We start from the raw sequence: 143,292 nt of genomic DNA, 5'->3' as shown, positions 1-143,292 counted from the left end.
TCTGCTTATCTGACACTCATTAAGTTCTCGGTTACACTATTTAAAAGAATCCAAAAAGCACATATCTTCCCTGTGATTAATGACAGAATTGGTTCAAAAGAGAATTTACAGCTGAAGCTTCTGAGAGTAGCCATCAACGTCTGTCCCACAAGTGCTAAGTGGTTGTGAATAAGGGAGCACGAGGGAAGAAGAGACTTGTTGACCTGCCTCCTTTGACTGACTCAAACAGATGATATTGGCCCGAAACACAATTATCAGCATTAACCTGAGATGGGACTGGTTGAAATGTCACCCTGCTGACAAATAAAATAAGAAAGAAAATACTTTTCTGCTATTTGTTTAAGATTGTTTTAAATAGTAAAATGAAGCCTTTATGTCACAATTACATAAAAGTGAAGGCTGTACTATATGTGTCATGATAGAAAATAGAGAGGAACATCAATATGAGTCAATTAAAACAAACTTGCCAAAATAGGAATAATTATGATTTCTAATAAGATCAATCGCTTATCAGGGCTCCATTTCTATAGACTTGCTGCTTTCCCTTTTTGGATCCCTTTATTCCTGCCTTTCCCTCCTTCTTCCTTAGCCTGTGAACATGGACTTAGACTCAGAATTTGGCTCCTATCTTGTCTCATTCAGGAAGACTTCCTCGCTTCAGTCTCCGGCTCTGGGCCAGAGCCACCTCTTGTCCTGTGTGCTCATGACACACTGTGCATGCTTCTGGCCCAGATCGTTACCATGTAGTATTGGAGTTGCCTATTTACTGATTTATGTCCATCGCTAGCAGAGAGCTCCTTCATGAAGGAATTGTCCCAAAAGGAACTTCTAGAAAGCCTTCCCTCTTATTCCCTGTAATAACATCTTCTTTCGGCCATTTTTACGCACATTCTCATGTGCTATTTATGAATTTCCTTTCACTCCTTTACATGGTAGACTGCTCTCCATGACTCTGGAGGCCTGCCCATCTTGTTTGTTCTCTTGCTGGTGCTTCACATCGTGCCTGGACCATAGTACCCGCTCAAATATTACTGAATGACGAACAAGTGAATAAATACATCAGGACATTTTGATTATCATATGTCCAGTAGACACCATCTTATCTAATACATAACATATTTGTTAATGGAAGACGTGAAATATTAGAAAGTGGAAAAAGTGGACACGATTGTTAATGTGAAATTCACCAATTTTGATATGAAAATCAGTGGACGGCCTAACAATACAGGCAGAGAATGTCTTGTATTTAAATTCTGGATTGTATTCTATACTTTTATCTAACTTTTATTTACCAATTTGCATCTCAATGCCTGATTTTTCCATTACAAAATAAACCCAGTTTAACAGATGACTTCTGCCAAAATCATACAGAACTACAATTATGTAAAATATTAGCATACTTTAGAAAATATTTATTCCAATTTTATTACATTAAAAATGAGCCAATTAGGCTCACCGATGTGATAGGCTTTTTCCAAAGTTAAAACTTAGTTAACAGCGAACCAAAGCAATAGCGTGTATGTTAAAAATATTGCTATTAAGACATTTTATACACACATGCAATTGTAAGCATAGATATATTTCACATGTCGTGTGTCCTGACTTACGAAGAGGGCGTGTTTCCTTAGTCTGCGGACACGCTAATAGAATTTATGAGGAAGACAAGAGCGGATAGATCGGAGCAAAACTTAGTTAGTGGCTTAGATTTCCAAGACACATTTAACAGTTCTCGCGTACATCCCCAGATGGTTGGTCACAAAAGACAGAAAAGGAAGGGAAAAGGTGGGGAAGGAAGAGAGAATAAGAGAAAATGAAGGGCACGAAGGAGAGAGGATAAAAAAAGAACGGGCTTTAGAAAATGTGACGAAGATAGAAAATTGATAATATGAGAACAGGAGAACAGTCCCTACAAGACAATATTAAATCAACTGGCAAAGTTCTGGCCCCTTGTCTACATTCAGTATATTTAACTTCCCTGCCCTGTGTTCCAGAGATTATTTCTGCCTGAGCTCAGTAAAGCTACAGCGATAGCTCCAACTAATATTTACAGAGTATATCCTAGTTGGCAAATACATTTTTTTAGAATCTCCCAGCAGTGGATTTCATGTCCTCTTAGAGAGAAACCAAATGACTTAACCAAAATATCATAGATAAGTAAATAGTTGCTATTTTTTTGTTATTTAAGTATATTTGAGATTGGTATTTCTGCACAAACATCTCTGATAGTTTCCCAAATTTTTTAAAGAAATTAAATTAATTTTTTAGAAATTAAATGTATGAATATAAACCCTTTGAAATTGTTTACAATCCTATTTACTCTTTCTAGATTAATCTATATGATATGTTGGTTGAGAATCATAAGAAATCATTAATGTAACATGGTCTTTATGGTAAAGCATCTTCTGTTTATATACTTTTAGATAAATGCAATATTGTTTTACATTTTCATTGAATCAGACATATTTGCATGGTAAATTTGATATACGGTATGAGATTTTCCCCGCTTTTTCAGGTCTCCTAGCCTAAATTAGTTATACTGATAACTTAATGGGAACCAAAGAAACAATATATTCTAAGTACCTGATAAAGAACACATAAATAAGATTGTAGAAGTCCTTTTAAAATGTGCAAGAATGAATATGCATGTGCATACTTTTAAAATGCTGTATAGTTTTGTACTTTTTAGATAATTTTAATTTTATATAATATTTTATTTAATAATTACTTTTACGGGCATCATTTCTAATGGCTTCTTAATTCTTTCACAAGAATGCATCATAAGTCAGATAATGATTTTTATGTTGCAAGACTAAAAATAGAAAAGAACATATGCACCAAATCATAACAGTAGCTTTCAGTGAGTTATGGGATTTTGTTGGTTTGCTCATTTCATTTTATGCTTTTCTGTGTTTAAACCACTAAAAGACATAGTCAAAATAATTTTAAATATACTTCATTGATATTTTCATGTGAAACCAATTTAGATTAAAATATGGCTGAGTTTTAGAAGAGAAGCAGAAGAAGTCAAGGCCCATCTTTGAGATTAATGTAGCTGAATTTTAATAGGGAAACTTTTTTTTAAAGTATGTGACACAAAGCTCTTGAATTAGCATGACTGACTCTGTGGATGGGTGAAACCGAGCATAGAATAAATCTTCTCAAACAAAACACCAGCACGCCAGAGGATTACTTCCATGCTCTATTTCCTTCAGTTTCTTGCTCTGGTCTATCACTGTAATGCAGATACAGTCAGTAGTTAGTCCCAAGTGAATTGGATAAAACGTGTCTAACTGAAAAAAAGTATGTTAAATTTGAGTAATTTCTGGCTTATTTTTAACATTAAATGCTCAAAATTTCACAATTCAAATATACTGGAGGAGGATGAAAAATATATTTAAATATGCTAATCACTTACATGGTTTAATCGATTAAAATGTTTAAACTGACCAAACATTTTATATGGCTGGAAGAAATCCACAATGTTTGACCAACAATAAACATATAGTATCACCTTTATATATATATATGGCATATAACTACATGCACATAGAATTGGCATCTTGAGGAATGGATCATTTTAGGAAAAAATTACGCGGGATGAAACGGTCAAGATGCTAAAAACGTGATAGTAAATGCTTTACTTCCTCTTCGTTTTCTAGCTGTTCTCTTCAAAAATTATCAAAAAGAAAACTTACATTCATTTTATTTTATTGTGTAAATGCTCATCCTTTATAAAATACCATCTCATTTTCTCCAGTGACAACTCTGCATTTCCCCCTCAATTATGACGTTTTCTGCCATATTCGATGACAGCCAGACCGATCTCCCAAATGGAGAGTTGTCTCCACATTATTTGAAGAGCACAGTGATATTGATCTGTCCAGACGCTTGAATCCAATTCTACCTATTAGTAGGTTTTTACCTTGACAAATTACAATTTTAGGTACAGAGTCTTTCAGAGAATAATTACCCATATATGCAAATTTATAAGCCACTGATCTATTACAGACATTACAGTGCACTTCATATAATCCACACTTATTATTTCAGAGATGCAGTCTCAGAGCACGAATGCCCTTATTTGCTGAAATGCAAAGCAATAGCCTCATGGGTCCCCCTAACATTGTTAAAACATTTAAAAATTCTTTGTGACCAGTAACCATGGAGACTGTTACCTCCACAGAAACGATGCTCTCAAATTAGATGTGAAAAGAGGTCAAGTAGAGGATGTAATTTCCTTCTTGTTCTAACTTTCTAGATTGCAGACGCAAAAACAAGACAAATTATCTCCTGACAGTGAACGATAATATTAATTGAACGGAAGCAAAATTTGGTTGCCCTAAAAAGTGGACCTTCAATTAAAATTTGGGGAAACTTCTACAACGTTTGTATATTCCAGCTGAACTGCTGTGCATTTCACTTGGGTGTGATTCATATTGTTAATCCTCATGCACTTGGAAGTCAAGAAAATATGAGGCCAATTCTGTGTTAAATAGATACATGAAGATAGAAAATAATATTTACCAAAAATCAAAGCTTAAAGTGTTGTAATTAAAATGATCTCAAATTCTTTGCCCCAGAATATCTACTTATCTAATGATTGAAATATTTTCTAATTCCTAGAATACCGTTTAACACTATGATTTTTAACTTAAGATATAAATATTAATAAGTAGTTTTGAGTCATTGAACATAACCTAATTTTAAAATTCCTCTTAAAATATTCTAAAGGTTCTCTCCTGAAATCTAGCTATGAATATTGAATTCAAATAAACCACAAAAGGATCAAATCATCCCAGATCCCAGTATAAGCAGATATTGGTTAAAAATGCCAGATCTGTGCAAGATTAAATCTTAAAACCATATGCTTTATTAACAACAAATGTGACATTTAACAACTGTGCCTTAATTAGCTTCAAAACACACACTAATTCCCCTTTCAAACCACCATATCCATTAACATCCAGATGAACTAGCGCCCAAGGTCTCTTCTATTTTCCAAATAGTTGTTTTGAAATGCTGATGACCCTCATTGCTCTAAACATCTTCATTCTTCCCTCCCCCAAACATGGTAGAATTTAACTTTATTCTTCTTTAGATTTCCGGTGACCAGGGTTGAATTTGTTTGGAATACCAAGACAGAAGAATATCCAATTTGTATCATGAAAGACTTCTTAGGAATTCATTCACTCAAGAAAATATTGAGCTGTAATAATTTTTTAAAATACAGAGTCTAATAGGCAAAATACTAAAATGGCAATAGCCATAGCTTTAGAAGATATGTGTACGTGTGTGTGCTAAAAGAGTCAATATTAAAATGATATGTGATCGTATACAGCCAAATCACTAAAATACAATATACTTCTAGAACAATATCATTACAACAATCTAGCTGCTTTTAATAAAGTAGTACTTGATCCAAACATATAAAAACGCAACATGCACAGACACGCACACATAGTCAAAAAGGTGAGTCAAAAAGAAGCAACAAATATGTTACAGGAAGATGAATCAATTAGATCCCAGAATAAGGAAGTGAACTAAAGTGCGGCTTAGATTCAAGGTGAATTTTCTATTGAAAGTGAGGGAAAGTTTAATATGAAACACTCAAGAAGTGAACATTTATAAGAATGCCAGATAGATAGAATTTCATTTATTCCTCAAACTAAATTTTCAGATCAATTTACTGCTTTATAAAATAAAATTGCACCTATGTCTATAAATGTATATGCAGTGTTCCTCGTAAGTGGAAATACAATTTCAAGTGGGATGCAGATTCTATCCGAAGAGTTCTTAAGATTAATTTAATTTCAAATAATAATAAACAGCAAGAGAAAACAGATGACCTAGGTTTAAGTGATAGCTCTGAAACTAACCCATTATATAACCACATATAAGAGAGTCACTAAATCTACCCGAATTTCAATTTCTTCAACTATAATATGGGGTTAACTATAATGATTGTAATGTTTCAAGTGTTGTGGAAGAATCAAAAGATCTAATGTTTATATGATTTATTAATCTATCATAGTCTGAATAAACAATGTTTATTTTAACATCTTGTATGCAGTATAAAGTGTATTTGAGTGTACGCAGAATAAAGTGTATTTGGGTGCTGAGCAACAAGACATTAATTCCAGTAGAAGTGGTACATGAAAATTGCAATGCTCTTCCACAAATAAAAGTTAAAAATGAGACAAAATTCTCAAAAACAGCCATTTCAGGGTATTGGAAATTGACCACTAGCAGACAACAAATGGAGAAGAATTCACTCTTGAAAACCTTCTAGATTTGGTAAGTCATGCAGCAATCTGTGCCTTCTTACTTGGAGCTACTGTTACCCACATGGCCACTCTGCAGCTCTGTTGGTGAGAACTGTAGCTTCACCAACCTGGTGCAGGCCGTGAGAAATAGTAGCTTCAATTCTGGAGATGGTGATGTTGATTCAGGGCAAGGGGTGAGACAAAAAATAGGGTTTTGAATAATAAAAATTGGGAATGGACATGACAAAATAGTAATTTACTAGACTAAGTTTTCAATCTTGTTTTAGGGCAAATGGTAGATCATTATCAGAAAAAACCCTGAAATTGAAAAACTAATGGAAGGCTTGATATAAAGTCGCCACACATCACTGGATGGCAATGAAACTATGCAGATTCCCCGAGACTAAAGAGAGTCCAAAACAGATGTGGAAGGTGGAAAAAACTTGAGAACTGACTGCAAACTTTAATTTATTCCCCAACCCACACACTGATCAATCAGCAGAGGTTGGAAGCCTTACACAGTTGGAGTATTTGAGCACAACTTCTACTGAAATCATTGGTTGGCCATTAAGCTATGTCTACACAAGAAAAGCCCTAAAAAACTAGGCTAGAAGATAAGTAGAAACAAAATAGAAGAAGAAGATAAATTGGGCAGAGATATCAATATAATAGCTACATTTAGTGAAGGATGAAGATTGAACAGTGTAATTCTGGGTTACTAAAACAAACAAACAACCAATAAAAAAACTTAGGAAAACAAAATATAATCACATTTGCTATGATACATTATCTAAAATATCCAATATTCAACCTAAATTACCTAGACATGCATAGAAAGAAGAAATTGTGACCCATGCTAAAAAAAAAAGGATATTAGAAATTAACCCTTAATGGGTCCAGATTTCAAAGAGAAAAACTTCAAACACACTATTATAAGTATGTTAAAAGACTATAGATAATGTATTCAAAGAATTAAAGAGGAATATGATGACAAAAATTCAATCAATCAAAAATATCAACTGAAAAATAGAAATGATAAAAAAGAACTAAATGAATATTATAGAAGTGAAAAGGACAAAACAGAAATAAAAGACTCATTAGACAAGTTAAACAGTATATTTGAAGTAAGAGAAGTATTAGTTTACTTAAAGATAGATGAATACTAATTACTCAACCCAGATAAAGAGAGAAAAATACACTGAATATAAAAATTAAAGCCCCAATGAGATACTACCACACATGTATAAGAATCATCAAACAAAAAAATACTTACTGGCAACATCAAGTACCGGTGAGGATGTGGAACAATCAGATCTCAAACTCACTGGTAGGAATACACAAAGGTACAGCTATTCCAGAAAATTGTCTGGCATTTTCTTAAAAAGTTAAACAGGGGCCAGCCCAGTGGCTTAGCAGTTAAGGTCAGCAGGTTCTGCTCCAGCAGCCTTGGTTCAGTTCCTATACCACTCATCGGTGGCCATGCTGTGGTGGTGACCCACATACAAAATACAGGAAGACTGGCACAGATGTTAGCTCAGGGTGAATCTTCCTCAAGCAAAAAGAGAACGATTGGCAACAGACGTTAGCTCAGGGCGAATATTCCTCAGAAAAAAAAAAAGTTAAACATACTTCCCATACAACCTAATTGTATTCTAGCATACATATAGAGAAATGAAAATCAATGTTCACAAAAACCTATATACACAAAAACAGTTTTACTTGCAAGAGCCAATAACTAAAAGCAACAGGAATGTCTTTTGATGAGAATGTGGATGAACAAACTCATGTATTCGTATAATGGAATACTGCTCAGCAATAAAAACGAGTGAACTACTACTACCTGTAACAATGTACACAGGTCTTAACAGCATTATGCTGAGTAAAAAAAGACAATCTCCAAAGATCACATACTGAGTGATTCCATTAACACTCTCAAAACAAGAGAATTATGGTAATTAGCACTGGGTGCAGGAAATAACTCCACAGTGGTAACTTGGGCCGGGGTCTTGGTGGTAAAGGAAGCTCTATATTCTGACCGTTGTGATGGTCACACAGGCGTGTGTGCATGATAAAATTTCATCGAAGTATATTTAAAAAAAGGAAAGCAAGAGTGAATGTAAAACTGTTGAAATCTGTATGAGATCTACTTTATTTAATTATATTGTGTCAACGTAAATGTCTTTGTTTGGACAATGTTAGCAAAATTATATAAGATGTTCACATTGGAGGAAGTTGGATGGATAGTATGTAGAAACTCTCTGTACTGCTTTTGCAACTTTTGTTACTCTAAAATCTTTATTAAAATAAAAAGCTAAAAAAAAACCCTTAGATTTCAGCTTGAACATTTAAAGAGGTTGGAATTTATTACTTATGTCTGTTAAAATTGTTTTTTAATACACAAACCAAAAATCAGTGCCTTTTCCTGATCCCATCAAAGAACTCAGATTGCAGAGCAAATTGCCACCCAGAAATCTAGAGAGACAAATGCATCCAGAGAGATACAGCTGAGATCTACTTACCTGGAACAGAAACTTCTGGAGTCATTAACCAAGTAATTTTGAAATATTGCTGGAGATTCAGTGCTTAGCATAAGAGTAAGACAATCCTGGAGCCATATTTTTAGAAAAGCCCACATATATTTGTGGTTTTAACCTCCAGGAACGCCACTGCATCCTCAGAGGGAAGTTGCAAGAAGGATCCCTTCATGGCTCTGACAGTGGAAGGGAAAGAGAAATTATTGTGAAATATGCCCAGAGCCTTCTCCATAAAAAGAGAAAGTCTTCAGCAGAAAAAACTTTGCTATAGACTTCTCCAAGTTGGGAGAAGGGCATTGTCTCATTTTAGATCCACCTAGTCTTCCTGTTTCACCCAATGGGGAAAAATATTTCACAAGAGTCATGGCTTCAAGGAGATATATTTGCATCACCGAAGACAAGGAAGGGAGTAGGAGACCAGGGACAAAAAAGCTACACCACTTGAGAAATGCTTGTGAACGTCACAAACTTGAGACACAGGCCACCAAAATACCAAGATTTAATAGGAGGATTATAGAATGTCTTCTTCCCCGCACCGTACTAGCACACCAACTAGCCTACGGTATAGTAACAGTGAGTTAGAGTTAAAACCCACAAATACAGGAAGCTTAGAGAACACCGAGCATGAAAAACAGCAAAGAAATTAAGTAATTCAATATATTTATTGCAACCACTTTAGTTTAACATTTTCACAGTTTTGAAGTGAACTGTCCAAAAGGCAGTCACGAAAATTTTCATATTTATCTAGAGGCAAATCATAGCACATAGTACAATTCATCTTTTAACTTACAGATGTCTACGAAATTACTTGGATCTCATACAAGTGGATCCAAGAGAATTTGAGGAGGAGAGTTAGCCAACTCCGCAGAGTTCGGAACATGAGTTACACATTCATTTTTCTATGACAGAAAGTCAGCATAGATATACTGTTCTCACATTTAAAAGAATAAACAGATTTATTGAGAGGACTAAACAATAGCAGGAATGTGCTGTTATTGTGGCAAGTTTAGCATTGGTCATAGACGAAAAACAACCATAATAACTGTTCATTAATCACCTACTGTATCCTGGACCCAGCAGGTTCTCCACTGCGTGGACTTATCGGTGCCTATTAGAGGTCACTTTCTACAGTCCCTGGGCCAGGCTATCCCAAGGTTAACGCTTTATTACCCCATAGTAATGGTTGAGACCAGGCAACTACATTTATCAAAAATTTGTTCATAACTTATGAATGAAAGTGGATCTATAAGTAGGAGAAAGTTAAGGCCTCACATAGAAGAGATTATTCTCATAGATCAGGAGACCAAAGTCCTCCACAAGGATCCCTAAATGCATGGACCTTTCCTCGGCCTCTACTCTTTCATGACATTGCAAGATGTGTTTACCTCCCCAAAGAAAGAGTTCGTTGAGCACAACTCCTTTACCTCACTACCGTGTCTCCAACTTCCCTGATAAAGAAATAACTAAAGACAGAAACCCCGAATACCTGTCACCCTAGTACATGTTTTCCATTCCAAGAGCTATTTCCTCCCTTAACAAATAACAGTGGAGATACACAATATCCCCTAGATAAATGCCACCCATAGCATATCACACTAACAATAACTTGCTGTTATCATGCAAGCCCATTGTAGTAAAGTTGAATAATGTCCTCCAAATATTCATGTCCACCTGGAACTTGTTAATGTGACTTCATTTGGAAATAGAGTCTTGTAAATGTAATCAAATCAAAATGAAGTCATACTGGATTAGGGTGGTCCTTAAATACAGTAACTGGTGTTCTTATAAGCATAAGGAGATTCAGACACAGAGACATGGAGGGAAGAGGGTCTTATGAAGACAGAGGCAGAGATTGGAGTGATGCAGCCATAAGGCAAGGAGCACTAGGGATTGGTGGCAACCACTTGATGCTAAAAGAGGCAAGTAAGGATTATTCCCAGGACCGGTCCAGCGGCACAGCAGTTAAGTTCGCACGTTCTGCTTTGGCAGCCTGGGGTTCGCCGGTTCAGATCCTGGGTGCAGACGTGGCACCAGTTGGCACGCCATGCTGTGGTAGGCGTCCCATGTATAAAGTAGAGGAAGACGAACATGTATGTTAGCTCAGGGCCAGTCTTCCTCAGCAAAAAGGGGAGGGTTGGCATCAGTTAGTTCAGGGCTAATCTTCTTCTTCAAAAAAAAAGGATTATTCCCTAACACCTTCTGAGCATGGCCCCACCAAAACACTGATTTTGGACTTAACCTATAGAACTGTGAGAAAATAAATTTTTGTTGTCTTAGGCCATTCAGTTTATGGAAATTTGTTACGGTAGCCCTAGAAAACTAATACATCCATCTACAATTGATACTGTAATATAAATATCATGCAATTCTAATATAACAGAATATACATAACATAAGATAATGTATTTACAAAAATCTGGCATATTGAAAACTGAGATCAACAGTACAGTTTACATTGAGTATACCAAGTTCTTTTTGCTTATCTCATAGTTTTAGGTGACAATCATGTCAACACATCCTCTTAGTTATCTTCAGAATCAGTCCCTATTTCTCCTTTGTTCAACGATTTGAACACACATCCACACACACGTGCATATACACACATGCACACACATATAAAAATACCATCTCCCTAGAAGAAAAAATATTCAGTCTTTGGACCATCTAAATCAAAACACAGAAAAAAATAATTGTTATCAATTAAATATAACTTAAGAAAATACTGCTTTGTACACCATAAAGATAATTAATATTTTTACATAGCATAATCGAGCTCCTTAGAGCCACAGGTTCTCAAACTTTTCTTCTCTATGTGTAAGTTTCTGTCTACATTTAGTAAAATTACAAAAATTATCTCTTTGTTCTTAAGCAAATCTCCATTTGTCTGCAAGAGTAAGACCCTAACTTTTAAGAAAAGAAGATATCATAGTGATTTGAAACTTCCCTTTCTTCTCTTTTTTTCTGCATTCTACGTTCCAGTTCCAAATCAAAGATAACCTTGTGGACCTCGTCACATTTCTACTTTCATATTATTATCACACCCTTACTTTAATTATTAAAAAGTGAGGTTCAAAGTCACAAGTTAGGGAGATTCCCATAAGTGACACTTCCAGAATGGCAGAGTAAGGAGCTCAGTGGATTATCTCCCCAGCAAAACAACTCTTTGGTAAACAATACCTAAAATGCAATTGTTTAATGCCGCTAGAAAATTGTTCTAAGGCTACAATAACTGAAGAAACATTCAATCAAAGAAATCTATTAAATTTGGATATGAAGAGCAAGAGTCTGACATTGAGCATCACAGTCTTTCTTACCATTCTGTTATGGAAGCTCTATCCCACTCACTCTACTCTGGGAAGTGGCAGCCAAGAAGGTGGTGGCTACCTCTCCTCAAAGCTCCCAGTTTGTGCTACAGTTTTACGCCTAGAGGGACAGTCCCAGTGTTTTTCATTCACCTCCACAACTAGCCCATGTTGCAGAAGCCATCTTCCAAGTAAGTACAGCAGAGAGGATTGGGGCCCCTTTACCTTCCCAAGGTCCCACTTGTAGGACATAAGCTCTCCTATAGGCACAGCAGGCTAAGATGGACAGCCTGATAAGCCAGCCCCAGCCCCAGCTTGCTCATAGAGTGAAGTTTCCATGCATGAGGAGGCAGCTTAGAAGACTAGAGACTGCTCCCTGGTAGCAATTTATAGAATAGGCATGTTATTCTAGGAGAAGAAGATTCCCACCCCAGGCCGTGTTGCAATGGGGCAGGGGTTCTGCCCAGAAGAAAGGCAGGACATTCCAAACAAGGTTGTATTTTGAGGCATTGGGGGTTAGGGCTTCAACATATGAATTTTTAAGTTTACATAATTCAACCCATAACAGGAAGCATCAAGAACTAAGATGCGGTAAGGTTGGGTGTGCCTTTCAGACTATTGATGCAAAAGCAATACAGAAACATCTTGAATGAGGTGCAGGGGAAGTGGTTTGTGTAAATACCACAGAGAGGTGACCAAAGCAAGGGTTGACATCATTGATTCATAAGGATGGATCACATATAATATATTCAGATAGTGAGAAATTGAATGTTTTTTATCCTTATATTATCTTTAAACATCTATTTATTTAACTTTGCTTTTAAAAATATATTCTCCAGTTTGGATTTATCAAGTATACCTATGTGTATTATTACATAAAACATGGCAAATATTTTGAGATAAAAACTACCTAAAATTACTTGGTTATGGTGACATTTGACGTGATCATTAAAAGTGAATTTTACTTACTGAAGAAAGAATTGTGTCTAATCATTTTCCTGGGGTTGGACATAGAAAAGAGCAATATAATTTTTGTAATATTCATACAATATATGTTTTCAGACAAGGAAAATAAAAATATGTGGAACAAATCATATTTTAGAAAGAAGCAAGTTAAGAGCATGGTTCATTTTAGAGAAATTGACCTTTGTTTTACCAGCAAAGGCAGTGTCAGTTCAGATTAAATGTGGGATGCATAAGCTATCGCAGTTATCCCAGATGCTGTTTCCTTCTAAGTCATAAAACCTCACACACAACCGTTTTTAAAGGGATCTATGTTGGTTCTTACACCTTGAACTACCAAAAACATTCACTTTCCTTTAAATAAATAGTCAGTTTTGAAACAAACAGAGCAAAATCTCACACCTTGAGAAAAGCTGCTAAAACTTCCAAAGTGATACTAAGAGTAACTAAAAGAAGTGCTTTCTGTGTATACAAAACAAAGGCTGCACTCACTATCTGAACTGCTACCTTGATGTTTTCCAATCTTTATTGTAATCCATTAATTTTGATATTAACTGAATCTATATTGAATGCATTTGGGGCAAAGTTTTCCTTTGAAAAGATAAATGAACATGTTGTTTGAAACTTAAGTGTATGATAAATATATGTCATAGAAAGTCCAGAATTCCGGGGGCCGGCCCAGTGGCATAGTGGTTAAGTTTGTACACTCCGCTTTGGTGACCCAGGGTTCACAGATTTGGATCGTGGGCGCAGACCTAGCACAGCTCATCAAACCATGCTGTGGCGGCATCCCACATAGAATAGAGGAAAATTGGCACAGATGTTAGCTCAGTGACATTCCTCCTCACAAAAAAGAAAAAGTCCAGAATTTCAGTGTTTATAAATGAATAAACACTAATTTGTTATTATCAGAACTTCTCCTACAGATATGTTAAAGTTGTTGGTATAAACTTCTGTGGCTTTTTAATTTAACATAATTGCAAACATAGAGAGAAGGCTTAGGAATAACTCAATGACTGCTCATATGCCTTTTACTGAAATTCATCAACTGTTTATATTTGTTCCATTTCCTTCATCATTCTCTGTTTTGATATATTTACATATGTTAACACCTATATCACATGAATATCAAGACTTATATGAACAGATGGAGACAGACATACGTTTAACTTTTCTGAAATGTTTGAAAATAATTTAAGAAATCATGATCATTGTGTCGATGTTCTTTGGTATATATTTCCTAAAACCAATGATATTTTAGAAAATAAACTCTATTTTCAAAATTTAAAAAATTAGGAAATAAAATTTTGATGCACTGATATTACCTAATCAACAGTCTATATCCAAAGGTGTTAAATTGTTATATTAGGCAAAATAATTTTATTATTTTGAGTAGCTTAGACTACTCAACTCCATAGAAACCCGTGTTCTAAATAACACAATTTTTGAAAGTGGACTTTTAAGGGATTGGGCCTAAGCAGACAAGTGTTTCGAAAATTCTGAATGATAGACTTCTTAGAGTTGGGGGCACAGCTGTCAAGGCATTTGGATGTCCCGGGATCAATGTCACCTCACTAGTGACCAAAATAGGCAAATGAAATACTAAAATACTATAGTTCTGCTTTAGGTTAGATTTCTCATAAGGCACCCTTGAGACAAGAACCAATGTGCAACTAATTTATTACAGAAGTACTCACAGAAGTACCCAGTGAGGGAGGGGGAAGCAAGCCAGAGAAGGGTAAGAATAATTCCCAGCCCCAGCCTGACTTCATAGTGAACTGTGTAGCATAAATTACATCCCAGAGTTCTTCCAACTTCTAGAAAGGGAGTTGGGATTTCAGATTCCTTTCCCAGTAAGTCGTTTATAACTGAGTGGGTGTAAACTCTCAGGCACTTCCAGCTCTCTCCCGCTGAGGGAGAAGGGGTTCCAGGACCCATGGAAGAACCTATGAAGACGATGGTAGACACCACCCATTAGAAGTAAAGCCCCCAGGGCCTGCAGGAGCGATCTGAAGGGGTCTGGATGGGCAACGGCAGTGTCTGCTGCAATGTCCCCGTGAGACATAGAAAGGGAGACTAAATACAAACCCTGCCTGGATGTCACTAAAAGTAACATTTTGTACCTGAATACTGGGAAATAACTAGACTTTGAGGTAGAAGATTGGTAGTTTAATTACTATTTTTGAACTGAAGAGTAGGAATTAAATATGTTTTTGCAATGTTAGATGTATTGTATGAATTTTTACATTGTGTCATTCAATCATTTAAATATATGTCACTTCTGTTACATCTAAGTCCAAACACTTTTTGGCTAAAATAGTAATAGAATTGTTTTTGCACATTTCTATTCATGTTTTCCATGGATACGATGTTGAAAAAAATTAATTGTACGTCTCTCTAAACTATGGATAATAAGTGATTAGTAGTTTGAACATAAAGGAGGGTTGTTCAGGGAAACTCCGGGCCAAATGTTCCAGGATCAGTCACATGGAAGGTCTGAAATTCTCACTCTGGGGCGTGTGTGTGTGTCTGTGTGTGTGTGTGAGTGCAATACAACCTTGAAAGGGGTAGAGCCTGTCACATCTAGGATGTAGGTATAAGCCATTGCTTGGGTGAAGAGAAAGAAGACTTTGTTTAGATGGTAACTGGATAACGCTGCAGGTAGAGATATATCTTGTAAGATGCTTCAGTAGCAACTGAGCTAAGACTTAACCTTAGTATCTGGTTCACCAGGTACTGATTAATTTAGCCCCCACAGAGGGTTCAAATATGTGTGACCCATGAGACGGAGCAGTCAATATGTTCTTATTGACAGTTTGCAAACTGAATGCTCAGATGAGAACTAATCTTACAAACACTTAACTCTTGAAACCATTCTAATTGATTATAAATATCTGATATGAAGCTTTAAGTGCATGGTGATGATATGATGTTTAAGTCACAATGCCCCTTGGATGAGTTGTTTCAGCACTGTCACTGTGTTCTAGGACATTTTTGTTTTTGGAACTATTCCATCAAAATAAATAGGAACAGAAAAACCAGCAGCTGAGCTAAACACTCATTTCCAGTGAGGGGACTTGCCTTCCAGGGAACAGAAGTCTAATAGATAAGCAATCCAGACTGCTGAGTGTAATTATATAACAATGAACGATCAGTGATAAGTACTATGAAGAAAAATAAAGATAGGAATAAAGTTGCAGGGCTTCTGCAGATAGGGTGATCATAGAAAGCCTCTCGGAGGTGGTAAACATTTAATAAGAGACCAAAATAAAGTGAAATGAGTGATCTGACTATTTGGGGACCAGACAGACAGACCAGCAAGTGCAAAGATTCTGAAACAGAAGAATGCTTGCTTTGTTTGAGGACCAGAAAGGAGACTAGTATGATTAGAGCAGAGAACAGAGTTAGAGGAATATACAGGAGATCACAGAGATAGAGAATTGGTTTATGTGAAACTTACAGGGAGTGGTAAGGATTTTCTATTTCAATCTGAATGAGATAGAAACTAGCGGAGCAGAGACATGATCTGATATATGTTTTACAAGATCATAATGGCAGTGGTGTGGAGAGCAGAGAGCAGATGAAATCGAGGGCTGGTTTTATTAGATCAGCTGATTGTTTTTTGCAATGCCTTCAATATTCACTGGGATGTCAGCCTTGGGAAACTTCATAGAGCTCTTTGAAATTCAGATACACCATTTGAGAATTGGCCAAAATACGTATTTTATTGCTTTCCTCTGAGGTTAAATGACAAGGCAGGTTAAGATAACCTTCCAAACTGTGAAGCATCAAATCAGTACTAGTTGCAGATAAATGTATGAAATTCAAGAGAGAGACCTCTGATTTTCACTGGGAACTCTATGGGGCTCAATATAGTTACTTGCATTGAATCTCTTCACATTTATTAATATTTTCTCACTTAATATAACATCACTTTGAACTGAGACATATGACACATATATTTAACAAAATGAGTCTCTTATTCAGCAACTCTCCTTTTGCTTGTTAGCAATTTATAAATTCGAGTACCTGAATGTTTGGATTGCCAATAACACAATAAGTTTAATTCTGGGAATGTTGACACATGAATTTACCAAGTTACTAATTTAATTTTTTTCAAAATGAAAAGTTTTTCAAAATTTTTTATAGTATCTCAGTTTATTTTAACTGTGTTTTAAATGAAAAGTTAGGCTACGTTTCACATTTCTACTTCAAAATTATTGCCAGTGACAGTTGCTGAAGGAATGTCTAATATTTGTGCAAATACTGCCTTTTTTACACCATAAATACTAATTCAATGTCTCCCAAATAATAAATCAAACCCATACATGTAATTATAAGCATGTTATGAAAGCAAACGATAAAAATGTGTCATAGTGTTCAGATGATAGCTGCCGCTGTGAGGAGTCCTTGCCTGATGTCTGCAGAGAGAGTGACAGCCTGACCAGGGGAGTACTGTTTAGTAAAGTGAGTCATGTCACCTACAGAGACAGGGTGCATTTGCCAAAGAATGTAGGAGGGTTTTCACCACTTCCTTCATTTTTCAATCAGTTTGAGAGCTATACTAAAAGCAGTAAAAAGTTCGTTGTCCTCTGACACAAAATCAGACAAAGGGAGATTGGCAGCAGATGTTGGTGCATCTTTCCCCGCAAAAAAACCAACAAGAAACAAGAAAATGTTTCTATCAAGGAGAAAAAGAACAGAAAATCTGCTATCACTCTCTCATGCTACTGTCATCCTTTTGTAACTTTGGAAGTAGAACTATGTGATTGTGCTCATACTCTTCTAATTTTCTGTATCATCTCCTGTTAATTTTATTAGTGTTTCATGCCTTTAATTTGCCACTAAAATAAGATGTGTATGTGTCGATTCATTTTTATAATGGAAAGTAATTGAGCATGTATTACTTAAAGATGTTTTTATAAAAGTTAGTTTGAAGTTTATGAGAATATAAAATCATGCATATTTTAGCATACTAAATACTATAACATATTGGGAAGCTGTCATAAGGCATACATTTTAAATAACACTTTTGCATAAATTCACTTGATAGAGCAAATCTCAATAGACACTGTGATGATTCCCCTTTTCCCTAAATCATTAGGCTGATGGTATCTTGAATCATTGTATTCAAATATGAAAACACACTTTAATAAATAATTGTACTTAGAACAATATAACATCTATACATCATATAGCAGAGAATTCATAGAAACTTTTTTCCTCCCAGTTTGTTTACCATAGAAATCAAATAAAAAGTGAATTAAGCATGTATTTCTTCTTATGCCACAGTGCTCCCTAGGTGCCACTTATAAAATAGGTGACATATAGAGATTCAATGTCAATTCTTTATGTCTACATGATGCTGAAAGTGACTTCAGAATTTATTTTTACCGTAATGCTAAAGTCAACCAATATAAAAAAGAAAGCTCTCTGTAGCTTGTAGTTCACATACTTTTTCTTTATGGATGACTGTTGTTGTTTCTGGAACCCTGGGTCTTTTGGGAATGCAAGGATATTAACAATTTGGTGAATGTGACCTTGATAATAAGGCCAAGTTGCATACTTGGGCTCCTTGCCACTTTAGTGATTTTCCCGGTACCTGGCAGTATCAGAGGTTTTCATTACTGTACCTTCATGGCTCCATTATCCTTTACTGTCACAGGGCAGTTGCAGGAGCACCTTGGAATCAGATGGTGCCCTGCATGTCACAAAGTGATGGTGTTAGAGGTGGGGCCTTTGGGATGCGATTAGGTCAGCAAGGTGAAGCCCTCATAAATAGGATTAGTGCCTTTATAAAAGAGACCCCAGAGGACTCCCTTGCCCTTTCTGCCATGTGGAGACACAGTGAGAAGTTGGCTGCCTATGAACCAGGGAGCGGGCCCTCATCAGACACCGAATCTTCCTGGCACCTTGATCTTCAACTTCCCAGCCTCCAGAACTATGTGAAATAAATTTCCACTGTTTATAAGCTAGCTGATCTGTGGTATTTTTGTTGCAGCAGCCTGAATGGACTAAGACAGTGGTCTTAGGCTGACGGAGCTAGGACAATTTGGAGTCTGCTGAGGTTTGACCTACACCCTCGCTGCAGTGAATTAGGACCTTCCGTTTGGCAGTAATGTACATATCTGAGGCCTCTTGAGGCCCCCTGTCCCTGATTACATGGATTTTGCAGTGCATCCGCATTCTGATGATCTCTTTGACCCCGATGTCATGCTTATTGTCTCCTGGGGTTTGGGGAATCTGATCAGACTTCGGAGTCCTCTGGTGAATTTGGCTTTAAGTCCCATCTCCTATCTTGTGCCTGCCCGCCCACCATCTTCTATTGTCGGTGAAAACTTTCCTCAGTCTTTGTGTATGAGAAGTCGGCTTGGGGAGAGACCTTCTGTCCACCCACGTTGCCTTCTAAACCCACGTTTCTCAGGTTAGCAGTCAGGCGGTCTAACGTTAGGGTTAAAGCCCGAGGCAGACATGGAGTGGTTTGCGTTTGATAGAGCATCAGGCGGCTTTCCATGGGGCTGTCAGCGGACGGACTTGTGCTACCTGCTGGCGCAGCTGCAGCCCGGAATCGTAGTGGCCGCTCTGGGGAACTTTGAAATGAACAGGACTTTCACTGGAGAGGCGCCTTAGAAGAACACACCAACAGAAAAACAGCAGACAAACCCTCAAGAGGAGAGCCTCTGTGTCCTTCGTCTAAAAGAGACCACTTTGTTTAGGTAGACCACTCACCTTTCATGTCATTCTTAAGGGCTTTTTCACTGTGTGGCTAACATTTCAACTTTCTCTTCTCCGTGAAGAGGAAGGCAATCAGCCTTTTCCAGGGGTACTTTCACGGTAGTAGTATCAAACTCAGTAACCGAGGAGGCCCATCAGACAGGGGCTTTAATGCCTTAGCAGCCTCTGTAGGCAAACCAAAGCCTAGGCCTGTAGCGCCCCGGGGCTGAGAGTTGCGACCGCAAACCCTCGGGCCCCAGCCACCCACCAGGCTTCCCAAAGAAGGCGCCCGCGGAAGCGCAGCCCGCCGAGTGATCGCTTTGCTTGGCCTCTGCCTCTTCTCTACAAAGTCTTCCCCTGGCTCCCGCTGGTGGGCTGTTCCTGACCACTTCCCATTTGGTGCTGCCAGATTTCAACCCATTTTTGCTCAAAGTCAAAAATTTTAATATGCCTCAATTTATCTTTTAATGGTATAAAGCTGGCTCTAGCTCACCTTTTTTCCTATTTCTCTTTTTCCTCTCACTTGAAAATTTTTAAAGATGAATTCAGAAAAAAATAATTTTGTCATATGTGCAATCTAGGACTATCTGGTGCAAATGAATATCCAAAATGGCTAAGAGAAAAAAGCCAATAAACTATTTGTGCTGCTTTTGCATAAAATGTGGACGAGCGAATTTAAATAATAGCCTTTGCTATTATGGTTATAAGCAGAAAGGTTTTAAGATAAAAGAGGAGCTTTTAAATATGATTTAATGATTATGAATATAAGGTTTATAAAGTATTTTTAAAAAAGGTTTATGAAATATTTCCGGTAAGTGGATGAATTGGAGCAAACGAATGAATATTTCTTTAAATCAACTATATGTCTTCTCCAGGTTTTATTATTTAAAATTAATGCTAATAAAATATTCTAGCTTATATAAAACTAAGGTTGAACTTCTCATGATTTAAATTTTCTAACTTTCCTATATTCATCTTATAGGTCAAATAAGTTATCACTGACTCACCAATTATGTAAGGTTACAAAATATAAAATGGTGTTTAAATAAAGCTGTAATACAGATATCCTTTAAAGGGGTTTTGACATTATGAAATTGTAATTCTATTAATTATAAGGACCAAATGTGTTAGCTAAAATTGTAATTATTCAAATCCTCAGGTAACTTCTCAAGACCTTAGAAAACGTGCAATTAGCCCTTAGATACTTGCGTAATTTATAAGTGAATAATGGTACAAAGCTTTGGTCACTAAGGATAGTTTCAATGTATCTTTATTCTTATACATTTATAAAGTGACTGGATTAAAAGAATATGCAAATGTTTTGGATGATACCATATATGTGTATTTTGCCATTGTAAAACTTAACAGAGGTACCATATAATGTGTACACATAAGAATTTAGCTAGAGACTTCTTGGTTTTTTGTCTTTTAGTTTCCTCTGTGGAGAAAATAGTTGATCCCTTTGGTTAAAAGTGATTAATAAAAATAAGATATAATTTGTATAATAATTACGGAAAAATATGAAAATATACACACATAGAAGATAATGAGTATGAATTTTTCCTCAAGGAAACTGTTAAAGTGGTAATTTCAGTGTAATAGATGTACTGTTTTATATGTACTATTAAATAATTATATCTTAAAATTTTATTACCATTTACATAATTATGTGTTTATATATTTTAAACAAATACATATAAAGGCTTCTAAGACAATCTTCGAAAGTCTATAAATGAAAAAGTTTATTTAATGGTATATTCAGTGTTAACGGATTTACTCATCAAAGAAGCTTAATCTTTTTTTGTAAATTAATATATGGATGATATACAAAAAGTAAATTCGAAATTCATTACTGAGTCTCTGGTTTTACTTGTCCCTTGTAATTTCCTCTGATTTCTATTTATTCGATCTCGTTCATTCCACAAATATCATTGAGCACCTAGCCCACGCAGGGCGACACAGCGATCCACAGCCCAGTCACTGTTCTCACGGCATTGACCTCACTGGGAAAGGAGACAGCGCTCAGGTGTGTGAGACGTCTGGTCTGAGAAGCGCTCTGCAGAGCGAAGCCGCACGAGAAGAGCGACGGGGAGGAGCTCGCGGGCGCGGAAGAGCCGGGCCTGGAGCACCCCGTTGAGCGGCCGCCTGCACGGAGGGAAAGCGCGGGCAGGAGCGGCCGGGCGGGGCAGGGGGCAGGGGGCAGGGGGCCGGGGCGGGAGAGGCGGGCTGGCGCGCGGCCCCGACCCCCGGCGAGGGGTTAAGGCACGCGCTGCCGGGAGACGGCGCGCTCACAGCGACTGAGTGCGGCACCGGCTGCGGTTTATGAGATGAAGACGACTGCAGAAGACGGTGCTGGGAGGGAGATCAGACGCTTCGTTTCGGACATAGTAAGTTCGCGATGCCTCCAAGTGGAATCGTCAAGGAGGCTGTCTTCCATATGAACTGGCCCTAAAACGCCTAACACCGAAGAACGACGGAACGTTCGAGATGAGAAAAAGCACTTGTAATTGATAGTTCAGTCATCATTTTTCCACATTCTTTTCAGGTCGTGTCCTGTAGATAAGTATTTTTTCATATCTGTGATGGTAGCATAGATGACAACTGCTCTTTTTGTCACTTAAATTCTGTTAAAAAACGTTTCTCCAGGTTGCTACAGTTGGCACCACATCCCAAAAGGCTGCAGCGCTCTGGGAGCGTGCAAGGCTGGATGAGCTCGGTGAAGCGACTGCAGCTCCTCTTCCTCGTCGGCAGAGGGCGCCCGGGCAGGGGAGGGCGCTGCTCGGCCCTCAGATCCGGGAGCTCCTCCCTCTTTCCCTTCGTCCCTCCGCGCTCGCGTCCTTCGCCCCGGAAGTGCTCTTCAGGGGCTGCTGGCCGGCGTGACTTTGAAGGTCTCCCGCCGCGGTGCCGGTTGCTGAGCATCCCGGAGCCGCGGGCCCTGCGACCCCGTTCTGCGCCGGCCATGAGGCTGCTGGGGACGGCCGCGGCCCTGGGGCGCGGGCTCCCGCGGGTCCCCGCCGCGCTGGGCTGGCAGGGGAGGCAGGTAGAGTGCCCGGGGAGCGGGGCCGAGCCCGGACTGTCCCCTGGCCGCGTGGCCCTCGGAGCGGCCCGGGCCCCTCTCCCTGTCCGTGCCGGCCGCGGGGCGCGCCCGGGGGGCTGGCGTCGGGTGGCGGTGGCCCGCTGTGCCCGGGCCTGGCGCGCGCGGCTCGCAGGCTTCCCTGGGTTTACTCTGGAGGCGCCCGGCGCCAGGGTTCCCATTAGTTTTACCCGCCGCTTCCAAGTTGTGCTTCCCTCTGCCCACAAGTGACCGCAGTGCACTTGGATGTGCAGCCCTGTAGGCAGTGGTTTACATTGTGTCTTAATTCCATAAAATGCAGGATTCTGCCCTGTCCCCCCCGCCCCGCCCCGAGTAAAATAAAGTTTAAAAAAAAGGCGTTAACTTTGTGTAGAAGGAATTGGAAACCTTTTGTGGGCTGCGTTAGAGCTGTCGGTACCACCGCGTGAAGCACGGAAGTCCTCGGACGGCCTTGCCAGCTGTGAACGAGACTAAGGGGGAAGGGGAAACAGCAGAACTTAAGATGAAAACTCTAGTTCCTGGTAAAGTAGTTGTTAGGATCTATCTTTCTGATTTTATTATCCCCAGTGTATACTTTCAAACCTATAACATTTGATAAAAGTAGTTGTCCCCTTTTAATTAATTACATAATTAATGCGAGCATCTTTTTCTGATTGGTTGATTATGTATTTGTTTTCAGGCTGTGTCTTCTCTGCTCTCCCCTGCAGCCTTCCCTTTGGTTGCGGGAGTTGCGGTGGAGACGTGCCCTCTTTTGCCTTTCCAAGCTGTGTCGTATGGTGTTTTGTGTCCGTTGAGTTTCTCTGGAGGAGCGATGTCCGCTGAACCCATGCTCTCTCTTAGAAAAGGTGCACTGAATTGATCTCTCTTACTTTTCAGGTTAATTGGAAGGTCTGCCGATGGTGTTCATCAGGGGTGATTCCCAACGAGAAAATACGAAATATTGGAATCTCAGCTCACACTGATTCTGGGAAAACCACATTGACAGAACGGGTGCTTTAGTACACCGGCAGGATTGCAAAGATGCATGAGGTGTGTGGTTGTGGTGGGCTCCAGAGTAGTTAGAGCTTGGTTTTACTTGTTTTGTAGTTAATGGTTTGATAAACTTCACAAAACTTGAAAGGTTAAAAGAATGGTAACCGTGGATCTCTAGTCAGTCATATCACACAGAGGATTGCTCAAGTTGGCCTGAAATGTTGCTCTCAGGAATCCGTCTAGTCCATCACTGTGGGTATCCTGAGTAGATTGTCTTTTAAGAATGTTGTCAATATGATGTACCCTTCAACAGCCATTAAAATAGTATATACATAATTTTTAATGTTATTTAGAGATGTTTATAATGTTAAGTGGAAAAAATGGTTTTAAATAATATATAGTATGAGCTTGAGTTAAATACATATAGCAGAAAAAAATTTTTTTAAATCTTGAAACTCTCTTGAAGAAATTATTATATCATTGAGTGACTTAACTTTCCATTTAAAAATATTTCTTCAGATAAAAGATCGTCTTGTTAAATCATACGCTTTAAAAGCTGAATCCTTCCCACCTGGGCCTCAGACTCTACATGCAGCAGAGCAGGGCAGAACCCGTTCTCTGAACATCTGCTCCTGGACTAACACGAGGCCGGAGGGCAGGAGCGGGGCAGAGGGAGCAACAATGGCTCTCAGACCAGGTGATTGCTCTGTGGGAGCCCTTGCTGGGAGCAGCAGTGAAAAGAGGGTTAGACAGTTCACAGAGGGTAAAACCTATTACCAGTTTTCTATTTCAAGAGATGATCTGGTTTGGTGATTAGGCTTCTTTGGAAATTGCCCAGTTAACCATCTGTGTTCTAGTTCCACCTCAGTAAAGACTTCTTTCCTTCTTGGAATATAGGGACAGAGAAATCTGAATCACTGTGCTTGTGTTTAGGTGAAAGGTAAAGATGGCGTTGGTGCTGTCATGGATTCCATGGAACTAGAGAGACAAAGAGGAATCACTGTTCAGTCAGCGGCCACCTATACCGTGTGGAAGGATGTCAACATCAACATTATAGATACTCCTGGTAAGCTGAGTTCTTGGTTTTGTTGCAGCTTATTTTGGCAAAAGCCCATTTAGTTCTTTTCTATTCTATGACCCAGCTCATTGTTGAGTATCAAATAATACTCTAAAGTGTGACTGTGAATTTCCTGTTAGAGAAATCTGACTTGGGACCTAGAGCATTTCGTCCTTATGTAGTTTCCTTGAAAAATAGTGCAAATAATTTGTGACTGGGAAGGTTCTCACGTTTTATGTGTTGTAGCTGATCCAAAGGTGCCCATGTCCTGGTATCTTTTTGAAGTGATTTGGGGCTCTGGACCTTATGCTGGGTGAATGGTATGAGTGATTTAAGAAATCCACATTCTAGGGGCCGGCCCCGTGGCCAAGTGGTTAAGTTCGCATGCTCCCCTTCAGCAGCCTGGGATTTTGCCGGTTTGAATCCTGGGCGTGGACATGGCACCGCTCATAGGGCCATGCCGAGGCGGCATCCCACATGCCACAACTAGAAGGACCCACAACTAGAATATATATACAACTATGTACTGGGGGGCGTTGGGGAGAAAGAGGAAAAATAGAATCTTTAAAAAAGAAAAAAGAAATCCACATTCTAATTAGAAGACTTATGTCGTGAAAGATAAAAAACTTTTAATTTTGCATGTTATAAAAAAATCAGACCGCTCTTTAAGACTCTCCCACACTTCTTTGTCTCATTTAGGGCACGTGGACCTCACAATAGAAGTTGAAAGGGCCCTGAGGGTGTTGGATGGTGCAGTCCTTGTTCTCTGTGCTGTCGGAGGGGTGCAGTGCCAGACCATGACTGTTAATCGTCAGATGAAGCGCTACAATGTTCCATTCCTAACTTTCATTAACAAACTGGACCGCGTGGGCTCCAACCCAGCCAGGGCCCTACAGCAAATGAGGTACCGAGCCTGAGAAAGGACAGGGGTTGTGACCATCTGGATAACAAACCTTACCTCCAGAACTACGATTGACTCAGCGTCACTGGAAAAAGAAATTTATTTATGTGAGTGACTTATCTTAGTAAGTGGAACACTGAGGTCAGTAGTTTGATTTGTGTTGTGATCTCATCAACTGCCTTCTCTGTAAAATGGTGAAAATATGACTTAAATTGTAGGGTTGTTGAAGGTGAATTCAGAAGACAATCTGGCAATTACTGTTTTGCTATAGTTAGAAAAGTCATAATCTAGAGTAGATTTTAAAAGTTTGTTAGAGCTGTTGACATGATTCCGACTCCTAGTGACACAGCAGAGTGGTGTCTTTCTGCGCCGTCCTCTCACCTTATGGCGCTACGTCAGAAGTATTCCGCTGCTATTCACAGGGTTTTCATGGCCACTTTTTCTGGAACTGGGTGACCAGGCTCTTCTTCGCAGTCTGTCTAGTCTGGAAGCTCCACTGAAACCTGCCCACCATGGGTGACCCTGCTGGTGTTTGAATTCCTGGTGGCAGAGCTTTCAGCATCACGGCGACATGCAGCCACCACAGTATGACAACCGACAGAGGGCTGGTGTGGTTCCCTAATGGGGAAACGAACTCAGGCGGCATGGTGAGAGCGCCAGATCTTACCACTGACCACCAGGCCTGGCTAGATCCTAAAAGTACTTGCATTTACTGAGACAAACCTAAAAGATCATCTTCAACTAATTTTAATTAATGCCCTTAGGTAGTCTGCTCTCTTCCCTTGCTCTCATGTGGTAACATATTTGCTGAGACACAGTAGCACTTCTTTCTGTGCCAGATGTTACCCAGTGGTATTTGTGGCATTTTACATTTTGCACAATACTGTGTGTGTCACATAGCCTTGAGAAGAGTCCACGTTTCGCTCTTCACCCTTTGTAACTGTGTAAATGGAGCTGTAGCGTTCCCACTCAGCTTTCCCATGGCAGAGCTGATTGATGGGTGTAGGCAGTCGGGTTCGTGGTAGTGGAGAGACTGAGTGATGTGTCCAGTGCCAGGAGGGATGGTGCTGAGGACCTTTGTATCGCTGTGTGCACTCAGATGGAAGTGAGCTATTTGGGAACATGAGAATGAAATTTTTCTTTATTGGATGTTTGTCATATTTTCTTGGTAAAATAGAACGTTTTCACTTTTTTGCCTTTATTACTTATATTTTACTTGTGCTTGGCAGTAGTGGACTCTTCCCAAGTCTTTTTCTGAATTCCAGGAAAATTTTCTGTTAGCGTTTATTTTTCTACTTTGGTTCTTTAGTCTACTCTCTTTTTTTTTTTTTTTTTGAGGAAGATTATTCCTGAGCTCACATCTGCCGCCAGTCCTCCTCGTTTTGCACAGGAAGACTGGCCCTGAGCTAACTCCCGTGCCCATCTTCCTCTACTTTGTGTGTGGGACACCTACCACAGCATGGCGTGCCAAGTGGTGCCATGGGTTCCGAACCGGTGAACCCCAGGCCGCCGAAGCGGAATGTGTGTGCTTAACTGCTGCACCCTGGGCTGACCCCTACTCTCTTTAATCTGTTTTCCCATTTTGTAACTCTCATTAAACAGATTTTGAAACTCCTGAATCTCGCCTTCTTAACTTTTCTGCCATACTTTCTGTCTCCTTCTCATTTTGCACTGGGTTACAAGAGAATTCTTGAGGTCAGTCTTCCAGCTTACTACTCTGATATTCATCTGCATCCCTTCTCTTGTTTAGCCTGTAGTTTTCTTTTTAATTTCAGCAATTATATAGTTAATTTCCATAAACTTTCTCTTTTACTGCAACATCTTTGTTAATAGAGGTAATTACTTCTCATCTTTACACTTTATTTTCTTATAGTAACTCTCTCTTTGGACGTTAGTTCTATTTCTTGAACTCATGCCTCTTTTTCAAGCTATTGGTTTCCTTCGAATATTTGGTGATTGTTAGTTATCTATCCATAGTTACAAATGGGGGCCTAAAGTCTAGACTGGATGTTGGTAGCTGGAGCCCATTCCTTCTTGAGGGAGAAGCCCTGCTGGTGAGTGTGGCTTCTGTTCAGTGGTTGGCCTGAGTCGGGATACGGGCTGGTGACGAGTGTCTGCCTTTAGCACCTACTCTGAGAGTCTTCCCCTAAGAACTTCCTCTTCAGATGGCAGTACTCGGCTTCACGAGAGTCGGCTGATCCGAGAATGAGGCGTGGGCACAGTTATCCCACCATCTTCAGATTTCCTGGCTGACTACCCATTGACCTGTTCCTCCCCCTTCGGTTTCTGATCCAGGCTATTCTGGGGATCTGATGGCAAAACACTTACTTTAGAGTTCTTTTTGTTGCCTAAATAGGGTTGTGGCTTCCTGAGCACGAAGAGTTTGGTTGTCAGTCTGTCCCTGACTGCCGTATGTCTTCCAGTCTGACCTGCTGGTGACACCCCTCACTGTCCCACCTCATCTGCCATAGATTTCTTTTTATATTTATTTTGTCATTTCAGAGACATTTGGGGTGAAGAAAGAGGTAAACGTATGTATTTTTATTTTTCAGGTCTAAGCTAAGTCATAATGCAGCGTTTGTGCAGATGCCCATTGGTTTGGAGAGCGATTTTAAAGGGATTATAGATCTTATTGAGGAGCGAGCCATCTATTTTGATGGAGACTTTGGGTAAGTATTAAAAATATGTTAAAATCTTACATTTTAAAAAGTATGAAAGAGAAGGAAAAGAATGAGTTCTTTAAACGCAGAGTAAACATCTTTTTGAAATGAGGCTGGGAGAATATCCTTTAAGCTGATTCTGTTCCAATGCCTTTAATCCTGGTTTCTTCCTGTTTTGCTTAGTATTCATTCCAAGGGAGCATAGGTTAAGTTTTCGCTAATGGATTTCTATCACATTGTGCCCTGCCTGGTGTGGTGGAAGGAGGCCTTCAGCTTGGGCTAGGAATGCAATCTCTCTTTTTCAACTGATTTATTTATTCGTTCATTCATTCTGCAAACTTTTTTGGAGCAGCTGCTATGTCTTGGGTCTTGTGACAAAAACTATGAAGAAAATAGGGATCATAAATATTTTCTCTGCCTATTTCATGAGATTACAAAGATAAAAAGATTAATATGTAAAGGCGGTTAAAAATTGCACAGGTGTGGTTTGGGCAATATAAGAAGCAAATTGGTAACTTTTTGACATGGAATTTGGTCCATCAGTCCACTTTTGAGTGGCCTTTGCATACAAAGCACTATAATTGCCCAGTGGTTATCAAACCACAGCATTCAGAAAAATCCCCTGGAGAGCTTGTTAACGCACATGTTCCTGGATCTTCCTTCGGAGATTCTGATTCAGTACATCTAGGGTGGGGCCTGGAATCTGCGTTTCTGGAAAGCCCCCAGGTGATGCTGATGTTGCAAGTCTGCAGACCACACTTTGAGTGGCACTAATCTAGACAGTGTGGGGAGTGGTAAATGACCCTTTGTTCTGAGGAGTGGCCCCAAGGGCCTGGCACTTTCTCCAAAGGTACTTCTTGAGGGATTTCCTTCCTCTGCTATGGAACTGGGATTGCTGGTCCTGCAGGTGGGTGATAGGGCCTATGATCAATTAGCTGTAGAGTTTATCTCATCTTGTAGTCAGGGAAAAGATGGAGGCTGTCCAGCGGATGAGGCATTTCTCTCACTTTTCGTGTGACAGCAACAAAGTTTGTCTGTCCTTCCTTAGAATGTAAGGCCCAAGAGGACACGGATTTTTGTCAGGCTTATTCCTTCATGTCCCTAGCCCCAGAACAACCTGGTACGTAACAGGGACTCAAAACATGTTGGTAGGTAAAGGATTAAATCCACTTCCCCAGAATTACCAGGGCACACGTTTCTGTCTTCTAAAGTGAAGGCTTGTCAACTTTGTTGTGCATCAGAACCCCAGGCGGAACCTCTTAATATACCTACCCCTGCTCAGCGCTGGCCCGCCGGGCATGTATATATTCTGATGTGAAACGCTAAGGGTCAGGGAGCTTGCGGGAAGGAAGGAATTAAGCTCTAAAAGCTGTGAAGAGCATTCTTTAGGATAATAATTATTTTCTGATCATTTGCAATTGGCTTCTTTTACTTTTTTTGATTTAGAAATGTGTTTTCTGAAAAGCTTATTATTTTTTGACATTAAGTTCCATTTTTAAAGAAATACTTTGAAAACTGTCAGACTATTGTTTCTAAGTGTCAGGTGTATCCATTTCTTGGTTGTGTATGTTTTATTTGTGACTCTTAGCTATTCGGCCCCTAGAGGAATGAAGCATTGGGATTAAAGTTGAAGAGTCTGCGTATTTAGTAACCTTTTTTTTTTTTTTTTTACTGCAAAATGGGTTAGTCTGTGTTAAAAATTATGTGATTGGTTTGTTATTAATGGAAAGCAATGGAGTCGGGTCTCTAAATCTGCTTGTTAGAGACCATGATGTTCTGATTCATTTGGGCAGTAAATTTTCAGGTGCTCACATGGGCTTTGGGGTCAGACTGCTTTCGAATCCTGCCGCTTCCATTCACTAGCAGGACACCCTTGAGCGGTTTGCTCTGGCTGTGTCAGTGAAGTATTTTGCCCACTGTTTTGTCTGAACTTTAAAGCCGTATGTTAATCTTATTTGCCATTATACTGCAAATATATCAGAGCTCTTTCTCATCTGAAAAAATATTTTAGCCATTGGTTTATCTTTTTCATGGGTGCTTTATGTGTTTAATCGAATATCCTCAAAGTACCAAAATAAACCTTTCTTTTCTTAGTCAAGTTGTTCGATACGGAGAAATTCCGGCAGAATTCAGAGCAGCAGCAGCTGACCGCCGGCAGGAGCTGATTGAGTGTGTTGCTAATTCAGACGAGCAGCTTGGTGAGATGTTCCTGGAAGAAAAAATCCCCTCTGTTTCTGATTTAAAGGCAGGTGCCGTCGAACTGGGCCTTAAGTTGACAAAGCACGAGGTGGGGGGGTCTGGTTTGCAGCGAGGAGATGTGATGCTTTCCGATGGGCTTATTCATGGAATGTGAGTAAACTTATTTAACATGATTGCTTTCTTCAAAAAGTACTCGAGGGCTAGCCGTGTGGCCTAGTGGTTAAGTTCATTGTGCTCTGCTTTGGCTTCCCGGGTTTGGATCCCAGGGCAGACCTACACCACTTGTCAGCCATGCAAGTGTATAAAGTGGAGGAAGACTGGCTCAGGGCCAGTCTTCTCAAGCAAAAAAAAGAGGAGGGTTGGCAACAGATGTTAGCTCAGGGCGAATCTTCCTCAGGAAAAAAATAATACTTGACATGGTCTCGTACTCTTTTTTTTTAAGTAATGAGTTATGTAATATTTTTAAATGGAAAAGGAGTCATAGTTTGTTCTAGAAAAAAAGATACTTAAATAGCTAACCTCTTGGGTATGTCCTTATTAGAAAGAAAGAAGATATGTAGAGAAATGTTACAGCAATAAGAGAGGTTAAGAGACAAGGCTGCTAAGTGTTTGCTGACTGTATGTTGGTACTTACACTGTTGTACTGTTTGGAAGGCTGTATAGAGTCTTTCACTTCATTGCTCAACTCTTTACAAATAAAGAGAAGATCCCTGCCTAAGACTGGTAGCCATTTTTTGATTATATGTTTCTGCATAGAAGATAACAAATGACCAATAAGCACATGAAAAGATTCTTAAGATTGTGAACCATGAGGGAAAGCAAATCAAAACCACAATGAGATACTGCTTCATCCATTAGGATGGCTATTATTTCAAAAAAACAAAAAAGCAGATAATAGGTGTTGGCAAGGATGTGGGGAAATTGGAACCCTTGTGCATTGCTGATGGGAATGTAAAATGATATAACTGCTGTAGAAAACAGTATGGCGGTTCCTCAAAAAACTAAACAGAACTACTGTATGATCCAGCAATTGCACTTGTGTATACCCAGAAGAGCTGAAAACAGGGACTCAAACGTACTTGTCCACCAGTTTTGATAGCAGCACTATCCACAGTAGCCAGGAGGGGGAAATGAGCCAAATGTCCGCCAATGGATTAATGGATAAGCAAAATTGGTATACACATACAATGAAATATTATTGAGCCTTTAAAAAGGAATAAGATTGTGATACATACTATGTGAATGAACCTTGAAGACATTATGCTAAGTGAAATAAGCTAGACACAAAAGAACAAATATTTGATTCCACGTATATGAGGTACACAGAACAGTCAAATTCCTAGAGACAGAAAGTAGAATAGTGCTAATCAGGGGCTGGGGAGGGGCCGAAGGGGGAGTTTACTGGGGACAGAGTTCCAATTTGGGATAATGAAAAAGGTGTGGAAATGGATAGTGGTAATGGTAAGATAGCAATGTGAATGTACATAATGCCACTGAACCGTAAACTTAAAAATGGTTAAAATGGTAAATTTTATTTTATGGACATTTTATCATTATAAAAAAATGACTGATATTCATTTTGTCTAACCACTTCATGCACTTAGCAGAAATCACGTAAGTAATTATTGTGTGTAAAACATTGCACTCATGGAGTTTCCAGGTCAGATGCCCAAGGAAAGAACTGTTGAAGCTGAGGATGCTTACTAATATATCTCATAACTTAGTCCTTTACCGCTCACAAAGCTCACCACCTCAGTTCTCTGATGAGTAGGGAACACAGTGTAGGAAGGGATAGGTCTGGCCATAAATAAAGTCAAGTATTGTGTCCTGGGAACCACAATAGAGTTAGGTTTTTATCTATTGAACAGAATGTGGAAGAGGTCCCCACGACCACGCCCAGGTTTGTTGACTAGGAGGACTCGCAGGACTCAGGACATAGTCACACTCAAGGCTGTGATTTCTTACAGAGAGAGGACATACAGCAGAATCAGCACAGGGAATAGGCACGTGAAGTGAAGTCCAGAAGAAACCGTGTGTAAGCTTCCACGAGTTCTCTCGCAGTGTAGTCACGTAGGCGTGCTTGACTCCTCCAGCAGCAAGTTGTGCCTGCGCCTGTGAAATAGCTACCAGGGAAGCTTCTCAGAAACTCGGTGCCTAAGGTTTTATTGGGGGCTGGTCACATGACACCCTCTACCTGGCATGCACCAATTCCTGGACTCCCAGAGGGAAAGCAGGTGTTTAGCATATACCACATTGTACAAACAGTCTTGGCCCGGTGAACCAGTCTTAGCACTTCTGGGAATGCTGGGCACCCTCCTGAAATCCTGGTTCCCAGACACCAGCGAGGGGCCAACCTTGCAAGCAGGCCATTCTAAGGATAGCACTTCCAGTCCTGCTGTGTTTACTGTTTTCTGCACAGGATGCGTGGGTAACTTTAGTTTCTGTATTGTTGGATATATTATTATTAGAGACAGTGGAAGTCAACAAAGTGTTTCTTAAGAAAACAAGGGAAAATTTTGGAAAAGTACAGCTTTTGTTAGGCTGGTATAGGAATAGTTTTTCTATTTATCTACCACTCTCATTTGTTTCTCTATCCAATGGATGTAAAGTAAGCATGGTAAGATTCTTATATGCCCCTACTTGCGTATAAGGGAGGGGTGGAAGGTCAAGGATGTGACCATGTGGCCTGGGTAGCCTCGGTGGTTAGTGACCTAGACATTTTTGGTTCCTAGCAATGGCAAAATCAAGTTGCTAAGGTAGTTTCAAATAGTAATTGTTTTTTTGCCGTGCATGTTTTCCCCTGTTCTGCTCTGTTTTATCATGCTAGCTGTTATCTTACTTTTCATTTTCGTGATGTTTAAAAATTTTGGTTATAAATATTTTGCTTTAAGCTTTTTGAGGGTAGTTTTTTTTTTTTCATGAGGACTGACAAATAACTGTATGCTGGCTCCGTATTTCTGCAGAGGTAGGTTGTGGCCACAGCACTGCCCTTGGCCTCTTTCAGCTGCAAGAGCTGACGCTCCACTGCTGACGCTTGGAGACCTCCTGGGCCATTCGGGCACCTGGGGATGCAGCCTGAGGCCCACTGATAGGGCTTGCACTAAAGCCTGGCGTTCGTTATTGTAGAGCCTCTTACTCTCATTGCCCTTTATGATGAGTGATCCGTACCGCTGGACTTCCTGTATGTATGTTCTTTTAAAAAATAAATAAATAAACAATCAAGTGTTTTCTAAGGTATGCCTTTTTTTGGTAAGGAAGGTTGGCCCTGAGCTAACGTCTGTTGCCAATCTTTCTCTTTTTTTTCCTCCCCAAAACCCCAGTACATAGTAGTATATTCTAGTTGTAAGTCCTTCTAATTCTTCTATGTGGGATGCCACCACAGCATGGCTTGATGAGTGGTGTGTAGGTCCCTGCTGGGGATCCAAACTGGTGAACCCTGGGCTGCCAAAGTGGAGGGTGCGAACTTAACCACTGCCCCTCCAGGCCGGCCCCAAGTGTTTTTAATAGATGATACTTTCATATGGTTTAAAATTTTTTAAAGTATACAAAGATATACAGTAAAAAATCTCCCACCTGTCTCCCCTCTGCTCAGTTCTCTGCCCCTCCCTAAAGCAGGTTACTGGTAAATGGTTTCTGTTGTATCTTTCCAGAGATTTTTTTTTGCGTATGTATAACTTTTCCCTCTATTTTGTGCAATTGTTAGCATACTGTTCACACTCTTCTGTGTATGTGTCTATTTTCTATGTGTATGTATCTTTTTTTGCCAAATTGAAAATTAGTGACATTCCAAGAATGTTGAAAGCCGTTGTACAGTACGTAGCTTCCAAGCCCTGAAAAAGGAACTGATTTTGTTTCTTTTTCTTTATATTTTGACCTTAAGTTATAGAGAACCTGATGCTAGTCTCCGCTAGAGCCAGTACTCCAGAGAGTATCAATGCATTTCATTCATTTGTTGGTTTATAATTGATCTGAAACAAAAAATGTAATTTTTAAGATTAATCATTAAATTTTTTTCTGTTGCAGCTTGCAATCCGAAGAGCTACTCTAAATAGGTCCTTTACTCCTGTCTTTTTGGGAAGTGCCTTGAAGAACAAAGGCGTCCAGCCTCTCTTAGATGCTGTTTTAGAGTATCTACCGAATCCATCTGAAGTCCCGAATTATGCTCTTCTTCATCAGGAGGAGTAAGTCTTGCAAACTGACTCCTAGTTTCTGCAGAAATACGTTAACACTTACGCAATATGATAGCAATGGTTCCTTTAAGAAACAGACTTTTTTAAGCACGCATTGATTATTTTTCTTTCCTGTCTCTCCCAGATAATTTCTGTATTTTTTAGTCTGCTCTGGTCCTGTCACCATGTTGTAACTAAGCCCAAGGAAGTTATTCTTACTGATCTCTTTCAAAGAAATTTCATTTATGTGAGGTCAGAAACGTTTAACACACGTGCATTTTCTTAGCTAATACTCTGATGAAATAAATTGATATAAAAGAAGTATTAAATATTGCATCTCATAGATTTATGTTTCTTTTATTTTAAGTGATTCAAAAGAAAAAACCAAAATCTTAATGAACTCCAAAAGAGACAGTTCTCACCCATTCGTAGGCCTGGCTTTTAAACTGGAGGTAAGTTGCTTTCTAATGTATTTAACTGCTGTAGGTAGAGATTTTCTTTTCTTTTAGGTTTTTATTCCTATTATAAATTGACTCATAAAAGATTTGGTTACAGGGTTCTCTGCTATAAAGTTACTCTTTTTTCCCCCTTTTGATACTGACTCTTTAGAAGGAAGTTACTATGCACAGCCACAGTTAAGGGGTGGGGCATCAGCTCCCCCTCCTGGAAGGAGCAGCATCTACATTAACTTACTTGGGATTCTTCTATATGGGAGAGTTGTCTCTTCACCCCCGTTTATGTGTTTATTCAGTCATTAGTTTATATCAGTATGGATTCATGGATATTTATTTGTAGTTTGAGTTGTAATCCAGTAGTATGTCACTTATTCTGTTGCCCAGCTTTGGCCAGTGGAGCTCTTTCCGTTGGCTCCTGTGTCTTTTTGACGTTCTTCAATGTTTTGCTTTTTTGAATACTTCCTTACTTTGTGGCATTACATGGCCCAAGCCCTAGAATCAGCCATTTCTCTAGGAGCCCTGATTCCTTTTAATCAAGAATAGTATTAGGAACCAAGATTTGAGCATGGAGTGTGCTTTTTGTTGGGATATTGTTGCTTCTGGTCCTAATATTTTAAGTGGGGAAAAATGATGGATAAGTTAGAAGTGTGAAGAGTGGTTATTTCTGGGATGGAATTTTATTTGGGGACTTTTTCCTAGTTTTTATTTTTAAATTTTTACAATCTACTTCTTATTACTTCTAAAATGAGAAAATAATTTTAAATTCAAAAGTAGAAATAACTGTGCAGTGACAATTTTATGCATAAAGCTTTTAAAAGTAGGTATTTAGGAATGCTTTCTTAGCATCCCAGAATAGTGATTATTCAGTTTAAAGTATGGAATGTTTTAATATTTAATGGTTTGTATTGCCAGATTGCTTTCATACTCTCAGAATTAATGTACTAGGTTATTTCAATGAGTCTTGTTCAAATTGAGTATTATTTATTAAAAATCAGTACTGATTTCATACATGAAAATGGCATTTTAATATTTCATCTTGCCTTAATTCCTAATGATAGAGAATATTTTTTCATATACTGTTTATGCAGTTGCATTTCCTTTTTTGTAATTGTTTCTTTATTTCTTTTGTCTTTCCTTTTTTAAAATTAGAGTCAAAGTGTTTTACTTATTGGTATGAGCTTTCCCTAATAAAGTTCTCTTTTAAAACAATTAGCGGTTTAAAATTTATATAATCAAATATATGTCTTTATCTTGAGTCATTCTCTCATTTTTAACTGCAGAAGCCCTGCTCTTTGAATATATTTTGTAAATATTTCTTTAGTTTCCTCTGCTTTGTTTATTGGTTGTTAAACCGGCTGGAATTTGTTTTGCTGTGTGCTGTGAGGTAGGGTCTAAGTGGATCTCCTCTGCCTCCAAAGAGAAGACCCATTGTCTCGTTACCAGGTTTTGAACAACGTTACACTTTTCCATTGATTGTCATGTTTTTTTAATCATTATTGACAAATGAATTAAACATTTTAGATTTTTTTTTTTTTTAAAGATTTTATTTTTTCCTTTTTCTCCCCAAAGCCCCCCGGTACATAGTTGTATATTCTTCGTTGTGGGTCCTTCTAGTTGTGGTATGTGGGACGCTGCCTCAACGTGGTTTGATGAGCAGTGTCATGTCCGCGCCCAGGATTCGAACCAACGAAACACTGGGCCACCTGCAGCAGAGCGCGCGAACTTAACCACTCGGCCACGGGGCCAGCCCCAAACATTTTAGATTTTTAACTATGCTCTATGGACTGTTCGGTCTAATTGGTGCTAGTTCCATACTTTTTAAGTTTTGGAGTATTTAATTTTTTTAAATATTAGTCAGGGTTAGTTTCTTCTCATTGCCATAGTTTTTAAAGTTTCTATTTTTAACCATTTTTCTAAGTAGATTTTAAATCACTTATCAAATGTTTATATATTCTTCTTGGGATTTTGGTTGCTATTGTGTTAAACCCATAAATTAATGTGGGAAAAATTGGTAACTTTTAAATATATATCTAATTGATTAGTGTTACTGTTCAGGAGGAATTGATTCTTGAGTACTCATTTTATATTTAGTCACTTCACAGAACTCTTACTTAGATAGCTTTCCAGGTGATTATCAAAGGGTTTTTTAGATGTATAGTACAATCTTACCATTTCTAATGATGTTTTTGTTGTCTTTCCAATAATTATACCTTATTTTTGTGTCTTATTTTATTAAACTGAACTTATGAAATAATATTAGAAGGCAAAAGCATACTTCCTAATTATATAAATAATTAAAATTTTCTTTTAATAACTTTTATTTTGGAGGAAACAGAAGTAGTATCTTGGATTGTGATACCAAAAAGAATAACAACAACCATTTAACTTATCTTATTCAAAGCTAGTATTAAGGTAGTTTATGACAAACCAAAACATGTATATAAGATGTACTACTAAGATTGATAGGAAATATTTGGAGGTAGTGTGAAGTTCTCCTAAGTTTGATTACTTTTATTATTATTTATTTGATTGAGGTCGCTTTGGTTTATAACATTGTATAAATTTCAGGTACACATCATTATATTTTAATTTCTATGTAGAGTGCATTGAGTTCACCACCAAAAGTGTAGTTTCTCTCTGTCGCCATACACGTGTGCCCCTTTACCCCTTTTGCCCCCCCAGCCCTCTACCACCTGCTGCTCTGGTAACCACCACTCTGTTCTCCTTATCTGTGTGTTTATCTTCCACATAGGAGTGAAGTCATATGGTAATTGTCTTTCTCTGTGTGACTTATTTTGCTTAGCATAATACTCTCAAGATCCATCAGTGTTGTCACAAATGGCACTATTTCATCTTTTTTTATGGCTGAGTAGTATTCCATTGTGTATATATACATATACCACATCTTCTTTATCTGTTTATCCATTGATGGGCACTTAGGGTGCTTCCAAATCTTGGCTATTGTGAGTAATGCTACAGTGAACATAGAGGTGCATATATCTTTTCAAATTAGTGTTTTCATGTTCTTTAGATAAATACCCAGAAGTGGAATAGCTAGATCATATGGTATTTTCTATTTATAATTTTCTGAGTAATCTCCATACTGTTTTCCGTAGTGGCTGCACCAATTTACATTCCCACCAGCAGTGTATGAGGATTCCTTTTCCTATACATCCTCTTCAACACTTATTTCTTGTCTTTTTAATAACAGCCATTCTTACAGGTGTGAGGTGATATCTCATTGTAGTTTTGATTACCTTTCCCTAATAGTTAATGATGTTGAACATCTTTTCATGTGCCTGTTGGCCATCTGTTTATCTTCTTTGGAAAAATGTCTGTTCTTATCCTCTGCCCACATTTTGATTGGGTTGTTCATTTTTTTGATGTTGAGTTAAATGTTTTTTGATGTATTTTGGATATTAACCCTTTATCAGATATATGATTTGCAAATATTTTCTCCCAGTTGGTGAGTTGTCTTCATTTTCTTGATGGTTTCCTTGCCATGCAGAAGCTTTTTGGTTTGAAGGACTCCCATTCATTTATTTTTTCTTTTGTTTCCCTTGCCTGAGTAGACATGATATTCAAAAAGATGCTGCTAAGACTTATGTCAAAGTGTACTACCTATGTTTCCTTCTAGGAGTTTTATGGTTTCAGGCCTTACATTTAAGTCTTTAATCCATTTTGAGTTAATTTTTGTGTATGGTGTAAGATAATGGTCTATTTTCATTCTTTTTCACGTGGCTGTCCAGTTTTCCCAACACCATCTGTTGAAGTGACTTCCCTTTCTGCATTGTATGTTCTTGGCTCCTTTGTCAGAGATCCGTTGTCCATAGATGTGTGAATTTATTTCTGGGCTCTCAATTGTGTTCCATTGATCTGTGTGTCTGCTTTTCTGCCAGTACCATGCTGTTTTGATTACTATAGCTTTGTAGTATATTTTGAAATCAGGGAGTGTGATACCTCCAGCTTTGTTCTTTTTATCAGGATTCCTTTGGCTGTTTGGGGTCTTTTGTTGTTCCACATATATTTTAGGATTCTTTGTTTTATTTCAGTGAAAAATGTCCTTGGGATTTTGATAAGGATTGCATTGAATCTGTAGATTGCTTTAGGTGATATAGACATTTCAACTATGTTAATTCTTCCAATCCGTGAGCACGGAATAGCTTTCCATTTCTGTATGTCTTTTTCAGTTTCTTTCAATAACGTCTTATGTTTTCAGTGTATAGGTCTTTCACCTCCTTGGTTAAATTTATTCCTAGGTATTTTCTTCTTTTTGTTTCAATTGTAAATGGAATTGTATTCTTAATTTCTCTTTCTGCTAGTTCATTGTTCGTGTATAGAAATGAGACTGATTTTTAAATGTTGATTTTGTACACTGCAAGTTTACTGTACTTGTTAATTATTTCTAATAGTTTTTTGGTGAATTCGTTAAGGTTTTCTATATATAGAATCATGTTATCTGCAAATAGTGGCAGTTTTACTTCTCCCTTTCCAATTTGGATCCCTCTTCTTTTTCTTGCTTAATTGCTCTGGCTAGCACTTCCAATAGTATGTTGAGTAAGAGTGATGAAAATGGGCATCCTTTTTGGGTTCCTGTTCTTCGAGGGATGGCTTTCAGTTTTTCGCCATTGAGTATGGGTTGGCTGTGGGTTTATCATAAATGGATGTTGAATCTCGTCAAGTGCTTTTTCTGTATCTATTGAGATGATCATGTGATTTTTATTCCTCTTTTTGTTATTGTGGTGAATCACATTGATTGATTTGTGGATGCTGAGCCATCCATGTGCCTGGAATAAATCCCACTTGATCGTGGTGTATGAGCCTTTTAATGTATTGTTGTATTTGATTTGCTAATATTTTGTTGAGAATTTTTGCATCTATGTTCATCAGTAATATTGGCCTGTAATTTCCTTTTTTGTGTTGCCCTTGTCTGGTTTTGGTTTCAGGGTAATATTGGCCTTGTAAAATGAGTTAGGAAGCATCCCGTCCTCTTCATCTTTTTGGAAGACTTTGAGAAGGATAGGTCTTAAGTCTTCTTTGAATGTTTGGTTGAATTCACCAGAGAAGCCCTGTGGTCCTGAAGTTTTGTTTTGTGGGAGGTTCTTCATTACTTCTTCAATCTCTTTATTTGTGATTGGTCTATTCAGATTCTCTATTTCTCCTTGATTCAGCTTTGGGAAGTTGTAAGAGTCTAAGAATTTATCCATTTCTTATATGTTATCCAGTTTGTTAGTGTATATCATGTATAATGTATATCATGTATATCATGGTGCATAGCTCTTGATGGTATTCTTATAATCCTTTGTATTTCTTTGGTATCTGCTGTAATTTCTCCTCTTTCATTTAAATATATATTTAAATAAAATATTTAAAACTGATTTTATTTATTTGTGCCTTCTCTCTCTTTTTAATTTTTTTGTTGGGGAAATTGGCCCTGAGCTAACATCTGTGCCAATCTTCCTCTATTTTGTATGTTAGTTGCCACCACAGCATGGCTTGATGAGCAGTGTGTAGGTCTGTGCCCAGGTTCCAAACCTGCGAACCATGGGCCCCTAAAGCATAGCTCGTAAACTTAACCACTACACCACCAGGCCAGCCCATGAGCCTTCTCTCTTTTTTTCTTAGTCTGGCTAAGGGTTTGTCAATTTTGTTTATCTTTTCAAAGAATCAGCTCTCAGTGTCATTGATCCTTTCTATTGTCTTTTTAGTCTCTATTTCATTTATTTCCACTCTGATTTTTATTATTTCCCTCCTTCAACTGACTTTGGGTTTTGTTTGTTCTTCTTTTTCTAGTTCTTTTAGGTATAGTGTTAGATTGTTTATTTGAGATTTTTCTTGTTGCTTGAGGTAGGCCTGTATTGCTATTTAGTTCCCTCCTGGTACCACTTTTCTGCATCCCATAAGCTTTGCTATGTTGTGTTTTCATTTTCTTTTGTTTCCAGGTATTTTTTGACTTCTCCTTTTATTTGTTCATTGATCCAATAGTTGTTCAGTACATGTTTAGTCTACACATATTTGTGACTTTTTCAGCTTTCTTATTGTAGTTCATTTCTAGTTTCATAGCATTGTGATCAGAAAAGATGCCTGATATGATGTCAGGTGTCTTAAATTTATTGAGGCTTGTTTTGCTTCCCAATGTATGGTCCGTCTTTGAGAATGTTCTTTGTGCCCTTGAGAAGAATGTATATTCTGCTGCTTTGAGATGGAATGTTCTGTATACATCCATGAAGTCCATCTGGCTTAGCATTTTGTTTAAGGCTACTGTTCCTTGTTGACCTTCTGTCTGGATGATCTGTCCATTGTGTAAGTGGGGTGTTGAAGTCCCCTACTATTATTGTCTTGCTGTCAGGACAGGGTATTCTTGGCTGACAGTTTTTATCTTTCAATATTTTGAATATATCATTCCACTCTGTCCTGGCCTGTAGAGTTTCTGCTGAGAAATCTGCTGATAGCCTGATGTGGGTTCCTTCGTATGCTATTTTCTCTGGCTGCTCTTAATATTCCTCCTTTGTTGTTGACTTTTGGCAGTTTTAATGTAAAGTGCCTTGAAGAAGGTCTTTTTGCATTGAGATAAGTAGGGGTTCTATTAGCTTTATGGACTTGTATATCCAGTTCGTTCCTCAGTTTTGGGAAGTTCTCAGCTGTTATTTCTTTGAATAAGCTCTCTGCTCCTTTCTCCCACTCTTCCCCTTCTGGGATACCCATTGTCCTTATGTTGCTTTTCCTGAGTTGGATATTTCTCCATTTTCTTCATTTTTAAAAAATCTTAGTTCTTTCTCCTCTTCCACCTGAATCATTTCTAGATCTGTCTTCAAGCTTGCGAATCCCTTCTTCCATATGGTCTGCTCTATTTCCAATGCTTTCTAGTTTTTTTCATCTCATTAATTGTGTTCTTTATCTCCAGAATTTCTGGGGGGTTTTTAGTTTCAGTCTCTTTGGTGGAGTGCTCCTTCTGTTGATTTTATTCCTGAGCTCATTGAACTGTGTTTCTGAGTTTTCTTGTAACTCAGTGAGTTTCTTCATGACAGCTATTTTGAACTCTGTCAGTTAGATCACAATCTTCCGTGACTTCCAGTTTGGTCTCTGGAGGGTTGTTGTTTTCCTTCTGTTCTGTGTGTTGCTGTGCTTCCTCATGGTGGGTGATGAGTTCATCCCCTGCCAGCGCATTCATGGTGGTACCCACCTTTCTTATTTGGGCACGGCTTTGGTTACTTTGATTCTGAGGTGCTTCTGGTTGCATTTCAGAGCCTGCACTTTCCACCCTCCACTGCCTCTGCCAGAGGCATCGTCAGTGCCCTCTTGTGCTGCTTGTGCCTGCGAGGTTGCTGCTTATGATGTCCCCACAGTCGTGGGTGTTGCCACTGGGGTCACCAGGCTGCAAGCACCTCTGCTGGGTCTCGTGTTCCTCCACTAGCTCTCTGTGGGCTCTCCACGGGCTCGGGTGCTGCTGCCCCGTGCACCACCTGTGCTGCTGCTCCCAGGTTATCTGGGGATGCTGGCAGTACTACTACCAGAGGCACTCAGTTCACAGGTGTTACTGCCAGTGACTGAGGTCTGGGGTCTCGTGTGCAGCCCCTGCTGCTGGTAGGGCTGGTGTCAGGAGTGCTGCCACTAGAGGATGGGTGACAGGTACTGCTGTGACTCCTAGAGCCTCAGGTTGCAGGTGCCACCCGCCACTGCAGGGGAAAGGAGAGGGGTTAAGTCACAAGTGCCACTGCTGGGAGAGGGGCAGGGGCTGAGCCAAAACTGCTGTTGCTGCTCGTGCAGCCTCTGGTCTCCAGTGCCACTGTGCTTTTTGAAACTTCAGGTCAGGACACCACCACAAGGGGTATCTGCATTTTAGATGCACCCTTGCTGCTGGGAGGGCTGGTGTTGGAGTTGCCAATACTAGAGGAGGACACCGGGGCTGCTTCCCTAGTTCCACTGCCTCCCAGAGGTCCAGTCCACCCACCTTCAGGTGTTTATATGTCTGGATCTCTCAGGGTTTCTGGTGTGCTGTGCACCTTTTGTTTGTCATTCGATCTCCTACTGGCTGTAACTTAGAGGGGAGACACAATGGGAACAGCTCACTCTGCCATGATACTGACATCACTCCTAATTTTGATTTTTTTGTTTCTTTTTCATTTCTTTCTACCCTTACCCAATCTTGACTTCTAGGCAGGTCGTTTTGGACAGTTAACTTATGTTCGCAATTATCAAGGAGAGTTGAAGAAGGGTGACACCATCTATAACACCAGGACAGGAAAGAAAGTGCGAGTGCAGAGGCTCGTTCGCATGCATGCCGACATGATGGAGGCAAGTACAGTCATTGCTGTGAGGTCCAAAATTTCTCTGATGTCCGTGAAATACATCTACCTTCTTGGTATCCTGAACCCCATGGGGAAATCACTTCTATTGAACATGTTTTCCTGGCTTCTTTCTTTTTAATTAGCTGTGCTACAGGTCTGATGGAGCACTTTGGTAAAGGTTAAATCAGCAGATGATAAGAACACATTCCACACCACTATTTGTGAGTTAGCTGTATTTCCTCAATGGCCGAGGTTAAGGAGAAGGGACAGTTTGGTCCCTGAGACTCAGAACACAAGATTCAGCCCTTAAGAGCTATCATTACAAAGAGTATAATAGGTTTTTAGGACAGTGGAACTGTGGTTCTCAAAGGTAAGTGAGAGTAATAAATTCACACATAATTTCCCACATTGTTTAGTGGATTTACTTTCTGAAATATGGTGGATGTGAAAGTTCTTTTTAACCCTAGAGTTTTGTATTCGTAGAACCAGCCCCTTGACAGGTCCCATTGGTGCTGGAATCTCTCTGAAGATTGAAAGCCTTTCGAGATCTGGTCTGGAAGATGAACTTCGGCTTAGGGCTTGAATGCTTGAATTGGCTCTGAGTCTGTCCTGGCCTTCTCTTGTCCACGGGGTTAGGCCTTGGCAGGAGTACCAAGTGTGTGTGATTGTCTTCTACTCTCAGCCTTTCCCAGTTCAGCTCTGTATTCCTGGAGAAATTTAGTTGTCTAAGCAAAATCTTGACGTTCAGAAATTTTTGGTGGCCATAACTTTTGTGTCTCCTGGAACATAAATAGGCAGTCTCGATCTTGGGCAGCATTGCTGTTTTCTGAGATGGGCAACAGGGGCAGGCTGGAGGGGTTAGTGCTGGCACTGCTGTTTCATGGGCCAGAAGCTAGGCGATCTGTACAGCTGTGTAACCGTTACAGACAGACACACACACTTGCTCCTTCACAGTCAGTCGCAGCTCATTCACAGCTGTTCAGAATGAGCTGTTAGTATAAAAGGACAAAAAGCAGAAAGCTTAGAGGCACCAATGCTTTGTTCTTAGAGTTCCTGTGTTTTCTTAACTGCTTACACCTGTGAGAAATTGATTATTTTAAGTACAATGGGCTCCATTCTCCTTGTGTTCAAAACTTCCTTTGCAGGTTTTCCGTGTAAGCCTTTGCCATACACATCTCATTGGACTATGGCAGCACATATAGTACATGCTTTTTAATTCAATAGAAATCACTTAGAACTGTGAGGCTCTGTGTTCTGTCAGTGCTGCAGATCCTCCAAGTCATGAGGCCGTATCTCTGAGTTTCTTGTCGACTGAGATGTGGTTTAAAGAGGGGCCCTGTTTAAGGTGTTTTGCTGTGGTTGATTGGCGGTGTTGCAGTGGTTGTAGCTAATTCATTCTTTGTAGAATTCATGGTGAGATTCTGCCATGTTTATTTATGAACAGTGTATTTATTCTGCAGTTACTTTTTAGTTACCATGCCCTGATTTGTATTACTTGCGAGTATCATTTTGTGTTCTTTCTTTATTTAGGATGTTGAGGAAGTGTTTGCTGGAGGCATCTGTGCATTATTTGGCATTGACTGTGCTAGTGGAGACACATTCACAAACAAAGACAATAGTGGTCTTTCTGTGGTGAGTCATTTAATTTTAAAGCTGTTTATCACTTGAGTTTCAAAAGTCTGTGTTTCTATGTAGTACCTTTAGTACCTCAGAAAAACAGCCACTGAGGTTTTCATTGAGTGCCATAGGCATCACGTATAGTTTGGCTGTGGCTCTTTAAATGTCCCCTAGACACAGCTGGACCTGTAGCTCTGACTCCTCTGCCTCCCCATTTTGGGTGCCTCTCTAATTGCCGTCACCAGCATCAGGCTAGTCCCAGTGGAGTGCCAGCTCTTTATTAACTCAGCAACCAGAGGGCGGGCCCTCAAACCCCAGGAGAACTGCTGGACCAGACTGTAACGTTTAGGCTAGACCTGGGGAGAACAGAACAGGACAGAACCATGGTCTGAAGGCAAGATGCAGCTAGACAGCATGACTGACTGCAGCCTGCCCTGTGGCACTCACACAGGTGCCTTTTCAGCATCAGCGACCCTGAAGGGAGGAACGTGCTCGGCAGCCGCTGCCTTTGAATCCCCTTCACTGACTCCCCTTTTTTGCCTCTACAGGAGAGCAGCCTCTCCTACAGTATGACCACTTGTTCGTGAGGCTGGTTCCTCTCCTGAATTCAGTAAAGAAAGAATATGAGTACTTAGGGGACAGGTAATTTGCAGTGAAGGAATTTACAGTGGGTCGTTTATGTAAGAACTGGTCCAACGCTAACAAGTGAGCACTATAATAGCTCCTGTATACAATGATGAACTCATAATTTTGTAATTTAATTTTTTTGTATAAAATATTCTCTAATGTCTATGGTTTTACAAATGATTTAAGATACTACAAAAATCACACAGGAGGGCACTGATAGCTCTTCAGTGCTGGGAGCTTATTCCACAGACCACCCCGGCAGTGGTTTCGAAGGTCTGTGCCTGTGGAGAGAAGGGGCCTGGAATGCCCTACTATCCAGTAATTTTACTCCCAGGTGTATATACTAGAGAAACTCTTGCAGGCATGCACCAAGAGAGAATACAAAATTAATTTATGAAATCATTGACCATAATAGCAAAAAACTACAAACTCAAACATCCACAGAAAGAAGATGAATACATAAATTATAGAACAGTCACCGAGTGGAATGTTAGATAGAAGTGATAGAAATGATAGAAAATGATAGAACTATGTGTAACCACATGGAAGGATCTAGAAACATAATATTGAGTGAAAATATACGGACCAGAGAACTATCTACAGTAAGACACCATTTTTATAAGCTCAAAATGAAGCAAAACTGAAAAACATACTAGTTAGGGATACAGAGATATGTGATGAAGTTATTTTTAAAAAGACAAGGGGAGGGGATGATAAAACACAAAATTCGGGATAGTGGTACCTGTGGTGGGCAGGCAGGGAGGTGGGATAGGGCAAGAGCTCCTGGGCCGGGACAAGGATCTTGGTCACAGTGCAGTTTCTAGGTCAGGTGGCGGTTGGTGGGTGCAGCACTCACGGTCGCTGCGCTTCCCAACACTTCCATGTGCTCTTCTGTATGTAGAGTTTCAAAGGTTTACATACATAAGCATATACTGAGAGAATATTAGTACGAGTCCTACTCGATACTCAACGCATATTTACGTGCAGATAGCAGGAACAATATAAGAACACTAACACACTGATAATTGAGAGATTGAAAAATGTGCAGAGAATTTCTGTATGTATGAAAGGTTCATTTAAAATTTAATTCAGGGGATTTTTATTACATTCAGAGGCTCAGACGATAAGGCACCTTACATTTGAGTTTTATAACTTTGTAATAAGTGGCAAAAACAAAAAGAAAGGAGGACATCATGGGACAACATCATACTGGAAAATAGATTTATTTTTTATTAAACTGTGTCTTAAAGATTTCTTAAACCTAAGAGCTACAACTCTGAAAGTTTTTCTGAGAATATATTACTTCTAAAAGCTATATTTTATGTTCTTTGTATACTTGGAAGGCTAACATAAGTTGCGTAATTGAAAATGATAATTACCTGGTGACTCTTTTGTCCTTATTATTATATCTCATGAAAACTTAGGATTGCAATTAGCTCTTTATTCATTACCACGTCGCTTGTAATGGTAAAATGTGTGCATAATGTACATCCCATGGCACTTCTTTCTTCCCTGTGAAATTCAGACAGTATTTTACTCTAGCAACAGATCTTTTAGGCTTTACATAGAGACGGAGCTTACCTACACTTGTCTTCTGCCCCACAAGAGTTTTTAGTGGATGCGGTCAATATTTATAGAGCAGTGCTGGTCCCAAAGGCTGACGCCAGAATTGTGGAATAGGACCCCGTGTATTCTTTCTGAGATTTCTGTAACAGAGATCTACTGAAATGTTATTAGAGAAATACAAAAATTAGACTAATCATCTCAGCATCCCCGGGCAATCAGTGGATGTTAGAGTACTGAATCGGTGGTCAGAACTGAGCTTGAGTTTCCAACTTGTTATTTGCTGAATTGTGATATTCATTTAACATCTTTGTGCCTCATTTTCTTCATATTAATAAAGTGATAAAAGCTCCTTTATTCTCCTCATAGGATTGTTAGGAGGCTGGAAGTCAATACACATGAAAAGACTTTACAACCTCAAGGAATATGCAAATATTAGTTTGTCACTAGAGGAAGGTGTTTTTTATTAATCAAACATAGTAAGATTCAGAGTAAAATATTAAAAAAAGCATATTTAGGCCTTTTAAAAATTACTATGTAAAGTACATGAATTTCTCAGCAGAAAGAAGATGCCTATAGGGTCTGCTTGAAAAATCATTTTATTGATTTTCACACAAACGAACTACAGATCTTCCCTGACTTACAGTGGGGTTACATCCCGATAAACGCATTGAAAGTTGAAAATATCGTAAGTCGAAAATGCATTTAATACATCTAACCTACTGAACATCTTAGCTTAGCCTAGCCTACCTTAAATGTGCTCAGAACACCTACGTTAGCCTACACTTGGGCAAAACATCTTACACGAAGCCTATTTTACAATAAAGTGTTGATATCTCATGTAGTTTATTTATTTATTTGTTTGTTTTTGAGGAAGGTTAGCCCTGAGCTAACATCTGCCGCCAATCCTCCTCTTTTTGCTGAGGAAGACTGGCCGCGCCGGCCACGCTGGGAGGCTCCCTGTCCCTCCGGGGAACGGCAGCGCCCAGGGGAGCCTCCGTGCCGGAGTCCCCTGCTCGCGGGTGGCAGCTCGCAGAGGCAGCCCCTCCTCGCCCTCCGGGGGCGAGAATCTTAGCGACCTCCAGGCGCCCCAGTCCTCACTTGCTGTCCTCCTCCAGAGGGTCTTGGCCCCTCGCGAGGAGGCTGCGAGGCCCCGATCCTCCTCGCCTCGGGGGATCCGGGCAGGCCCCCGCCACCGAACCCCAGCGGCCGGCCCGCTCCGCCCCGCTTTGCGAGGCGGCAGACGTGCGTCCCTTCTCGCTTGCCTTATGCGGGCGACGCGGGGACGGCGCTACCGCGCGGCCTGCCGGAGGGGGGCGCTCACGCCCGGGCTTCTGCTTTCCAGCCGGCGGCCGCGGCTCCCGGGCAAGGAGCGTGACGACGACCAGGGTCAGTGTCGTGTTGTCCCGGGAGCCCGCGCGGGAGGAGGAACCAGCGTCCGCTCGAGCTCGGTCGTGGACGCGCCCCTCGCCTCGCCCTCGCTTCGCTGGGCCGCCCGGGGCTGCGTGTGCGCCAGCCCCCGCCGAGGCTCCCTGGCCTCTGACAGCTCGCCCGGAGCCCCGGGGCCTCGAGTCCCGGCTCCGGGGGCGGGGCGATCGCGCGGGGGGCGTGGCGATCGCGCGGGGCGTGGCGAGCGCGGGGGCGGGGCGAGCGCGGGCGACGCCGAGCCGAGTCAAGCCGAGCGGAGCGCAAGCTGCCGGGAGAAGCACGCAGAGCCGCCGGCCGCCTGCGGCTCCGGGTCCATCGTGCTGCGTCGCCGGGCTCCGCGGACCCCGCCTCTGCCCAGGCTCCCGCAAAACTTTTTTTCTCGGGGGACCGGCGTCTGAAGGGGTCGGCGGGCTCGCGGCTCTGCGCTCCCTTACAGCGGCGGCCGAGGGGACTCGCCTCGCTCCCCGCCGGCTCTCGCGCCCCGCGCCGCCTCACCTGCTGACCGCTCCGCGAGCGGCGAGGGGCCCGCGGAGGGGCCGCGCGCGCGCCGGCGCCCCTGGACTCTCCTGCCCGCCGCGGCCGAGCTGCCCGGCGCAACTTTCGCTTGACTGCCGCCGCCCAGCCCGGGCGCCGCTGCCGCTGCCACTGCCGCCTCACAAAGGGGCGCAGAAAGGGGCTGCGGCGCGTGCGGCTGGCGCGGGCGCCGGTGCGCAGGGCGCGGGCCTCGGGCCGCGAGGCCGGGAGACAAAATGGAGGCTGCCTCTGCTCTCCGGGCCGCGCCGAGCCGCCGGCGTCCGCCCCCCGCCCGGCTCCGCAGCCTCCTGCTGCCCCTCCCGCGGGCCGTCCCCCCGCGCTCCGGACCGGCGAGCCTTCGGGGCGCGCGCGTGCTGGTGGTCGGGCTCTAGCGAGGATACAATGACTTTGCTGCCTCTGCTGGGTCGCCTCATGCGCTACTTCTTGCTGAGACCCGAGACGTTCTTCCTGCTGTGCATCAGCTTGGCGCTGTGGAGTTAGTTCTTCCACACGGACGAGGTGAAGACCATCGTCAAGTCCAGCCGGGACGGCGTGAAGATGGTCAAGGGCAAGGTGGCCGAGATGGTGCAGAACGAGCGGCTCGGGGGCCTCGACGTGCTGGAGGCGGAGTTCTCCAAGACCTGGGAGTTCAAGAGCCACAACGTGGCGGGGTATTCCATCCAGGGCCGGAGAGACCACGTGGAGGACCGCCTCGAAGTTCTCACGGACCTGGCCAACAAGTCGCACCCGTCCATCTTCGGGATCTTCGACGGACACGGGGGCGAGGTAGGAGTTCTCTGGGGCTTTGTTTGACAGGGTGTGCTAGTGTGAGTGTGTGTGTACACCAGGACGTTGCCTGCGCCGCGGGGTAGGACCTGGGTGCGAGGGGCGTGGTGATGACCTGGTGCCGGCTGGACAAGATCACTCGTTCAAATGCGGCTCAAGTTGCCCAAAACACGGCTGGATCCCGTTTGGGGGAGGGAGGGCCGTCCACAGCCGGGTTCGTGCCTCGTGACTTGTGAGGTTCCCCAGGGCCGGAGCCCAGCAGTGTCCGTGCGGGCTTCGCGGGAAGAGTGAGTGGTTTCTGGGGTGGCCTTTGGCCCGGGGCCTCAGAGCTTCAGTTCTGAGGTTTGGGCTGAGCTGGACACAAAGACGGAAGAAAGTGTCTGTGATGCTTCGTTAGGGAAAGGGACAGAATCTTCAGAGGCGAGTCAGGGTGGGTGAAGGAGCTGGGACTCCGTGCCGTGCCTGCGCCCCGAGGAGGCGCCCGAGGGGCGTCTCTGCGCTGCTTCCCGGCTCCATTAACTTGGCGGGTGCAGTGCGGCCAGGTGACAGCCGGCCGCCCGCGTTGGCTGGATCGGGGAGCGGCACCGAGCTGCCTCCGGCCTTTGCAGGGGTGGCGGCGCTCGGATCTCACCCCCACGCCCTGGCCGGCGTGAGCGCGAAGAGGTGTCCTTGCTGCTAAACCCCTTTATTTGGGGTTTTCTCGGAGCCAGAGGCGAAGGTACAGGCCGAGTCAGGTCTCTCTCCCGCATTTCTGTGGCGCCCTGGTTGTGCGCGGGGCTCGGATTTCCTGGAGGTGGAGGCGGGGCTTGGCTCTGGTCCTCGGGCATGGGCTCAGGCGGGGTGAGTGGCACAGGTGGCCTCAGCGCCGCGCTCCACAGAGCCCCAGGCCGGCCCCATCTCTCTCAGTTTGACAGTTTGTGACAGTTTATTGCTGAATACTTTTTTTTTGTTTTTTTGCAGCATAATTTCTTACTCATGCTCGCCCTCCTTCGCCATTTCCCCCTCCCCCACACCCCCATGCTCCCATCCAGCTTTTCCCCCACCTCTCTTCTTTGCCCTTCTGGCGTCTGGATGGGAGGTAGGGCATGTCACTCCTTTTCAAGGGCTTGCTTGTTCTTCAGTCTTTGTTTTGGGTGGACGTTGAGAAAGCTTTCAATTGGTTAGCTTATCTGCATCTTCGATGCAAAATCACTTCACCCATTGCTCTGCTCCTCTTTCCAGGACAGTGTGTTTTCCTGCCTTGTAGAACCAACTTTGCCAGGAGTGACAAACTTAGTTGGAAAATGTATTTGGTAGAGCTGAAGTCAGTTTCTCCTGTTTCCGCCCGCCCCAGCCCTTTCTGTATTCTGGCTTTGCTACTCAGGGTTTCTTGCTGGTTGTGATTCGCAGCCTCTGGTGTAGTGTGGGCTTCCTTTCCCCTCACAGGAGGAGGAGGATGTGAACTTGATTGACAGACATGCTGTGTACTTAAGGAAGACACACCTTAATGATGAGGTCGCCAGTATAATGACTGATTTGTTTCCTTGGTTTGAGTTAGAATGTGCGTATTTTCATTTTATGTGCCTGGCCTGTTGTAAACCATTCAGCAAAACTTATATTTATTATATACTTTTTACATTAAAATTGTTGGCAGATGATAGTCTGCTTCTGGCCTTAGCACAGTTTTGTGTTTAATTGAAAGGTCTGGATATACTATTAATGTTGTGGAACTTTGGGTTGTACTTGTTTGGCTGTGCTATATTGACATATTTTGAGCCCGCACGTGTAAGTGAATGGGTATTTTAAGTTTTCTATTAAGTTGATATTCTAAAACCTGAAAGTTTCAGACCCAAGCAGATTTCAGGTTGAAAAATTTCCAGTACTATTCTCCAGTAAATATACCATCCAGAAAAGGGACATGATAAATGCTCTTATTTAACTAGGAGTGTTTTACATGTACAGGGCTTTTCGTTAAGTTCTTAAATGCTAAACAAGAAGATGATCATTGTTAGCCAAACTATGAAATGCTTTCCGTTGTGCCTTACATTAGAAAGCCTGCTGTTTGCAAAATAATTAATATTATCAGTACCCTTAAAAATAAAGTAATTTTCTATTTCTAACCTCCTGCAGTATGGAGCCAGTTCATTCATTTTGGCTTTGTTTTAGAGCAAAATAAGGAAAGTGCTGTAAAAAGGAGTGAGTTAGTTGCTATTGGGAATATGATAATAACAAAGAATATTAGGTGGTAATTTCCCTCTGATTTTTCTTTTATTCAAAGAAAATCCCACCATCAAATTCTTGCCTTTTGTGGTGTTCAGCTCCTTGAACACTCACCAGAGGAGGGTGCCACTGTTTGATTTTGGTGTAAATGATAGTTATCTCCTTTCAGAAAAGAGGAAGCTTTTTCTGAACTATTATTTATGTATATGCTTCTGTTGAGTGGTACAGAAGACCAACGAGGTTAACTTATTTCTAATAATTCAAACTGCTAAGATAGGCTATAAAAAACCAGGGCCCGTCTATAGTGCTAGTGCTTTTTAGATCCAGAAGGGACCTAAGCCACCTCATATATCCATTTCATCCCATGTTTTAGATGAGATGTTTGTTGATGGCTGGAGAATTTGTGACCTTCCTAAGCCTACACAGCGAGTTCAAGGCCTTCAGTTTGGTGACCTTCATATTAAACCACTGACAAATTAGTTTGCATATTTATCTGGATAGATGGATAGCACACGAGGGATACAGAGATGAGTGAGCTATGATCCCCATCCTCAGAACGTTTCAGTGTAGTGAGAGAGAGATTTGTGTACCAGCACTTAGTGCCATGGGGTGCTTAGGGTGTTAGGGGACCCTGAGGAGGGGCATTTCAATCAGGCTGGGAGGTGGAAGCCGTGGGAAGACACTTGAAAGCAGTGATTTACTGCAAGCTCGAAAGGGGGCTTGGGCTTGAGATCTGGCTTTGAATCTCTGCTCTGCCTTATCCAGCTGTGGCCTCGGGTGGGTGGCTTGAGCAGCTTTATCTGGGAGATTTTGATCTGAAACAAGGCTAATGATGCATGTACGGCACCCCCTCATCAGTTGTATTGTACCCTCTCTAGAGAAGTTCCTAATGAAGAGAAGGCTGTGGAGGAAGAAAGCTCACAGACCAAGAAGCCTGCAGTGTTAGGGCGATGATGTCCAAGGGAAGGAGACCTGCATGTGAAAGGGACAACTTTGTCCCTAAAAAGGTGTAGGTTGGATAATTCATTGGGTATTCCCCAAACTCTCTGTCTCTCTTTGGTCTAACTTCTGGTGAATTGACTATCAATCCAGGATACCTCGTATCCTAGCATTAGGCAAGCAGCGTTGTGGCTTCAGATGTGAATTTTCTGATTAGTGAGAAGGGATATTCTCTTTGATTAATTAGTAAATTGGTATTCTCATTTGCATTTCAGTCCCTTCTAGTTGGGTTAGGATGAGTTAGTTCTCTTGAGTCTACTCAAGTGTGTATGTTTGATAAAGATATGTGTTTGGCCTTGTTATGCTGAGGACCAGACTCTGGATGCCTGTGACTTCTAGATGGGTGAGATCTTAAAGGGCCTTGTCTCGGTGGCCCTACAGGCCAGCTTCCTCACTTGATGGCCTTGGGCCCTTGAGACATTCTAACCACGATACTATGGGTGGATGGTTGACTGTGTGTGTGTGTGTGTGTGTGTCTAAGGCTATGGCAGTGCTTGTGTTGCAGTATAGCAAAAGATGAAGACAACAAAAAGGCAAAAAAGAACATAGCTCAAATTGTATCAACTGATGTGGGAAGGTTATCTTTAAAATTAAAAAATAATGTTTATGTAGGAAAATGATTTTTTTGTGCTTACCTGTAATTTTTTATCCGCAAGCAAAAGATGGGTTTTTGTTTTTACTTTTTATGTTATCTAGAGAAAATATCACCAGTCCTTTGAGGTAACTTTGTGAATGCTTATAGCGGAAAGCTGCCCAGAAGAGCAGATTGTTAGGTGCTCCATGTGCTTGTGGGCATTATGGTCTGAAAGGTCACGTATCATTGTCTTGTACGGCTGAGACACAGCCTCGCCAGTGGTTAAGCTCAGAGTTCCACATTGACATCAGAGAGGAGCACCCATCAGATGCTTGTCAGGAGCTGCGGTCTTGAGGCTCAGCAGTTCTCCAAATCTCCGAAGAGAAAGTGCTTGTGGAGGGATGCCTGAAGGATGCACACAGTCTAGTGCTGTAGATCAGGGGCTCTTATCCTTTCTTGAGTCATGCTTCTCTGAGGATGTTATGAAACTACAAACGTATCCCTCCGAGAAATGGACTTGTGCATCAAGTTTTGTTTATAATTTCAAGGTAAGTGGATGCATGAAGCCTCTGGATTTTAGGTTAGTGTAGGTGGAATGAAATCTGTTTCTGATAAAGCTAGACCTGCAGGGGCTGTGTAGTGGACCCTTTCCTTGGGTGGGTTGCCTTCCTCTTCATCATTTGCGTTGATTTGACTTGTGTGCTGTCATGTGCCTGGGAGGGTCATTATGAGGGATGGTCTTCCGAAGCTGTGACAAGTCAGCTGCAAGGATGTCGTTGAGTATTTGATTTGTTACACGATGTAGTTTCCTCTTATGAAGACCAAGGGGGAGAGAGTTCTCTGATAGCTTTTATTTTTATCTTAAGATGCTGACTCGTGTAACTGATTGGATCGTCCTGTTTTTGTTGGCTGCTAGAATTCTTAGAGCCAAACCTCTGACCTTCCTCGAGCAAATGTGCAGAATTTTATAGAATACGTTAATTTGGTGCATGAACCTACTCCCAGGACAGCCTCTCTTTCCTGCATTCAGCGTTCTTTTGTCCCATTTTTCTCTTTCTGCTCTTAGGTATGTCATTTTATCTTGTTGTGGTATATGTACTTATGTACGTTTCACTGGATCCTTTCTGAAATTAGATATAGCTCTGAATAAATAAATAATGAGTGGCACGAGTGATCTGCTCTCAGACGTTACAGCTGCTCTTAGTAAATGTTGGGTTCCCACATTACTGATGTACAAGAGGCCTGTGGATTTAGTATGGACAAATGCCTTATGGTTTAAGAGAAAATTCACATTATTTTGGTTTAAAGTGGCACATTAAGATTTCTGCCAAAAGGCAAGGAGCACTTCCCCCTTAATAAGCCCCCTCCCCTTGCCCCCATCCTGTGTTTAGGAACCTTTTTGAGTTGACTGCTGACCTTGGTGCCTCTTCTGAACGGATTATTTAGATGTTCAGTTCAGTTAAACCAGCATTTTCTATATAGTCTGCCACGTGTGGAAAACAGTGTTAAACTCTCTCTGATGCCTGAAGATCAAGCAGTGCATTCTCTGCCCTCAGGGAGCATTCCATCTACTTGGAGAGATGAGCCCGCCCCCCCCCCCCCCCCCCCCGTTTTTTTTTTGGTGAGGAAGATTAGCCCTGAGCTAACAGATTTGGACAATAGTGAGTTTGGTTAGAAATTTGTTTCCTTCCTCCCTTCTATTTAGATATTTTCTGGAATTCATAAAATGTTCATCGACCATTTCCTCCCCAATTTGTAAAACGTTATTTCTGTCATACCTTATCTAAATGGACTCATTTTAAAACAATGAAAAGATATGTTATATATAAGGTCTGATTTATTCAATGGAAAGGCATTTATTACTATGTTACTTTGTTACCGAGACTAATTTAGGTTTTGTTACAGGAGATAGCTTTTCCAAGACTAAAAAACAGCGCAATGTCTTCATTTCTCTTAAATCATTTCGTTTCCCTGACAGTCATTTTACAATAAAAAATATGTGTATCATTCAGTCTCAGATGTAAGTGGTCCCTGGACTCTGTCCAGTTTAAATACTGGGTAACTCATTAGGGACTCAGTTTTTTAAATAATATTTTTATTTTGAGTGTTAATATTTCAAGCACTTGTTTTATTCTTAATTTCTACTTTGATTCTTAACCATTTCAGTAATATATTTGTGGTTTAACTTTTGTTACCATTTTCCCAACCCTATTTAATTAGTCTTAAAATAAGTCTGTAGCAAGTTAAACATTTAAAAATAATCTTAAAATTATAAAAGTAATATGACTATGTGATAGTACAGAAAAGAAAAAAATTCACCCCAAATATTATCTTCACATCCACTGTGATGATTTTGGTGTATTACTTGCTTTAGTTTTTTTAGTATGCACTTTAAGTATAATTTTAGATTGTTATAATGATGTCCATATAGTTTTAAATTTTGGCTCTTTTCGCTTTGTATAATTGTATAAACACATAGCCATTTTGCTCCATAATTCTTTACTGTGTTTCTAATGTATTCTTAGTTACGGAGTAATATTTTGCTGGATGGATATTGGATAAATGACTCAATTGCTTCCTTATTAGTGTACATTTAGGTTTCTCTAACTTTTCACCATTGTAAATAACATGGTACTAAGTATTTTTGTGCCTCTACTGTAGTTTGGATTATTTCTCCAGGGTAGATTTCCAGAAGTGGGATTTCTGGATTGGAGGAGAAGTAAAGAAACCACTATTACTGGTAATAATAATAATGGCTGACATTTATCGACTATGTATAAAATGCCAGGCAGTGTTTCCAAGTGCTTGATATATATCACCTAATTTTCATTGTCGTAACAGCTTTTGAGGTAGGTGCCATGTTGTCCCCGTTGTATCTCTGTAGAAATAAAGGCACTGAGAGGTGAAGTGATTTACCCAGGATCTCTCACAGCTCACAGGTGGTGAAAGGAGGCTTTGAAACTGGGATTCAGACTTGGAGCCGCCTGTCTCCAGAGCGTGTGCTATCAGTTTCTGGTTGAAGCTCGCAGATGTCATCATCTGAGTCATGAAGCGTGCACGGCCTTGTTAGGTGCACGCTGCCTGGTCTTCTCATGTTGCTCAGTAGGACTGGGAGTTTCTTGTTTGATTCTGATGGTTGTGTCCCTGCGACATGTGGTGGTGGTCTTGAAAACTCTATGCTGGAAACCTTAGTCGGTGGATCTCGCAATTACTTAAGAAAGCCCTGCAGTTAAAAACATAGTGGGGTCAGAAGTCAGAGCAGACGGTGAGTCACATTCAAACAGCTGTTCTCACCCACTCCCCTTGTTTGCTGGCAGAATCTCCATCCCGCTACAGAGAATCTCTAACATTTTTGCCTGTTGGCTCGTGAAAGGCTTGCATAGAACTTAGAGTGGCATTAACATAGCCATTCTCAATAAGCAATAGTGATTTATGTTTTATTTTACTTCTAAGTACCAAAGGCTTGACTTTAGGATAAGTATGTAGGGGTATGTATGTATTTGTATAATTTCTTTTATGCTGAAGCAGTTTTTTTTTGAGGACCAAAGTAATTTCCTAATATATAAATGATTGCCAGTTTTAAACAGCAAAATATTTTCTCATTTGTTTGTAATACTGAGTTGGTCTATTTAGTAGATGCTAGTCTTGTATTTCTATTCCAGAAGACTACTTATTACATTATTCCCTCAATTAACCTAAGTCAAGTTCAAGCTTTGGTGATGGTTAGTTATAATATTTGTGTGTGTGTGTGAGGAAGATTGGCCCTGAGCTAACATCTGTGCCAGTCTTCCTCTATTTTGTATGTGGGATGCCACCACGGCATGGTTTGCTGAGCGGTGTGTAGGGCTGTGGCTGGGATCCAAACCCACAAACCATGGGCCACGGAAGTGGAGCACAAGAACTTAACCACTACACCACTGGGCTGGCCCCAGTTATAATGTGCTTTTCATATAAATCTTCAAAGGCAAAGTTTAAATAAACAAATAAAAAACAAATAAAGCCATCATTTAAAAAAATCATTAATGGCACATTGTACCTTTTATAGCTTCTTTTATAGTTATAGGCCCTCCTTTGAAAAATACAGAGCATTTTAAGTGAATAATCATATACAGAAAAATCATAATACAGATATATTAATATCCTCTCAATAAAGTTGAAGTCTGTGCTGTAAAAAGCCTTGCTGAAAAAGTGAAGATTTACTTTCCATCTGAGCAACAAACCTATAAATGTTGACTCCTTGATCTCGCTGGAGAATTCTTTCTTTCTCTGTTTAGTGAGAAATAGGGCCCAATTTAATGGAACCTTTGCTGCCTCCAACTTTTCTAGAATGAGGGATGGCTTTGGTGGTTGAATTTGTTAAGAATGAGACTTCCTTTCCCCCATTCCTAAAAGACCTGGGAGTTCCCATCTGCTGCCGGGCACGGGGCTCCGGAAGGTGAGTTTGGGGCCACTACGTATGATGGTGCAAGATGTGCATTGTACAGCGAAACCAGATAGAGTCTCCATTGCCTAACATGTGCAGAAGAACTGTCTGCTCCCCAGGCTAGGCATCTCTGGGTCTGTAATCACTTGGAAATGGTGCCTGAATGTAATGTGTACAAGCGGGAAAGGGACGATAGCAGTAGGCTGTATTTCTGAGACTCACGTTCTTTCCCATACCATCACTGCCCTCCTTGTCCTGCGCCTGTGTGAGCAGCTGACACATAATTTATGTCTTAGTTGCTGAACCGAAGACCAGTTATCCATTGCACATCATGTCGGCAGACCTTACGACTTCCCTGGAGAAGTGAACACTTATTTGCAGTTGCTTTTCAATGTTCATCTTCTACGTTTTGGTCATTATAAATGTGAGTGGGGATTTAGTGCCCTGGAGCCATAAATCTTAAATATTTCAAACTGTATTTTTAATAAGACAGTCTATAGTCAGCACTACTCCTGGACAGTAAAGTTCTTAATCTAAAAACATTTAAAAAGGTGTATTCACTTAGTTATCGAATTGCCGTAGGGTGGAAACTGTTTGATTCTGATAAGTATATATACCATTTCTTTTTTAATCCAGTAAGTGCTTCCATTTCTCTTTTTAATTAAATAAATTACCTTTCAGTTAAATTAGTCACTGGACATTTTCTGGCTGAATAAGGCACTTCCTGACACCGTCCGATTTGACGGGAATTGAGACATAGTAGGAGTTTTGGTCATACTGTTTGCCTTTTTTGCTCCCTAGAGTAATGAGGTGGATTTGCCATAGCAAATGGTTTGCATAAGTATATATAATTGTCGTAGAGTTTGAGATTAAGAAGTTTTTGCTTTTATTTTAACACTTAGATGTTTTTCTACATTTCTGTTTAGAAAGAAGATAAATGTTCTCTTTAGATCAGCGTGGCAGGGATCTTGAATTGCCGTATGATCCAAGTATAGTGCCTAAGGCTTCACAGCTGCATGAATCTTCTGTTTCTACAGGCTTTCATCGAGGAGATTCCACGTTGTCCCTGGAGAATTTTTTCTCCATAGTCCTTTCTCTCAGGGAATTCATCTTTATGTGTGAACTAGGTCCCTTTGATTTAGGCCTATTTCTTAGTCTGGTCCCAAGAGAGATAAATTAGGATTAGGTTGTTACTGTTTGTAAATTAGTAAGATTATAGTAATCAAAATCTCTTCCCTGCCTCCCCCCATATTAAATAAGGACATTTGATTTATGTGAGAAGCACTCATCTCAAAAAAAGAGAGAGGGTAATTGCTACCAAAGACAGAATAGTTTCCAAATGATCAATAATAGCTCCTCTTTGTGAAGAGCTAGTTTGGCCGTAAAGGACAGATCCTCTTCCAGTTTCACAGATTGGTTGATTTTGTCTTTTCTGTCCGCTGTTAGAGGCTTCTTCTACAGGTGGAGTAATACTAGCTAGAAGACTAGATGGTGCTTTATTTGGAAGCTTTTGGGAGTAAGTGACAGAAAACTCAACAGAAGCAGCTTGAACACCGGGGGCGTTTCTTATCTCACATAACGAAAGGTCTTGAAGTGGGAGTTTCCAAGGCTGGTTGGTCCAGCAGCTCAGTGACTTCAAGTCTTTATGTAACTACACATCCAGAGACGTGAAAAAGAGACTGTACCCATTCTGTGTTCTTAAAGCCTGAGGAAAACTTTCCAGAAACTACGCCTCCCATCTCCCAGGCCAGAATTGTGTCCATGCCTAAACCAGTGGCTTGGTCGTGGAAATACCATCACTGTGATGAACTCTGACCCAACATAATTCACTCTGGACTGGGGAGGAGTCTCACCTTCTCTGGAGGTCATGACAGCACAGGAAGGTGAAAAAGACTAGAGTTGTGTTAGCTAGGAAGAAGAGGAATGGTTTTTGGGTGGGCCACACAGGTGGGAAGGGAGTTCAGAGAAGATGGCCTGGAACACTTCCTGTCTGCACGTTAGCAACTGCATTGAAGAATGTTGCTGTAAAGTATATACCACTGACATGGGGAAAAATTAGCTTAACAAGGCTGTAGAAAAGAGTAAACCGTCTTATTTTTGGATTGGCTTAGAGATGACTTTGCCTAGGAGCTGAGATGTAAATGTGGTTTTTTAGGGTCCCAACAAGTTTTAAGAAGCTATTAGTAGGTAGTTTTCTCACTCAGGTTTTCTCTCAGTTCTGTGTAAACCAGCACAAGCAGGGGCCTGAGTGTTTGAGAACAACAGCGTGTGGTCTTTCTCTCTCTCTAACTCAGTTTTCAGCACAGCTAATGCTACTGATGAACGTGGGAGTGTCACAGCAGTTCTTTTGTTGGCTATTCATTTTGATTTTACTATCTTCTTGTTTTAGACAATGAATTTGCTGGTCAAACTTAGAAGGAGTTTTATTTCTTAATGTTTACATATCATAAGTTTTTTTTTTGAGGAAGATTCATCCTGACCTCACATCTGTTGCCAATCCTCCTCCTTTATTTTTTGCCCGAGGAAGATTAGCTCTGAGCTGACATCTGTGCCAGTCTTCCTCTACTTTGTATGTGGGATGTCTCCACTGCTTGGCTGAGGAGTGGAGCAGGTCCACACCTGGGATCCGAATCCACGAACCCTGAGCCGCTGCAGCGGAGCGCACGGAGCTTTAAGCACTTGGCCACAGGGCCGGCCCCTACGTATGTTAAGTTGTATTATTTTGTTTTAAAAGATTCAAATCTCCTCCAGGCCAAAGAGAAGAGATTCCTGGAAGGTTCAGAATTTTTATACCCGCTTTGGAGGGGGACAGCCTGGCAGTGGTCTAGGCTACAGTGGGAGGGGGAGGATGTTAAAGTCTTCGGATTTTTCTGTGGGCCAAGTGAACGCACTTGGAGTAGATTCTGCGTGTGAGGATGAAGTACTCGTCCTGCTGCTGGTGCTGTAAGTGGATGAAAATGAGGGCATCTTTTCATTGTGTTGTCCTCGCTCATTATTGGCAGACGATAGCAGTGCTTACTGACTGAATTCCCATTTAGTTTTAGTAGCTTTTCTGGCGATTCAGTCTTTCTCTACTTTTTTTTTTTAAAGATATGCTATCATGTTGTGTACAAATAATGTGATTTTGTCTCCTCCTTTCTAGTTAGACTTTTTGTTTTCTGCCTCACTTCATTAACTAGAACAGAACAATGTTCTGAATTCTCATTGATAATGAGTGTTATCATGTTCCTGTATTTGAGGTTAGTTAAAAAGCTTGACATGAGGGGACTATGAGGTGGCTTCAGTTTATGGATAATAGGGCTAAAGTTTCCTTGCTGATATAATGAAAAATGGAAACCAGTGCTAAAGTAAGAGCCAAAGAAGAAAGGATATTCAAGATATAGTAATATAGAGAATTAATGATCACGAGGATGGACTAGAACATAATGGAGATGAGCGTGCATTGATCACGTGAAAGGAAGAACCAAGTCTGTCTTGTCTTCTTTGGGAAAAAACTATCATCACTAGAGCCATCTCATGGAAATGTCCGGGAAGCATTTATCTGAACTACAGGCAAAACATCTGACTCGACAGGATACGATTCTGCAGGCTGGGGAGGCGCTAGTGAGACACACACAGGAATCTGTCCCTCTGGCTCCAGAGCAGTGGGCGGTCTGGAGCCTTCTTGCTGGGCTCTTCTGCCGGTTTTGGTGAAGGTTGTCCTTGTGGATTTCCTGTGCATAAAATCCTTGCCCTAATTTCAACTACCTGTCCTGTAAGGAAACTGCAGCTGCTTCCAGGAGAGTCTATACTGTGGGGTCGGGTCCTAGGTTGGTGTATAAAGACAGAATCACATATGGCCACAATTTCCCTTGAAAGACCCCCCAAATCGCCCATAAAGAATCACGTATGGGATTTTGTGCCTCTTATTCTGTAGAGCAATATGTAGTTATGGATGTGTAGTATCTGAACTAAGGTATAGTACAGAATAAAGTATGTGCATGTAAAATACAGTTTTAGAGTGTTTTAACTGATATAAGAGAGTATCTTGAGTTTGTGTAAACTTGTGAATGGTATCATTTCACTGTACCTTCTGTAAGATACTAGAATAAGAAATTGAAGAATATTTTGAAATTTTCACGTGGCGACAGGAACTCTTTTATGTTTTAAATAGAGCATATTATATATTTCTGTGTGTGATTACTTTGAGAAAATTTAGTTTCTTAAAGTTTTAAAGATAGAAAGCAGAATAAACATGTGGCTATTTTGAAGTTAACATTTATTTATCCTGATTATTTTTAAAGTCAGTTTTAGAACGATAATTATAATGCCATATTGAATGCTTTATTTATTTATTTATTTTTAAAGATTGGCACCTGAGCTAACATTTATTGCCAATCTTTTTTTTTTGATTTCTTCTCCCCAAAGCCCCCCAGTACATAATTGTATATTCTAGTTCTCCAGGTCCTTCTGGTTGTGCTGTATGGGACGCCACCTCAGCATGGCCTGAGTGGTGCCATGTCCACACCCAGGATCCAAACCGGCCAAACCCTGGGCTGCTGAAGCAGAGCATGTGAACTTAACCCCTCGGCCGAGGCTGGCCCCTGGATGCTTTGTTTTTAATCTAAGTGCTAGCCATATCTTTTTGACACCGGATGGGAACATAGAGATGGGCATTCAGCCTGGTAATTATTCTCATAAATACGTAGGAAAAGTTCACAATTGCTGTTTTTTTCTTGCGTGTGGCTTGAGACCTGGGGGATTTTATCCTCCAGTCATTTCCGAAGAGAGACTAACTGGGGATTCTGACCTTTCCTGCTTGCCTGGCACCCCTCCTGAGCATCCAAAATGGGACCTTCAGGCCTAAACTGTTTGGTAAATGTCTGGTTCTGGTTTGTCTAAGAGTGAGACTCTTTGAGCAGCAAGGACTTCTCGGAGAGGAAGTTCGTCTTTGTAATGTCTGGGGGATCCACGCGGCTGCTGATGAAGAAATCACGCAGGTAAAGAACTGGGATCCTGACATTGGCCAGAGAAGCTCTCTACACCTTCCTTTTAGGGCCACGGGCCCTGCTCTGGTCTGCGGAGCCACAGGGAGATGGAACTTGTTTGTCCTCGGAGGATGACGTAGTGCAAACAGTTTTAGACATGAAAGAGTACAGGCAGGCATGTACTTTGGAAAGATTGCTTAAGAGGGCATTCTTTGATGAAGGGCACAGCTGGTTGTTTTTCTCTCAAAAATAGGATAGCAGTGGGAGTGCGCAACTGATGTTCCCACTTTATCAGAGAGAAGCCCTTGTCCCCAGCCTTCATGGTGACTTTATATTATGGGGATTTAGGACATCCACTTTCTTCATTTTTAAAAATTTAACTTTGGGGCCAGCCCAGTGGCGCAGCGGTTAAGTGCGCACATTCCGCTTCGGCAGCCCGGGGTTCGCTGGTTCGGATCCCGGGTGTGGACATGGCACCGCCTGGCAAGCCATGCTGTGGTAGGCGTCCCACATATAAAGTAGAGGGAGATGGGCAAAGATGTTAGCTCAGGGCCAGTCTTCCTCAGCAAAAAGAGGAGGATTGGCGGCAGATGTTAGCTCAGGGCTAATCTTCCTCAAAAAGAAAAATTTAACTTTGCTTTATAATACGATACACAGTCCTCATTCAAATTTTGCCAATTGTCTCAACTTTCATTTTTTAAAAACAGCTTTACTGAGGTATGATTAGCATAAAATAAGCTGTACATATTTAATATATGCAGTTTGATCAGTTTGGTATATACCTATAAAACCATCACCATCAAGATAATGAACATATCCGTCACCCTCAAAAGTTCCTTCATGCCCCTTTGTTTTTGCTTTTTGAGGAATATTAGCCCCGAGCTAACTGCTACCAATCCTCCTCTTTTTGCTGAGGAAGACTGGCCCTGAGCTAACATCATGCCCATCTTCCTCTACTTTATATGTGTGACACCTACCACAGCATGGCTTGCCAAGTGGTGCCATGTCCGCACCCGGGATCCGAACTGGCAAACCCCGGGCCGCCAAAGTGGAACGTGCGCACTTAACCACTGCACCACGGGAACAGCCCCCATCATGGCCCTTTGTGATACCTCTCTTATGTCCTTCTCCAATCCGTCCGTCCATCCCCAGGCAACCATGAATCTGCTTTCTGTCACTGTAGATTTAGTTCACATTTTGTAAAATTTTATATAAATGGAAATATGCAGTCTGCATGCCCTTTTTTCTGGCTTTTTTTTTTTTCCAACTCAGCATACTCATTTTGAAATTCATCTATGTTGTTGGACCTATGAATAGTTCACTCGTTTTTATTGCTTAGTAGTCTAATGTATGGATATGCCAAAACTTGGTTATCCATTGACTTGTTATTGGACATTTGAGTTGCTTCCAGTGTTTGGCCATACAAGTCTTTGTATGGACATATGCTTCCATTTCTCTTGGTAAATACCTGGGAGTAGAGTGACTGGATTGTAGGGTAGGTGTATGTTAACTTTTAAAAAAACTGCTCAACTGTTTTCCAAAGTGGTTGTATTATTTTACATTTCCATCAGCAGTGTTTGAGAGTTCTGACTGCTCCACATCCTGGCCAGTCTTTTTAATTTTAGCCATTCTAGTAGTTGTGAAGTGGTTTCTCAATGTGGTTTTAATTTGCATTTTCCTAATAACTAATAATGTTGAGTATCTGTCTATGTACTTTTTGGAAAATGGCCTCCTTTTGAAAACATGAAAGAGAAATGTTGATCAAATCTTGGTTTTCTTGTAAAATCTGACATTTGTCCTTGCCTATATGATGTGAGTGAAAAAAAGAGAGAGGTGAGAAGGGCAGGTGTGACTAGACCTGGCCCTCTCTTACTGAAAGGAGATTCAGAAGTACAGCCTAGAAATAGGGTTGTCGAGAGGCTACACAAGGTAAGGAAATCAGATGAAACAAGGAGAGTGGAAGGGAAAGATTAGGGCCTGTGACCACTAAAGGAAGTTTGTAGTATCAGATTCTCTCATTTGCTTTTTTTTTTTCTTCTTTGGGGGGCAGTGAGGAAGATTCACCCTGAGTCAACATCTGTGCCCATCCGCTTCCATTTTATATGTGGGACACTGCCACAGCATGGCTTGATGAGTGGTGTGTAGGTCCTTGCCCTGGATCTGAACCTGCGAACCCTGGGCCACTAAATAACCACTGTGTCACTGGGCCGGCCTCTCATTTTCTTAAAACCACATGTTCTTTATTCCAGATTACAAATCTGAATGAGACTTCTACTAGGAAAGTGCCTTTGAAAGTATAGAGTATAGATACTGCTCCTGCTTTCTTCCTACTTCCTTATTTCTTCCTGCCGTCTGAGACTTCTTTGAACCTGGTTTTTTGAACGTCTCCAGGGGCCTCATAATTGTCATGTGTGATGACTTGTTTTCAAGCTCTCATCTTAGATTTTTCTGTGGGATGCGGCTTTCTTGACCTCCTCTCTCTTCTTGAGACTCATCTCCTTGGCCTTAGTGACACCACTAAATTTTGGGTTTTTTTTTTTGCTACTTCTCTGATTTCTTTGAGGATTTCGCTTGTTTCATGAACCTGGGTTTCAGGGAGGGCCATACTCAGTGTGCTGGTCCCATTTTCTTTCTTTGCGCTGGAATCTTTGCACCTTGCGTGGATTCAGCCACGCTTGGTGAGCAGAGGGCTTCCCTTCCCATCTAGAACTCAGGTCTTTGTGTGCTGACTTTTAGTATTTTTTTTCTGGGTATCACCTTGGTAACAACCCATCTGAAACCACATTTGCCTTCTGTGTCCCTAGATGACTCCAGACTTGCCTCTTCCTCTCATGGTGCTGCCATTCTCTCAGGCTCCCACTCTTGAGTCTACCCTGTCATCCATGCTTCTTCCCTCTGCGTTCAGGTCTGTGAGACTTTGTATTATACCTCTCATCTCTGTCTCCATCTTTACCGTCATGCCACCATCATGCCAATTCAGGTTTTCATCACTCTCTGCTAGGATTGTGACAGTGGCTTCCTAACTGGTCACTTAGTCTCTGTCTCTCTCCTCTCCAGTCTACTCACTGACATCTCTGATCGATCGGTCTTGTTAGCTCACTGGGTTGTTCATGGTTTGTTTTGAAAAAGTCTATGATTTCTGCCAAACATGATTTATTTCTCTGAAATTTGTTTTTTGGGTTCTCCTAATGTCATCCCTGACTACTTTACGGTCTTATGTTCTGTCACTCACCTACACAAAACTCTGCGCTACAGCAGAATTGGTCTCTTTATTATTCCCTGACTACCTGATGGATACACATGCCCACTGCTGCTACTCTGTGAAATCTGTTCCATTCTCTAAGAGATTTCTCATTCCTCCTCCCCATAGCTATGTCTTGGCCTTATTTCAAGGTTTTCCTGTTTCCAGTTCTTCCCTGAAGTCTTGCTTGGTCGTGTCATCTTTAAGTAATCATTCTCTCCTTTGAAATTATGGTCTGTGACAGGCAGTTGAACATTTTGTGTTATTGTTCATTTTTCAGGAACTTTTCTTCTCTAACCAGAATTCAATTTCCCTGAGTTCGAAGTCTCTAAGTCCCTGTGGTGTGCGTGCACTCTTCCAGATGCTTGAGTTCTAATCGTAATGATGCCTTACAATAATTCTAGAAATAATGATGCCTGACAAAGGAAGAGGAAACACCGGGTTGTATGACTGCATTTGCTAGCACTGATATCTGGTGGAAACCAAAAGATTTCACTCATTCTGACTGTTGAGTGCCTGCCATGTGCCAGGTGCTCTCACGGATTCCCTCATGCTGAATCCTAGTGGTCTTTTGAGGCAGGTGTTGTTATCCCCATTTTACAGTTGGGGAAACTGAAGCTTACACCCGTGTATGCCCAGGGCTACGCAACTGCTTAGTGGCCGAGCTGGGATTAAAATATTTCCCCTGTCTGTCTGACTCCCAAACCTTCTCTTCCCTGTACCATAGTCTTTGCAGGCCTGGTTGGCGAGGCCTTCATATGGGGGTTATTCTGAGGTACTGTTAACACTCCATTTCTAAGATGTCAGATTATCTGTGGTAAATGTTTCAAGTACATGGGAATGGAATTAAGTTGAGGAGATAAAGCAATTCATTTACACCATTCACTCGTATTTACTCTCTTTTTCTCATTGACTCTCACGGTTTGTGCAATGTATAGTCCATTCAGAAGCCCTTTAAATAATGGCCAAGGAAAGTGCAGATTACGTATATAGGTTTCTGAAGGTTAGCCTACGCAAGTGGTTTTTGTCAGTTTGACAGGTAACTCGATTTCTGGTTGTAGGGCAGGAATTTTGAGAATTGAGGCTAGCTTCTCAGAGGAAGCTAGGCAACCTTCTTAGGTTGAACTCAGTCTGCCCTTGAAAAGGTGGTTCAGTTATTTGATTAGGGGTGTATGGATTATAGGATGTTAGACCTGCCTCAGTTTCCAAATGTAAGTACAAAAGAACGTGTCCTAGGCTCACTTGAAAAAAAGTTCAATCTGTAGCTTCCCTCCCCAAAGCGTCATGTGAAATAAGATTATCTGTAGTATTTAGTGAGTATCAAAGAGTGAGGAAATATAAGTGAACAGTTTCAGCTGCCTGGGGGCAGAAGCAATGATTCATATATTTGAGATCTGCACCCCAGACCTTCCTGGTTTGTACTCAGTCAAGAAGAGAGGCATCAAGTAGGTTTCATGACAGAACAGAAAACAGTTTATTGATGGTGTGGGAACACCTTAGAAAGGAATAGAAATCATCAACTTTAGCACCCACCAGGGTCTGTGTGTCAGCATGCCTGGACCAGTTCAGAACAATGGCCCCCACCAATGTCTCAGTCTCTGGAGACGTCCCTCCTCTCACCAAGGTGCCCCCAGAACCCACCAGAACAGAAGGACTCCAGTGCCTTTAAGGGAACTCCAGCCCACGAACCCAAGCAGAGTCTTTCCAGACTGCATGCCCTCACCTTCTCGCTCTGCCTCAATGGGCTCTAGATGCTCCAGCTGGAATCCAGAGAAGATTGGCATGGCTCTCCATTTCTAAGCCAGACTGAAAGCTCCTGGAGGACGGAGACCACTTGGCCATTTTCAGCACTCAAATTTGACCCTCTACGTCACCTGGCGCAGGAAATACAAGTGGCCACATATAGTCAAGACAATCTAGAAGAAGAACAACCCCGGAGAGCTTCCACTACCAGATATGAAGCCTTAGTATAAAGCTACAGGCATCAGGGCAGCGTGCCGTCCTACTGCAAGGACAGCCACAAGGAGAAGGAAGAAGAAGAGAGAGTCCCCCTGAGACCCACAGACGTGAACATTTGTATGTGACAGAAGAGTCAGGCCGAGCATTGGGGAGAAGACAGTCTTCTCAGTCAGTGGTCCAGGGGCACTGGCTATCCAGACGGGAAAGAATTCACCTTGACTCCTGCCTCACACCATAAACAAAGGACAATTCCAGATGATTTTACATCCAAATGTGGATGTTTAAAACAATGACATTTGTAGTAGATAATACAGGGGAATATTTTCATGACTTTGGGGCAAGCAAAGATTTCTTAGGCAGGTCAGAGGGTACACTAAACATAAACACAAAAATGTATAAATTGGACTTTATTATTAAGAACATCTCCTCGTCAAATGATATCTTCGAGAGAGTGAGAAGGCAAGAACAGAATGGGAATAAACACTTGCCATATTTTATCTGGAAAAGCCTCATGTAAGATACGTAACTAACTCCCATAAATTATTAAGAAAACAGACAACTTACCAGAAAAAAATGGGCAAAAGATTCAACTAGGCGTTTCACAAAGAAGAAAATTAAATGCCCAACAAGTATTTGAAAAGGTGCATAACATTGTTACTGGTGGGGAAAATGTAAATTAACACCAAGATGTGATACTAATGCACAATGACTAAAACAAAACCACTGAAAATATGAAGAGTCGGTGAGGATGGAGAGTAACTGGGCCCTCACAGACTGCTGAGGGTGTCCGCCACTTTCAAAAGCTCTTTTAAGATCTCCTGAAGATGGAGCTTCACATACTCTAGGTCCCCAAAATTCCTCTCTTAGATAAACACCCAATAGAAATGCCTACATATGTTCCTCACTGCGAAAGAACATTATCACTTAGTTTACCTATTTCCAAGTCCTCAGGACCTAATTCTGTGTTTTTATTGTTTTCCTTCTGGTCTGGGGCTTTTATACATTGCTGGGTGGTAGAGGAGTGGTTTTTTCGCATGGTGGTAGAATTCGGTTGCAGTTACAGCCCGTCGCCACTAGATGGGGGTCTAGTGCCGCGTGTTCTGAGCTCTCTGCCTTCGGGCAAGATGGCGGCGCCCAGTGCGCTTTGCTGGGTGGGGGTGGGGAGGTGGGGGCGGTTTCTCTTGCGCACCAATGTGGATTCATCAGTTTTGTTCCCTGGTCTCCCGGGGCCCTGGGTTTATGGGGTCCGCGCACACGGAGGCTTTCCCCCGTCAGCGGGTTTCCACTGTACCGGTGGACGGGAGTCCTAGGTGATCCCCCGTCATGCGTCCCCGCCCCCGCTCCTTCCCGACCCGTGCAGCGATCCCGGTTTCTAGGGGAGGGAGCAAAGTTCTCTCCTACCCCGTTCCAGCTCCTCCGAGGTGGGCAGCAGGGGGTCCATCCTCTGTCTTTTGATACTGTAGGTCTCTGAGTCCTGGCATTAGGTTCATTAGCTGCAATTCAGGGTTTTTTTGTCAGTCCTTTGTTGTACTTTGGAGGGGAGAGAGTCCCGGGTCAGCTCACCCCGCCATTTTGCTCAAATCCTACGTGAACAGACTATTTTCTTAACTAAACAAGCTTCCAGCTGACGCCCCCACTGATTCTGAGGGGGCTTCTTTCTCAAACTCTCAGAGCCACCCTGGCCGGAATGAGACCGCTCTTTCTACTGATGGACTTAGGCCGACTCTTTCTGCCTCCAGCGTCCCTCATGTGTCGGACAAGTGGGCGGGCAGTTCGTGCCTTGACTTCCCTCCGGACCACGAGGCTGACTGCGTTCTTCCTTCTCAGCATCACCACCATGAGGAGAGGTCCGCCCTGAGCCAAGGCTCAGGACGCGGCCCCACACCTCTGAGACCTGACTGCCAGGTGTCCGCCACACAAGTGCCAGACCCGCCCTCCCCGAGGCCTGGCCCCCAGGGACCGGCCACCTGCTCGCTCAGGGTTCCTCTGCAGGATGGCTAAGCCTGTCCCTAACCCTGACCCCAACCCCTAATTAAGGATGGTGCGTTGTGCTGCATGTTCTAGATATCTCACTCTGTCAATTATTTGGGACTAGGAGAGACTAGTTCTCTTCCTATTACTTTTCTGTTTGTTCGTTTGTTTTTCCAGCAAAATATCTATAAAATAGTCAATACGCTTATGCAATGAAGTTCCACCTCATATTGATCAGAGAGAGGCTGGGTCCAGCCATCTGTGCCTAGAATAGAGTCTGGGGCCTGATAAAGACGTGTGAATGAATGGGACCTAAAAGTGTGGGGGGAGCACACACACGGGCCCCCAATGCCCAGGAGGTTCCAGGCAGACACAGAGCAAGGTCAAACGCCACAAGAACTGGCCTGGCTTGTCTGAGGACTGCTGGGAATTCCGTGTCACTGAAGCCAAGTGAGCAAGGGAGAGACTCCTGGGGGATGAGAACACTTGTCGGCCATTGTGCAGCCTGGTTTGACTCTGGGCGAGATGAAGAGCCAGGGGAGGGCTGGAGTAAGGAGGGGCGCCATCCCACTTACTGTGGCCCTGGTGCTGTGAGGCAGGAGCAGGGGCCAAGTCAGAAGCAGGGCCAGCCAGGAGGCCACAGGAGTGACATGGGGAGCTCAGGCCGGGGTGTGAGCGGTGCAGAAGGCGACACGTGCTCAGGGCTGAGATGTGCATTTGCAGGGAGAACCAGGGCTGGCTCTGCAGGCATGTGACTGTGCTGTCATACGAGGCCCCTCGCTCAGGAGAGCCTGGTGCTTGCTCTCATGCTCTCCTGCTGCCATCCTGAGGTGCCGTCCCCCAGCTCTATCGTGTTATCATTGACATGTAACGTTGGGTGAGGTTAAGGACTGCGAGGCCGTATTTTGACACACGCACATATTGTGAAATGAATTCAACAGTAAGCTTAGTGAACACCTCCCTTTCCTCCCATATTTACCTTTGTGTGCGTGTGAGGTGGGAACATTTCAGATCCGCTGTCTTATCAACATTCTAGTGTATCATAGAGTATTGATAACTGCAGTGATCATTCTGTCGAGTCGATCCCACAATTTATTCATCTTCTAAAGGAAAGTGTGTACCCTGTGTCCTACATCCCCCCACTGCCCCCACCTCCCAGCCCCCGGCAGACGCCATGCTGTTCTGTTTCCATGAGCTTGGCTTTTTTAGAGTCCACACTTAAAGAAAATGTAAGGTAAGAAAAACCCACATACTTACGTTTCAAGTCCTCTCCGTAACGGGACTTTGGCTGACTTCTCAGGGGCTCTGATTAGGGGCATGCTGCTCCCCAGGCACTGGGAGACTGGAAGGAGAATTCCTCCTCACAGTCAAAGGACCACTTTGGCCACTTTCTCACTCACATCGTGGTTGTACATCTGGAAGTAAGCCGATTAAGTGTTTCTTCTCAGGAATATCTATCAGCCTCTTGTACATTTTGTCAGGATTAATTTCTGTGAAGGTAGAGAATGTAACCTGTGTGTCCATGCACCGGAGGACATGTAGACTGCAGGGCAGCGCGAAGTGCTCCAAGCACAGGGATTGAGTCCTCTGCCCACCTCTCCGCACACTGAGTGACAGCAACACAGACCATCCTGGATGCATAAGACGTCTCGTCGCGACTGAGTGATGGCACTCACATCAACCCACACCTGCTACTACAGCTATTATCGTATCTTTCTGACATTTTAGAAAACAATGGCCCTTTGATAATCAATGGGAATCACCCTTTCAAAGAGCCAGTGATGCCATGAACTTTAATGAGTGACATCCTTGTCCTGTTCCATCAGTTTGTTCCCTGTGATTAGTTTGGGTAATCACTGAGTCACACTTTTTACTGAATAAAATGTGTGCAAACAAGAAAATTGGTTGGTTGTTCTAAAAATAGCATTTGTGAACATATTGAAAAAGCAATAGCCAGCCTGGTGGCATAGTGGTTAATAACGTTCATGTGCTCCACTTCAGAGGCCCGGGGGGGTTCTTGGGCTCAGATCTGGGTGCAGACGTACCCATTTCTCATCAGCCAGGCTGTGGCAGTGACTTGCATGCAAAACAGAGGAAGCTTGCAACAGATGGTAGCTCAGGGACAATCTTCCTCATCAAAAAACAAAACAAATAAAACAAACAACCCCAAAAGAGGCTTCTAGACCAAAGTCTCTCTTTTTCCACTAGTACCACAATAATATTTCCTTTCCAGCCTCTTTGCTCTCTTCACTCTGTGCCCATGTGAAGTAGTGTTCAGCAAGGAAATGGGCTGGAAGTGCTGTTTGCATGTATAGGCTCAGTCCATGAAAACGTGCCTCAGGATGTGCCATACATTTCCCCTTTGCAACGTTCTGGAAGGAACCTAAGGACACGCCCAGAGCCGAATCCACATGTCGAAGAGGACAAATCCCCAAATTGAAGGTAGCTGGGTCCTGACCCTCTGACTGGAGGAAAATCAATAGGCAGAGTCACTTGCTATTTGAAAGCTTGTGTTGAGATGCTATATGCAGGAAACAAATCTATATAATGTTCCAATAACTGATATTTTCATTTATCTTTGGGCCAGCAGATGACTTGACTTGACTTTAAAGAAGTCTGTAACAAAAATTGTTCTGAAGCAAGTTTTCCATGAAAAAATATGTTTCCAAATCTGGAAACAGTAAATAGCCCTTGAAGAGCTGAAAGGGTAAATTAAAAATGTAATTCTTAAGTTTATTTATTTATTTTTTCTTATTGTATAAGTTTCAGGTGTAGAGCATGATAATTTGCCACCTGTGCATAAGTTTATTTAAAAAACGAAAATCACATTCTCTCCCAACAATTTTTTGATATTAAAGATGTATCACATTTTAAATATATTACCATTCTTTTGTTTTCAGATAGTTTGTAGCTGGTAGGAGTGCAGATTACTTTCTTGTGCCTAAAAATACAATCGAACAGAGACAGTCAGGACCCGAATATTCTTCCTCACTTCATCAGTTTTGGATGCACTTGCTACACAGCTGGATTCCCTCCCCGACAAGCTCTCAGGCAGACCAGCTGTCCTCCAGGGCTTCAGAGAGCTGCGGATTCCTCGGAAGCACCTCTGGACCACAATTCAGGACCACAAATGAGGACGAGCCAACAGATTTTCAGCTCTCATCTTTGGCTTCAGTTCTCTGTGACTGTGATCAAGTCTGTAGGGCAGTTTATCAAAGAGGGTCTGATCACAAGCAGAGCTGCAGTCCTTTGAGTCTAACCCTAACATCCTGTGGAGACTCTGATGATGAAAATGGGTGGCTGTATTCTAGGGACTTGAAATGGGTGCTTTCATTGTGCCGTGGCATCGAGGCGGTCTTTTTCAAGGACTCCAAAGCCTGGTGACTCCCTTGTTCTCCAGGCCATGGCTCCAAGGGGTGGGGCATGTCCTGGGCAAGAGAGCAGCGCTGGCTGCAGCAGAGCGTCCTCGGGACCATCGCAAAGAGACTAGGGCACTCGGGTTTGAGTAATTTAGCACCATTTCCGGAAGGGGCGCCCATCCACCTCCAGCTGTGAGTTCTGAGCCTCTTGCTCTGCCCCCGGTGTCCGGCAGGGGGCGCATGGACCTCCATTTGTGAGCAGCGTGGGGTGCCTGCGGGTTCTGCCAGAGGCCGCAGGAGCTGCATCCTCAGCGGGGAAGGTGCTTCGCTTGTCAGGAGGATGGAGGAGACACAGCTGCGGTCATGTTGGGGTCTCCTGCTCAGAAAGAACACACCTCCTGTCTGGCCCTCATGGCTGACGAGGGGGCTGCGTTCGGGGCCCCGCGACGTTTTTCTTAAACGGTCAGCACAGAAGCTTTATTTTCTGGGCTGTTCCCTCGTGGTTTATTCTCTACTTTCTCAGTCATGTTTTAAGAAGACTTACTTTATAAAAGTATCTCTTCATTGAGGTGTTGGAAGGCTCAGAATCACAGCATGCTGGGTATTTGTTGCATATTCAGGATTGTTTCTGGGGAGAAATTCTGATACAAATTAAAGGAGAAGGGAAACCTACATGACTGTGAAGTGAATATGCCAGATATTGGAACTTTTCAATCATGAGTGATGGGGACTGGCAGATGGCAGCCTGGGGTGAAAGGGGAAATGGTTGCAATCGTATAAGTGTCTTCTTTATTTTTAATGCTTAATGTGTCTTAGGACGTGAAAGTGATCGAAAAATGCCGTTTGTGGTTGGTGGTTTAACACCGCCTTACTTTCCAGCTCTGCAGGACTCTGCAGCATTGTCTTGTGCATTCTCAGCCTCAGCCTGGATATCAGCCTTTTCCTCAAGGAACGCTGGCTCCTTGTATGAGACAATTGCATTAAAAACATGGCTCTGTGAGCTCAGTGTGCTGGTTGCTCCGGGGTGTCCTTGCTTCTTGGCCCTCTCGGTGGCAGGATGCTTAAGTTAGGCTGGTGTGCTGACCTTACCGTGTGTACACTGTCTGCTATAAATGTGTCTATATGGAAACGGCCATGTTTAGATTAAGGTCAGCATCAGTTCAGAGCACGGCTTCCCACTCGAATGCATGGCCACATGGAGCCCTCCAGCCCGCGCCCTGCCCTCCCCGAAACCTGCCCCTCCAGTAGTGGAACCCTGTCTCCTGCTGTCTGGTGACCACTCAGTCCTTTCTCCAATCCCGGTCTAGATGCATAGGGGCCTCACAGTTATTAACCAGTAACTGTTGAGAAAGAACTTTATCAAGTAGGGCTCTTTGCTTGGTTGGTTTCTTTTCCTGTAGTTGTACAGATTCCAGTCATTTCCAAAGGTCCTTAGGTCAACACCACTTCCCCCACCACTTGCTGTGTGTTTTTTCCATTCTCAATATAGTTACACTCTTTAGTCTCATTTGCATTCCATCCAAGGATCCACCCACCTAAATCATTTTACTAATTTGTGTAAGTCAAGATTTGCTCTTTCTACTGTAAAAATCTGGGGATTTTGTCAAAGGCAGAGAGGCAAGTATCCGCCATTAAAGCATCACACAGATTTCCTGACCTCTCCGCCCACACCATCCCTGCACAGCACTGGGAAGCTGATCTGTGTATCAAATTGATTGCTTTGTGTTCGCAGAATGCCATATCAATGAGATCATACTCTACCCAGCCTTCACAGATGCTTCTTTCAGTTATAAAGATGAGTTTGAGATTCCTCCATGTCTGTTCATCTTGATAGTTCTTTCAGTGTTGGCACTTGATTGCATTACATTGCATGGATGTACCTCATTTGGGTGTGCTTTCATTTATTGAAGGTTATCTTTGTTCATTCAAGTTCCCTGCCCCTATAAATAAGGTGCAATGTACATATGTGTGCTGGCTTTTTTGTTGACGTTCTATTTGAAAACAGTGTGTAAATACCTAGGAAGATGGTTGAGGGATCACGAGTTAAGATGATGTTTAGCTTTGTAACAAAGTACCCAAGTGTCTTCCACAGCGGCTGCACCACTCGGCATGGGCAGCAGCGATGATGACGGAGAGTCTGTGCTGTCCTGCCCCCCAGCCATGAATTGATATCGTCTATTTGTGTGTAAAGGTTGTCTCACTTTGTTTCAGTTTTCTTCTCTCTAATGATAAGTGATTTTGAGCGTGTTCTTGCATGCTTAATTTATGCTTATATCTTCATTAGTGAGGTGTTTTTTCAGATCTTTACCCATTTTTAATTGGAATGTTTGTTTTCTTATTGTTGAATTTATGATGCTTTGTACCTTTTAATACAGCCTTTTCTTAGATATGCTTCTTGCAAAGATTTCTCACAGTCTAGAGTTGGTCTTTTTCTTCTCTTAACAGTATTGTCACAGAGTAGAAAATTTTAATTCTAACAAAGTCCACCTTAACTTGATTTTTCTTTGAAGACTCATTCTTTCAATGTTGAGGATAAAAGGTCCTCATGAAAACCGAGGTCATATCTTCTCCTTTGCTATTTCTAGAATTTTAATAGCTTTTTAGTTTACATTTACATCCATGAACAATTTTGGTGAATATTTGTGTCATGTGGAAAGTTTGTGTCTTTGTTAATTGTTTTCCATAAGGTCACCCGATTGTGGCATCACCATTTGTTTAAAAGACTAACTTTTCTCCATCAAATTGCCTTTGATCTTTGGACAAAGATCAGTTGACCATGTTTGTGAGTCTATCTATGGACTCTGTGTTCTTTTCCATTTATCTACTGGCACATTCTTACCCCAGCATCATGCTCGCTGTAGCTTTTTAAATCCTGGAACGGGGAAGTGCGGCTTACTCAACTTTGCTCTTCAGTGTTGTGCAGGATATTCCAGGTGCAGAAACGGTTTGTAGATATCTACAAAGTGTCTGACTGGGACATTGACTGGGGTTGTGTTGACTCTATAGGTCCAGTCGGGAAGAGCTGACGTCTTCATTATACTGAGTCTACTGATCATGGAAGTGAAATACGTCTCCTATTAGGTAGGTTTTCTTTGCCAGCTTTCCACAGCATTTGGTAGTTTTCTGGGTACAGATTTGTCTTTACTTGTTTATATTTTTACACAAGGATTTTATTTATTTTCCTTTTGTACCCTTTTGTGAAGGGCATTTTCTTTTCTTTTAAGTTCCCCTCATTCATTGGCAGCACAGAGAATACGCACCGCGTGTTGCATTTTGACCTGTACTTCTTGTTATCATAATCCACTCTCATCAAGGCCTGGGATGCTGTGCCCATTTCCGTTTGAACTTCAGAAATTAAGGGACTGAACAGTGTGACCACTGAGCTGCTGTGCCTCGGCTTAGGAGTCCCTGCTTAGCGGTAGCCAGCTTGCTCCCCGGCCGGGGGCACAGGGCTCACACCGCCGCCTTGTTCTGACCGGGGCCCCAGAGACCAGGGTGTGGTGCTGGGTGTGCTGCCCATGGATGCTGGTTCCTGGCCGCAGTGAGACAAGAGCTTCCTGTCCCCAGGATCGATGTGCCGCTCCCTGGGGAGGAGGATGCTCCCTGCCCGCTGCCGGCCCAGCAGGGGCCTGGGTGTCTCCTCTGACCTTCTCCTTTGGTTGTGCGCACAGAGCTGCATGGTCTGGACTGTTCCCGGGGCTTGTTCTCTACTCCCTCAGGGCGTGTGTTCCTGAGGCCTCTTGTGCACAGGATCGTCCTTTACGGGGCTCATGGGGCAATCACAGCCCGCTGTGCTGTGTCACAGGCTCGCGGGGTTTGTGGGAGGAATCGTGCACAGATTCAGACACACAGGTGCCCTCGTGAAAGGATGTGCGAGATGTCGGGCCTTCCCGGGGAAGGAGCTGGGAACACAGGACACGTCTGGAGACTACAGAATTGCTGGGCGAAAGGGAAAAAGTGTACAGATACACACGCACTACATGAATTGTTGATGGCTAATTTTTCCTGTAACGAGAAAGTAGCTGAAAAAATATTGCAAAGGTAAAGATGACGTATTAATACACATTGTTTCAATATTTTAAGTATATCAGAGTGAGGAGTTATTACAGTTTTACTTTCCTGGCTTTAAAGGAAGACAAATTATGTATAATATATTTAAAATACACTTCTTTGCTTATCTTGCTTTCAAATGAGAATATTACCATGATTGGCATTTTCTCATAACAGAGCTACAATCTTAAATATTTTTAAATATGAGCTCGTTGAAACATTTTTGCAGGATTCCAATGTGGCCAGTATTGTTAAACAACAATAATGAATCCAGGCCCCGACCAAATTGTTGGTAAGAATCTCATAAGAATATATCATGAATCAGTTTTCGACAATCCAAGCACAATGGTGATTTTTAAAATAACAGCATTGCATGCTGCTTAAAGCATTTAACATGAAATATACTCAACTTAAAGCTTCATCATATTAAAGACCTAAGACAATGACAGTTTTGTAAATTAGATACATTCATTGCAAACAGATTTTCTCCTTTAAAAATGTAAAATCTGAAGACATCTTCTTTAAGTTTGTGTATGTCCATTCAAAAGGTAAAAGTAAGATATCTATACCTTATTTTTATTATAAACGTCTTTCCCAGCAGAATTGATATTTTTATCTGTAGCTTCTTCCTTGCTCACTCCTTTGTTTTCTTGTTGTTTATTGTGTAAATCAGAAAGTATGTTTCTGCGTCTCTCTCGCAGATTTCAGTTCCTTTCTCACGGCGGCCGTGGGCAAGGGGTGCGGCCTTGTACTCGGCGCGTCTCCATCTGGATCAGGAGTTTTCGCTGAGAGCTCCCTGGACAGTTTCCACTTGCTGCACACAGTCATCCCGTCATGGGAACTGCGTACAGATCTGTGGTCTCTTTGCACCAGGACACTTCTGCTTTCAGCCTGGGGTATTTCCCAATTTCATTTTACATTACATCTAATTCTAATAAGATAATATGTGATTTTCAGGTATGTATTATAAACTAACATGTTTTATACATATGTGTACACATATTTCAGCATTTGCTAAATGTCGTTAGTTTTCGTGGGACGGTGGCTGGTTGCATTTGATCTTGATGACCATTGGGGCACCAGTAGTAACCCTGGTGGGAGCACAGGCCAGGTTGTCAGCAGTGGAGATGGCGACAAGTGCTCAGATTTTAGATGCGTTTTTGCCAGATTCACAGGTGTGACACCTGTGCTGTCACACAAGGTCCTTCGTGCAGAAAAGCCCTTCCTTGATTTCCTGCTCCATTGTTGTCATCTTGAAATTCTTTTTACTTCACAGTTTTATTGACATATAGTTGATGTAATATAACATTGTTTGAGTTTAAGGTGTACAATGCGATGATTTGATACACATGTATATTGTGAAATGATTACCACTGTGAAATGATAAGGTTAGTTAACACCTCCATCACCTCCCATAATTACCATTTATTTGTGGGGAGAACATTTCAGAGCTACTCCCTTAGCAACTTTCAAGTATACAATATAGTGTGTTAACTATAGTCACCATCCTGTCCATTAGATTCACTAGAGCTTACTCATCATGTAAGTGGAAATTTGTAGCCTTTGACCAACATCTCCTCATTTCCTCTGTAACTAAGCAAAAGGGGCGCCTTCTGCTCACCACAATCTCATGCCAGTCAATTGCACACAGGCCTGTGGCTGAGAAAGGAAAATTTATGCAGTTAGCTAGCATAATCGGAAGATGGCGGACTAGTGTCCGAAAGAACCACCTTCCAATCCTACAGAACCTTGAGGCAGTTTATGGAGGGGAGATGGGCAGGGAAAGAGAGGGTTTAGGGATGTCGACCATCCGGTGTGACAAACTGCAAGGCGCCGAGTTATCTCTTTGGTCTGTCATTCATGATGGGTAGCAGTGCAGGATTTTTCTTTCTGGAGGTTGTCATGTTCCTGGGGAACTCAGAGAACAAAGTTGTCTTGTCACAGCTGGAGGATGTACATAAGCAAGAGTCTCAGAATGAGCAGGTGATGTATTTTGCACCAGGGAGAGGTGCTTAATCACGTAGGCTGCGTGCAGGCGAGAAGGTATTCCCAGAGACTAGTGAGTCAGGGTCCTGGTTACAGAATTGTTTCCTTTCCTAAGCTGGCTTCCCTCATGCTAACTTCAGATCTAGCTGTTAGACTCCCACCACCAGCCCCTGGCAAAAACCATTCTGTTCTCTGTTTCTCCGAGTTTGGCTCTTTTAGATTACACATATAAATGAGATTTTACAGTATTGGTCTTTCTCTGTCTGACTTATTTCACCCAGCATAATGCCCTCCAAATCCTTCCTTGTCACAAATGGTAGGATTTCCTTCTTTTTTTATGGCTGTATAATATTTCCTTTTCTGTATATACCTCATGGTCTTTCTCATTCATGTGTTGCTGGACACTTCGTATGTTTCCAGGTCTTGGCTATTGGGAAGAATGCTGCAGTGAACATGCGAGTGCAGAAATCTCTTCAAGATTCTGATTTCGTTTCCTTCGGATATATACCCAGAATGGGTTTGCTGGATTACACGGTAGTTCTGCTTGCAATTTCTTAAAGGTGTCCAGTGTGTTGATTGATCCATTTATATATTTCATGTGATTACCATCATAGCTGTAGATAACACTTCTATCACATCACATGATTATAACTTCTTTTGTGGTGAGAACATTTAAGAACAGATCTCTTAAGAATTTTGAAGTATATAATCTAGTGTTTTTGCCTGTAATCACTGTGCTATGCACTGGATCTTGAGAACTTATTCCTTTTCTAGTTGCACGTTTTTACCCTTTAACAACATCTCCCCAATTCCCCCACCCCTCTGCCCCTGGTAGCCACCATTCTACTCTCTGTTTCTATGAATTCAACATGTGAGATTCCATATATGATGATGTCATACGATATTTGTCTTTCTCTATGTGGCTTATCTCACTAAGTAGAATGCCCTCAAAGTCCACCCATGTTGTTGCAATTAGCAGGATAGCCTTCTTTCTCATGGCTGAATAATATTCCCTTGTGTGTGCATACACCTCATTGCTTTATCCATTCATCCATTGATGGACACTTGGGTTGTTTCCATAGCTTGGCTATATTACTCGCTGCAATAAACATGTGCCTGCAGATATCTTTTCCATATCCTGTTTTCGCTTCCTTTGGATGTATAACAGGAAGTGGGATTACTGGAGCATACGGTAGTTCAACTTTTAGTTTTTGAGGATTCTCCGTATTATTTTCTATAGTATTTGAACCAATCAACATCCTCACCAACAGTGCACAAAGCTTCTTTATTCTCCACAATGTGGCCAACACTTTCCACTTGTCTTCTTGATGACAACTATTTGAACAGGTGTGAGGTGATAGCTCAACGTTGTTTTGATTTGCATTTCCCTAGTGACTAGCGATGTTGAGTATTTTTTTAATGTACCTGTTGGCCATTAGGATTTCTTCTTTGGAAAAATATCTATTCAGATCCTCTGCCCATATTTAAATCGGATTATTTTGGTTTTTTTGCTGTTGAGATGTATGAGTTCCTTTTATATTTCGGGTACTAACCCCTTCTCCACTCTACAGTCTGTGAATTGTTTCTCCATTCCGTACGTTGTTTTTACATTTTCTTGATTGTGATTATGCTGTGAAGAAGCTTTATAGTTATAGTTTACAGCTATATAGCTTTATAGTTCCAATTGTTGATTTTGCTTTTGTAGCTTGTGCTATCGATGTCATATCCAAAACGCAATTGCCAAGACCTGAGTCAGGAGCTTCTTCATGTATTCTCCCAGGAGTTTTAGGATCTCAGGACTTAGGGTTAAGTCTCTAATCCACTTTGAGGTAATATTGTGAGTGGTGCAATTTAGGGGTCCTATTTCATTTTTCTGCCTATGAGTATGCAACATTTCCACCACTATTCATTGAAAAGACTATCCTTTTCCCATTCACAGTAGCATCAAAAACAATAAAATTTTTAGGAATACATTTAAGCAAGGAAGTGAAAGAACTGTACAATGAAAACTACCAGACTTTGGTGAAAGAAATTGAAAAAGATAGAAACACGTGGGGAGATATCCTGTGTTCATGGACTGGAAGAATGAATACTATTAAAATGTCCACAATCCCAAAGCCATCTCCAGATTCAGTGCAATCCCTATCAAAATTTCAATGGCACTTTTCATAGATACAGAAAAAACAATTCTAAAATTGGATGGGACCACAAAAGACCCCAAACAGCCAAAGCAATTTTGAGAAGGAATAAATCTGGAGGCATCACACTTGCTGACTTCAAACTATATTACAAAGCTATAGTAAATTATGCCAATGGGATAGTGGCACAAAATGGGCCTAGAGAACAAGGGAGCAGAATAGGTAGCCTAGAAATAAACCTCTGCATGTGAGGTCATGTAATTTTTGATAATGGAGCCAAGAACACATAATGGCGGAAAGCATATTCTCATGAACAAATGGTACTGGGAAACTGGGTAACTCCTTCTAATGTTTTGAGGAACTTCTAAACTGTTTTCCATCATGGCTGTACTAATATATATTCCTAGCAGCAGTGCAAAAGGATCTCCTTTTCTCCACATCCTTGTCCACACCAGTTTTCAACTATAGCCATTCTAACAGGTGTGAGGTATTATTTCATTGTGGTTTTGATTCACATTGCCCTAACGAGTAATGATGTTGAGCATCTTTTCATGTACCTGTTGGACGTTTGTACGTCTTCTTTGGAAAAACATCTGTTAAGCCCTTCTATCCATTTCTTACTCAGATTGTTTTGTTTTTGTTTTCTTGTTATTGAGTAGTATGAGTTATTTATAAAGTCAGAAGATGACTTGCAAATATTTTCTCCCATTTTACAAGCTGCCTTTTCATTTTGTTGATTATTTATTTTGCTGTGTGTAAGTTTTTAGATAGTTGTAGTCTCATTTGTTTATTTTTGCTTTTCTTGTCTTTCCTTTTGGGGTCATATCCAAAACGTCATTGCCGTGACCGATGTGAAGGAGCTTTTCTCTTATGTTTTCTTTTAGGAACTTTATGGTTTCAAGTCCTACATTTAAGTCTTTCATCCATTTGGAGTTAATTTTTGGGAGTGGTCTAAGCTGGGGGTCCAATTTCCTTCTTTTGTCTGCGGTTAGCCAGTTTTCACAACACCACTGACAGAAGAAATTATTCTTTCCCCATAGAGTATTCTTGGTTTCCTTGTGAAGGATTAGTTTACCATATATGCATGGGTTTCGCTGAGGGCTCTTGATTCTGTTCTGTTGTTTTCTGGGTGTGTTTTAATGCGGGTATTATACTGTTTTGATTACCATAGCTTTGTGGTATAGTTTCAAATAAGGAAGCGTGATGCCTCCAGATTTGTTCTTCTTTCTCAGGATTGCCTTAGCTGTTATTTGGGGTCTTTGTGACTCTATAGATAACACTGAAATCTGGTTGATTGATGGTGCTGTTGAGGTCAACTGTGTTGTTACTGATTTTCTGCCTGCTGGATCTGTTCATTGCTAACAGAGTGATGCTGAAGTCTCCATCTATGATGGCGGATTTGTCTATTTCTCCTTGCAGTTCTATCAGTTTTTGTCTCACACGCTTTGATGCTCTGTTGTTAGGTACGTAGATAGTAAGGATTATTACGTGTTGGAGTATTGACACCTTTGTTATTATGGAATACCTTATCCCTGATCATTTTTCTTGTCCTAATGTCTGCTTTGTCTGAAATAATATAGGTATTCGAGGTTTCTTTTAATTTGTGTTAGCAGGATATATCTTTGTCTATCCCTTTACTTGTAATTTGTGTATATCCTTAAAGTGGGTTTCTTATAGGGAACATATAGTTTATTTTGTGTTCTCTGACAGTCTCCATCTCATAATGGTGTACTCAGACCATTCACATTTAGTCTGGTTATTGCTGCATTTGAATTAATATCTGTCACGTTTGTAATGGCTTTCTACTTCCTTCTTTTCTCTTTCTCTGCTTTAAACTGAACATTTAATTTTATTTCATTTTGTCTCCTTTCTTAGAGTATCAATTATAGTTCTTTCTAAAACGTTTTTAGTGTTCGTCTTAGACTTTGCACTGTATGTTTGCAACTAACCTAGGTCCACTTTGAAATAACGCTATACTACTCCATGGGTCGTGCAAGTCCCATGTAACAGGATATTGGCAATTCCGCTCCTGCATTCCTTATAAAATTGTTGTCGTTCATTTCACTCATGCCTATGCTGTAATCACATCATTACTATTAATTTGAACAAACTTTTACCTATTAGGTCAATTAAGAATAAGAAAAAGAAAAGATTTATCTACCTTCATTGATTCCTTCACCAATGCTCTTCTTTACTTTATATAGAGTCGAGTTTCTGACCTATATCATTTTCGTTCTCCCTGAAGCACTTCTTTTTTTTCTTTTTTTTTTTTACTTTTTATTAAGATGATGATAGTTTACAACCTTGTGAAATTTCAGTTGTGCATTATTGTTAGTCATGTTGTAGGTGCTCCGCTTCACCCTTTGCGCCCTCTCCCCACCCCCCTTCCCTTGGTAATCACCAATCAGTTCTCTTTGTCTCTATGTTCACTTCCACGTATGAGTGGAGTCATACAGAGTTTGACTTTCTCTATCTGGCTTATTTCACTTAACATAATACCTTCAAGGTCCATCCATGTTGTTGTGAACGAGACGATTTTATCTTTTTTATCGCTGAGTAGTATTCCATTGTGTATGTATACCATAATCTTCTTTATCCAATCATCTATGAGGTTGATGGATGTTTAGGTTGCTTCCACATCTTGCCTATTGTAAATAATGCTGCGATGAACATAGGGGTGCATGGTGCTTTTGGAATTGCTGATTTCAAGTTCTTTGGATAGATACCCAGTAGTGGGATGTCTGGGTCGTAAGGTATTTATATTTTTACCTTTTTGAGAAATCTCCATACTGTTTTCCATAGTGGCTGCACTAGTTTGCATTCCCACCCGCAGTGTATGAGAGTTCCCTTTTCTCCGCGACCTCTCCAACATTCATCACTTTTTGTGTTGGTTATTTTTGCCATTCTAACAGGTGTAAGATGATATCTTAGTGTAGTTTTGATTTGCATTTCCCTGATGACTAGTGATGGTGAGCATCTTTTCATGTGTCTATTGGCCATCCATATATCTTCTTTGGAGAAATGTCTGTTCATGTCCCCTGCCCATGTTTTGATTGGGTTGTTTGATTTTTTGTTGTTGAGCTGTTTGAGTTCTTTATATATTATGGAGATTAACCCTTTGTCAGATAAATAACTTGTAAATATTTTTTCCCAACTCGTGGGCTGTTTGTTTTTTTCAATCCAGGTTTCCCTTGCCTTGAAGAAGCTCTTTAGTCTGATGAAGTCCCATTTGTTTATTCTTTCTATTGTTTCCCTCGTCTGAGGAGTTATGGTGTCTGAAAAGATCCTTTTGATACTGATGTCAAAGAGTGTACTGCCTATATTCTCTTCTAGAAGACTTAGTGTTTCAGGTGTAATCTTTAGGTCTTTGATCCATTTTGAGTTTATTTTTGGGAACGGTGAAGAAGAATGGCCAATTTTCCTTCTTTCACATGTGGCTGTCCAGTTTTCCCAGCACCGTTTGTTGAAGAGACTTTCTTTCTCCCTTGTAGGCCCTCAGTTCCTTTGTCAAAGGTTAGTTGTCCATAGATGTGTGGTTCTATTTCTGGGCTTTCAATTCTACTCCATTGATCTGTGCACCTGTTTTTTGCACCAGTACCATGCTGTTTTGACTACTGTAGCTTTGTAGTGTGCTTTGAAGTCAGGGATTGTGATGCCTCCAGCTTTGTTCTTCTTTCTCAGGATTGCTTTAGCAATTCAGGGTCTTTTGTTGCCCCATATGAATTTTAGGATTCTTTGTTCAATTTCTGTAAAGAATGTCATTGGGATTCTGATTGGGATAGCATTGAATCTGTAGATTGCTTTAGGTAGTATGGACATTTTAACTATGTTTATTCTTCCAATCCATGCACATGGAATGTCTTTCCATTTCTTTATGTCGTCATTCATTTCTTTCAGGGAAGCCTTGTAGTTTTCGTTGTATAGGTCTTTCACTTCCTTGGTTACATTTACGCCAAAGTATTTTATTCTTTTTGTTGCTATTGTGAATGGGATTGAGTTCTTGCGTTCCTTTTCTGTTATTTCGTTGTTGGAGTATAGAAATGCTACTGATTTATGAATGTTGATTTTGTATCCTGCAACTTGCTGTAGCTGTTGATTACTTCTAATAGTTTTCCCATGGATTCTTTGGGGTTTTCTATATGTAAGATCATGTCGTCTGCAAACAGCGAGAGTTTCACTTCTTCATTGCCTATTTGGATTCCTTTTATTTCTTTTTCCTGCTGAATTGCTCTGGCCAAAACCTCCAGTACTATGTTGAATAAGAGTGGTGAGAGTGGGCACCCTTGTCTTGGTCCCGTTCTCAGAGGGATGGCTTTCGGTTTTTGCCCATTGAGTATGATGTTAGCTGTGGGTTTGTCATATATGGCCTTTATTATGTTGAGGTACTTTCCTTCTATACCCATTTTATTGAGAGTTTTTGTCATAAATGGATGTAGGATCTTGTCGAATGCTTTCTCTGCATCTCTTGAGATGATCATGTGGTTTTTGTTTCTCATTTTGTTAATGTAGTGTACCACGTTGATTGACTTGCGGATGTTGAACCATCCCTGTGTCCCTGGTATAAATCCCACTTGATGATGGTCTATAATCTTTTTAATGTATTGCTGTATTTGGTTTGCCAAACTTTTGTCGAGGATTCTTGCATCTATGTTCACCAGTGATATTGGCATGTAGTTTTCCTTCTTTGTGTTGTCCTTGTTAGGTTTTGGGATCAGGGTGATGTTGGCTTCATAGAATGTGTTAGGGAATGCTCCACCTTCCTCAGTTTTCTGGCATAGTTTGAGAAAGATGGGTATTAAATCTTCTTTGAATCTTTGGTAGAATTCTCCAGAGAAGCAGTCTGGTCCTGGGCTTTCATTTTTGGGGAGATTTTGGATTGCTGTTTTGATTTCTTTGCTTGTGATTGGTTTATTCCGATTCTCTATTTCTTCCTGCTGAAGCACTTCTTTTAATATTTTGTGTATGGCATGTCTGCTGGCAAGCAGATCCCTCAGTTTATTTGAGAAACTCTTCAGTTCCTCTTTCCTTTTGAAGGATGGCTTCACTGGATGTAGAATTCTCCTCTTCTCCTGCGTGTCTTCTAATGAGAAGGGCACTGTACTTCTTACCCTTTTTGCACTAAAGGCTTTAGCTCCTCTTGGCTCTTTCAAGAGTCTCTCTGTCTTTGGGTTTCTGCAGTTTGAGTATATGCCTAGATGTAGATGTTTTGGTATTGGTTATTTGTGGTGATCTCTGAGCTCCCTGGATCTGTGTTTTGGCATCGGTCATCCCTTTGGGAAAGTTCTCAGCTATTGTTACTTCACATATTTTTCTTCTTCTCTCTCTTTTTCTTTTCCTTCTGTTATTTCCATTGTGGATAGGTATTACTTTTGTAATTGTCCAAAATTTTCCATATCCTGTTTCCCCCCACACACCCCCATTCTCTCTTTTTGCATTTCAGTTAGGAAAGTTTCTATTGGTGTATGTGCAGATTCCAAGATCCTTTCCTCAGCCTTGTCCATCAAAGGCATTCTTCACTCTCTTACAGTGTTTCTGGTTTACAGCATTTTCTTGTGTTCCTTTCTTACCACTTCCTCTCTCTTCTTACATTCCTCATCTGTTGTTGCATGTTGTCCGTTTCTTCCATTATTGTCCTTAGCATATTAATCACAGTAATTTTAAATTCTAAGTCTGATAATTCCAAAATCTCTGCCATATCTGAGCACGGTTCTGATGCTTGCTCTGTCTCTTCTGACTGTATTCTCTCTTGTCTCTAGCATGTCTTGTTTTTTTTGAAAGGTGGACATGATGTACCAGATAATAGAAACTGAGGTAAATAGGCCTTTAGCTTGAGGTGTCATGTTAACCTGGCTAGCGTTCTGGCTGTGTGTCTAGTCTCTACTGTAGTGGCCACTGTACATGACAGGGCATCAGATTCCTCTAATGTCCTTATTTTTTGTCTCCTCTCTTGCCCTGAGCTTCTTTATGAACTTTTTCATATGGTCTGTACCTTGTGGTTTTTCTGCTTTCATTAGTGGGTCATAACATATTAGAAACTATCAATCTAAAAAAAAAACAAACCTCGCTCTTGGCTCACTGGAATGATGATAAAAACCACCAGGGCATCAGTAAGAACTTCTTTGTTTTATAGCTGCCGTGGGATTTATTGCATCAGGAAAACAGGTAGCGCTAAACTGGAGTTCGGTAAGGGTTCAGGGTGTATACAGCACGTATTTCTGTTTAAGAGCTCTGATGCTTTACGTGGGCTGGACTGAACTTTCGGAAGTGTAGTCTATGTAAAGAATATTACAGACACGCCAGGTTTAGTCTATAGTCGCCTCCCTCACTTAACCGTGGACTTCATGTCTTCTTTGCCATAGGAAGTGGAGAGGCTGCCGGTTTTTAAGCCTGTGCCTTTGTCCTCACAAGCCCTGGGTGGACTGAGTGGGAGTCAGGTACACAGGTTGAAGATGCTTTCTCTGGGACTCCTCTTAGTATTGTCATAAGTGCTCCTTTATCTTTCTCATTCCTGTTTCTAATGTGGATACTCCCAAATTAGTTCTAGGTGATAATGTTTTACTTCTGCTGAGAATGATCTTTTATTTCCCTGACCTCTTTCTTTATCTAGGAGATATTTTACTTTTTAGAGTATTTGGAAAATACTGTATATTTCTATGAATATTTCCCCATATATAAAGCCTGCCATCTAACATTGCTTAAATTGGTACCTCTGCAATAAAGAGAAAATAAATTTTTCTTTAATTTGTATGTTCTACATGCGCTTTGCTGCTCCTTACTTTATTCCTAGGAGTTACCCAGTAGAATTGAACTAATTAGCCATTTTTATTTCTATTGAAACACTAGAAAAAAGTGTTTGTGGCACATGGAATTTGTAGTTAACTTGGTCCTCCTAAGCATTTTTATAAGAACTGCCTAGCCTAAGTCCGGGCTCTGCAGTGAGGGTGGTCTCTGCCCAACAGGGAGAGCAGAGTCCTCCCTTGTCACCCATGGGGAAGAAACGGAAAGAGCCAGGTGCTGCTGAAGAAGCTGGAACGTAATTTCCAGTTAAACGTCACTTTTTAATTTGTATTTTAAAATCACATGAATCAAGTTAGACTATGACCAAATATGGCTTATTTCAGCAATGAGGCTAGTCAGATATTAGAAAATCTATCATCGTAATCCATTGTGTCTCCAAAATGAAGGAGAAAGTCCCACGATTACATAAATAAATAGAGAAAAGTAATTTGGTAAACTTTAGCCAGAATTTCTAATAGAAAGTCTAAGTAAAATAGAAATAGAAAAAAAAAATACCTCAATGTAATACTCGGTTTCCAAAAAACTGTCAGCAAAGGGTACGCTAAGTAGCAAAAGACTGAAACTATTTTGAGTAAAGCCGGGACTATACAGACTTTCCTACGATTTCATTATTATTTGACATTGTTTCAGATATTCTAGATCTGATCTGTTCAATAGGGTAGCTATTAGTCACATGTCGCTATTTACATCTAAAGTAGTTAAACTTCAATAAAATTTAAAGGTTTCTCAGTCTCACTAGGCACACTGAAAGTGCCCTACAGCTACGTGTGCCTAGTGGCTACTGTGTTAGCACAGCTGTAGAACATTTGCATCATCAGAAAACTCCATGGGCCATGCTGTTCTAGAGAATGAAGTCAGAGAAGAATATCTGTATGTATAGTATGAAAGATGAGATTAAATGATCCATCTCTTTTGGTTAACATATGTTTATATACGTAGACAACCCAGGAGATTTTAGTAACCAAAATGTATAATGAACGAGCCAATTTAGATCCAACAGAAACACACAATGAATAATTTTCTGTGTTATAGCTGTATACACCTAGAAAGGGAAATGAGACAAACATTACATTTACAAGAGCTGAAAAAACAACTCACAAGCCAGACACAGAAATAGATCTACTGCCTGATTTCACTTATGTGTGGAATCTAAAGTAGTCATACTCATAAAAGCAGAGTAGAGTGGTGGCTGGGTCTAGGGGGGTTGGCGGGAAATGGGGAGACGTGGGTCAAAGGGTACAAAGTTCCAGGGCTGTAGGATGAACACGTGCTGGTGATCTAATGCCCAGCATGGTGACTGCAGCTCACAATCCTGAATCGTGTCCTTGAAATTTGCTGAGAGTTAATCTTCAGTGTTCTCAGCACAAAAAAATCATAACTGTGTGAGGTGTGGATATGTTAATGAGCTTGATTCTGGTAATAATTTCGCAAAGTATACATATATCAAAACATCGCCTTGTAGTCTTTCTAGTGAAGACCACGTACCCAGAAGCTCCAGAAAAGAGGAGAGACTTATTCCACTATAAACATTAAAAGTGTAATTTTAGAAAGAGAAATATAAATCAATTTATTCTGATATTTCCACTTCAACATTAAGACTAAAGAGTTTGTTCTCAACTTCCTTAATTTTATATTCATCTCTCTTTTATGCTGAAATCTCAGATGCTAATTACATTAACATAATTATTTCTTTACTTTCTTCTACGATATATATCTTACAGTTTAAAAATAACAATTCCAGTATTATTACTAACAAATATGATTATTGAATGTCATTTACAATTTCTTTTGGATTCCTTTTGTCTTTGGGGTATCTCCTACCAGTTTTGTGCAATTACTGTGCCTTAAGAAACCTGGAATAATTCTCTCTGTTGCTCCTGCCAACAGCTGATTTATATTTAAGAGTCATTTGTTGTATTTTTTTTCATGTTTTAGGAATTTTTTGGTGTAATTTTTATAATTATGAAAATAATTCCAAAGTGAAAATGATGAAACACATTCGGAGAAGTCTAGCTTCCCCTCCTGACCCCCAACCACCTATTCCTTCTTCTTAGAGGTAACCATTTTTATTAGGTCTTAGTTTCTACTTCCATTGTTTATTTTGAAAACATAAACAAGTAGTCATATCTGGTCTTATATTGCCCCTTTGTTTCGTGAAAAGTACCTCCTGTAACACTGTCCTGAACCTTGCTCGTTCCCGTCCTGGTGTGTCCTGGAGATCAGTCCGTAGCAGTATATGGAAACCTTCCTCATTTCCTTTGACAGCTGCATGGGGTTCCATTGCTCCAATGCACCATATTTTATCCAGGAAATCTTTTATGATGTGACTCTTGCTGGCAAAAGTTATTGCTGCTGGGTGTGTGGGAATAAAGTACTCCGAAATAAATAGGAAATATCTATTTTGGCCTCTGCTCCCAGTTCCTGGCACAGAGCTCCTGAAACCTTGTGCTCTCCTAAATGATGGAAGCACCAGTAGCATCTTCTGTTCTAGCATTTGTTCTTTGAGCCTCGGTCCTGACACAGAGCTCCTGAATCCTTTGTAATTTCCTGGGTGATAAGAGCATCCCTTGTTCTAACGAGGTGACTCTTCATGGGTTCCTGAATAACTTCAGGATCTGAGCTCATCACCAGAAAGGCCAAGGGGTGATTAGAAGTTTGGCACTTTCAGTCCTACCCCATCCTCCAGGAAGGGCAGAGGGTCAGGAAATGGAATTAGTGTCCGTCAGACCTATGTGATGACGCCTCCATAAAAATCCCAGTAGTACAGGGTTTGGAGAGCTTCTGAGTTGGTGAACACGTTTACACACCAGGAGGGTGGCACATCCCAAACCCACGGGGACAGAAGCTCCTATGCTCAGGGCCCTTCCTGACCTCGCCCTATAAATGTCTTCATCTGGCTCTTTATCCACATCCTTTATTATGCCCTTTAATAAACCCGTAAATGTAAGTGTTCCCTGAGTTCTGTGAGCCATTCTAGCAAATTGTCACACCCAGGGAGGGGGTCATGTGTGCCCCAGTTGATAGCTGGTCAGTCCGAAGTGCAGGTGACAACCTGGCCCTTTTCAACTAGCGTCTTCAGTGGGGCCAGTCTCGTGGGACTGAGCCCTTAACTTGTGAGCTGTGGTGCCCACTCTAAGTAGTCAGCGTTAGAACGGAGTTGAATTGGGGAAGCCCAGCTGGGGTTGGAGGATGGCTTGGTGTGTGGAGCACTGACGGGGTTCAGCCTTGGCAGAGTCCAGGTTCCCACGGGAGAGATGGCGCCGGCGAAAACCTGAGGGAGGGGGAAATAAAGAGGACGTGAGACTTGGGTTGGTGTTAGCAAGTCCGCCTTTACTGTGCACAAGTGTCGTTTATATATTTTTCAGGATTAGTACAGAAATGGTTCTACAAATATTCTCAGAGAGATAAGGAAGTAAAAAACGAGCACAAGAATATTTATTAGCATTCTATTCTATAGAGCATAAGGTTAATGGTAGTCTTCTCCGCAATTAACTAGTGTTTGTTGTCTCTAAGCTAAAGGAGATAGGTACCTAGACACCTGTTGTAATTCATGGCAAAGTTAAATCAAAGAGAGAAGGTCCAGGCCTCCGGACAGGACAGCAGTCCGTCTGGTTGCATCCTGGTGGAGCCATCCCTGCCTCCCTCAATCATTTACGCCATTAGTGTAGATGGTTAATGGGAACAAAAGGCGACTCCAGGGTGTCTTATCCCCAGGGCTATCTGCATTCTCAGTGGGCAGTTAAACATCTTTACTTTTTCGTGCCCTTTAGGGGGTGGAAGCATTCCTTTGTCTTTTAGATTGTAGAGCTAACAGTCCCTTAAGCACACTGCCAGAGAAAGTATCATTTTGTTAGTAAAGTAAAGGGCTGAAAAGCTAAGCTAAACTATATATCTTCAGGAATAAAAAACAGAAATAAGTATAAACATAACCTTACTAGAAAGCGTGCATATAATTCAGAAAATATCAGGGGTGTCAGCTGGCCATTCTTCACCGAGGGGCATTCTTGCACCCCTCGGCCATTCTACTCATCAATCATTTATTATTTATTGCTTTTAGGAGAAAACCTCTATAACATTTTAACAGAAAGCAGAAGGTCCAGAATAATATGTAGATACTTCTTGATCATCCAATCAACCAACTTAGAAGGACGATGCATATATATTTAGACAAAGAACTGGAGGGAGAAGGAAACATTAAGCAGACAGAGGCCATAAACCTAATTCGACATCTTATCTGGGCAGGATTCCTTTCTGATTGTCTCAGATGGGACTGTGTGCTCCTCCAATAATTAACTGAAAAATATCTTGAAAGTTACCTGCAGGTGGTCACATTCTCTTACTATATCTAATTTTCCTAGGAGGTAGTGCCTCCCAAGCAGCCACCCAAAGGAGTGAAAACTGGAGGTTAAGAAAGGAAAAGGAATGAAGGGCAATTAGAAGCAGCACAGGTTTCAGAACTATGTGAGGGGCTGGCCAGTTATTCTTCACCAAGGGGCGACCCTGCACCCCTCGGCGTTAATCGGCTGGACCCTGTCAAACAGCCGATCAAATGATGTAGCCACGGCTCCCAGCAGAGCACCCACACATCTGGCGTCAGGAGTGCTGTGTGGCAGTGGAGTGAGAGTCAGGAGGCACCCGGGAGGAAGAGTGTTTTTTCTGTGCAGGCACTCTCACACATTGATGGGAGAAATATTTAGTATTACAGCCATGGTAAGCAATCTGGTGAGAGGTATTGAAGATTTTAAAGATGTATATAATAACGTCTCATCTTTCCAAACAGTGAATGATCAAAAAAACGTAACTACTTTATGTGTCTATCTATCTATCCATCTGTCTGTCTAGGTGTATCTCTGTATGGGGAAAATAAAAAGATACGTATTAGGTTGTTGAGATGTGGGGCGGGGGTAGAAGTGGAGAAGACTTAGGGTAACCCAGAAAAAGCAAAAGAAAAAAAGGCTGTGGTTGATCAATAAAGCACGCGCATATTCACACTGGTGCATCTAGGAAAAACTGTGTGAATATACATGGAATATTTTAAAAATTATTTAGCAAATATAATGGGGGAAAAGTTGCCATTTAATATAGCAGTGTGAACTTTTAGGTTGCCCGGGAATGAGGTGGATGTAGAGGCCTGTGTGTAGAGAACTTTGCGTCTTACTGAGAAACATAAAGAAGGCTGGACAGAGGCATTGCGTGTTCCCAGGAGGAGACTCGATACTGCAACACTGTCTGCTCTCAAATTATTTTTCCCTGGATTGCAGCTCCCGTAGGATTCTTATGCTGCAATTTGGTGAAATATTCTGTATTTCATGAAAGAGAAACAGCCCATTTTGGGAGAGCACAACAGGCGCACAACAGTAAGCAGTACAGCATGGCAGTGGTGCAAGGCTGGGTGGTGGGTGGGTGACCAACTGTCCCAGTTTGCCCGGGACTGAGAGTGCCCAGGACCGGGGCTGCCAGCGCTAAAACTGATACAGTCCTGAGCACACTGGGGTGAGTGGTCGGCATAGCCGTGGGAAAGAGCGGGCAGCTCAGAAGAGCAAACGTTCACAGGGAACAGAGGATCACACATCAAGGGGCCAAGGAAGGACTCTGTAAGAGGTGGTGCTCAGAGGAATGGTAACTATTTGGAAAAGAGCAAATCAGACCCCCCTCATACCATATTCCAAAAGAAATCCCGTATGGTTTGGTGAATTAGATATACATAAAAAGTGAAAATGTGAAACAGTGTGAATTTCTATAGGTAAACATTTCTGCCATTCTGATGTAGGGAAGAACGTTCTAAGAATAAATCCAGCAGAAGATACCACAGAACAAAAGACTGATCCATTCGAATATAGAGTTTATTTTTCATATACATCAGGAAACAGCACACACAAATGAGAAAGGGAGATTATAAATTGGAAGGAGGATTTGCAAAAATGAATGCTAGGCAAAACCCACCTCAGCGAGAGGAGCCCAGGGAGCCCTGGCGGCTAACCGTGGGGTGCATCCTGGGTGGGACCCTGGGACGAGGGACTTAGGTGGGAACAAGGAAACAGAGTGACGTGTGGACTGTAGCTCGCAATAGCGCGTCAGTACTGGTTCACTACTACCGGCAAACGTACCATCCCACGGAAGGTGTTCACAGCGGGGAAACTGGGTGTGGGGCATGTGACAGCGCGCTCTACTATCTCCCAACTTTTCTGCAACTCCAGAGCTGTTCTAAAATCAAAGTTTATTAAACATATTCCTGATAAAACTGGCTAATATCTATACTATATAACTATATAAAACCTAATAGACAATATATGTAACATATATGCATATATACACACATAACATATACTGTAATGTATGACATAATGTAATATATAACTATACAACATAGAAATTAGAAAAATGAACATGTCTAAAGAAACATGGACAAAGCACATAAATAAGGAAATAAGTGGAGATGAGCAGCACTCGGGGCCTCTCGTGGTCAGCTTCACAGTCTGTGCGTACTCTGAGGCTGTTCAAACGTATGGAAGAAGAGTGTGGCATCAAGGGCGCAGGTTTTGCAGACACATCTCAATTCAAGTCGAAGCACCATCAGCAGCCGTGTGATTTGGGGCGAATCACTTCACATTCTTTCTAAGGCCCAGTCTCTCGTCTGTAAAATAATGCCAATAACACATGTAATCCATAGGGGTTTTGTGAAAATCAAATGGGATTATTCAAGTCTTTAGCACAGTGCCTGGCAGATAGCTTAGTAAATAGCAACTCACACTAATTTACAGATGAGAAAATGGGAGCAGAGAGAGGACCAGTAACTTACCCAAGGTCACACAGCTGGTGAGTCGTGAGCTGGGACTCAGACACAGAACGCTTGACTTCACATCCCACGTTCGTAACCACAACTCAACTCTTCTTCGCTCTTATTGATGCAGTTCCGCTGCTGCTGCATAATGACCTGGGAAAATGCTCATGGGAAAACGCTGAGTAAAAAAAGTACATACAAAATTATATGTATTGTATCAATCTTATTTTCCCCTGAAATTTTTGTATGTGTACTAAACATGCATAGATGAAAGACTGGAAGGAAATAGGCCAACATATTAAAAGGATGATCTTTGAGTAAAGCGTTGAGCACATAGGAGATGCTGTGTTCTCGCTGTGATCACTTGTGCTGGTGTTCTGGTGACTCACCTAAGTGCCTTGGGTGTGAAGGCAGCTGTGTTCTTCCTGCTCAGGACTCACTTCCTGAGCTGAGCATTCGCATCGCACTCCATCTGTCTGGGAACACTCTCCCCATTGCTTCTGTGAAGGTGACGTTTTTCCCTTAGCTCTCTGTGTCTCTTTCCCTCTCTTTCCTATTTCTGTTTCTCTCTCTGTGCTGTGTTCTGTGTCCGTATTCCATTTCACCACTTTTCTCCTTAGCTGTGCTCAATCTGTGGTTTAACCTCTCCATTGAGTTTTTAACTTGAAAACGTTTTTCTTTTTAATTTCTGGAATTCTCTTTCACAACCACTTGGTCTTTTTCTAAAAACAAAAGTCTGTTCTTACTCCCTGTTTTCACTTACACCGTTAATCGTGTTAACACGGCCGTTTTAGCCTGTGGGTCAGATGATTCCACTGTCTGAAGGGCTGGTGTCGAATGCAGCTCCTGGTTCTCACAGGGGCTCGTGGTGGTGCTCTCGTGTGCTCTGTGAGTTTTTGTTGTGCATCGTGCTCGGGGCGGCTTTGCCTGTGTGGATCCTGTGGGAAAGATGACCCTCTAGAGCCGTGTTTGTTGCTTCTGCCTGGATTCGAGGGAGACCAACAGCGAGGGGTCCTTCATGCTGACTTTGACCTGGAGGATCACTGGACCTTGCAGGAGAGACACATCCTGAGGCCCAGGCCCGCGTGCAAGCAGGCTTGGAGCTCCGCGTCCTCATGGGGGACCTTTCCCTCCACCTCACCAGGCCGAGGCTGTCTCCACGCTCCTGAGCTGGTTCTTGTCTAGCTCGCCCTCACTGAAGCTGTGGGCCTGTGAAGGCTCCAACTTTCCACAGGGGTCTCGATTCCAACCCCGGCCGTACTGAGGTCCAAGGCTCTGTCTCCTGCCTCCACATGGCCACCAGAACCTGAGGACCTCACTAGGGAGATGACCAAGCTGCCGTGGCCCAGCCTCAGAGCTGCCGAACTCCACGTCCGCTAAATGCTCTGGGCGTGGACCCCTAGGAGTTTCTTCAATTACCTGCAAACTGAGCTTTACTTAAAGAGGCTGACGTTTTTTAGTCCTTATTTCTAAGTGTGTCACTCTGTGGGAGGAGTTTCAGGTGATTTTGGCCCCCATGTTACTGGAAATGGACCCCAAAGATTATTTTTAAGGGAAAATAGTCTTAGGGTGTCAGGCAACATTGGCCTAGAAATTGTTTTCTTTTAGAAGGCCATCCTGTTTCTTTCATAGGAGAATGTCAGTGGATTTTTTTCTGCTCTATTTCTTCATCTTTAAATAGTTTTGCTTGCCTAAAAACGAAAACAAAACTGTCAGCCTTCCGGTTACCTGTGCTCTGCTGTGTCCTGTTTCGTTTTTTCATCCTAATCCCGGCACATTTGGCAAGAAGCCAGGTTTCTTGCCAGCTTCTTGCAAAGGACTCTAGTGAGGGTGAGGACAGGGATGCATCTCACATCTGTGCTTATAGATACACTATGAATGGGTCTATTTTTCTTTCTTTTTTGCCAAGGAAGAGTCACCCTAATCCAACATCTGTTGCCAATCTTCCTCTTTTTGCTTGAGGCATGTTAGCCCTGAGCTGACTTCTGTGCCAGTCTTCCTCTATTTCGTGTGTGGGTCACCCCCACAGCATGGCTGACGAGTGGTGTGCGTCTCCACCCAGGATCCAAACCCCTGAACCTGGGCTGCTGAGTCAGAGCACGTGGAAGTTCAACCACTCGGCCACGGGTCAGGCCCTGTGAGTCGTTTATAAAATGAGGAAAATGACCAGAGTAATGATTCCAAACTTTTTTGATGAGCCCTGCTACAAACGTAAAAGCTGTTTGGCATGCTTCTTAGAAAGGAGAGTGTAATTAATTTACTTTCATGCCTTTCAGAAACAATCGTGTACTGTGATGCAGACACAGAGCAGGTTGTAAGTGGTTGGTCATCCCCGTGTTTTCCTCTTGCTTCTCTGCCTTAGTCGTCGACAGGTAGCCTGTCTCCCTCGGAATGACGTTGTGCAGTGAACATCGATCTTGTCCTTGCGTCTTGTCCTTTCCGTCCTGGGCACTGGTGTGGTCGCATCTTTCTAAAGCCCCTCCTTATGATTCCCTAGAGCTTCCCCATGGCCTTCAGAACCACATCCAAACTCCTTAGCACAGCGTCACTGAATAGTCCGTGTCTAGCTTGCGATTCTCATCTCCAGAGATTCTCCAACGTCTGCCTTGCATTGAAGTTGCACCAGATTCCTAGGACTTCCACCAAAGTCTACACTTTCTTAGGATAAGCTTCTGGTTGTTTTTTGTTTTGATGAGGAAGATTGGCCCTGAGCTAACATCTCTTGCCAATCTTCCTCTTTGTCTTTAAGAAGATTGTCCCTGAGCTGACGTCTGTGCCAGTGTTCTTGTATTTTGATGTGGGATGCTGTGATGACTGGTGTGGAGGTCCACGTCTGGGATCCGAACCTGCAAATCCCAGGCCGCCAAAGCAAACACATGAACTTAAGCACTACAGCATCGGCGCGGCCCCAGCTTCTGTTCTTTGTTCTGTTTTGTTTATTGTTTTTACTGAGAAGATTGGCCCCGAGCTAACATCTGTTGTCAATCTTCCTCTTTTTGCTTGAGGAAGGTTGTCGCTGAGCTAACACCTGTGCCAGTCTTCCTCTATTTTGTCTGTGGGACAGTGCCACAGCATGGCCAGATGAGCAGTGAGCAGGTCCAGAGCAGGGATCCGAACCTACGAACCCTGGGCTGCCAAAGAGGAGCCCACGAATGTAACCACTGCGCCACTGGGCTGACCCCACGGTCTTTCTTATAGCTGGTAGGAACATTATCGCGCAGAAACAGTATTTAAGCACTGTCTTATTGAGAGACACGTGGGTTGTTTCCAGTCCCTTTGTGTGAGAAGCAATGCTGTCAGTCACCTTGTTTCTATGTCATTTTGCACACGTGAGGATATCTGGAGGGTGAATTCCTGAAAGTCAGATTTCTGGAATGGAAGGTTTGTGCATCCGTAGTGTGGTGGATATTGCTGGACAGCTGTCCGTGGAGGTGGTGCCAGTCTACACTCCCAGCAGGAGTGTAAGAGAGCACGTGTTTCCTCACACGCACACACACAGAATGTGGCCGGACTCCTGCTTTGCCAGTCTAAGGGGTGAGGGACATCTCGTGGTAGGGTTTTAAAGTTCTCTTCAGTAGGAACACCTCACATGTTCGAGAGCCATCCATATTCCCATTTCTCTGCACTGCCTCGTTATATCCGTTGCCCGTTTGTCTACTGAATGAGTGGTCTTTTGTTATTGCTTTGCAGGAGCCCTTTATATACTAAGGAAATTGGTCCTTTGTAGGGAAGTTTCAGTTACTTGTTCCCCAAGTGTTGTCTTTCTTTTAAACCTTGCTCATGGAAGTGTTTGCTGTTTGAGATTTTTTATGTAGACAGAATGAACATGCTTTTATTTTATGGCTTCGGAGCTTTGTGTGAAGTGGGGAAGCTGGATGAGAGCCCACTCGGGAATAAGGCCCAGGGGGATCGTAGTAATCGCCATATCACTGAGGATGGTAATGTGAATCAGAGGTGCCTCTTAGGAATTTATACAGCTCCATGACCTTCGCAATTCCCCAGATTTATTCTTTGTGTTGTCTTCTGTCTGTCTCCCCAGAGTGAGTCAAAGCAAAACCCTCACCGTGCAGAGGGCCCTTGTGCTTGTCTTGAACTGGAGAATGGAGCACAGGGGGAACAAGAGTCAATCTGATGGGACGAAGAATCCCAGCGTGGGAGCAGTTTTCAGAAAAGAGAGCATCCTGGACCTGCCTGAGGGAAGGACAAGGAAGAAAGTGCTAGAGAAATGGGGATGGGCACTTTCCACCTGGTGGGACATCCTGCCACACAGCGATGATGCAGGACAGCTGCTCAGAACCAGCGCCAGGCAGTGCTGATAAGGTCCCTGTGTAGTGAGAAGGCGCCCCTACAATAGCTTGACCACATGGTACTTCTAATTTGGATGACACTGCTTGAGGACACAGGTCAGTCACGTTAGGAAGCAGATGGCCTGAGTCTGAAGCAGTTGACTAAAGGTCTGAAGCCCAGTTAACAAGTGCTGCTGAGTCCCTGACCCCACTCCGTCCTTCTCGTTCCTTTTTGTCTTTCTACTCCTTCCTCCTTTCTTCATCAAAGTCCAGTGTTCAAAGCCAAATGATATCTTAGCCTTGTTTCTCAATTTTTCTGTTAAAACTCATAGAACATTGCGTTTGTGAGTAATCTTTTAAGTGTTTCTGACTGTAGGTGTGTGCTTATGGTCCTTGAATCAGCAGGTGGCAATAAACCATTCCCGGGGTCCCCAGACACTGGAGCTCTGGACCTGGGATACCCATTTGCATCGCTTCCACTCCGCAGCCCGTTCAACACCAGCAGGTCTGTCATCTTCCTCTCTTCCTGGTCACTTGTGCGCCCTTTGAAGCCCAAGGCTTCCTCTCATTGGCACGTGACTCTCCATCTGACCTCCTTTCCTAGCATCGCATTGATTCCCTCTCCACTTGACTGCAGACTTCTTTCTCACAGCTCCCCCACGAGCTCCTCTGTCCCCTCCTGCCCGGCCCCACTGCCACCCTCTGAGTTCAGTCCTCCTCGGTCTCCTGCCTGGACTGGAGAAGTACCCTAACCACTGTCCTCTGCCTCAGTCCAACTCCCATGTGGCTGCTGCAGTGACATTTCTAAGTGCTCATGGGAGGGTCAAGGGAGCTCTAGATACACAACACGAATTTTACTTGTTCGTACATTACATGATGAACGGCTCAGGTGCTGCTCGCTCGTTCAGCTGTTACAGATTGTAAAGATTCACTGGTCTCATTGCTTTAGCATTTTTTGTAAAAGTACTAACAATAGTAATTCCATGCTTTTATCGCAGGATTCATCTTTCTGGCCCCGTGTGTAGTGATCAGTCCCAGTCGCTTGTGTTCATCCTGGGACCTGGAGATGCCACAGTGACCTCCCGGTGTCTGTCCACACCCACTCCTCTGTTGCTCACCTTCTGTGTCCGGCATCCAGTTTGGGCGTTGACTTGAAGCAGCTTTTTTAGGGAAGCCAATCATGAACGCAGCCCTGGGCTGGAACCCTGGGTTTGCCTGTGACTTGTGTGAGCTTGATTCAAATGCACAGTCTGAGCAAGGCCTTGGGTGTTATCTGTCCCTCTGCAGTCATTCCCATGTCATCTTTCCTTCTCCCTACTGCTGTCATGACCTGCTCTGCCGTTGTTTTCAAGGAATGGCAGCTTATGGCCCTCCACAACTTTAGTGGTACCACCTGTGGTTTCCTTTCCGTCATTCTTGGATGTTTTTTCTCCGTACCTTTTGAGATGCCCCTTGTAGTCCATACCTGTTGCCCTTTGACTTGAGATCAGTACATCTAAAGAATTCTCTTCCTCCTGCATGGAATGAAAAGGAAGGTTGGCAGGTTTTTCTCCATCACCTTTTTTGAGTCTGGAAGATGCCCATAGAAATGAGGCTTGAGGAGAGTATGAAGAGTCTTAAGGAAAGCAGTATTTGGGTGGTCTTTGGAATAACATCTCCCTAGGCGAAGATTTTTCATGAAGGTATTGACATGAGGGAAAATGGGCTTAAAGAAATAAGGAGCATCAACTGCTTTCCACGTAAAGGCTATTTTACATGGGGTTCATGGCCTTGTTATGTTTTTTAATTCAAGCTCCTTATAGAGATCTGTTTTTTACCATCAATAAATATGAGGATCTTGCTTGATTGCCTTGTGTCTCTCATCCCTCGTGTTCTCTCATGGATTCATGGGCGGGGGCCTGAGGGACTGTCTTTTTGATAACTTCCTTTTTGAGAGTTTTCATGATTTATGTGTAGAAATGCCATTGAGTTTTGTGTGCCATCTTTGTATCCTGCTAGTTTGCTGAATTCATTTATTAGGTTGAGTAGATTTTCAGTGGTCTCTATAGAATTTTCTCTGTATAAGAGTATATCATCTGCAAACAGTGATAGTCTTACTTCTTCCTTTCCAATTTGGATGGCTTTTATTTCTTTTTCTTGCCTAAATGCTCTGGTCAGCACTTCCAGTACTATGTTGAATGAAAGTGATGAGATCACACATCTTTGCCTTATTCCTGATCTGACAGGAAAAGCTTTCAGTCTTTCAGCATTGAGTATTTTGTTCACTGCGGCTTTTTCCTATATGGCTTTTAATATGTGGAGGTCATTTTCTTCTATTTCTATGTGTAGAATGGTGTTATCATGAAAGGGTGTTGTATTTTGTCTAGTGCTTTTCTGCATCGATGGAGATGATCGTGTTTTTTCTTCCCTTCCTTTTTGTGATTGGCCTGTTGCATTGATGAACTTTTGTATGTTGAACCATCCTTGCATTCCAGGAACAAATCTCTCTTGGTCACATCGTATACTCTTAATGTGCTGGTGAATTTTGTTTGGAAATAGTTTGTGGAGGATTTTGCAACTCTAGTCGTCAGAGGTAATGGTCTGCAAATTTATTTTCTTTAGTTGTCCCTGTCTGGTGTTGCTATCAGGGTAATGCTGGCCTCAGAAAATGAGTGTGGAACTATTCTCTTTCTTTCACTTCTTTGACGAGTGTAAGGAGGCTTGTTGTTAATATTTCCTTATAAGTTTGGTGGAATTCACCAGTACGTTATCTACTCCTAAGTTTTCATTTGTTCGGAGAATTTTTTCAGATTTATTCAGATGTTAGTGACGTAAAACATATGTCAGTTTAAGGTGTGAAAGACGATGATTTGATACAGGTATGTGTTGAGAAATGATTGCCCCAATAAGGTGAGTTAGCACCTCTATTCCATCACATAATTAGCTTTTTTTTTTCTAGTGATAACTTTTAAGATTTACTGTCTTATAATCTTCCAATTATGTAATACAGTATTGTTAATTATGGTCACCATGCTGTACATTAGATCCCCAGAACTTACTCATTTTATAGCCGGAGGTTTGTACACTTTGACCCACATGTCCCCATTTCCCCCACCCTGCAGACCCTAGCAAACACTATTCTCCTGTCTATTTCACTGAGTTCAGTTTTTTTAGATTCCATGTAAGTGAGAACATGTAGTATTTTTCTTTGTCTGTCTGACTTATTTCACTTAGCATAATGCCCTCAAGGTCCATCCATGTTGTTGCAAAAGGCCAGATTTCATTGTTTTCTATGGCTGAATAATATTGCATTCTATATTATATTTGTAGTTACATATCTATATATCACATTTTCTTTACATATTTATCCATTGGTGTGCACTTGGATCATTTCCATGTCCTGGCTCTGTGAATAATGCTGAAATGAAGATGGGGATGCAGACATTTCCTCAACTTATTGATTTCAGTTCCTTTGGATATACACCCATGAATGGAACTGTTTGATCCTAGAGTAGTTCTGTTTTTATTTCTTTGAGAAGATTCCCCACTACTTTCCACTGTGGCTATAGCCATTTACCTTCATGCCATCAGTGCACAGGGTTCCTTTTTCTATGCAGCGTCACCAGTGCTTTCTGTCTGTCGTCTTCTGGATAACCAATTTGGTAGGTGTGAGGTGATAGCTCATTACAGTTTTGATTGCATTTCCCCAATGGTTAGTGATTATGAGCATCTTTTCATGTACCTGTTGGCCATTTTTATGTCTTCTTTGGAAAAGTATTCAAGTCCTTTGACCATTTGTAAATCATACTTTTGGTTTCTTTGCTCTTGACGTGTAAGAATTCCGTATATATTGTGGATATTAACCCCCTTTTTTTGGCTGATTGTTTCTTTTGCTGTGAGGAAACTTTATGGATTGATGTAATCCCACTTGCTAAGTTCTGCTTTTGTTGCTTGAACTTTCGGTGTTCCATCCAAATAATCATGGCCAAGACCAATTTCAAGGGGCTTTTCCCCTATGTTTTCTTGTAGTAGTGGTACCGTTATGGGTTTTACATTTAGGTCTTTAATTCCTTTAGAGATAATTTTTTAGAGTGGTGTGAAATTGGGGTCCAATTTCATTCTGCATGTGCTTACCCAGTTTTCCCTACACCAATTATTGTAGAGACTTTCCTTTCTGCCTTGAATCTTCTTACCTCAGATGTGAACTGTTTGCTGAGTGTATGTGTGTGGTTTTACTTCTGGGCTCCTGATTCTGTTGTGTGGGTCTATGTGTTTATTTTTAAACCTGTACCTTACCATTTTTATTACCATATCCTTGTAATAAAGTTTGAAATCAGGAATTGTGATGTCTCCAGCTTTGATTTTCTTTCTTGGCATTGCTTTGGTTATTTGAGGTCTTTTGTGGGTCCATAAGAATGTTAGGATTGTTTTTCCTGTTTCTGTTAACAATACCCTGGGAATTTTAATGGGAATTGCGTTGAATCTTGAGATGGCATTGGATAGCATTGGGTGGTAGTTTTAACACCATTAATTCCTTCTGATCCGTGAACGTAGGATGTCTGTCCATTTCTTTGTGTCTTCTTCAATTTGTTTCATCACTGTCTTATAGCTGGCAGTGTATAGATGGTTCACCTTCTTGGTTAAATTTATTCTTAAGCATTTCATTGTTTGTGATGCTTTTGTAGACAGGATTGTTTCATTCATATCTTTTTTAGATGGCTCATTGCTAGCATGCAGAAACGCCACTGATTTGTGTATTTGTATCCTGAAGCTTCACTAAATTCATTTATTAGTTCTAACAGTTTAGGGGAAAGTCTTTAGGACTTTCTCTAAATAAGATCATACCGTCTGCAAACAGAGGTACTTATATTTCTTTCTTTGAGGTTCGGATGCGTTTTATTCCTTTCTCTTGCCAAATTTCTCTGATTAAGCCTTCCTAAGTCTTGTTGAGAGTGGGCACCCTTGGCTTGCTCTCGATCTTTTGCAAGAAAGCTTTCAGCCTTTCACCGTTCAGTATGCTCTTACGTGTGTGTTTGTCGTGTACACCTTCTATTAAGTTTGTGTATGTTCCTCCAATAATCAATGTATTGATAGTTTTTATCTTGAAGGGGTGCTGGATCTTGTCAAATGCTTTTTCTACATCTGCTGAGTTAATTTTCTGATTTTCACCTTCATTCGATTAGTGTGGCATGTCACATTTATTGATTTGCAAATGTTGGACTTGATCATGTTGTATGATCCTTTTTTGAGTTCTGATAGTTTTATTATAATCTGCCTTGGAGAAGATGATTTGAGTCTGAAATGTTGGGGTGACGTATTAGCTTCCTGAACGTGGATGTCTAAATCTCTCTCCAGATTTGGGAACTTGTCAGCGATTATTTTTGTTAATCAACTTTGTTTTCCGTTCTCCCTCTCTTTTCCTCTGGTGATCCAATAATGCACAGCTGTTTTGGTTATGGGATCCCATAATTTACATCGGCTTTCCTCACCCCATTCATGCTTTTTCTTCTTGCTCCTTTGACTGGATGATTTCAAACATCATGTTTTCTTCTTCACTACTTATGGCTTCTACCTTGTTGAATCTGATTTTGAAGCTGTTTATGGAATTTTTCAGTGCAGTCTTTGTGTCTTTAACTCTAGTATTGCTGTTTGTTTTGCCTTAATGATTTCTATTTCTGTGTTGATCATCTCATTTGTTCTTGCACGATTTTCCTAACTTCCGTTAGTAGGGATCTGAATTCAAGAGCTGACTGAATTTTTCAAGAGCAGTGTTCTGAAGCGTTGGTCAGATAGTTCTTATATCCCCATTTCTTCTTCAGACATTGGAGTTTTATAATTCTCTTTGGTGGTGTTATGGGTCTTTGATTATTCACGATCTTTGTGGCGTTGCTGTGAGGTCAGAAAATTTGAGGAAGTGGGTGCCTCTCCCAGGCTTTACTGACGGGCTTGGGCACAGTGAGCCCATCTTGGGGTTCCATGTGGGCCATCTGGTGGGGTCCCGGGGCAGGCTTGCTGCTGGAGTCCTTGGGCAGCCCGGTGCTGGGGTGAGTGGAAAGCTTGGTGCATGTCATCCAGTCTGGTCCTGGGCACAGCTGGGACCTGAGTTGGTGAGTACCAGCCCTGGAGCATGGGTTTGCACGTGGTGATTGAGAACCGGGGGCGGCAGGAGTCATCCGGGGCCATGGGAGTTGGTTGGTGCTGAGGTGAGCTGGGAGTCTTTGTTCACGGGAGTCTGACAGAGCCAGGTGTCATGAGAGACAGCATGTGCTGGAGTGGGTCAGAAGTCTGGGATCCTGGGAGCCAGCTGGGAGCCAGGAGCTATGGGATCAGCCAGGGGTCGCAGGAGCCAGCAGGTGCCGTTTTAAGGTGGAAGCCTGGGTTCCTGGGAAGCTGTTGGTACCTGGTGCCGTGGGAGCTGTCGGGGACCACCTGAGTCAGCAAGCACATGTGTTAGTTGGGGACCTGGTTGTGGAGGGGCCTGCCAGGAGCCTGTTTCCCTGGGAGCTGCCTGGGGCTGCTGGACCTGTAAGGTGCCCTGGTGAGACATGGGCCTGAGTTCCCAGGAGCCCATCGGGAGCCTGGCGCCCTGGGATCTGCCTGGGGTCGCTGGAGTCAGTAAATGCTGAAGTGAGCTGGGGTCCTGGTTTGTCAGAACCCACTGGGAGCCCTGCCATGGAAGCTGCCTGAGGCCACGGGAGAAAGCAGGCACTGCGTCAGCCACAGTGTGGATCCTCCACTACCCACCAGGAGCCTGGTCCCAGGGACAAAACTTGGGGTCACGGGAGCCACCTCGGGCTGCTGAAGATGGCAGGCACTAGGCTGAGATGGGGGCCTGGGTTTCTGGAGCCTGCTGAGTCCCTGGTGCCAAGGACTCTGCTTGAGGCCACTAGAGCTGGCGTGCGCCAGGGTGAGCCAGGGGCCTGCGTCTGCAGGAGCATGCAGGGCACCAGCAGGTGCATAGGAGTCAGCCTGCTGCTGGGCAGGCCAGCTCTGCGTCTGCGATGAAGTCGGTCCCTCCCTCTCCTCCTTGTGGGAGATTTGTGATCACTGACTCAGCCTCCTTCTCTGTCACTGGTCTCTTCAGTTGTCTGTTTCCTCATGGGTGAGACTGGGTAGGTTGCTTCTAGGAACTTACTCAGTCTGCTGGGTCACCCATTGTGTTAGTGAGCCAGAGCTCAGAAGCATCTCTATGATCTTTTTATTTCTGAAGCATCAGTTGTAAGACCTGCTCTTTCAATTCTCATTTACTTTACTTGCTTCTTCTCTCTTTTCTGAGGCATTCTATCTTCTAAGCATTGGTCCATTTTCTTTTTTCAAAACATTAGCTCATCCTTTTGATCTTTTGCCTTCCTCCTCTATTTCCTTTTTTCTGTTCTCACCTTTGTGACTTCCATCTCTCTGCTAACTTTGGGTTCAGTTTTCCCTTTTTCTAGTGCTGTGTGTTGTCAGGTTGTTAATTTGCGATCGTTCTTTAAGATGTTACAAGTTAATCACTGTAAACTTCCCTCTTAGTATTATTTTTGCTGCATCCCGTAGTTTTGTTGTGTTTTTAATTCTTTTTGTCTTGAGCTATATTTAAATTTCCCTCTTGATTTCCTCCTTGACCTAATGTCTGTGTAAGAGGCTGCTGTTTAATTTCCATCTCTCAGGAATGATGCAGGTTTCCTTGCGATGTTGATTTCTAGTTTCATGCCATTGTGTTCAGGACAGATACTTGGTATAATTTCAGTCGTCTTAATTTTGTTAAGATTTGTTTTGTGACCTCAAACATGATCTCTTCTGGAAAATATTCTGTGTGCTCTTGAGAAGAATGTGTATTCTGCTGCTCTTCAATACAATGTCCTTAGTATTTAATGTCATTTATTTCTGCCATTTCCTTAGTTTCTGTCTGGATGTTCTATCCATTGTTGAAAGTGGGGTCTTGAATTCTCCGACTTTCAACTTGTATAATGTAGTCTTCAGAATACATAAATATCTCTTAGAAGTCAGTAATAAAAGAGAAATAAAACAATTAAAATAGGCAAACGGTTGGAATAGACATTTCTCCAGAAGATATCCAGATGGCCCATAAGCACAAGAGAGATGCTCGATGTCATTCATGATTAGGGAAACGGAAATTCAAACCACAATGTGCTACTGTTTCGAACTCAGTATGTAGGCTGTATTCAACATTAAGGAAAATCACAAGTGTTGGTAAAGATGAGGAGCAAGGGGAGCCCTCATACATCACTGGTGAGAATGTAAAATGATGCAGCCACTGTAGAGAATAGCCTTGCGTTTCTTAAGATCTTCGAGCAATCAGTACCATTGAGCTGGATAGTCCATTGTGAGGCAGCTCCAAAAGAACATGGAAAACATATGGTCACTCACAGGAAAACCTGTCCATGGACATTCAAAGCAGCAGTATTCACAGTAGTCCAAAAGTGAAAGAAACCCAACTTTCTACCAAATTATGAACACATAAAGCAAATGTGGCATATTGATACTATGGGATATAACACAGCCCTAAAAAGGAAGAAAGCACTGCGACGTGCTCAGCCCTGGATGATCCTTAAAAAAAGTGTCTAATTGAAGTGGTACACAAAGCCACAGGTTCTTTGATTCCATTTGAATGAAATGTCCAGAATACCAAATCCGCAGGGAGAGGAAACAGATGAGGTGCTTCCATGGCCTTGGGTTAGGGCAAAGCACAGAGGAAGTGAGTGTGGTTTCTTTTCAAGGTATTAAAACTGTTCTGGAATTAGATAGTAGTGATAGCCACACAACATTCTCATTGTCCTAAACGTCACTGACTTGTGTACTTTCAAATACTTAAAATGGTGTATTTTATGTTGAGCAGATTTTCTTCAGTGAAAATTTGAAATTAGGGTAATTCATGCAGCTATTAGGGGTAAGGCACGGTGTAGCCCTGAGAGTAAACATCTGATTAGGGTCTAGTAGCAAGTACGAAAATCACACAAGCAACAGTCTGAGATCCAGTCCATAGTCATGGTCTCCACCTTGAAAAGACCAGCCAAGAAAATAGGTCAGTGGTCTTGGGGGCCCTGGGAATCTGTTCAGAGATCTCGGTTATACTCGACAATATTCTCACCTCTTGGACCCTCTGGTGTAGGTAGGTTTGAACTTGTCAGTTGTTGATGTACATGCAGGTGGTAGACCATGGGAGGGCCCCGACCCCTCCTTCCTTGGCCAGTAGAGATAGTCTGAGGCCAGGTGGTTTCCTAAAACCATTTGGCAGAGACTTAGACGACTGTCCTACAAGGAGTAGAATAGAGTCTCATGGAGCTGCTGTCCGTGTTGGGTTGTTTGTCCACACTTCTGGGTGGCCTCAGTTACCTGCTTTTCTGTGGCTAGGGCCACTCCTCTATGCCAGTCCAGTCATCCTAGTAGAACAGACATATCTCTTTGGGTCGGTGGTAGCCTGTCAGGGCAGGAAACCCAGGGACTCCTGGTCTGTGGGGTGCACCTCTAGGGGCAGGTCGGTGGAGACAATGATGTACTGCAGAACATCGCCTGGGGAAAGCTGGTCAGAGGATGTCGGGGAGAGCGGGGTACCAGGGAGCGCCTTGTGACGTGCGCCCACAGAAAGACCCGAAAGTGGACGTTCCCACTTTAAAATATTCACAGGGCTCTTGGTGGTCAAACCAGTGATTGGTGCCCATCTAGTGGCTCCCTGTGCTCTACGATTCCAGGTGATACAATCAAAGCGTGTGTGGGCCAAGAGCTGCTTGTGCCCGGGCACAGAATCACCAAGGTGGCCTCAAAGGCTCCCCCAAAATGACTCCTCAAAAAACAGCTGGGGCAGAAAATGTGTGGAGTATTTTGAAGGGAAGCTTGGGGCAAAGATGCTGTTCGATGGAGCTGGCTAAAATTGAGTTTCTCATCAGGGCAGGCACTTCAGCTGGGGTACCGGTGATTGGAGGCCGTGTGACAGGCTCACCAGTTTCTGAGTCCCGATGCTGGGCAGCCCGTTCAGCCCACTGGACTGATGAAGTGGTGCTTACGAAGCCTCTTGCTGGCCTTGTGGAAAGCAGGGCAGTGTGGTGGGAGAAGTCGTGATAGTGTCAGAGGGAGTCATGGCGGGGATTGCGGTGTGGAAGGGGGAGAACTGGAGGCAGGTGCAGTGGATGTGTGACCAACAATGGTCAGGAAGGGAAACCCGGGTGTACCCGGGGCCAGCAGGGGGCCAGCAGAGTCAAGTGTCAAAACCAGACGGCGGGCCCCAAGAGGAACCTCTTACGCTAAGCCCCACCTCACCAAACTGAGTCTTGACTTCATTAGATTTTCGACTCTCCCGGAAACAGAATCTTAAACCAGTGGATTAGGAATCCCCCAATCAGCCCTAGGTAGGTATTCCACATCATAGACTGCTGCTGTCCCCTGAGGAAAGTAACCTTGCAATAACCGAGCGATCTTCCCGCCTGCTGTGACTTCTTTTTCTTCTCCCTTTTGCCTTTCAAAGTCTTTCATTCTGTACAGCTCCTTGGAGCTGCTTTCTATCTGCTAGTTTGGATGCCTCCGGATGCAGGAATTGGTGAATAAAGCAATGAAGTTCTTTAGACTTACACAGTTGTATTTTCTTTCTTAACGGCTTGGTGGCAGCAGCGGGATTCAAAGGACACTTCTCATGGCTTCGGGGATGAGAAACACAAACATTGGTACCCATGAAGCCTTTGGATTCTCCATCTTTTTTGCTGTCTCTGAGGGCTGTGGGTAAGTGTCTCGTGCATCTCAGCTCCACTCTCCTTGCATTGAGCTCCTGGGCTAAGTGACTTTCCAGGCGCAGGTTAACGGGCCAGTGTAGTCTGACAGGATGCTCTAGCAGAGCATCTGTCTCAGCCCTGGGTTCGTCCACAGTGCCAGTCAGAGTGGTAGCAGGCAGCTGGAGCTGGCATATGGTTCCCTGAGACACTGAGTCTCTAGCCCTTGGTTAGTCCACAGTCCCAAATTTGGTGGGGTCCGCTGGTTCTGCCTGCAGTGCCGACTGTTAGGGTCTGCTGGTTCCGTGCGTAGTTCTGGCCAGGGGAGAGGGTGGCACAGACGTGTGCTACATCCACACCCAGTCCTTGAAAACTTCCCACATGCATTTGACACGCATTTTTCTCTCCCTTGACTGGATGCAGATGTCGATGAGTTCTGAGGAAATGCTGAAGGCACAGTGTGGAGGAATTCTGGGACCCTGCGTGACTACTTGGAAGAGTGCTGTCCCCTCCACCTGAACAACCACCCGGCACTACCAGAAATGAGAGGTGTCCTGTGATCGTGGATTGGAAGCCTCCTTGTTGTTAAGATGTCAGCTTCCTCCAAAGAGATGAACCAATTAAATGCAGTCCTTATCAAAATCCTAATGACATTTTGTGCTGAAAGACACCCATCCTAAAATTCATATGGAATCTCAAGTATGCCCAGATGTCTAAAATAGTCTTGAAAGGAAGTACTAAGTTGGAGGACTCTGTTTTTACTGATGTAAAACTTGCTACAAACCTACGATATCAAAACAGCATTGTAAGGGCATAAAGACAGACACATAGAGCATCGGAACAGAATAGAGAGCCCAGAAATAAGGTGGCCAAGGTTGTTCAACGGGGAAAAGACAGTCTTTTCAACCAGTGGTTCCTGAAAAAGTGGATATTTTCATGCAAAATCTAAACTTGGATTCTGACCTCACGCCAGATATAAAACTTAATTCTCAATGGATCAAGACCCAAATGTAAGAACTGAAACACTTTGAGGAAAACATGGGACAAAACGTTTCACAATAGGACTTGGCAATGATTTCATGGATATGACACTCAAGGCATGGGCAATAAAAAACAGAGTACAGACGCCAAAATTCGTGAATATTAAAACCTTTTCTGCCTCTGAAGACAACCTCAACAGAGTAAAAACACAACCCATGCAGCATGGGAGCCCATATTTGCAAATGATCTATCTGACAAGGGCTGAATCTCCAGAATAGACATAGAACTTCTCAACTCAACAACAAAAAAAGAAACAACCCAAATCAAAAATGAGCAAAGTACTTGAATAGACTTTTCCTCCAAGAAGATACGCAAATGGTCAACAAGCATCTAAAAAGATGCTTAATGTGACTAATCACTGGGGAAATGTAAGTCAAAATCTCAATGAGACACCACCTCACATCCATGTGACGGCACCCCCAAAAAACAGACAGTGAAGAAAGGCATGCTGGCAAAGATGTGGAGATATTGGACCCACGTACACTGTGGCTGGAATGTAAAATGGTATAGCTGCTGTGGAAATCAGCATGGCATTTCATTAAAACAATTAAAAATAGAATCACTAAATGACCCAACAATTCTACTACAGGATATATACACCTCAGAGCTGAAAAGTTGGTCTCAAAGACATATTTGAACACCCATGTTCACGGCATCATTGTTCATGATCGCTGAAACGTGGAACAGCCCAAGGATCCATCCAGGGATGAATGGAGAAGCAACATGGGCATGTATATATATACAATTGCATGTTATTCATCCTTAAAAACTAAGGATATTCTGAGATATGAGACAACAGGGATGAACCTTTAGGAAATTATGCTAAATGAAATCAACCAGTCCCAAAAATACTGGCCTTGTGTGACTCCACTTATATGGCATTCCTGAAATGGTCAGATTCAGAGAGACGGACAGCGGATGCTGTTGGCCAGGGGCGGGAGCAGGGGAAGGGGAGTGAGCGATGAGTGGGGACAGAGCTTCAGTTCTGTGGGGTGACAAGAGTTCTGAAGATGGACTGTGGTGATGGCTGCACCACCGTACGACTGTGGCCAACACACTGAAGGTGCGCGTAAGGAAGTCAATGTGCTTGATGGCGTGCACACAGAAAAATGGTCAGGACGGTAAGTTTCACATTATGTGTGTTTTAAGCCAATACAAATATATTTTCTGTTAAAAGTGCAAATACAAAGAAATGAGCAGAGGATGATTTAGTGTTTCCATTCGTGCTCTTCCATTCTGACCCTGGTGTTTGTCTCAGCCCTTGTACCTGAGGCAACTTTGATCAGACAAATGTTTTCATTCTGGGCCTAAGAGAACCTTGAAATCAGAATTATACAAAACTCTGCAAAATTTTTGTGACCATGTATTTTTCAGAGAAAACATAGTAAGACATTTTTAATATTAAATTTAAGTTTGTTTTATATCAGTTTCAGGTCTACATCAGAATGATTCAATATGTGTGTATATTGTGAAATGATCACTATAAGAAGTCTGGTTGACGTCTATCATCAAGAGTTACAAATGTGTTTCTTGTGATGAGAACTTCTAAGATTTACGCTATTAGTGACTTTCAAAATGCAATATAGTAGTATTAATTCCTTGACTGCTATAAAATAAGCACCATAAAACAATTCCAGTGTATCCATTTTGTTATTGATTCACTGAATCTATGTTTTCTCAGAATCAATTAATTGTTATGCAAATGACTGAATTTCTTTTAATCTACCTCATAATGTACTGAGTACAGGTTCTGACATTTTAAGTTTTGTTTAGGTGTTATTCTTTCTAGCAAGTAAACTTTCCTGAATCTTATCAGTCATATCAAAATATATTCGGATGTATTTCTTCTTCCATCGATATTTAGTCACTGATAAAGTTCACCGTGTGCCATTTTAACCATTATCAGTTTTGTATGCTGAGGGTGATTTTACCCAGTAATAGACACCGTGTAGGTTCGAAGTCTCCTTGGAGGATAAGCAGTGGGGGGAGGTCAAAGCATGGAACTTGTTTCATTTGCAGAGGGTCCATTTTGACTTTGCTCTTACAAAACGTGTTCTTTGTCCATTTGGGAATCTGAGGCCCAGAAAGGTGGAGGGACTGGCCCAGACCTCAGGAGGGGGTCAGAATCCAGAGAATCCGGCAGGGCTCTGGCTTCCTTGGCCAGGGCTCAACCCCTTCCCTTCGGGTTTTCTTTGGAAACAGGGACCTCATGGTCCTAGGGGAGCCCTGCCCACCCCGTCCATGGGGGGGCCATCTTCCTGTTCGCATCCAATCATGCACAGGCACACTCACACCGATTTCTCCTGTGTGGACCATGCAGGGACCCCAGGAAAGAGCAGACACCAGGGAAGTGACAAGAGGCCGAGGAGAAGGCAGTTGGAGGCAGCTCTGCCATGAACAGTAGCATCCGTCCTCCTGGCTACATGACCAGAAGGCCCGAGACGGACCGAAGAATCCCTGAGGTTTCTAGGTGTGTACCTGTTCCAAGGGCATCCCTGGCCCAGCCTGGAGGGCACAGGACTGGGGAGCTGGAGTCCACTTCTGTGGGCACCTGCTACTCTGAGGAGCCGTTCTCCTCTTGTGTAGACATTGGTTAGAGGAGAGAAGACCTTGGTGTCCTCCTGTGTAAAGTGGAGTGCGTCCAGCGGGTGACTCCCTGGGTTCCGTATGATGCTCACGAAGGGTCTGTGGCCCTTGGTTCTCCATCGATGACGCCCTGTGCTCTGAGCACCTGAGAAAATGCTTTCCCACCTGCAGGAGATCCTTTAGAACTGAGAGAGGTTTGGGGGTTCGGGTGGATGAGAACTTGGGATAAGGAAGAACATGCCAGAGCACTGTGAACTAAGGCCAGAGTCCAGGGACAAGACCAGTCCTTGTTGGACTCCCGAGGTCCTCAATTGGCTGGAGAGGAGAATCATTGCCTTGGTTGAGGTCAGGATGCCTCCTGAGAAAAAAGGACACCCAAGTGGAGGGACAGAAAGATGAGGGAGAGGGAGGCTCCTGAGGTTCCTCCCATGGCCTGGAAGCCTGCAGGTCCTGCTCCTTTACCCCTGGGACAGTGGGGAGCCTCTGCCTTGAGGACGCCCAAAGAGACTTCCTGTGTGGTGGCTTCTGCCAGGGCTGCAGTGCTGGTGCTGGCCACCAGGGGGCAGGCAGCCTCCAGCGTCAGTGGTGCCCAATGAGGTTGCGTTTTCACTGTTGTCACTTCTATTGGGATGTAATTGCCACACAGCACTGCCTATGTTAACACTGCTGTGTGGTACATTTCAAAATTGCTAAGAACCAAGAAGCTAAACTTCTCATCACAAGCAAACACTTACTTTTCTGTTTTCGGTGACGGATGTTAAGTGAACTGGTGGTGTCATTGCGCAGGCTGTGTGCATCCAGTCCCTGTGCTGACTTCTTAAACTTACACGGCGCCCACTCAGCCTGCCTCAGCTGCTGGAGCAGTGAATAGCTGTGCAGAGGCCTTTCTGGCTGTGCCCCGCCTCAGAGAGAACTCACTCCTCCTGGTACTAGCGCTCCTCTCCACAGTCTGACTTGGTGAAGAGCAGGAGGAGGGGACACGAGTTTCACAATTCTTCACTCAGCGACTGTGCACCGAGCACTCACCCTGTGCCAGGTGCTCAGGTGGGTGTAAGTGCAGGGCTGACAGTGACTGAGTGGTCCCTGCCGGTCAGGAGCTCACACTCTGGAGGGGACAAGGACAAAAGCATGAAAGCAAAGACATGAGAGGGGAAAGAGCCAGCGCTGAGGGGACATTCAGGGCCCTGTGAGGGAGGGCTGGGGGTCACCGGGTAGGGGTCTGAAAGGCCTCACTGGGGTGACATTTCCTGGCACCAGAATGACAAGAGGGAGCCAGCCCTGCACAAGTCTGGGAGCGGCGTGTCAGGGAGAAGGCACCCCTGCTGTAGACGCTCATGGGCAGAAGGGGGTTTGGCCAGAGGATGTGAGAAAGATGGCCAGTGTGGCTGGAGGGAGCCTGGGGGGAGAGAGGAGGCGGCGGAGGGCAGGGCCAGATCCTGGGGCCTGAAATCACGGTTCCAGTGCCTTGCATCTGTAAACGGCAAATGCCTCATATCTCACAATTTTTGTGGTTGAGGAATCAGACAGAGATTAGCTTGGTTCTTCTGCTCAAGATGCCTCAAGGCCGCGGCCGCGGCCTCAAGTGATGCTCGACTGGCAGAGAATTTCCTCTCAGGTTCACTCAAAGGAGTCGAGGTGCACTTTGGACTCAGAGCATGGGTTCCTTTCTGTCTGTTGGCCTGGGCGCTGCCTCGGTTCTCTCCCATGTGGGCCTCTGTGTATGGCAGCTCAAAACGTGTGTGCTTGATTCCACAGCTCAGGGACAGGAGAGAGAGAGAGACACGGGAAAGAGAGAGAGACGGAACTTAAGAGAGGGAATAAGAAAGAAGTGAGAGACTTTCTGTGTTTAAAATTTAGACATGACACTCGTCCACATTGGCTGTGTTCTATTGGCGAGAGCCAGTCACTAAGCACTCAGTGGTCACACAGGAATCTGTGAGGGATGTGTGTACCACGGGTGGGGATCTCTGGGAGCCACGGTGAAGGCTGCCCACCTCACAGATCAAGATGAGGCTCTTGGGTCTCTTTCTAAACAGAAGAGGAAACAATGGAGAGGTTTGAATCCAGAGGATGACAGTGTCTGGATTTCATTCATCAACCCTCTCCTTGTGCTGACATTGAAATGAGGCCAAGAGAGGAAGTGCCTGTTGCAATAGCGCATTGCTGAACCCAGGCCTGGTTTGAGTGGCGTTCATGCTACATCCCTTCTCGTAATACTTCCATCTCTTTGTTTGTGCATTACTTGCACTTGACACCACCTCACAGGTGGTATGGATATTATTTCATATACACCTGATGATGTCCCTAGCAAGTAGATTCTAGGCGGATTCCCCTTGGGCAGGTTTGGAGACTGGGGAGGCCCTGAGAGGCACAATGAGTTTTCCAGGACAGAGAACTGGTAAGATAAAGGAGGTCTGAATTCTGCTCTGCCTCCTCAAAGCTGGGACACTCATCACATTCCCAGGGAGCTGTGGCTGGGGCTGTGGAAGCTCCTCATGTAGAGTTAAGAAGAAGACATGGGGGTGGTTTGGGTAGGTCCGATTACAGGAAGCAGCCCAGGTAATGGAATCTTGAAAAAGTGACCTCACTTCCTTGGCGATAGACCCCAACAGATTTAGAACTCTGGTAACCAGGCAGTTAATTCTAGAGACAGACCCCTAGCCAGTTCATCTGACTGGCGACACTTCAGAGTACAACATGTTTACTTGTTGTGTACCAGTTTTCAGAGGCTCTAGGCTCAGGAAAGCCCAGAGTGTGAGACTGTTGTGTTGTTGTGGACATCGGATCAAGCCTCATGGCCAATTTGGCAGGAGGTACCCAAAGGTAATGTGGGGCAGCCCAGGGCAGCCCACTGTAGGGCAGGACACAACTCGGATCCCACCTGAGCAGCCCCATAGCCCTTGCACCTTGTGTGAGGGTTTGTGTGTGAGTGTCGGTGTGTGTGTGTACGCGTGGGCGCTGTGCGGGAAGGCAGCAGGTTAGGAATGGGTCCCTCCTGGGCAGGAGGAGAGTGTTATGTGCTGTCAGCCAGGTGAGTCTGTCATATTGATACCCCGGGGCTTGGCTGGCAGCCTGAGCAGCTGGGTGCTGGGATCAAGCTGCTCTGCCCTTGTGTTAATCCTGAGCCGTAGAAGTTTCATCTAGTTCCCTCCCTGGTCAGATGTCTGTGCAGACGTCCCTCTGTGCCTGAATTAGGGAACAGAATTCCTCATGGGGGTGTCCCCCTGTGGCGATGTGCAGGCAGGCCCCTGATGCCTCCTGGCCCATCTGCCGGGCACTGTCTTTCCAGAACTCCACGCAGGAGATCTTTGAAGAGCTACATGATGGGTTCGACTTCTCTCCCTCCCTAGTCAAGGGGCAGGAGCAGCAGGCCGCCAGCAGCATCCTGTGCTGGTCTGAGGTGAGAGCAGGAGCAGAGGGTCTCCCCGCCCACCACCCCAAGATGTTCAGGTTGGGCCTGGAACCCAGGTCCGAATCTGAGCACACCCCTGGTGCCCTCACAGGGCTTTCCCAATGAGTGTCCTACGGCCTTACTCCCAAAGGAGTCTGGGCCTCGTCTCCTCCCCAGCCAGCTGAGGGCTCGGGTGGAAAGACACTCTCCACATGTTTCTTGGAATCGTAGAGGAAAGGTTTACTGTTGTTGTCACTTCTCACGAGGCCATGAGGACCTTAGCATTTTGCTCCTGTTTTGATTGATGTAACTTCCCGGCTGGGAAGCTGTAGCACTCAGCGCCACTGTCCTTGCAGACCTGCTCCAAGCCTCACAAATCATCACACTTGCTAGGCTGATTACACACAAAGAGCATGGGCGTGGATTACAGGATTCTATACATTTCTCTGCACCTTGTCATCTCACAAAACACTTCGAATCACAGCAGTTTGTTACGTGCTGTAAAACTGGTGAGTCTGTGATATTCATACCCCAGGCTGGCAAGCTGAGCAGGTGGGTGCTGGGGATCAAGCTCCTCTGCCCTTGTGTTAATCCCGAGCCTTAGAAGTTTCATCTAGTTCTCTCCCTGGTCAGATGTCTGTGCAGATGTCCCTGTGTGCCTGAACTAGGGAACAGAAATTCTCATGGGGGTGTCCCCCTATGGCGATGTCCAGCAGGCTCCTGATGCCTCCTGGCCCATCTGCCGGGCATTGTCTTTCCAGAACTCCACTCAGGAGATGTTTGAAGAGTTATGTGTTGGGTTCGACTTCTCTCCCTCCCTAGTCAAGGGGCAGGAGCAGCAGGCCACCAGCAGCATCCTGTGCCGGTCTGAGGTGAGAGCAGGAGCAGAAGGTCTTTACCCCCACCCCCCCAAGATGTTCAGCGTGGGCCTGGAACCCAGGTCTGAATCTGAGCACACCCCTGGGGCCCTCACAGGGCTTTCCCACTGGGTGTCCTACGGCCTTGCTCCTGAAGGAGTCTGGGCCTCCTTTCCTCCCGAGCCAGCTGTGGGGTAGGGTGGAAAGACACTCTTCACGTTTCTTGGAATCATAGAGGAAATGTTTAATGTTGTTATCACTTTTCACGAGGCCATGAGGACCTTAGCATTTTGCTCCTGTTTTGACTGATGTAACTACCCGGCTGTGAAGCTGTGTAGCACTCAGGCCGCTGTCCTTGCAGACCTGCTCCAAGCCTCACGAATCATCACACTTGCTGGGCTGATTTACACATAAAGAGGATGGCGGTGGGATTACAGGATCCTATACATTTCTCTGCAACTTGTCATTGCACAGAACACATCAACTCATTGTAGGCCGCTCAGGTCAGGAGCTGAGGCCTTAAGTGACTTCATCATATTCCACAGAGGAGGACATTTTGCACAGTGATTCAGCCTTTCGATGCTGTTGGACCTTGACATGACCCAATTCTGTTGCCATGTGAGCCACACACTGCAGGGCACATTTTAAGCGTGTCCGAATAGACTCTAAGTTTTCCAGGTCTGCCATGACATAGAACCGCAGATTGGCGGAAGGTCACTAATCATCTCTTTGCTCCTGTCTGTGGTGGGGATGTTCATTGATGACTCCCTGGGATAATGCTCTTACCTCAGGCTCTTAATGCACAGAGGTACGATTGTTCCTCAGGTCACAGAATGCCTTGAAGGTACTGAGTGTTTGTCATTCCCCTAAAAATCAAATTTACTTTTAAGTCCAAAACCATTTTCAAGGCGGGCTCTCGTCCCTCTTGCACAACTTCCTGAGGTGCTGGGAGGTCCTGGTCTGAGCTCCAGACCCTGATGCCCCTGGTGGTTCATGGTGACTCCACTGACTCTGTGTCTCTCCTTGTCCACGTGGTATGCCAAGGAACCCACCCTGTCCGTGGCTGAGGCCTGCACGATGCTGACCCTCAAGGCAGGCGCAGTGCAGAAGGTGGTAGGCTGCCTGCAACCATCTTTCCACGGCAGATCCATCTCCGTCACCACCTTCCCGTGTGTGTACCAGGCCTTCTACCCGACCCCACAGGTCCTGGACCAGCTGCTCCAGAGGTGAGTGCCCACCCCTCCACAGCACAGCAGGGAGTCTCCTACCTAATAAACGTGTGCCTTGGGAACGTCCCCACACCTCTCTGAGCGTCACCTTGCTCATCCGAATAGTGGGGTGGTAAGAGGGTAAACCTCACAGGGTCACTGAAGGAAATCACGGGAGAAAGCACGGCAGACGCTTGCCTGGTGCCGGACTCCACAGAAGGGGCTGCTGCTCATGCTGCATGTCCTCATGCTTACAGCTTCCGTCCCCAGTGAGGAGACTCCCTGCCTCTCCCCTCGCTGGCCTGTGGCCTTCCTGAGTGTGGAAAAGTACATGAAAGCAAACTGTTTTCCTATTGGCAAGACAATTTAGCGAGTCCATCTAGCTGATCCTGGTCCTTGTCTTCGGTGCGGCCAGAGCAGTGGTCTCTGTGGGCAGCAGAGGAGACGCAGGCCCACTCAGAATTCTGGGAAGGCTCTGGATGGGGTTCATTCATTCAATACCATATGTTAAGCTCCTACTACATTCATACCCTTTCCTACACACTAAGGATGTCCAATGAAGGAAGCAGACACTATCCCTGGGGCTCAATTCTAGCCTGAGAGCTAGAAGCTCACTTCTGGGCATCATGAGTATTGATGCCCAGAGGACGTTAGATGTCACACCCTCTTGGCCTCCTCTAGATATGGACGCATCCTCTCATAGTCAGACCACGATGACAGACTTCAAGGACCAACTAAGACCATGAGTGGTGTTGGGTCCAGAGGGAGGGCCTCCTGCGTCCACAGAAGGGGCTAGGAGACCATGGGGACTGTGGCTATGGATGGACTGGCAGACCCTGGATCTCACACCTCTTGGGGTTTCTGTGGGAGGCCTGAGGTCTGCGGTCTTCCCTACAGGAGGAAATGAATCAAAGAGACCTGTTCATGGGGTGCCAGTCCCGCCATGGGAAGCAGAGGAGAGGCTGGGCTGAGTCAGCCACTGAGAGACTCCTCGCTTCCACAGTTCCCTCTCCCTCTCCCTGCCCTCTGCACATGCACCTCTCCTAAGCACCGCCACTGGGGCCCAGAACAGTAGGTGGTGAGCAGCCTGGTCACAAATCTGCCTCCAACCTCAGTCCTGATGCTCGAGCGTGGAGGATGGGGCAGGCTATGTCCAGGCCCTTTGGGAAAAGAGTGTCGGGTGGAAGACCAGACTCACACAGGCTCTCTGTTAGATTGGCTGATGACCAGGCCTTCCAGTGCAAGGACAGCCACCCAGGGATTGGAGTGGCTGGTCCACCCTCTGGGGCTCAGGCACAGAGAAGGTGCTGTGGGAACACAGTGTGGAACAGCAGGCCAGGCCTGTGACTCTCTTCACACATGCCTCTCCCCAGTGCCCTCTCTCCCATCTGGGGCCCCCGGCCTCAGGAGAACTCCCAGGATATGTGGCAGATGCTGCGCCACTCCAGGATCAATCTGACATTGGCGTATCTCCAGGACCTCTTGCCTGGCTCAGTCCTGAAGCACCAGGCCACCCCTCTTCTCATCCAGGTGGACCTTTTCCAGGCCACTGAGTTGGAGACAGAGGGTAAGGGAGACCGTAGGCTTGGAAGACTACCCCAGTGGGTGGGTCACGACTGGGGATTCATTTAAAGACAGTGGGATCTTTCCTGTTTGGGGAGAGGCACATGGAAAGCAACTTATGTAGCTGACCCTTTCTCTTTCTCCAGCTCCTGCCCCAGCTCCAGCACTTCTGCCAGGTGCAGAGGCGGAAAAGGGGCCACATCTGGAGCTGGACGGAACTCCAGTTCTATTTCTGCCATCACTTCTAGCGCTGGAACCGGCAGCAGCGCCCTCAGCTGCTCCAGACCCCGAGCGAGTGCCATCAGCAGCCCCAGCCCAAGTGCCAGGTCCTGAACTGGACTCAACGGGACCAAGGGGCCTGCTGGGATTTCCACCTCAGGCTCCAGTAACAGCCGCAGAATCAGCTCCGGTTCCAGAGGCTTCCCACCCCTGTCGAGTGACCGGGAAGAAGCAGCCCGATGGGAAGCCTAGCCTCATGGCCTTCTCCCCAAGGGATGTGGCAGAACAGCTGACGGCCATTGACGCGGTGAGCACCCGGGCTCTCAGGGCGGGGTGGGGCAGGCCACCCCTATGCCATCAGCTGGCCCAGACCTGCTTTTCCCTGTGGCGGCTCCTGTGACCTGGGTCCCAATCCCAGCTCCACCACTTCCCAACCATGGGATCTGGGCAACTCTCCAGCCTTCGTGTTCCACCCTCACACTGTAGAGATGGGGACCAAGAGGACCTGCTGGACAGAGGGGCTGAGCACATGGAGTGAAGTAGAACACAGAGGAAGCCTGGTGGGGCCTGGCCCGAGAGGTCGGGGAGGAGAACTCACTGTGTGCAGCCAGGAACTCAGGCGGTCCAGCCATCTGCTCGGGATGCTCAGCAGCCTCAGCATTTGTGATGCACCAGACGTGTACTTCACTAAAAGGGAGACAACCTGACAAAGCCCGTGGGTGTAGCTGGCACAGGGGAATGTGCAGCGGAATGGGGCCTGGGACCAAGGATGCTCAGGATGCAGGGAGATGCCCCCTTGGGAGGAGCCAAGCGGAGCAGCCCTCTGGAGCTTGCAGTTTGTGGGGGTGGGCTGTGTGTAAATGCTCCTGTCCTTTCCCCACCAGTCTGGAGTCCCGGGTCCTCCTGTGCTGGGTGCTCTCAGTGGAAGAACAATGAAAGCGAGGGGCTCCCACCACGCTGAGAACACATCCTCAGCTTCCTGAGCCCCTCCTTAGACCGGGGACTCCTGCTTGGACACTCAGCTGGGCTGTGGCAGGGCTGAGTGACACTCCCCCTCCTCCCCAGGAAGTGTTCAAGAACGTCGAGCCCTCTGAGTGTCTGGGCTCCACCTGGGGCAAAAGAAACCGGCCCGGACATGAGAACGTGGCACCCACCGTCTGGGCCACAGTGGTGCAGTTCAACAGAGTAGTAAAGTGTGTCATGACGTCCTGCCTTGGGGACCCAAACGTGACGGCCCGGGGCAGGGCCAAGGTTCTGGAGCGGTGGATCGAGGTGGCCAGGGTAGGCGGGGGGAGACCCTCTCCAGAGCCGTGGAACTGCCCCTTCTCCTTGATCAGCTCTCAGGACTGAAGGCTGCACTCTAAGCCCCTGCACAGTCGCTAGGTCCTTCCTGTCAAGGGCACACTGACCTTGACTCGCATGTCCCAGTGGTGGGATGCTCACTTCCTCCTTGGCTCCTTCCTACTTTGAGCGAAATTCCTCCTCCTGGAAGTGTTACTCTTTGGTCCACCTGTGGCCACCCTGGCGCCCTGGCCCTCTGTCCCACTCAGGAGGGGAGAGTGGAAGGGAGGGGGACTGAAGCCAGAGCAGACAGGGCTCCTGCTCCCCCTCCCAGCTCCTCCTCTCCCTCCTCAGGAGTGCCGAGCCTTGAGGAACATCTCCTCTCTGCACGCAGTCCTCTCGGCTCTGCAGAGCGTGCCCATACACAGACTGAAGAAGACCTGGGGGAAGGTGTCCAGGTGGGGAGGCCTCTCCGCAGGAGGACCAGGGGGAGGAGGGAGCTCCCACGTGTCTGCCATTGCCCTCTCGTCGGCTGGAGCTTCCTGGGTGGCAGTAAGCCCTGGGCACAGGGCCTGGGAGGGTGTGCAGTGTCCCTGATCCTCACTGGCAACTTAGGCCCCCAGTTCTGCTTCAGGAATCAGGTTCCCTGGCTGTCACATAGTAGGTTGAACCAAAGTGGAGATTTTCAAGTGTTTGCCATACAGCAACAGAACTCTGTGCCCAGTAGAAAACCAAACCGGTCAAAATACAGCTGCTGCATAGAAAAGGGAGTGGCAGCCCCAGGTGACCAACATGAGAGCCCCCTCTGCAGTCCCATGGTGACGTCAGTGCTCAGAGGACCCCCACGAAAATCCTCATTCAGGCAGTTTGGATTTTCCAGATTCTCATCGAGAAGGGACTTGCACTTATGCCCCCTGCCCCATTGTTCCTGAGTTTCTCCTTCCTCCTTTCCCCCCTCAGGAAGAGCTACCGAAAATTTAAAAAGCTCTGTGATGAGGACAACTCCCTTAGCTGGGAGCTGCTCATCAAGGTAGAGTGGAGGCTGGCACGTGGAGGGAGAGGCGGGGTGTGTGGAAGGGGGACGGGGCAGGATGTGGACGGTCATTTCTCACTTGAAGTTTCTGTGTACAATTCCAGTCTTCCCTGGATGAACAGGAAGATGGGGTATGTTTGGTCCATGGGCAGGTGGGGGAGGTGTCTGTGGGGTGGGAAGCCCCGGTCATGGCAGGAAGTGGGGGTGTCTGGGCTGATCCCGGAGGGGATGCTGAGCTGGCCGGTTGAGCAGGGGCTGCCTTCCATTTTGGTCCACGCTGTCAGCACTTAGATTCTTCCAGGCTGTTGCGTGCATGGGGTGGACGGGCGTATGTTCCTTCCGTGAACCAGCTCAGTGTGTCTTTAGGAAGCCAGGCCCCCACTGCTCCTTCTGTCTTCACCACTTCTCCACGAGGAGGGCACCCTGCCTGCCCTCGGGATGGGCACTGCCAGGCATTCCCCCAGGCCAGGTGGACAAATGGGCTGCCCAGCCTTGAGTCTGAATGACTGGAGCATGACAGATGTTTGTGCATGTGTGACTCCCCACTGGCCCTACCACGGTCCCTCCTAGTCTGTCCCTGTCAGGAACACTCACCTGGGTCCTAGTCAGCAGTAACTGGTGCCCAGGTGGCTTATGGGAAGTGTCCAGGAAACTGGTGGTGCTCAGTAGATCTTTCCTGAGTGGACCTCATAGGCTCCACATGAAAGAGAAACCGAAGTGTCCTCTCAGCCCCGCCCCACCCTTTCATGCTGGGTGGGGTGAGAGCCAGAACCATGTAGACTGACACTGAGTCCTCAGGAGACCCTGCAAGGTAGGGGGAGTTGTCACACTTCCCAGCTGAGAAGGCTGACTCAAGGAGGACAGGCGTTCGGCCCAAGGTCACACAGCGAGAGTGTTGGAGCTAGGATTGTTCTAGAATCAGAGTGTGCTGGAGGATGGAGTAGCATGGGTACCAGCTGACTTGGTTCAGACGTCCAGGGCTGAGGTCAGAGGGGCTGAGGAGAAGTGGGGTGAGGGGAGGATGGCCTCCTTGACCCTGTCCTCAGTCCTGGCAGAAGCAGCCCTCCAAGTTTGCCACCCTGCTGAGGACCCTGCAGAGAGGCCGGAAGAGGCAGCAGCAGAAGGTGAGTGCGCCTGTGGGGAGGGGCTCCAAGGTCAGAGGAGGGGACTCTGCCCTCCCAGCTGGGGGCTCCAATCCAGAGAGGGGGCCTTCCTCCTGCAGCCCTCCTCCTGTTGCCGCAGAGCCTGACACCCGCCCTTAGAAGTGACCAGGAGGAGGGCCTGGGGAGCTGCAGCAGGATGGGTCGGGAGAGTGGAGGGGCCAAGGATTAAAGGCCCTGTGACCAGCCAAAAGCAGGCCCTGGGAGGTGACCAGGAGGAGTCTGGTGTTCTTGGAGGGTGAGGGGTGGGGATTGAGGGCTGGCTATAAAGGGTTTGAGGCTGCTCCGTGTGGGGACCCCGGGCTGGGCCAGGAGGCTGAGCATGAGGAGTTTTCAGGGGAGGGTCATGGGGACACCTGAGACCAGGGCCTCATCCCATCTAATCCCAATGGCACAGGGCATCGTCCCCTTCCTGGGCACCATGCTAACTGACCTGATCATGCTGGACACTGCCATGGAGGATTACGTAAATGTGAGTGAGGCCGGGGGCCAGAAGGGGGTGACCAGGTTGGGACTTGGGAAGACACAGTCCCAGTACCAAGACCTGAGTGGTCAGAATGTGGTAACTTCCTGTCGTGACAGCCTCCCAGGCTCCCCTGTGGGCTGGGACAGTGTGCCCCTCTTAGGGATGAGGGAACGAAGGCTCCACGTGGAGCCCGTCCCGGGTCCCCAGGCTGGCGAAGCAGCAGAGCTGCCCGCCTACAGAGCTGCATGGGCTTTGTTGGAGGCGAGAGAGAAGTCGGCCTCCAAGTCAGGCAGCACACTGATGGAGCTGTCCCTTCCTGCCTGAGGACTCAGCCTCCCTGTCCGTCATCAGAGGGGCTTGGGCTACAGGGTCTTTGAGTGTCGGCCCCCATGTCCTCCCTTCTCTGAAGCCCAGAGCCTGGCCTGGGTCCAAGTCCTGTTTTCTGTCAGGCCCAGCCCCCTCCTGGACCTGGAGCTGGGCACCATGAGAAGGGGTGTGCACGGGGGCTGGTCATAGCTAGGGGGCTCGTTCTGATGGACTTTTGCTGTCTGCCTTCCAGGGCAATGAGATCAACCACGAGAAAAAGAAAAAGGTGAGCAGCTGTGGCCTTCCATGTCAGGGAGGAGAGGGGCGTGGAAACCAGAGCCGCCCCTGGGCGGAACTCTCCTGGGCACCGCCCGCTGCATCTTACATTTACTGAGAGTGTTAGATGACAGAGAATCAGGAGACCCATCCAGTGGGGTGGTGGGGGCAGCGGTGGGCATCAAGCAAAACTCCCTGCGGGAGGGGCTTCTACCCATCTCTGAGAACAGGTAGGTCCTGCGTGGAATTGGAGGGAAGGAGGGTCCCATGTGAGCAAGGACCCAGGACCAGCCCCTTGCCCCACTCCTCACCCCCTGAAGACCCTGCAGCATCCCCAGCAGGCTCTGTCTGCATCCTCTCCTCCCTCTGGTGCCAGGAGCACAAAGTGATGATGGAGATCGTGCAGCTCCAGGAGGCTGCAGAGAATTACAACCTAGAGCCCCAGGAGCGATTCAGGGCCTGGTTCTGGGACATGGAGCAGCTCAGTGAGGACGAGAGGTGAGGCTGGACAGGACATGGGGAGGAACAGGTGCACTCTCCCTGCTGGCCAGTCCGGAGAGCCTGAGTCCATGACTCCCTTGTCAGCCCTGACCTGTCGCATGGCGATGGCTGGGGAAGCTGGGCTCCAGCTGCTGGGCAGATGCCGGGAAGGACACCAGGGCTGTGGATTGTGGGAGGCTCACAGGTCCACTCTATCCTGTAGCTACAGCCTGTCCTGCCAGCTGGAGCCCCGGTGCTAGTTGGCCAGCAAATCTCTCCAGGCCCAGAGAGCATGGCCATCATGAAGCTGAGGAGGGAGTGAGCGTCCGGTTGTCGTATGACCTCTTCCTTAGCAGCAGGGACCCAGCTGGGGCACTGAGGGTGCAAGGGCCCCACCGCCTGCCACCCCTTCCTGAGGCCAATTTCCATCTCTGTAGGGGTGAGAATCACTGCTTGTAAATAGTTCATGCCAGATTTGCAAACTGTTGTATTAAAGTCCTGTTTCTCTTAGAGCCTGGGAGTGGTGGTTCTTTCACATTCTGTGCTAATTTAAACGCTGTCCAGACTCTCAGATTCCTCACTGGATTAAGACATTTTGCAGTCATCCGATTATTGTGTGTGGGAGAGGGGGGAAGGTGCAGCCCCTCCCTGGCTGCTGAAGGAGACCCCCAAGTGCCCCTCCTCAGAGGACAGGTCCGTGTCAGCATCATGAAGCTGGGCCAGGAGCAGAGACAGCCCCTCAGACCCCTGAGATGGGAGGTCGAGGTGTTTTCTCAGGCCGAGCATCCACCACGGAAATGTGGGGGGCCCTAAAGCCACCACTTGCCAGGCCCACTCTGTGCCCCAGGAGTGGGGCTGCCCGTCCACACTCTGGAGGGAGAGGGAACATTTCCTGCGTCTCTTGTGGAGGTCTGTCTGGACCCCATGTTTGGAACTTGTAGTTTCTAGTTCAGCCTCTGGAAACGCATCACCTCTAAGTGGGGAAAACATGTAGCGATCAAACCGTGCGTGTGGAGAGGACAAGGCCAGGGGAAGGTCATTTGTGCAGGGACTTTGGGCAGGCAGGACTTCCCCTCCTCAGTGTCCCCTGGGGCCCGTGCTCACCCTTTCCCTGGACAGGACTACTGCTGGGACCATGTCCCTGGCTCCGAAGTCGTCTCCCTGCTTGCCTCCTCTCCAGGGGAAGATTTGTTGTGCAGCCTGCCAGGCTCCAGCTGGGCCCCGTTCCTGACACTCTCCTGCTCCCTGTGACCCAGGGCCCCAGCCCCTGCGCTTCCTTCTTCACTCTTGTCAAGTCAGAAGTCCCCTCAAGGCCCCACCCTCCCTCAGGTGCCTCAAGGCCACTCCTCCCTGGCTGGGCCCGATGGATCCTGGTGAGCTGTGATTTGCAGGCTAACAGGCCATAATCCTGGCTAGCGAGTGCACTTACACTCTCCCTTGCTGTCCAGAGTGACTTCTGGGCCACATGGTTCTGAGGTCCATGGTCTCACACAAGTGCCCGTTAACACACTCAGCTTTGTTGTTGCCAGCTCAACCTAAGGGGCAGTTGGCCCAGCCTCTATGGCGTGCAGCCCCTGGACGGCTGTGCTCTTTTCCACAGTTGAGCTGTGACTGTGTCCCGGGGGTGTGAGCCTTTCCTGTTGGGAGCATTGAAAGCTGAGACATGAGAGGAGCGTGGGTGGGGGTGCAGCGGGGATGCCCCCAAAGTGATGACCTCTGGACATGCGTGGACATGTGAAAATGCCTTACCAGTTAAAATACTGAAATGCTTCCCATGTGGGCGTAAACAGACAGCGCCCTGAGTTCAGCCCAAGAACCCATCCGCTGACCAGGAGCTAAAGGGTTACCACCTGATGCTTTGAACATTAGCCCTGAAAAATCTTGTAAGACAAGGGCCAGAGGAAGAGCTTGGCACTGCCTGATGGCCGCAAGTGTCACCCAGCTCCCTGCAGGCTGGACTCTGCCAGGGCACCTTCTCAGGACAGCCAACCGCTGAGGATAAACACTGCTTCCCAGTAGCCCAGGCCCTTCCTGACACGGCACAGCCATCCAGGAAAGAGAGTTGCCAATGGAGGAATGGCTGTCCTTCCGCTCCAAAGGGAAGCAGAAGTGCCAGGTGCCAGGGCTGGGCCAGGGCCGGGATGAAGGCACGGGTGTCCGATGGGTTTCTCCTGCAGGACTGTGGGGCTCCTGCGAGGCCAGCCTGCATGGAGCGACCTTTAACATGTCCCATGCCCATCGTGTGGCAGCAGGGGACAGCGCATTGCATCCTTGGGCATCCATTGGCCAAAAGTGCTGACAGTCCCCCGGAGAGACCCATGTTTGCAGTGAGGGACCCCTAACATGCTGTTGTTTTTTTTTCATTCTCAGCTTCAAAATATCTGTTTGGTTCTTTTTTGTGTATTTTTGTGTTTCTTGTTTCTGAGCTTTTCATTTTGTCCTGCTCTTGCTTTCCTCATTTCACTAAGCAGTTGGCTGTGTGCTCTTGTAGCTCTCTGTGCTGCTTCAGAATGATTCTTTTGATCCCGTCTTCTACAGTATTCCCAGGACGCTGCTTTTCATTGTGTGCCCTCCACATGGGTCCACTTTGGAGCCGGTCAACTGAGCAGACTGTTAAGCTCTCTGTCGCCCCGTGAGACACACACTGAACAGAGAACCTCTGCCGAGTGGGGCCCTACCACTGCGTTCCACTTAAACCTACTGTACGTTCCTTCCAGCGTTCTCCCAACCCTGCCTATTCCGGTTCTTCACAGTGTTGCCAGGTTCCCGTCTGTGGCCCAGGAATTGGACCAGTTCTTCTGGAGTGCAGCGCAGTTCCTCGGGGCCCAGTTTGCGCCTCACCCTTTGGGACCAGCTGGGAGTCAGGTTCACCTGGATGGAGTCTTGGTCTGCAAGCCAAGGAGGCTGCTGGGCGTAGTCCTGAGGAGGAGCGGTGTCTTGCCAGGCAGTGCCCTCAGGGACCCTCAGGAGGAGCAGAGTGATCTCCTCAGACAGGAGGAGGAGGGCGCTGCTTCTATGGACAAAGAGACGCTGCACATCTGTGGAGCCTGAAGCCCAGCTCACCCAGGAATGGCCTGTTGTCCCCGTTCCACCCTCAACACCCCACTCCTTCTAAATCGACGCCATCACTTTCACTGCTGTGCGGACGGGAATTCCATTTGGGCTGTGATTCAGCCACTTGCAGGCAGAGACTCTGGGTTAGGTTTTCCGAAATCTCAGCTCTGAAGCTACAGGAAATAAGTGTTTATTTCAGGGAAGAAGGAGATGCTTCAGGTCCATTACATGGTGCTGGAGCTGCGAATTGGACACCTGGACTCATCTCTTTCTTTCCTCACATAATCAGTGCAGTTAGGAGCAGTTAGTTAATTTCATTACATTAGTTAGTCCAGAATGATCTAAAGTATCAAATTCACGGCCACCCAGAACCTTGCCTTTTATAAATATTTGATTAGGATTACACAATGGTGATATTTTGTATATCCCTATTGCCAGAAATTGCCATGGACCATTAGTTTCCTCTGAACACTGGAAGTAGGGCTGCTAGAACGTTTAAATTTAATCAAATTAGAGAGCCAATTACAGAAACAGAACCATTTTAGAAACACATCTTTAATATTCTATTCCTCTAGAACCATCCTTGGCACCACAATCTGTATTAGAGCTCTCCAGAGAACAGGAACATATATATGTATAACATGAACATACTCATGTATGAACATACAGCCATGCCTCCCTTAACGACGGGGACATGTTCTGAGAAATGCATCATTAGGCAATTTCGTCCTTGTGCAAACAGCACAGAGTGCACTTACACAACCCTAGACGGTGTGGCCTACCGCCCCCCGAGGCTCTGTGGTACTAGTCTTATGGGACCACCATCGTATTTGCAGCCCGTCACTGACCAAACGGTCATATGCAGTGCATGACTGTACATGCATGTGTATGCATACGTGTACACGGACACACAGCGAGAGGTTTATCTCACGGAGTTACTCTTGTGATTGTGGGAGCTGGCAAGTTTGAAGTGACCGGAAGGTCAGCAGACTAGAAACTCAGCAAGATTTTAAGCTGCGACCTGAGGCGTAATTTCTTCTTCACCAGGAAACCCTAATTTTTCCTCCTATGGGTTTCAACTGAGTAACTGACACGCCCCCACGGTTTAAAGGGTGATACAGGCCTATTTCATTTGATTGTGCTTCCCAGATGTTGCGTCTTTTACAAGTTGAAGGTTTGTGTCAACCTTGCGTTGAACAAGTCTACTGGTGCCGTTTCTACCACAGCGTGTGTTCACTTTGGGTCTCTGGGTCACATCTTGGTAACTCTCACAGTATTTCAAACTTTTTCGTTACTATTCTGTTTGTTGTGGTGACCTGTGCTCAGTGATCGCTGATGTTACTATTGTAATTGTTCAGGGGCTCCACAAACTGCATCCATATAAGACAGCAAACAATTAATAAATGTTGTGTGTGTCCCCACTGCTCCACCGACCGGCTGTTCCCCCGTCTCTCCCTCTCCTCAGGCCTCCCTATTCCCGGAGACACACCAATGTTGAAATTAGGCCCATTAGTAACCCTACAGTGGCCGCTAAGGGTTCCAGTGAAAGGAAGAGTCGTACATCTCTCACTTCAGATCAAAAGCTAGAAATGCTCAAGCTCATACAGAAGGCGTTTCAAAAGCCAAGACAGGCAAAAACCAGGCCTCTTGCACCAAACTATTAGCCAAGTTGTGAGTGCAAAGGAAAACTTCTGTTCCTTTTCCTTTTCCTTTAATGAAAATTAAAAGTGCTGCTCCAGTGAACACACGAATGATAAGAAAGCAGAGCAGCCTCGTTGCTGATATGGAGGAAGTTTCAGTGGCCTGGACAGAAGAGCAAACCAGCCACAACACTCCACCAGGCCTAAGCGGATCCAGAGCCAGGCCCTCACTCTCTTCAGTTCTGGGAAGGCCGAGAGAGGGGAGGAAGCTGCCCGAGAAAGTGTGAAGCCAGCAGAGGTGGGCTCATGAGGTTTAAGGACAGAAGCCCTTGCCATAACCTGGAAGGGCAGGGGGAAGCAGCAAGCGCTGCTTCTACTAGAAGGGGCAGCACGTCATCCAGAAGATGTGGCTCGATCATCAGTGAAGGCAGCTACACTCAACGACGGACTTTCAACATAGACGAAACAGCCTTCTACTGGAAGAGGACGCCATCTGGGACTTTCACAGCCAGAGAGAAGTCAGTGCCTGGCTTCAAAGCTTCAAAGGACAGACCGACTCTCTTGTTAGAGAGTTAATGCAGCTGGTGACTTTAAGTTGGAGCCGATGCTCATTGACCATTCTGAAAATCCAGGACCCTTAAAAATTATGCTATATTTGCTCTACCTGTGCTCTATAAATGGCGCAACAAAGCCTGGATGGCAGCACATCTGTTTACAACATGGTTTAATGAATATTTTAAGCCCGCTGTTGAGATCAACTTCTCAGAAAAAAAGAGTCCTTTCAAAATATTACCGCTCATTGACAATGCAGCAGGTCAATCAAGAGCTCGGATGGAAAGGCACAATGAGATTAATGTTGTTTTCATGCCCACTAACATGACATCCATTCTGTAGCCCAGGGATCAAGGAGTAATTTTGGCTTCCAAGTCTTATTGTGTAAGAACTGCATTTTGTAAGGCTATAGCTGTCATGCATAGTGACTCCTCTGATGGATCTGGGCAAAGGGCATTGAACACTTTCTGGAGAGGATTCACCATTCTCCATGCCATTAAGAACATTCGTGATTCATGGGAAGAGGTCAAAATATCGACATTAACAGGAGTTTGGAAGAAGTTGACTCCAACCCTCATGGATGACTTCGAGGGGTTCCAGAATCCAGTGGAGGAAGTAAGTGCAGATGCGGTGGAAACAGGAGAAGAGCTAAACTAGAAGTGGACCCTGAAGATGGGACTAAAGTGCAGCAATCTCCTGATAAAATGTTCACGGGTGCGCAGTTGCTTCTTATGGACGAGCAAAGAAAGTGGTTTCTTGAGAGAGAAACTACTCCTGGTGAAAATGCATGAGGACTGTTGAGATGACAACAAAGGATTTAGAATGTTACATAAACTTGGTTGATAAAGCAGAGGCAGGGTTTGAGAGAATTGATCCAATTTTGAAAGAAATTCTACTGTGGGTAGAACGCTATCAAACAGCGTCACATGCTACGGAGAAAACATTCATGAGAGGAAGAGTCGATCAATGTGCTAAGCTTCATTGTTGTCTTATTCTAAGAAATTGTCACAGCCACCCCAACCTTCAGCAACCACCACCCTGATCAGTGAGCAGCCATCAATGCTGAGGCAACGCCCTCCACCAGCAAAAAGATTACAACTCACTGAAGGCTCAGACGAGGGTTAGTGTTTTTAGCAATAAATTATTTTTTTATCAAGGTATGTGCATGTTTCAAAAATATAGTGCTACTGTAAACTTAATGGACAACAGTGTAGTGTAAACGTAACTTTTATATGCACTGAAAACCAAAAGATTCGTGTGACTCGCTTTATTGCGACAGTGGCTTTATTGGGGTGCTGGGGAACAGAGCCTGTGATGTCTTGAGCTCCGCCTGTGAAACTTTGGCCTGGACACCTGCTGTGCGACAGTCTCAGGTTCCTCACCTGAATGACGGGGATGACGGTGCTTAGAAAAAGAGGCACCTAAAAGAAAAAGAGAGGCTTTATTTGGGATCTTCGAATTGAAGTTTGGGGAACACAGGTTCTGGCAGCAGCCAGAAAAGGGTCCCCCAAGTCATAAAAGTCAGGAGTTTTTATCATCACAAAGGAGAGCCCAGAGCAGCCACCTCACTGTTTGTCAGGGAGGGTCCATTCATGTCATAGCTCATGGGCTTGCTCAAGGGCATCTGCTTGTGACCAGAAAGAGTATATTTTGGCACAGTTCTTCAGACAGTCGTCTCTCAGCAAATAACTACCTTTTGGTAAGTCAGCAATGTCAGCACAGTTTCCTATTTTTAGCAAGATGGAGTCCAGGGTACAAAATGGAGTCATGGTTGTCAACTCATGTCAGGTGCCCACCATATTGGGAAGTACATGATGGGTCAGAAACGGTGGGTGCTTGTAACAGCTTCCTGTTGCTGCTGTAAGAGATTATCACGGACCTGGAGGCTTCAAACAACACACATTCACTGCCTCACAGTTCTGGGGATCACGGGCCCAGGCGGGCTTGGCTGCCTCCTCTGCCCCACGGCTCAGAGGGCCAGAGTCAGGAGTGAGCCAGCTGCGATCCTATTTAGAGGTTTGGGGGAGAATCCTTTTCCAAACTCACTCTGAGGCATGGCAGAGTGCGGTTCCTTGCAGTTGTGGAGCTGAGGTCCCCATTCCTCGCTGGCTGACGGCCGCGAGGCTCTCAGCACCTGGCCACCTGGCTTCCTCGTGGCCTGGCTCCCCCATCTTCTAACCAGCAGAAGCCTCGAGTGCTTCTCACGCTTCGCGTCTCTCTGACTTTCCCTTCGGCAGCATCTCTCTGCTCCAGCTGGAGAAAGTTCTCGACTTTTAAGGGTTTATGTGATTAGATTGGGTCACAGAGACAATCGAGGATAATCTCCCCATTTTAAAAGCTTTAACCTGCATTTCTTTTTTGAAAATGTTTTAAACTTTTTAAATTGAGATGACATTAGTTTATAGCATTATATGAATACCATGTGTACATCACCATATTTCAACTTCTGTATTGACTACATCGTGTTCACCACCAAAAGTCTAGTTTCCGCACAAATGTCACCTTACAAATGTCACTGTACAAATGTCCCCCTTCACCCCTTTTGCCCTCCCCACCCCTTTGCCCTCTGGTAACCACCGATGCATTCTCTATATCCATGTGTTTGTTATGGCTTTTTTATCCTCCGCATCTGAGTGAAATCATACAGTATTTGTCTTTCCCCATCTGACCTATTTTGCTTAGCATATGTACCAGAATTTCACCTGCAAAATCACTTTTCTGACATAATATATTCACAGGTTCTGAGGATGAGGGCATGGGAACCATTCTGCCTGCCACAGCGCCAGTCGACACAGAATGGAGTTAACCAGGACTGATAATGATCCCAGCCGATGGTGTGGCCGGGCTGGCGTGTGTGGGATCAGAGGGGATGAAGGTGGAGAGTAGGGTGTGGCTGTATCCAGATATTTGGCCCACTTATTTATTTATTCATTTATTTATTCTGTGCGAGGAAGATTGGGCCTGAGCTAATAGCTGTGCCAATCTTTCCCTATTTTGTGTGGAATGCTGCCACAGCCTGGCTTGTTGCGCGCTCCTAGGTCCCTGCTTGGGATCTGAACCCAGGAACCCTGGGCTGCCAAAGCAGAGCATGCAAACTTATCCACTACAGCACCTGGCTGACCCCTGGCCTATCTTTTAATTGGGTGTTGATTTTCTTCTTGAGTGTCATGAGTTCTTTATGTTTTTTGGATACAAGTCCTTTTTTGCGTTAATTCACTACATAATATCACAGTCTATTTTACAAGTTAAATGTATGATAATGTATGGAATAGAAATGGCAAGAAAAAACTAAACCTGGGTCAAGAACATGAGTTTTTCCAAAACTAGGGGCCAAAGGAAGATGTTTTGCCTGCAAGCCCAAGGAGGTGATGGGGAGGGTGACAGCTATGGCATTTTTCCTTTTTTTTTGCAAATATTTTCTGCCAGTCTTTCTCTCTGGCTTGTCTTTTTCTTCTCTTTTTATTTTATTCTCTTAAGAGTGTCTTTAGCAGAACAGAAATTTTAAATTTTAATGAAGTCCAATTTACCAATTTTTTCTTACATAGATTATCCTTTGGTGTTAAACCTAAAATCTCACTGCCAAATCCAAGGTCATATAGATGTTTTTCCTGTGTTTTTACAAGGTGTTTGTACTTTTGCATTTCTCATTAGGTCTATGACCCATTTTGAGTCAATTTTTGTGAAAGCTGTAAGGTCTGTGTCAAGATTCCTTTTTCTTTCTTTTCTTTTTTTTTGGTATGGTCATCCAGTTGTTCCAGCACCATTTGTTGAAAAGGCTGTTCTTTCCCTACTGTATTGCCTTTGCTCCTTTATCAAAAATCAGTTGCCTGTATTTGTGTGAGTCTATTTCTGGACTCTCTGTTGTTTTCCATTCCTCTATGTATTTACTCTTCTGTCAGTACCATGCTGTATTGATTATTATAGCTTTCTAGTAAGTCTTGAACTAGGGTACTGCGAGTTCTCCAACTTTATTCTGTTCCATCAATATTGTGTTGGCTGTTCTGGGTCTTTTTCTCTCCACACGAACTTTAGAATCAGTTTGTGGATATCCACGAAATGGCTTACTGTGATTTTGGTTGGGATTGTGTTGAACCTATGGATCAAGTTGGAAAGAACTGACGTCTTAACAATGTGAAGTCTTCCAACCCATGAACATGGGACGTGTCCATCCATTTATTTAGACCTTTTATTTCTTTTATCAGTTTCATAGTTTTCATCATCTAAATCTTACACATATTTTGTTAGACTTATACTTAAATATTTCTCTTTTTTAGGTGCAAGTATGAATGTTACTGTGTTTTTAATGTCAAATTCCAATTGTTTATTGCTGGTATATAGGAAAACAGTAGATTTTTATAAGTTCACCTTGTATCCTGCAATTTTGTTGTAAATGCTAATTAATTTCATTCCTTTTCTTGTGGATTTTCTGGGATTTTCTGTATAGAAAGTCATGTCATCTGCAAATAAAGACGGTTTTGTTTTTTCTGTCCCTATCTTATGTGGTTTTTTTTTCCTTTTTTTGTCTTATTGCATCAACAAGGACTTCCAGTACTGTGTTGAGTATGAGCGGTGAGAGGGGCATCCTTGCCTGCTTCCTGATCTCAGGGGGAAAGCTGTGAGTTTCTCCCCATTAAGTATGATGTGAGCTGTAGGGTTTTTGCAATAGATGCTCTTTATCACCTTGAGAATGTTACCCTTTATTCTTAGTGTTTGAAAGTTTTTATCATGAATGGGTGTTGGATTTTGTCAAATATGTTTTCTGTATCTATCGATATGATCATGTGATTTTTCTTCTTTAGTGTGTTGATTGATGGATTACATGAATTGATTTTGGACCACTGAACCAGCCCTGCATTCCTGGAATAAGCCCACTACGTCATGGTATATAACTCCTTTTTTACATTGTTGGATTCAATTTGCTAATGCTTCTTAAGGATTTTTGCATCTGTCTTCATGAGAGATATTTGTTTTTAGTTTTCCTTTCTTGTACCCTGTCTGGCTTTGGTATTATGTCTGGCTGCCCTCATAGAATGAATTAGGAGATATTCCCCAGCATCGACCTTGTAGAAGTGATTGTAGAGAATAGGTATACTTTCTTCCTTAAATTTTTGGTAGAATTCACTGATAAACACACCTAGGGCTGGTACTTTCTGTTTTGGAAGGTTATGAATTATTGATGCAATTTGTTTAATAGATATAAGCCTATTCAGATTATCTGTTTCTCCTTGTGTGAACTTTCATAGTACACTTGACTTTTAATGAATTTGTCCATTTTACCCCCATTATCCAGTTTGTGGGAATAGAGTCATTCATATTATCCCTTTATTAACATTTTACTGTTCATAGGATTGGTAGTTATATCTCTCTTTTGTAGATGATATTGGTATTTTGTGTCTTCTCTTTTTCTATTTCTCACTTAATTGGGCTAGGATAGTCAGTGTTATTGATCTTTCCCAAAACAAAAAACAAAAAACCATTTGACTTTGTTGATCTTTTTCATTTCCTGTTTTCAATTTCATTGGTTTCTGCCCTAATTTTTACTTTTTATTTTCTTCTGCTTACCTTCAACATACTCACTCTTCTTTTTCTACTTTCCTAACATGAAAACTTAGATTTTTAATTTTAGGTATTTCTTCTTCCCTGACATATGCATTCAATGCTATAAATTTCCCTCTGAATGTTGCTTTTCCTGCATCCCATAAATTTTGATGAGTTGTATTTTTCATTACCTCTTAGTTTAAATATACTTTTATTCCTCTTGAGGCTTCCTCATTTTCTCACTTGATATTTAGAATGTGTCTTGTTTAGTCTGCAAATACTTGAGAACTTTAAATTATCTTGCTGTTACTGATTTCTAGTTTAATTCTATTGCATTGAGAACATGTGTTGAATAGTCGCTGTTTTGTTAAATTTGTAAAGATATGTTTTATGTCTCTGAATGTGGTCTATCTTGGGGAATGTTCCACGTGAGCTTGAGAAGAATGCGTGTTCTGCCGTTCTTGGATGAAACAGTTGTTAGTCATGGTTCTTCAGAGAAACAGAACCAATCGGATGTACACATATACATATGTAAAGGACACTATTATAGGTATTGGCCCCCAAATTTATGCATTGCAAGCTGGAAAACCAGGAAAGCTGGTCGAGTACTTCGGTCCCTGTCCAAAGGCCTGAGAATTGGCAGAGGGTATGAGGGTCAGGGAGTGGGGGCGATCGTGTAAGCTTTAGTCTGTATCTGAAGGCCAAAGGACCAGGAGCATTGATTTCCCAGGGCAGAAGACAGAGGTCCCAGCTGAAACAGGGAGAGCACATGTGCCCTCCTTCAGCACTCTCTTCTATTCAGTCCTTCAGTACCCACCCATGTAGGGGAGGTCATCGGCTTTACTCAGTTCAGCAATCAAGTGCTGGTCTCTACTGGAAACCCCGTCACAGACACACCCACAAATAATCTTTTACCAGCTGTCTGCTCATCCTCTTACCCCCGTCAAGTTGACACAGAATACGCGCCATGAGAGTAGTCTGTAGATATCACTCCAGTCTGGTTGATTGATGGTGCTATTGAGGTCAACTATGTTGCTGATTTTCTGCCTGCCGGATCTGTCCATTGCTAATAGGCTGATGCTGAAGTCTCCAAATATGATGGTGGATTTGTCTATTTACCCTTGCAGTTCTATCAGTTTTTGTCTCACACACTTGGATGCTCTGTTGTTAGGTACATAGATAGTAAGGATTATTACATGTTGAAGTATTGACACCTTTGTTATTACGTAGTTCCTTATCCCTGATCACTTTTTTTGTCCTAATGTCTGGTTTGTCTGAAATAATATAGCTATTCCAGGTTTATTGTAATTTGTGTTAGCAGGACATATCTTTCTCTATCCCTTTACTTTTAATCTGTGTTTATATTTAAAGTGGGTTTCTCATAGGCAACATATAGTGTTTTTTTCTGTTCTCTGACAGTCTCCATCTTGTAATGGTGTACTCAGACCATTCACATTTAGTCTGGTTATTGCTGCATTTGAATTAATATCTGTCACGTTTGTAATGGCTTTCTACTTCCTTCTTTTCTTCTTCTTCTTTTCTCCTTCTCTGCTTTAAACTGAGCACTTAATTTTATTTCATTTTGTCTTCTTTCTTAGAATATCAATTATAGTTCTTTCTAAAATCCTTTAAGTGTTTGTCTTAGAGTTTGCACTATACATTTACAAGTAATCTAGGTCCACTTTCAAATAACACAATACTACTTCTTGGGTCGTGCAATTCCCATGTAACAGGATATTCCCAATTCCTCTCCCACATTCCTTATAGAATTGTTGCCATTCATTTCACTCATGCCTATGCTGTAAGCACATCATTACTATTAATTTGAACAAACTTTTATCTCTTAGGTCAATTAAGAAAAAGGAGAGATTTATTTACCTTCATTGATTCCTTCGCCAATGCTCTTCTTTACTTTATATAGATTCGAGTTTCTGACCTATATCATTTTCCTTCTTCCTGAAGCACTTCTTTTAATATTTTGCATATGGCATGTCTTCTGGCAAGCAATTCCCTCAGTTTGTGTTTGAGAAACTCTTCATTTCCTCTTTTCCTTTTGAAGGATGGCTTCACTGGATGTAGAATTCTCCTCTTCTCTTGCGTGTCTTCTAATGAGAAGGGCACTGTAATTCTTACCCTTTTTGAACTAAAGTAAGGCTTTAGTTCCTCTCGGTTCTTTCAAGATTCTCTTTGTCTTTGTGTTTGTTCAGTTTAAATATATGTCTGTATGTATATTTTTTGGAATTGGTTGTTTGTGGTGATCTCTGAGCTTCCTGGATCTGTGTTTTGGCATCTGTCATCCATTTGGGAAAGTTCTCAGCTATTAATACTTCACATGTTTGTCTTGTCCTCTCTCTTTCTTTTCCTCCTGTTATTTCCATTGTGGATAGGTATCACTTTTGTAATTGTTCAAAAATGTTCAATATCCTGTTTCCTCCCTCCCCCGTTCTTTTTCTTTTTGGATTTCAGTTTGGGAAGTTTCTGTTGGTGTATGTTCAGATTCCCTGATTTTTTCCTCAGCCTTGTCCATCAAAGGCATTCTTCATTCTCTCACAGTGTTGCTGGTGTACAGCATTTTCTTTCGCTTCTTTCTTACCACTTCCTCTCTCTTCTTGCATTAGTCATCTGTTGTTTCATGTTGTCCATTGCTTCCATTATTATCCTTAGCATATTAATCACAGTAATTTTACAGTTTAAGTCTGATAATTCCAAAATCTCTGCCATATCTGAGCACGGTTCCGATACTTGCTCTGTCTCTTCTGACTGTGATCTCTCTCGCCTTTAGCATGTCTTGTTTTTTGTTTGAAAGGTAGACATGCTGGATCAGATAATAGAAACTGATGGAACTAGGTCTTTGGCTTGAGGTATCGTGTTAACCTGGCTAGCATTCTGGCTGTGTCTAATCTCTACTGTAGCGGCCACTGTACATGACAGGGCATGAGATTCCACTAATGTCCTTATTTTTTGTCTCCTCTCTTGCCTTTGAGCTTCCTTATGAACTTTTTCGTATGGTCTGTACCTTGTGGCTTTTCTGCTTTTATTAGTGGGTCATAACATATTAGAAACTATCAATCTGTAAAAAACCTCACTCTGGGCTCACTGGAATGATGATAAAAACCACCAGGGCATCAGTAAGAACTTTGTTTTATAGCTGCTGTTGAATTTATTCCATCAGGAAAACAGGTAGCACTAAACTGGGGTTTGGTAAGAGTTCAGGGTTTCTGCAGCACGTGTTTCTATTTAAGAGCTCTGATTCTTCACATGGGTTGGACTGAACTGTCAGAAGCGTAGTCAATGTAAAGAATATTACAGACACGCCAGGTTTCGTCTATAGTCGCCTCCCTCACTTATCCATGGACTTCGTGTCTTCTTTGCCATAGGAAGTGGAGAGGCTGCCGGTTGTTTAGCCTGTGCCTTTGTCCTCACAAGCCCTGGGTGGACTGAGTGGGAGTCAGGTACGCAGCACAAAGATGCTTTATCTGGGACCCCTGTTAGTATCGTCCTAAGTTTTCTTTTATCTTCCTCATTCCTGTTTCTAATGTGGATACTCCCAAATTAGTTCTAGGTGATAGTGTTTTACTTCTGCTGAGGGTGATCTTTTATTTCCCTGACCTCTTTCTTTATTTAGGAGATATTTTACTTTTTAGAGTGTTTGGAAAATACTATATATTTCAATGAATATTTGCCCATATATAATGCCTGCCATCTGACATTGCTTAAATTGGTACCTGTGCAATAAAGAGGAAATACATTTTTCTTTACTTTAATTTACATGTTCTACATGCGCTTTGCTGCTCCTTACTTTATTCCTAGGAGTTACCAGGTAGAATTGAACTAATTAGCCATTTTTATTTGTATTGAAACACTAGAAAAAAGTGTTTGTGGCACATGGAAATTGTAGTTAACTTGGTCCTCCTAAGCATTTTTACAAGAACTGCCTGGCCTAAGTCTAGAGAAGGGGCTCTTGGTTTATTTACCTTTTGTTTGTTCCACCCATTAATCTTCTTAATTTTTAAAAAAAGTTTAATTATTTTAATGAGTCATATTGGCTTATAACATTGTGTAAAGTTCAGGTGTTTATCATCAGGAATTAGCTTCTGTACAGACTGAGTCATGTTCCCCAGCAATAGTCTAGTTTGTATCCATCACTGTGCATTTGTGTCACTTTATCTCTTTGGCCCTTCCCACACCCCCTTCCCCTCTGGTAACCACTAATCTCTTCTCCTTCTCCATGTGTTCTGTTTATCTTCCACATATGAGTGAATCATATGGTGTTCATCTCTCTCTGTCTGGCTTATTTTGCTTAGCATAATACCCTCAATGTCCATCCGTGCTGTTATAAATGGCACAAATTGTCTACTTTTATGGGAGGGTAGTGTTCTATTGTATATACGTACAACATCTTCTTTATTCATTCTTCCGCTGATGGGTATTTGGGTTACTTCCATATCTTGGCTGTTGGGAATAATGCTGCGATGAATACAGGGGTGCATACATTTCTTTCCGTTGTTGGTTTCTTGATCTTTGGATTGCTACCCAGTAGCAGGATAGCTGGATCATATGGTATTTCTATTTCTAATCTTTTGAGAAATCTTCATCCTGTTTTCCATAGTAGCTTCATGAGTTTGCATTCCCACTAGCAGTGTATGAGGGTTCTCTTTTCTCCACATCCTCTCAACAAATAACAAGATGTGTTATTTCTTGTCTTGTTAATTATAGCCATTCTGATGTGTGTGAATTGATATCTCATTGCAGTGTTGATTTGCACTTCCCTAATAATTAGTGATGTTGAACATGTTTTCATGTGGCTCTCGGGCACCTGTATATCTTCTCTGAACAAATGTCTGTTCACACAATTGTATATATAGAAAACCCTAAAGAATCCCAGAAAAACTATTAGAAATAATCGAAAAGTACAGCAAAGTTGCACAGTCAAAATACAAAAGCAAGATACAGAAATCAGTTGCATTTCTGTGCATTAGTAATGAACTAGCAGAAAGAGAAATGAAGAATAGAATCCCATTTACAGTCTCAACCAAAGGAATAACATACCTAGGAATTAATTTAACCAAGGAGGTGAAAGACCTATACACTGAAAAATGTAAGGAATTATTAAAAGAAATCAAAGAAGACTTAAAGAAACAAAAAGACGTTCTATGCTCCTCAATTGGAAGACTAAAGATAGTTAAAATGTCCATATGACCTAAAAGCAATCTTCACATTGAGTGCAATCCCAACCAGAATCCCGATGACATTCTTCAAGATGTAGAACAAAGAATCCTAGAATTTATATGGAACAACAAAAGACCCCAAATAATCAAAGTAATCCTGAGGTAAAAGAGCAAAGCTGGAGGTATCACGGTCCCTGACTTGGAAATATACTACAAAGCTACAGTAATCAAAACAGCATGGCAGTGGTACAGTGTCAGACACACAGGTCAATGGAGCAGAACTGAAAGCCTGGAAATAAAACCACACATCTTTGGATAGACAGTGTTCAACAGTGGAGCCGAGAACATTCAATGGAGAAAGGAAAGTCTCTTCTGAAAATGGTGTTGGGAAAACTGGACAGCCACGTACCAAAGAGTGAAAGTAGACCATCATCTTACACCAAACACAAAACTCAACCCAAAATGGATTAAAGACTTGAATGTAAGGCATGAAGCCATAAAAACGTTAGAAGAAAACAGAAGCAGTACACTCTTTGACGTCAGTCTTAACAGTATCTTTTTGAATCCCATGTCTACTCAGGGAAGGGAGACAAAAGAAAGAAGAAACAAATGGGACTATGTTAGACTAAAAAGCTTCCACGAGGCAAAGGAAACCACACACAAAATGAAAAGACATCCCACTAAGTGGGAGAAAATACCTTCCTCCTTTCGGAATGAGGAACTGGTTATGCTGGGAAGGCGGCCGCATCGTGATGTTCTTGACTCTGCAGTGAGGGTGGTCTCTGCCCAACAGGGAGGGCAGAGTCCTCCCTTGTCACTGATGGGGAAGAAATGGAAAGAGTCAGGTGCTGCTGAAGAAGCTGGAACATAATTTCCAGTTAAAAGTCACCTTTTAATTTTTACTTTCAAATCACATACAAACAAGTTAGACTATGACCAAATATGGCTTATTTCAGCACTGGCGCTAGTGAGATATTCG

The 143,292-nt window shown here is 43.5% G+C and overlaps 3 protein-coding genes, 1 long non-coding RNA gene and 1 other non-coding gene across 10 annotated transcripts; 3 read left to right on the top strand and 2 right to left on the bottom strand.

Annotated features, from left to right (window-relative positions):
• Positions 1–22,622: 22,622 nt before the first annotated feature.
• On the top strand, positions 22,623–99,793 carry LOC138922186 (elongation factor G, mitochondrial-like). Of its 2 annotated transcripts, XM_070259024.1 has the most exons (12): positions 22,623–22,816; positions 23,726–23,878; positions 24,341–24,518; positions 24,755–24,887; positions 25,578–25,782; positions 28,332–28,448; positions 30,534–30,684; positions 34,662–34,819; positions 35,175–35,259; positions 43,420–43,557; positions 45,081–45,182; positions 99,569–99,793. In XM_070259024.1, the coding sequence occupies exons 4-12, from the start codon at positions 24,785–24,787 to the stop codon at positions 99,659–99,661; spliced, it is 1,152 nt and encodes a 383-aa protein (XP_070115125.1). In that variant the 5' UTR covers positions 22,623–22,816; positions 23,726–23,878; positions 24,341–24,518; positions 24,755–24,784; the 3' UTR covers positions 99,662–99,793. The 2 variants fall into 2 exon arrangements, with proteins under 2 accessions (XP_070115125.1, XP_070115124.1); XM_070259023.1 differs by lacking the exon at positions 24,341–24,518.
• LOC138922188 (protein phosphatase 1L-like) lies at positions 49,027–111,475 on the top strand. Its single transcript, XM_070259032.1, has 4 exons — positions 49,027–50,084; positions 76,783–76,857; positions 110,397–110,507; positions 110,918–111,475. The coding sequence occupies exons 1-2, from the start codon at positions 49,857–49,859 to the stop codon at positions 76,855–76,857; spliced, it is 303 nt and encodes a 100-aa protein (XP_070115133.1). The 5' UTR covers positions 49,027–49,856; the 3' UTR covers positions 110,397–110,507; positions 110,918–111,475.
• Positions 55,672–69,505, bottom strand: LOC138922190 (uncharacterized). The gene is made up of 3 exons (XR_011435262.1): positions 69,380–69,505; positions 68,211–68,361; positions 55,672–57,079 (listed from the first exon to the last, which is right to left on the bottom strand). It is a non-coding gene; the product is annotated as an uncharacterized lncRNA (long non-coding RNA).
• Positions 111,476–112,496: 1,021 nt separating the features above from the next.
• On the top strand, positions 112,497–136,100 carry LOC138922185 (ral guanine nucleotide dissociation stimulator-like). 5 transcript variants are annotated; one of them, XM_070259020.1, is made up of 15 exons: positions 113,943–115,165; positions 117,411–117,521; positions 118,274–118,384; positions 119,414–119,595; positions 120,951–121,144; positions 121,287–121,666; positions 122,425–122,640; positions 122,995–123,098; positions 123,601–123,670; positions 123,778–123,804; positions 124,720–124,797; positions 125,231–125,305; positions 125,859–125,891; positions 126,258–126,379; positions 126,585–126,873. In XM_070259020.1, exons 3-15 carry the CDS (start codon positions 118,289–118,291, stop codon positions 126,619–126,621), a joined length of 1,614 nt encoding a protein of 537 aa, XP_070115121.1. In that variant the 5' UTR covers positions 113,943–115,165; positions 117,411–117,521; positions 118,274–118,288; the 3' UTR covers positions 126,622–126,873. The 5 variants fall into 5 exon arrangements, with proteins under 5 accessions (XP_070115123.1, XP_070115121.1, XP_070115118.1 ...); XM_070259017.1 differs by lacking the exons at positions 113,943–115,165; positions 126,585–126,873 and adding exons at positions 116,667–116,944; positions 129,115–136,100; XM_070259019.1 differs by lacking the exon at positions 113,943–115,165 and adding an exon at positions 116,667–116,944 and having other exon boundaries at positions 124,729–124,797.
• MIR8923-4 (microRNA mir-8923-4) lies at positions 121,347–121,471 on the bottom strand. The gene has a single exon (NR_127938.1). It is a non-coding gene; the product is annotated as a microRNA 8923-4 (primary transcript).
• Positions 136,101–143,292: the final 7,192 nt, after the last annotated feature.

This window comes from Equus caballus, unplaced genomic scaffold, assembly GCF_041296265.1.
Source record: "Equus caballus isolate H_3958 breed thoroughbred unplaced genomic scaffold, TB-T2T haplotype2-0000564, whole genome shotgun sequence".
In the NCBI taxonomy this organism is placed as follows: domain Eukaryota; kingdom Metazoa; phylum Chordata; class Mammalia; order Perissodactyla; family Equidae; genus Equus; species Equus caballus.
This window is presented reverse-complemented; position numbering and strand designations above follow the sequence as displayed.

Bases quoted from the DNA above. Each gene is read 5' to 3' on its own strand.
- LOC138922186 (XM_070259023.1), top strand. The intron at 24,888-25,577 runs GTAAGCTGAGTT...TGTCTCATTTAG, and splicing joins CAACATTATAGATACTCCTG to GGCACGTGGACCTCACAATA. The intron at 25,783-28,331 runs GTACCGAGCCTG...TTTATTTTTCAG, and splicing joins AGGGCCCTACAGCAAATGAG to GTCTAAGCTAAGTCATAATG.
- LOC138922188 (XM_070259032.1), top strand. From the start codon at position 49,857: ATGGTCAAGGGCAAGGTGGCCGAGATGGTGCAGAACGAGCGGCTCGGG. The intron at 50,085-76,782 runs GTAGGAGTTCTC...TTGACTCTATAG, and splicing joins TCGACGGACACGGGGGCGAG to GTCCAGTCGGGAAGAGCTGA.
- LOC138922185 (XM_070259017.1), top strand. From the start codon at position 116,819: ATGTTTACTTGTTGTGTACCAGTTTTCAGAGGCTCTAGGCTCAGGAAA. The intron at 116,945-117,410 runs GTAATGTGGGGC...CTGTCTTTCCAG, and splicing joins TTGGCAGGAGGTACCCAAAG to AACTCCACGCAGGAGATCTT. The intron at 122,641-122,994 runs GTAGGCGGGGGG...CTCCCTCCTCAG, and splicing joins GGTGGATCGAGGTGGCCAGG to GAGTGCCGAGCCTTGAGGAA.